The following is a 121,896-nucleotide window of genomic DNA, read 5'->3' as shown; positions in this document are numbered from 1 at the left end:
CGAAGGTGGTTGGGCGGGCGAGGCAAGGAGGGGAGGGAGGAAGGAGAGGAGGGAGGGAGGGAGAGGAGGAAGGAGGGGCGGGCTTGAGACCGCGGCGGAGGAGGAACTTGTTGCGGCCGCGGCTGCGCTGTGCGGCCCCCTACGCTCCAGTTCGCCCGGCGGGCGCGGTGCGGAGGTGGCGGCGGCTGCGGCGTCAGTGGCGGCTAAGGCTGAGGCGCGGGGCTGCGGCGATGCGGCGCTATCTGCGCATCGTGGTGCTGTGCCTGGCCTGTGGCTTCTGCTCGCTCCTCTACGCCTTCAGCCAGCTCGCCGTGTCCCTGGAGGAAGGAGCGGGAGGAGGTGGCGGGAAGCCGCAGGCCGCGGCGGCTTCCTGGCTCGCGGGCGGCGGACGCGGCGGCGCGAGAGGGGTGGGCAGCGTGCGACCCGCAGCTCATTCCGGCCGCTCGGACAGGTACGGGCGGTTCCCAGTTAGGGGGCCAGGTTCGGGGCCAGGGGCGCGGCAGGGACGCGGGGCTCGGCGGGGCTCGGCCCGGCTTGGGCTGCTCGCCGGTCAGTCCGGCGTCTCTCGCCGCCCGGCCCGCGCCTCCCGCTTCTTTGCCGCCGTCTCTGACCCCTTCTCTCATTTTTCCCTCCTTCCCCTCCATCCGGGGGTGAGTCTAGCCCGAGAGCACTCCACGCTCTTTGTGTTTGTCTTCTGACCCATTCCTTATGCGCTTTTTAAAGCGGATAGAAATTAATTTTCAACTTTTAACTGACAGTTGCTCCCCCCACCCCCTTACAGAAGTCATTGAAAGTAAAAGGTGCCCCCACAAAAAAGCCTTTTTGCTGTCTGGCTAGTGGGAATTCCCTCTTGTTTCCATGGAGTTTAAGTTGAGATATTTAAACATCAGGCTGGCGCCCTAGTTCAATTTTTCCCCCTCTTCTGGACGGGGCGTCTAATTTTTGTGTGTTAACGCTTAAATGTTCATTGTTAGTCTTAGTTAAATCTGGATAGAGCTTTTATGCGTATTTTGCATTTTTCTTTAGGAAACATCGGTCTGCCCTGAAACTTACTGTAAGTTAGGAAAGGAGCCATACTTAACATGTTCACTCACGTGTTTTGTGGGATGGGATAGATATTTTTCTTTAAAAAATCGGTGTATAAAAGGCAACATAGTGACTTGCGTGGATTTGCACAAATCACTGCCAGAGTTGGAATCTACGTGAGATTTAAAAAAGAATGCGGCGCATTACGATAGCTTAACAAAATCCGAGCGTTTGCCCTTCCTTGAAAAATAGGCTCCTTTTTTTGTGGGCACCTCCTTGGGAACGACTCAGAGCGCTCCCTTACTAAGAGGCAAAGTCTGCTTTGGTATCAGGAAGTATGCGGTTGATGGGGGGAGGGCAGGTCAGCTGCAGGCTCTTTAACATTCTTCTGAGAGTTGATGGTCGTTTTCAAAATAAAAGGGGGAGGACTTTTGGGCATAGGAGCAACAGTCCAGGGAAAGCTGGACTGTCATGTTTTTGTCAGAGGAATCCTGGACTCCATTCATTAAAGCAGAACTACTTCCAGTCAGGTTTGTCAGCTCTTAAAATTCTCTGCCCTGGGAAAGGCGGTGACTGACGACCTGAATGAGCTCATGGATAATGAGGCTCACAAAATGCTGTTCATGGTCTTTTATGGATTGGGAAGCATTTAAAATTATGGAAAAGAAAATTATTTTTGTAGTGGGTAGAATCGTAAGGAAGCAACATTTTAAAACATTGTATGAAACTGGACTATATGCGATTTCAGTTTGGTAGAGTGACATTCATTGTTAGTGCTTTTTTGTCTCAGAGACTTATACTTTATTTTGTGACAGAGTTTTGTAAGCTGTATTTGCTTGGCTAGCTGATTTGGACAAAGTTACTTGAAATATAGAATAAGCACCTCAGTAATTTTTTTTTTAAGATTTTATTTATTTGACAGACAGAAATCACAAGTAGGCAGAGAGAGGGGGAAGCAGACTCCCTGCTGAGCAGAGAGCCCGATGCGGGGCTCTATCCCAGGACTCGGGATCATGACCTGTGCCGAAGGCAGAGGCTTTAACCCACTGAGCCACCCAGGCGCCCCATCAGTAATTTTTTTTTAAGTAATCTCTATGTCCAAATTGGGGCTGGAATTCACAACCCCAAATCAAGAGTCGTGTGTCAACTGACTGAGCCAGCCAGCTGCCCCAGCACTTAGTTTTAATAAATGTTTTTATAGAGCTATTACTGAATTTTCAAGTTTGATGTGTCCAAGTCAACTAAAAAGCTGTATATTTATGGGTCATCTGAGCGGCATAATTTCTCATTTTAATGAGGCATGACTGTAACTTAAAATTAAAGGTGTTTTAGTTTTGGTAAAAATGTGGTGAAGTACATTTCATGCTTGTATGAGAACTTTGGGCAGAGGAACAACATGAAAAGTTAGTTTGTTAACACTTTTACTCTACAATTTGATTAAGGTCAGAAGAGTTCTTAAAACATTAGGATTCTTAATTTTAGATATTATTTATAACATTTTTGAAGATTTCGCATAGAGTTTGGTCAACTCTTTTGGCTACCACAGGATATGTAGAAGATACCTGTCTTTAACTTCTCTTCCTATGGATAAATCATTCGACAAGGGTCCAGAAGGCATCAATAATTGGACCAGGATTGTATCTTTTGATTCATTAGGGCTTTTTCTGTAAAGCTTCTGTGATGAAAATCTACTCTGCATAGTGTTTCTTTGGTGGCAAATGGGGTATGAGGCAAGCAGCATCTTCCTTTTTGGTAGGGCTCGATTATCATTGCATTGTTACCTTTTTTGAAGCAGTCTTACCTGAAAAACCTTATTTTTCTCATTCACTTAAAATACGAAATCTAGTTATACCCACTATGTCTTATTGGTCAAATCTTACAGAAAGTGTCTATTGCATGGAATTCCATGACAGTAAATTACTTGGAAATTTCCTTGTGAGTTTTCAAAGTAAAATTTCTAAAATGATAGGAACAGCTTTTCAGTGAAATCTATTAATTAGTGTATCCTGTTTGAATCCATTATATTTTGGTATTTAGAAAATATGCAGGTCTTAGAGTCAGACAAACCTGTTCACTTCCTCTCTCTGCTGTGAAAACTTGACCAGCTCTCTACTTCAGTTTTCTCACCTGTAAAACATAGATAATACTAACCTTAGTTAATTTGTAAATAGCATCCTAAATTGACAGGGATTAAAATCCAGTACAATTGACTTAAGCAAAACTTACTTATAGGCTTATATGGCTTGTTGGCAGGAGCAAAATTGAAAGGAAAATTCCCCTGGGAAACTCCAGGTACCTTCAGGACTAGGACTCTCTTAACTCTCTTCCGCTGTAGACAGGCTTTGTTCATGGGATCTTTGCAGTGTTTCTTTTCTAATCTCAAATGAAAATTTCTAGGAAAAGGCTCTCATTGGACTTGTTTGAATCACATGTCCGTCCAGGGACTAGTCAGTGTTGTCAAGAATGGTGATTTCTGATTCGCTGGCTCTGTGTTACTTGCATATGCTTGTGGTAGACTGGATAACGTGATTGGTATTGGAGATGAGTGATGCCTTAAATAAAGGTGGGAATGCTGGCTAGGCAGTGGCTCTTCTACATAGAGAAACTCTCTTAAGCTGTTCGACATGGACAGACTGTTATTAAGTTACTCAATATAAATACAGGACTTCTGTAGAAGAAGTTAGACCGTTTATGACTTTAGCTACTCAGAATGATTAATTGTCACATTTCACTGATGAATCTTGATGGTGATTATCAACATTTCATCCTGTTGTAGCTGTATGGTGGTGTGAAGTGGGGAATCAAGAAACTACTAAGCATTTGAGTGGTAACCATTTCTGGACCCACCATGCTGTTTGTGTGTCAAGTCACCTCACTGGTGAGGCCATTGAGTTCTCATTTCTCCTGGATCTTGTGAACAGTAGTAGGTACTGAGCATGTTTACGGCTTTGGAGACAGACTTTAGCTTTAGTACATGTTTGGCTGTGTGAACCTTGAATACATTTCCTCAGAAGTTAGATTAGAGGTAAGAGTATGATATTGGGTTGGGGAATTGAAGTAGCTTGAATGGATAACTGAATATGGTGTCTAGCATAGTAAAACTGTAGCCGTGTGGTGACAGTTTCAATCATTTAAATTAAAAAAAAAATTTTTTTTTTAAAGATTTATTCATTTAGGTGCCTGGGTGACTCAGTCAGTTAAGCATCTGCCTTTGGCTCTGGTCAATGTCCTGGGATCCTGGGATTGAGCTCTGTATTGGGCTCCTCATTCAGTCAGTCTGGGGAGTCTGCTCAAGGATTGTCTTTCTCACTCTGCCCCTCCCTCTACTTGTGCTCTTTCTCAAATAAATAAATAAAAAATCTTAAAAAAATTATTTACGTGAGAGAGAGTGAGCGTGCAGTTGGGGGAAGGGGCAGAGAGAATATCTAAGCGGACTCCCCACTCAGCACAGATCTAGGGATACAGGGCTCAATCTGATTGAGATCAGGACTCAAGCTGAATCCCAGAATATGGTGCTTAACCACCTGAGCCACCCAGGGGCCCCTCAGTCATTTTAAATTTTAATCAAAAGAATTTTTAAATTTTTTTTTTAAGATTTTGTTTATTTGACAGACAGAGATCACAAGTAGGCAGAGAGGCAGGCAGAGAGAGAGGAAGGAAGGGAAGCAGGCTCCCTGCCGAGCAGAGAGCCCAATACAGAGCTCGATCCCAGGACCCTGGGATCATGACCTGATCCTAAGGCAGAGGCTTTAACCCACTGAGCCACCCAGGTGCCCCAAAAGAATTTTTTTTTTCAGTTTCTGACCTCTGGGAAAAATCCTGTCCTTAGGCCCGAGTCCAGATCTGCTTAAACCAGACCTATTAGTGGGGTCTGGGAATCTATATTTTAGATAAGTGCCCCAGGTTAGTGTTACAAAACCAAAGACTGAGAACCACTAATGTAGCTGAGAAAGGTTTGACTATTTTCACACTACTCTTTTTAGTAGAGATATTTCTTTCCCTCTTTCCTGAAGTCATTTTTTTTTTTTTTAAAGATTTCATTTATTTATTTGACAGAGATCACAAGTAGGCAGAGAGGCAGGCAGAGAGAGAGAAGAGGAAGCCCCGTTGTGGGGCTCGATCCCGGCACCCCGGGATCATGACCTCAGCCGAAGGCAGGGGCTTTAACCCACTGAACCACCAGGTGCCCCTCCTGAAGTCATTTTTGAAGAGAGAAGTTCAGGCAGTGAATAGCGAAACAAATTACTTACTAAAGCCACCTTCATTTCTGCTTTGTTCATGTAGAGACATCTTATGTGAAACCAGTACCCTGCACTTGTATTTTAGTTCATTGAGGATCATACTTCACATGGTTGTAAAGTGCTTAGCATAAATCTGACTAATAATTATGTAATTAAAATTATTTTGTTGTATGTTCGAGGGAAAGCTGATTAGGCTAATAAAAGAGGAACGTGTACTTTTGATTTAGAAATTCTCTTTTAACACATTAAAGTTATTATCTGTGCCTGTTGAAAATACTTGCCCCCTCATATTAACTTACCTTGTGTATACCATATGAAGTTTAAAATTTTTGTGTATTCGGATGGGCAGTTTTTTCCTTTATCATTTTAATCTTTGTCATACATAGTAAAACTTTCTACTGGAGAGTTTTTTCCTCCCACTCTTTTAACATTTAAATCTTTAATAGAGGTTTTTTTTTTTTTTCTTTTTCCTGGAGGTGGGAGTTGGGTACTATTTGAATAGTTAGTTTTGAAATAGATAAGTAATTGTTCATTGCCTTTTGTGTATAAGCAGTCCTTTTTACCCTAAGTATTAATTAAATTAGAGATTTAAGAAAAAGAAATGAAGACCTGACACAGCTAGAAATTATGTTGTCTGGAGACAATTTTTAGTTGAAAATGAGGGACCCCGATACTGATGGTCTTCAAATAATGCTGATTTGTCAGTATCATGGGAATGTTCTCCTTTAATGTGGTTGAGAGCTTCTCTGTTTTCTTGCCACAGTCACAGTGTAGGTATCCGTGCCTTGAGGTTGCACTGGTGGCTTGCAGCACTTGATTCAGACTTCCACATTCTTTTGCTGGATATGCCTAAACTTATCCCTTACTTAAAGTTGTGCATGGTTTTCACTAAAGCCTCATGACTATGGTAGATGTTTTGAAATGAAAAGTATATTTTCCAGGTTAATTTAAAAGTACAAAAGACCGTCTGTTACCAGATTTAAGTAAACTTCAAATCTGAGAACTGTTATTGTGGAGAATTTATATAGTTAAATGCTCTGCTTAATCCTGAGCATGAAATATCTCAATTCTTTAAGTACTGAAATTTTTGGGAATTTTGTTTTTGGTAATTTTTTTTAACTTTTTAAAATTAATATAAATTCACAGGAAGTTTCAGAGACACTCTTGTATCATTCACTGTTTCCTCTAATAGTAGGATTTTATATGAGCATAGTACAATACTACTACAATTAAAATATGTATCAATATGGTACAATTTATTATAACCCCAGAAATTGAGGTTGTACAACTGTGTTATCACCATAAGATGCTTTGTGCTACCCCTTGATCACTTTGTAGACAAGTCATCTAGAACTAGAAACATTATGCCATATGAAATTTGAGGATAAGTCATAGTAAAGTTTTATTTCAATTTATTCCGCAATGAAGAAGATTGGTGTTTATGGACTTCATTGATTTGGGATGTCATTGTTTATGGAAGACATACCCAGGCTCAACTTACAGTTTTGCCCCATTAAAATTATTTGAGAGAATTACTTCTTGGAATGTAGTAGTATATTTCTAATATTCTGTTTCCAATAGTTTTTTTTTTCTTTTAAAAAAAATTTTATCTATTTGTTTGAGAGAGAGAGGGAGTACCAGCCAGGGTGGGGTGGGAATTGGGATTGGGGTGGTGGGGAGGGGCAGAGGGAGAGGGAGAAGCAGACTCCTGGCTGAGTAGGGAGCCTGATGCAGGGCTCCCTCCCAGGACTTGGATATCATGGCCTCAGCTGAAGGCAGACACTTAACCAACTGAGCCACCCAATTGCCCCTCCAGCAGTTTTAAGGAATAAAAACAAAAGCAGCTAATAACCAGAACTTGGAGAACTATCTTTACCAGTATTTTTTAACTTTATTTTTTTCTGGCCTGAAAGTACAGTTGCTATCTGTCTCCAGATTAGTTTTTTTTTCCCCCCTAATCTTTGCTTGTGATAACAGTTACTGGTATATAAGGAGTTTCTACTGTCAATTTTTATTTTATTTTATTTTTTAAAAAGATTATTTATTTATTTATTTATTTGACAGATCGCAAGTAGAAGAGGCAGGCAGGGTGGGGGGGGGAGGAAGCAGGCTCCCCGTCAAGCAGAGAGCCCGATGCAGGGCTTGATCCTGGGCCCCTGGGATCATGACATTAGCCGAAGGCAGAGGCTTTAACCCACTGAGCCACCCAGGCACCCCACTACTGTCAATTTTTAAAAACTTTTTTTTAATAAGTGAGAGAATGTAAGCTTGGGAAGTAAGAAACATTAAATTATGCTACCTCTTGCCAGCAGCACATCAGTGTTTTATGATTTTTTTTTAATAGTGGTATGTGTACTCAGTAGTGCCTATGTTTTATATTTCCATTAAAGACAGAAAGAAAAACATTGCTTCTTAAAAAACTGTGTTTTGACATTGAGTTATGGTTATGAAACTTATGTAAAACTTTACTTTTTCCCTGCAATTTCATCTACATTAATAACTATAGTTTCTAGCAATTCCACTTGTAGGTATATAGGTATATATGCAAGAGAATTGAAAACATGTATTTGGAGAAAAATTGTAAATGAGGTTCATAGCAGCATTATTTATAATAGCCAAAACGTGGAAAACACCCAGATGTCTATCAACTGATGAATGACTAAACAAAATGTGCTATATCCATCCATTATTTGGGCATAAAAAGGAATGAAGTGTACTGATAAGGAATGAAGTATACTGAAGTTCACTACAGTAGATGAACCTTGAAAATATATTCAAGGGTCAGACTGAAGGAAGTCAGACTCGAGAGACCACATATTGTATGATTTCACTTACGTGAAGTATTTGTAACAGGCCAATCTATAGAGACAGAGGATAGATTTGTGGGGTGCCTGGGTGGCTCAGTTGTTTAAGCATCTGCCTTCTGCTCAGGTCATAGATCCCAGAGCCCCAGGACTGAGTCTTGGATTGGGCTCCTTGCTCAGTGGGGAGTCTGCTTCTGGCTCTAACCCTCTCCCCTCTCATGCTGTCTCTCACTCTCTTTCAAATAAATAAATAAAGTCTTAAAAAAAAAATTTTTTTTTCTCTTAAAAAAAAAAGAGCTGTGGTTGCCTAGGCCTGGGAGATTAAAGACTTCAAGTTGAGACAGAAAATGGTATTACTTTATAATTTCAATGGATAATTTTTATGGAAGAATTTAATTTGGTAGTTACTTTCCTTTTCCATTTCCATTTTCTACTGCTATAAGGTTTGACAGCAGGAGATGGAATAACCAGATTAATTTTGTCCTCCTTGGAACAAAGGTACACTGTAGGTGTTGAGTATAAATAAATTGTGGATTTGTTGAAAGAAAGCTGTGATAACGTCTGTATCTGAAAGATGGAGATCTCTATTTGAACAAGTTTGTTGTGAGGCTTAAGTGGATGTGAAAGCTCTTGAATCTGAAAAGAACTCTGTTAGCTGTTACCACCACCGCAGAGCCTGTCTCTAGTATGGAAGTGCAAGACTTAAAAAATACTTAACCATGCCTGAGAGGGGACAAACATTTCTTGATCTTGCTGGTCTGCATACATTTTCTTTCTTTCTTTTTTTTTTTTTTTTTAATGCTGGGCTTGAAAATGGTGTCCATGTAAAGGTAAACCAAATTACAATATTTTTTTTCTATCAGTTTTAAAAATCTGACTTTGTAGATTTTTATGCAGTAGTATATAGAATTATTTAGGCAGCATTTTATTTTTATTTTATTTAAAGATTTTGAGTGAGAGAGCAAGCACGAGCACAAGCAGAGGGAGAGGCGGAGGAACGACTGAGTCACCTAGGCGCACCCCCGCCCCCAAGCAGCATTTTAAAAACCATCTTTGCCCCACCCATTTCTCAGAGATTCTGATATAATAGTTGTTGTATGGGGCTCTCTGGGTGATTTTGATGTGCAGCCTGAGTTTGAGATACTCTGTCGTAGACTGTTGGCATTGGTGAGAGGTATGATCAGAAATCTTTGCAAGTACGAAATTTCATAGACCCTTTTGCTGTAAGAACAGTAACATATAATTGAATTTATAGCAAGAGAAAAAAACAAAGTTAACATGGTGAGGGGACATGAGGTGACCTGGTTTAGTGACTCACCCTGATTTCATACTTAACTGCTTTAGTGTTGAGGCCTCACCGCCGTGAATTTCAAACTTAACTATTGTTTTGAAAAGTAGTAACATTGAAAAACATACTTTTGTAAGATGAGGTGTTATGGCTCTTGTTACTGAGCTCAGACCTGCAGTCTAAGAGGAAAGACCACTGATTTCCTCCATTTTAGTTTGTATAATATAGTGAAACGAAGATAATGTACGTAATGAAACTGAGCCATGGATATCAGTGTGCTTTCTTTTTCTTTTCTTTTCTTTCCTCCCCCACCCCCCAGTTTAAAACACCATATGAGGGGCGCCTGGGTGGCTCAGTGGTTAAAGCCTCTGCCTTCGGCTCAGGTCATGATCTCGGGGTCCTGGGATCGAGTCCCGCATCGGGCTCTCTGCTCAGCGGGGAGCCTGCCTCCTCCTCTCTCTCTGCCTGCCTCTCTGCCTACTCGTGATCTGTCTGTCAAATAAATAAAAAAAAAAAAATCTTAAAAAAAAAAAAAAACACCATATGATTAATTTGGATTGAAGATTAATTTAAAAGCCTTCAAAGATCCTCTCTACCTTTTCTAAAGTCAGCATTTGTGGCATTTTAATTTTGCTCCAGGGTAAGCAAATATTTTGTTTGGCTGAAATGCATTTTATTCTAGTGGAATCTGTGTAGTAACAAAGGAAAATTTTAGTATTTCCATATTTTCTGTGCCATCTGAGGAGGGAATTTTAATATGTTTGGAGAGTTCCTGAATAGGAAGTGGTTTTTCAGTCTGTACTATATTCTTCCTAAGAGTTTTTTTTTTTTTTTTAATTTATTAACATATAATGTATTATTTGCTTCAGGGGTTCAGGTTTGTGAATCATCAGTCTTTTTTTTTTTTTTTTTAAGTGTTTATTTATTTATTTGACAAAGACACAGGGAGAGAGGGAACACAAGCAGGGGGAGTGGGAGAGGGAGAAGCAGGCTCCCTGTGGAGCCGGGAGCCTGACGTGGGGCTTGATCCCAGAACTCTGGGATCATGATCCTAGCGGAAGGCAGACGCTTAATGACTGAGCCACCCAGGCGCCCTGTGAATCATCAGTCTTACACAATTCACAGTATTCACCATAGCACATACCTTCCCCAGCGTCCATAACCCAGCTACCCTCTACCTAACAGTTTTAAATCTTGTTAAAATAATGATACCTTGAATAAGGGAGAAATTTCCAAAACTCCTCAAGTTACCTTAGCCATATTGAATTTATCGATTTGCAGTTTTTTTACTGTAAAATTGAACAGTAAGTTGTTATGTTATTAAGTAAATTCCTTATTAGTTTTAAAACTGAAATACTTACATAGGACTCTTTATTTCTGTCTTACTCTTGTTAGGTGTAAAGATTTCTCTCTGTGTTACTGGAATCCCTATTGGATGCTGCCCTCTGATGTTTGTGGAATGAACTGCTTTTGGGAAGCGGCTTTTAGGTAGGCACCTAAATTTAATTGGTAGATCAGTGTAGGTAAGATTAGATAGTACATAGTAAGTTTTTGACTGTAATAGGACACAAAAATGTTATCCTGTAATTTAGTATTGTCTTATAAGCAAGTAATTCATTTTCTGATTGGGTTTTCTATTTATCCTGCATTATAGTTGTTATTACTAATTTTTAGTATATATTGTGTATAAAATGCTCTAATTTGTTTTTAGGTGTTATTAAGGTAAATTGTTATTTTAGCATTTATGATATAATTTTAGGTAACTGGGTAATAAACTATTAAACAGGTGATAAAGATAGATTTCCCTTGACATTTACAAACATATATATGGCATTTATCTACTTTAAAGCTGCTGAAAAAACATTTTGTAGGTGGTTGGGGATAATTGAGGAAAGATTATATTATTGTCAGAGAAATTGAATATTGAGGAATGAGGATAAAAATAAGTGTTTAATGAAGGGACAAATGTTGATATGACATTCTTAATTGAGCTTGTATGTCACTCAGTAGATTGGCTTTGTACATGGCTCTGGATAATGAAGGCCTTGGAGTCTGCTCTCACCTTCAATGAAAGAAGTGATGATAGGAAAGGGCAATCAGACTGTCTCCTTGACATAGTGGCAAGGGATACTTAGGCAATAGCCTGAAATGCCCTCCCTAACAGTAAAATTTCTTTGAGAGCCACTTATTTTTATTGTCTTTATCATTAATTTAAATTTTAATTCTACTCATTCTATTTTCTAGGCACTGTGCCAGGTGCTTAGACCAGACTCTGAGTCTTGTTAATGTGGCTCTATCTTTCTGGAGCTTGCATTCTGTAGGAGTTTCACACTAGTAACCCTGAGATAAAGATAGAGGGTGACAAGTTATAGCTGTGATGCGGGGAGAAACAAGTGAGTCATCAGGTAGGATCATCTTAAGGCGTCAGGGAAGGCTTCCTGGTGGGAGTAACTGCATGAGGAACATGGAAATTAGTCAGGCTCAAGGCCAGGTGATAAAGTATTTTAGGTGGGAAGAACTATGTTCTTTATACATATTAGTAGTATATACTTTTATATTCTTGTATTCCTGATACATTATACATACCATGAACAACTAGGAAGGAGTCATTGAAATCCATTATTTTAATTATATCTCATTGCTATGGAAAAGATTGGGTGATTGAAATTCTAATATGAGTTAGTTAAATCAGATTATTCAAACTTCTAAAAACTAACTTTTTAAAGATAATATTTATCCTTCAGCTTGTTCATAAATTTGGAGAATTGGCGCTCTATATTGTGCTCTATATATCTAGCTTTTCATTGTTATAAAAGTTTGCTAATGACTAGAGTATTGACAGCAGCCACTTTGCTGTCTCCAGCTTTGTGGCATAAATCTACTCACTCTGAAAGCTGGGTAAGCTTGAAAACTGTATACCCTGATTTGTACAACCTAGGTCCTTTTGTAGGTTACAACATGGGCAGTAATCTTCCCTCCCCCTCCACTGGGTGCAAGAGTACGGGAGGGAAGTTGATCTAGTCTGAATACTGGAGGCTCTGCTTATTATTTTTCTTGTTTTGTCTTCTCCAACTCATTATTTTCCTAATGCTTCCAAGTATTCCTTGGAAGGAATTACATGTGGATGGATACATAATGTTGTAAACTCTTGTGCTATTACTTTTCTGAATTTGAGATTTTAAGTTACACTTTTCTGTTACACTCTCTACTTGTAATATTAAATCCACAGTATATATCTATAACCATTTTGTTGTATGTATCAAATCATTATGTAAAATCTCTCAAACTTAGTTTCTTACTTAGAATTTAGGATCCTTCTTATTTACTCTGTTTGAACATGGGAGACGAGCCAAGATGCCATACAATTGCCGTATCATTCTCACCCGACATTGCAGTGTTACCTCTGAGTAGCACCTTAGTTTTCCTAACTCTAAGAGCTTGTCTGCCCACCTGGTAAAGCTTCTTTGAAATTCCCAGTTACTACAGACCTTAGGTCCGAGTTTTGCCAGGCACCAGTGGGCCCTTAGCTGGCGCTGTTTTCCTCCCAGGCCTGTCCCAGCTTCCCCAATTGGAATTCTTTATAGTGTGTGACTTTTATTTTGATCAAAGCTTATCTAGGGGATTATTTCTCCCAATTAATTTATACAGTGAACATAAAATCACATAAAAAAGAAAAACTGCTTTTGATGTGCATAGGCTTTTAGTAATTGAAATCTGTATATACTGAAGTCATTTCCTGACCAACCGAATTTGTCCCAGCAGCTTGTCAGAACGCTCACACCTCTCCTGTCTTTTCTGTTCTTGAAACAAAACCAAACACAAAATTTCTACAACATCCTACACTCAACCCTTTTTTACCTTCAAGAATTCTTTGTTCACTCTGTTTCTCTTCATCAGTAAGACTTGTAAGAGTATCTACTGACTTCATGCTCTTAAACAACAACAAAACACCTTCCCTCCTCAATATGCCTGAGCAGCACTGGCTATCTGACTAACCCTCCTCCCCTACTGTGAAGTCACCTCTGACCTCTGAATTGTTCTTCTGGGGCCCAGTTTTTTTTTTTTTTTTGTCCCTTTGACACTGGTTACCACTTCCTCTTTGTTTCAACTCTGTCAGTCTCTGGCTCTAAGACAAGGATCTCAGCTACTTGATCTCTTTGCTCCTCTACTCCTCTCCCTGTCCTGACTGTTCGATATTCATGTGCCTTAGGACTCTGCCCTTTTCTCTCCACACTCCCTGGATAGTCACAGAATAATCTTTTAATTAATTAATTTTTAAAGATTTTACTTACTTATTTGAGAGAGGAAGAGAATGGGCTCAAGTAGGGGGATTGACAGAGAGAGAGGGAGAAGCTGGCTTCCTGCTCAGTAGTGAGCCTGACACAGGACTTAATCCCAGGACACTGGGATCATGATCTGAGCCTAAGGCAGCGTCTTGACTGACTGAACCACCCAGGCGCCCTCAGGATCTTTTTAACTGATACCTTTACTTCAGAGCTGTTTTCTGAGCTCCAGAACTGAGTTTCCAGCTGCATTTTGGTCATTTTTTATCTTGCTGATTCAGATGCCTCAGACTCTCGTTTACACCGGAGTTCATGATCTGATTTCTCACACCTTCCCTCTTCTGTATTTTGTATCCTGGCTCATGGCTGACTTTGTTCATGTCAGTCCACAATGACTCTTATACCCAGCTCCTTTTACACTGTTGTTCCTGATAGCCTCTTGCTTCCTATTCCCTTAGTTATTGTGCTTATTCCTTCCTATCCAACAATTTCCCTTCCCTACCCACTGCTTCCCCCTTCTCAGTATCCTCTTTATCACTATACTTAATGCATCTGTTGTGGTTGTGCATCTTCCAGACTGTTGGCTTTGCAGATAGATACTCTGTGTTGTTCATTGTCTAAGCCCCATGTGGAACAAGGTGCATGACAACTGGTAAATAACTAATGAGTTTCCCCAGCACTTCCAGACTGCTACTTTTGATGTTTGCATAGTGAGCTTCCATAAGTCTTTTTTTCCCCCTATTTAGGCAGTTACCATGCTTTCCCACGAAATCTTTTAAAATTCTGTCTTTTTGCAAGTGGCTGTAAATTGTATGAGGTCAGGATTGTGGCTTTCTTGCTTATCCCCAGTGTCTAGCATATGGAAGAAGTTCAAATACTCATTAAAGAGGATGAATTATATTATTAAATTGTGTTCTAAAAACTGTATGGATTTAAGTCTGCATCAACATTGTGTAAATGTACAGGTGTTACCATGACCTTAGCATTGTTGGGAATTGCAATTTCAGCATTTATTAGAGTAAAATGATAGAGTATTACTGATTTATATTTTGTTGATTATTTGCTGAATGTATTTCAGTATTTGTTGAGCTTCTTAGGTTCTTTATATTTTCTGTATTGATAATTACCTCTTAAGTTTTTAATGCTTATTTTATGATCTCTTAGGATAATCTGTTTTTGCCATTGAGTATAAATATCATTCTAGTTTCCTTTTTTGTTTTAGTTATTTCATTAAGCAATCTCTCTCTCTCTCTCTCTCTCTCTCTCTCTTTTTTTTTTTTAAAGTAAGCTCTATGTCCAGTATGGGGCTTAAACTCACAACCCCAAGATCAAGAGTTGTATGCTGTACCTACTGAACCAGCCAGGCACCTCTAAACAGTCTCTTAATTTTAGTGTTATTACTTAAAAATTCTCTTTTAATGTACTAATTTTTTTTTGCAGCTGGAGTTTAAAAATATTTAATCTTTATGATGGGAATTGATTTTCAAGTAATGGAATCTGTGGTTACAGGTGAATTTAAAGTTATGTGTATTACTTTGAGTGGCCCATGCTAGTTTTTAGAGCTATCTTTGTACAGATTATTTAAAAATATTTTTTGGGGCGCCTGGGTTGCTCAGTGGGTTAAAAGCCTCTGCCTTTGGCTTGGGTCATGGTCCCAGGGTCCTGGGATTGAGCCCCGCGTAGGGCTCTCTGCTCCGCAGAGAGCCTGCTTCCTCCCCTCTCTCTCTGCCTGCTTCTCTGCCTACTTGAGATCTCTTTCTCTGTCAAATAAATAAAACAAAATCTTTAAAAATATTTTTTAACGGGGGTACCTGGGTGGCTCAGTGGGTTAGGGCCTCTGCCTTCGGCTCAGGTCATGATCCCGGGGTCCTGGGATCGAGCCCCGCGTCAGGCTCTCTGCTCAGCAGGGAGCCTGCTTCCTCCTTTCTCTGCCTGCCTCTCTGCCTACTTGTGGTCTCTGTCAAATAAATAAATAAAATCTTTAAAAAAAATATTTTTTAACAATTAGTACATCATTTCATGTTAAGTTTCTAGATTTTCTTTTTTATGCTATATGTAAGACCCTGAAGATTTTTTCAAGTATTGTATTTTGCTTCAAAAGTGACTATATAAGGGTGCCTGGGAAGCTCAGTCATTAGGCATCTGCCTTCAGCTCAGATCGTGATCCCAGAGTCCTGGGATGGAGCCCCGCATTGGGCTCCCTGCTCTGTGGTAAGCCTGCGTCTCCCTCTCACTCTGCCTGTTTGTGTTCTCTCTCTCTCTCTCTCTCTCTCTCTCTCTCTGTGTCAAATAAGTGAATAAAATCTTTGAAAAACCCAAACAAACATGATTATATACAACTCTTTATTTTTGTTTTTAAAAGATTTTATTCATTCATTTGACAGAGAGAGTACAAGGAGGGGGAGCAGCAGGGAGAGGGAGAAGCAGGCTTCCACTGAGCAGAGAGACTTAAGCAGGACTTGATCTCAGGACACTGGGATCACAGTGCTAGCCAAAAGCAGATGCCTATCCGACTGAGCCACCCAGGCACCCTGTACAATTCTTTAAGTGGTTTTTTTTTTTTTTTTAACCTAGTATAATAATTCAACACTTTTTTTTTTCAATAGTGAGAGGTAAATTTTCTTTTTAAGCTATACAGTAAGGAAATTGCCATTAATGTTTCTGAACACAGTTTTCCATTTTGTTAAACTGCAAGGTTTTTTTTTTTGTTTGTTTTTTTTAAAGATTTTATTTATTTATTTGACAGAGATCACAAGTAGGCAGAGAGGCAGGCAGAGAGAGAGGGGGAAGCAGGCTCCCCTCTGAGCAGAGAGCCTGATGCGGGGCTCGATCCTAGGACCCCGGGATCATGACCTGAGCTGAACACAGAGGCTTTAACCCACTGAACCACCCAGGCGCCCCCTTAACTGCAAGTTTTTAAGGATGTTCATAGCAGTTACTTTTTATTTGAGGTGATTGTTACCAGAAATTTAATTTGGTTTGACTTTGTATGTTTTATTATAATGCTAATTCTTGGCTTAAATACTATTAAACATTGTTTTATTTTCTAGAGAGAACACTAGGCTGAAAGAATACCCTGAAAGCTGGGTGCCTGGGTGGCTCAGTGGGTTAAGCCTCTGCCTTTGGCTTGGGTTGTGATCTCAGGGTCTTGGGATCAAGGCCTGCATCTGGCTCTCTGCTCAGCGGGGAGCCTGCTTCCCCCTCCCTGCCGACATCTGCCTACTTGTGATCTCTCTCTCTCTATCAAATAAAAAAATAAAATATTAAAAAAAAAAAAAGAATAATACCCTGAAAGCTTTTTGTGCTGTCAAAATAAAAAAAGGAAGACACATGATTCCTTCACAGCAGAAATGTTACTTGAAGTAAGTCTATTCCTAAGTTTTAGAAATCTGTTAACAGTGTTTGTATTAGAATTTATCATCTAAAATACTCTATTATCTTCTACATGTAACAGTACCTTTATCCCCTTTGTAATGTGTGGGGGTAGTACCTTGATACTCTGTGGTTGTAGCATTCATTATTTTTGTTCAAGTTATTGGTTACAGTGGTGATTGCAAAATAGTGATTTTTTTGGAATTCTCTTTCCTTCTACATTATTGGCTGATACTTTTTTTTAAAGAAGGGTCTTCCCTTCTCCCGACCCTTTTATTTAGTGTCTTAGATTTATGGATTCATTTTCTTCTGTGTGTTATCATTCACTACTCTCATAATTCCTATTTATGCTCTGGTTATGCCATATTTAGCCATGGAAGCACTGAGGTATTATGTTTGAATCATCTGTAGAATTTTTTCTAATTGTATTATCTGTAGAAAAATAGGTTTGAGGGGCACCTGGGTGGCTCAGTCTTTAAGCTTCCACTTCCGGCTCAGATCATGATCCCAGCATCCTGGGATCAAGCCCTATATCGGGCTCCCTGCTCGGCGGGAAGCCTGCTTCTCCCTCTCCCACTCCCCATTCTTCTGTTCCCTCTCTCACTATTTCTCTCTCTATCAAAGAAATAAATAAAATCTTCAAAAAGAAAAAAAAGAAAAATAGGTTTGACTTAAAAATGACCTTTTGGGGGCCCCTGGGTGGCTCAGTTGATTAAGCAACTGCCTTCTGCTCAGGTAATGATCCTGGAGTCCTGGGATCGAGTCCCGCATTGGGCTCCCAGCTCCATAGGGAGTCTGCTTCTCTTTCTGACCTTCTCCCTTATATACTCTCTCTCACTCTATCTGTCTCTCAAATAAATAAATAAATAAATAAAATCTTTAAAAAATTTTTGAAAAAAATGACCTCTTGGATAATACTTCTTTAAATTTATAGGGACTTGTCTCTTACTCATGCTGTGGTTAAAATATAACACATTTTTACAGATAAGTAATCATTTTGGAATCAAATTACTTGGTTGGCTGCTTCCCTTTATCTTATTACAAGGTTTTAGTAATCCCTTCCTCTAGTGATGGAAGATTACTTTAAATTTTTTTGAGTTGCAATCATTTCCTGTTTTGGGGGTCTAGGGGCAGGGTGGTAGGCAGTGACATCTTTAAAGTATGGTTTGTTTTATCATTTTAGGTGTTAAAGTCTGTACTGTATATAATGCTTCTGCTAAAAAAGGGCATATAACCAAAATCAAATGCAATGTATTTGACAGTACTCCTCCCAAAGAAATTGGTGGAGTACTGGCAGTGTGACTAAAACAAGTCTTGCTAAAATGCCTGGGAGGAGTCAGACCTGGTACTGATTTTAGAGGATTTTTTTTTTTTTTTAAACCCTGAAGAACATTTCACTTATTTTCTTAAGAAGGTTTTATTATACTTGTCTTTGTGTGTACAGACTTCTGTGCAAAACAGCACATGACTATTGTGGCTTACTTTTTAAATCTCTGGGCTTTTAGCTTCGAATCCAGTTAAGCAATCCCAGCCTGTTGCCAGTTGTAAAGTCTTGCTGTGGAGTAAATTTGGGTGGGTCAGTGGGTTAAGCCTCTGCCTTCGGCTCAGGTCATGATCTTGGGGTCCCAGAATCGAGCCGTGCATCAGGCTCCCTGCTCAGCAGGGAGCCTGCTTCCCCCTCTCTCTCTGCCTGCCTCTCTGTCTACTTGTGATCTCTGTCTGTCAAATAAATAAATAAAAATTTTTAAAAAATTTTATTTAATAACAACGTAGTCACACATAATTCTTTTCTTTATATGCTAGTGGATTATTATTAGTTCACTGTTAAGATGCAAGAGTTTTATTATGTACTTTAAGCCCGGTGCTCTGCACTCCTCTTCTGTATTAGAAGTAGGGTCTGACATAGCCTACGCCAGTAACTTGGGTTTAGGGAATCTTTCCTTCCGAAATGCCATACTGGTGTTTAAATACATTTTAGACCACCTCAGAAATTTTTACCTCTCATTGATTACTTGGTGAATGGAACTGAATGTTTATCGGTGAAAAAATTTATGTGAAAGAAACTTCTTCCTATAATTAATATGATTGAAGATTGGGTATAATACTGAAATATTTATGGATGAATTTATGTCTGGGTTTGCTTCAAAATGATACGTTGGTTAGTGAAGGGGATGTGAAGAGGGATTTTAGATGAAATAATACCTTTGAGTGGATGATCATAGCAGTTAGGAGAGAGGTCCACGGGGATTTATTCTATTCTCTCTACTTCAATATGTTTTTGAGTTTTTTTTTTTTTTTTTTAATAAAAAAGCTAAAATGTAATTGAATAGAAGACCTTCAGTTGGTGATGTTCCCTTTGTCATTTGGGAGGTTTCTTGAGAGAATTAAGCTCTAATGCATCTAGTCTGAATAATGAATTAACTTTTCTCCTGTGTAGAATGGTGTTACTTATGAGCTATTCTTGGGAGAATTGAGAAAGTAGTAGTTCTTTTTGTGGTTCCTAGTGAGGAACATTGGCTGAGAAAGACTGGTTGAGGATGCAGAAATATGTAATTGTTCAACATTGTACTGTTGTGTAATTTGATATTTCTTTGCTTTTTAAGTATACATTTTTAACTTCAGTTTTTGAACATGGTCAAAAACATGTTGTTAATATGTTACCCTATACTAAAAGTGTTGGAAAATGTGGTTCTCTTTTCTATTAGGTATGGTCTGAATGTACAGCCCATTCAGAGAATACACCTCGCTGTGGTTGCCTGTGGTGAAAGACTGGAAGAAACTGTAACCATGTTGAAATCAGCTATCATTTTCAGCATCAGACCTCTTCAGTTCCATATTTTTGCTGAAGATCAACTACATGATAGTTTTAAAGGCATAGTAAGTATTTGAGACTTTGTTAAGACTCTAGAGATGAATATTTAATGGTATACTGTCATAGAATGTTGTTTTATTCCTTCATTGAACAAAAATATTTACTCAGTACCTAACTGCCCTCCTAGAGTTGGGCTGCCACTCCATCTAAGAGTCCAGATCTAGGTATAAGAGGAAAGTTTGTTTTCAAAAAGAAGTATGTTGTTTAAAGTCCTTTGCCAAGCATGGAGGTTTTATTTCATTGACTGTAGATCTAGGATGATTTGACTGAAAGTCCTAGGACTTAATTTTATTCCCATCATTGGCTTGGGAGTGCCTCAAACAAAGTGTGCACAAAGATTTTAATTCTGTTTTCAGGGGTGGGAGCTCTTGATTGACAATATGGAAGGAAGTGGCTTTTTGTTTTGATAAGAAAGTTCATTATTTTGGTTTTGTATTAGTTGCAATCAGTTTGGCTATATTGACAGAAAACCCAAACTAACAGTGGCTTAAACAAGATAGAAGTTTGTTTCTCTCTCACATAAGAGTAAGCAGTCTATGGTGTATGGTACCTCTGTGTCTTCGGGGACACTGGCTTCTGTCTTATGGCTGAGCCATTTTAACATAAGACTTATCCTTCGTGCTCCAAGGGGTCTACTCACTCTTCAGCTCTCACACCCATATTTTAACCAAATAAGGGAGAAAGGAGTAAAGAAGGCCAATCCCTTCCTACCCTCTATAAATATTTTCCAGAAGTTGCATATGATAGTCTTGCCAGTATCCCATTGGTCTAAACTTGGTTGTTTGTGAGGGTTAAAAATATTCTCTTTAATCAGGACAGCCATGTAGCCTCCTAAACAATAAAAAAAATTTTACTGTGCAAGAAGAGTAGAATAGATAGATATGGGGGAAGAACATTTAAGAAAAAGAAAAATCACCTAAAATCTCACTACCTTGTGTTCTGAGACAGTAGTAAAGATAATAATAGTGATTATCCCCCTCCCCACTATCTCAGTTTATCTCTCTGTATACACTAAATTTCAAACTGATTGGTTTTTATGTTTGGTTTAAATATGTAGAAAAACATTTATTTGATGTTTTCCAAAGTTAAAGTAGTTCAAAATAGTGAATGAAAAATACTATTTGTGACCTCAAGTCTTTTAGTTTCCTAACAAAACCTTTGAGTCCAAGGGGTATTAAGCTTTACTTAAATATATCTAGTGTCTGTATTTTTTTTTTAAGATTTTATTTATTTATTTGAAAGAGAGAGAGATCACAAGTAGGCGGAGAGGCAGGCAGAGAGAGGGGGAAGCAGGCTCCCTGCTGAGCAGAGAGCCTGATGAGGGGCGGACCCTGGGATCATGACCTGAGCTGAAGGCAGAGGCTTAACCCCCTGAGCCACTTAGGCGCCCCTAGTGTCTGTAGATTTTAAAAAATATTTTATTTTTAAGTAATCTCTACACCAACATGGGACTCAAACTTAAACCCTGAGATCAAGAGTCACATGCTCTACCAACTAAGCCAGCCAGGTGCCTCTGGTGTCTGTATTTTTGATAGATGCTTTTGTGAGCTTGATCTCTTTGGATTGTTTTCTAAAATATTAACTGAGGAATTACTCTTGTCTTAACAGTTCAGAGAACAACAGATTGCTGTGGAACTGTGGAAACTTGTCAGTGTAATAAAAAAATGAAATTATTGTTTCCTCTTACACACACAGCCTCAGTGTTTTGTTCACATCTGGCTGAGTGATTACTTGTGTAATATATACTGCATTTTTTTAAAGAAAATTATTTAATTATTTCCGTGGGGGTGGGGTAGAGAGAGAATGCTCAAGCAGACTTCCCACTGAATGTAGAGTATGTTGAGGGAATATCCCTCCACATTAAAAATACACAGATAGACAAATATTTTCTAACCAGTTTCATATTGGTCTGTTTTTAAGTATAGACATTTTCTAGTATACACACTCTGGTAATAAAATTAGTGCTTAATTTTTTTGAGTTTAATTTATTCAGGAATTGATAGGATTTATGTATCAGGTAAAGATGAGGTAGATGAACAACGTGCAGGGCTTTCAGCTTTGTGATTTTGTGGTGGTTAACTTTCATTGTGCCTCTGATCTTTATGGTGGAGTCTTCCTAGACTATTACTATATTAAATCAAGTTATTTTAAATTAATTGATTAAATTATTTTAAATTTATACTGAATTATTTATATGAATCATATGGTCCTATAAAATTAATTAAATTATATATTACTATATATTAATTATATGTAACTAATTATATATTACTATATATAAAATTTGAATGAAAAATGGCGGGAAAGAAGAATCTGATTTTCTCTTAACTGTGTATAGCATAACATCTAATGTCTTTTAATTTTTAGCTTTTTAAAATAAGCTATTGGTTTATAATTTTACAGTGAAACTTGAAAATGAAATATTCTAAACTAAGGTTTGTTTTTTTTTTTTAGCTTGATAGCTGGTCATTTCTGCAGACATTTAATTATTCATTATACCCAATAACTTTTCCAAGTGAGAATGCAGTGGAGTGGAAAAAGCTTTTCAAGCCATGTGCTTCCCAGAGATTATTCTTGCCAGTAAGTTTTTTCTCTAGTGATTTTTTTTCTTTTTCTAATTTTGCTTTTACACACACGAGTTAATGAAGAGTTGCATATATATGAGTTAAATAAACATATACATGTAGATTTTCCCTTTGAACATTAGGGAACAAACTTTCAGTAGAACAAATAAAAGCTACAAAGAAAACATCTGTTAAAAATGAAAAATGTAAGTAATTTCTGTGGAAATACTATTTCTTACATTTTAACTTATTCAGGTGCTGTAAACTGTTTTACTTCTAAGAAGGAATTGAGGTTATCAGATGTTACTGGAGCCAGGCCTCTTGCCAGCAGAAATTCAGGGGCAATATCACCTTCTCATTGCTCACTGCATTTGTAATTTGGGAAGTGAAATAGACTGTAACATTAAATAGTTGTTTCTGTCTTATACCAAGCCACGTTACCCTTTACAGGTTATATTTTAACACAGACCCAAATTTAAAGCATGTGAACTCTAAAGGGAATGAGAACAATTTATTCAGTGGAGCTGTTCTTTGGTAGTGTTCTCTGGTGATAAACCCTGATCTTTTTTTTTTTTTTTTTCTTTATTTGACAAAGAGCACACAAGCAGGGGGAGCTACAGGCAGAGAGAGGGAGAAGCAGGCTCCCCACTGAGTAGGGAGCCTGATGCAGAGCTTGATCCTAGGACCCTGGGACCAACTCAGACACCCAGGTGTCCCAGATTATTATTATTTTTTAGCTAAAAATATTCAGAAGCAAGGTTATCTCTTCATTTTAAGTTGATTTCGTCTACATCTATAGTATTTGAAATAATGAATTTAAGAAGCTCACAAGTTTGTGGAAAGTATATAAATTATAGGGGAATAAACTTTAGCTCCTTATTATTCTTAAGGGAACAAAGCAATTCTTAGCGTATTAAAATATAATTTACTGAATCCAGGTCTTCAATAAGATTTAAAGTTATAATTTTGAGGGGCGCCTGGGTGGCTCAGTGGGTTAAAGCCTCTGCCTTTGGCTCGGGTCATGATCTCAGCATCCTGGGATCGAGCCCTGCATTGGGCTCTCTGCTTGGCAGGGAGCCTGCTTCCCTTTCTCTCTCTCTGCCTGCCTCTCTGCCTGCTTGTGATCTCTCTCTCTCTGTCAAATAAATAAAATCTTTAAAAAAAAAAAAGTTATAATTTTGATCACTGAGTTTGCTTAACTGGTAACTTTGTTTCCATGCACAAAAAGTTTGGATCCTAGGATCTTTCTCAGTCTCTGTTGCCATTGTAAGAGACACACAAATAAGGGATTAGGATAGGGGAAAAAAAAAAAAGGCCCCAAAAGTTTTAGATATTTCATGTAGACTTTGTAAGTTTAAAACACACAAAAAATTTTTTTTCACCAGAGATAAATTATTCAGCCATTTATTGAATTTCTTTCTTTTTTTTTTTTTTTAAAGATTTATTTATTTATTTATTTATTTATTTATTTATTTGACAGAGATCACAAGTAGACGGAGAGGCAGGCAGAGAGAGAGAGAGAGAGAGAGAGGGAAGCAGGCTCCCTGCTGAGCAGAGAGCCCGATGTGGGACTCGATCCCAGGACCCTGAGATCATGACCTGAGCCGAAGGCAGCGGCCTAACCTACTGAGCCACCCAGGCTCCCCATTTATTGAATTTCTAATAAGTGTCACACCTGGCATTTTCGCATCAGTTTGAGAAGGGATTTGAGGCTGCTGTGTATATTGTAACAAGATGTAGCTCTTCCCTCAGTAGTTTACAGTCTAGTCAAAAAGCAAAGCTGTATATAATAACTGCATCTCCCCAAAAACAATAATGAGTAATTGGTATTTATAAATGTGCCAAACAGTAGTATGGCCAAATGAGAAAGAGGATGGTTTGGTATTTCTTGGATTGACAGTCTCTAATGCAGTAAACAAATCATGTATTCTCTTTCAGAGTCTCAGTTTCCATGTTTAGAAAATGAAAAGATTGGACCAAAAATATCCAAGTTTACTGCAAACTCTAAGAAACTATAACTTGGGATTCCAAAGTTCATGCTGGAATTCTAGCTTTAGAATTTGTTCAGACTTTCTACAGACTTTCTGTTTCTGAGTCTTGATTTCCTTATTTTATTTTATTATTTTTTTAAATTAACATATAATGTATTATTTGCCCCAGGGGTACAGGTCTGTAAATCATCAGGCTTACACATTTCACAGCACTTAATAGCACATACCCTCCCCAATGTCCATAACCCAGCACTGTCCCTACCCCCCAGCAATCCTCAGTTTGTTTCCAGAGATTAAGAGTCTCTTATGGTTTGTGTCCCTCCCAATCCCATCTTGTTTCATTTTTTTCCTTCTCTACCCCCCACCAACCCTCCGCCCTGCCTCTCAAATTCCTCATATCAGAGAGATCATATGATAATTATCTTTCTCTGATTGACTTATTTTGCTCAGCATAATACCCTCTAGTTCCATCCATGTCCCTGCAAATGCAAGATTTCATTTCTTTTGATGGCTGCATAGTATTCCATTGTATATATATACCACATCTTCTTTATCCATTCATCTGTTGATGGACATCTAGGTTCTTTCCATAGTTTGGCTATTGTGGACATTGCTGCTATAAACATTCAGGTGCACGTGCCCCTTCAGATCACTACATTTGTATCTTTAGGATAAATAACCAGTAGTGTGATTGCTGGATCGTAGGGTAGCTCTATTTTAAACTTTTTGAGGAACCGCCATCTGTTTTCCAGAGTGGTTGCACCAGCTTGCATTCCCACCAACAGTTTAGGAGGGTTTCCCTCTCTCCGCATCCTCACCAGTATCTGTCATTTCCTGACTTCTTAATTTTAGCCATTCTGACTGCTGTGAGGTGGTATCTCCTTGTGGTTTTGGTTGGTATTCCCTGATGCTGAGTGATGTTGAGCACTTTTTCATGTGTCTGTTGGCCATCTGGATGTCCTCTTTGCAGAAATGTCTTCTGCACATTTCTTGATTGGATTATTTGTTCTGTGGGTGTTGAGTTTGATAAGTTCTTTATAAATTTTGGATACTAGCACTTTATCTGATATGTTATTTGTGAATATCTTCTCCCATTCTGTCAGTTGTCTTTTGGTTTTGTCGATTGTTTGCTGTGCAAAATCTTTTGATCTTGATGAAGTCCCAGTAGTTCATTTTTGCCCTTGCTTCCCTTGCCTTTGGCGATGTTTCTAGGAGGAAGTTGCTGTGCCTGAGGTCGAAGAGGTTGCTGTAAAACAAAATTTTTATGTTGAATCACTGTAGTATCACATTTAATAAATTGCCTTATTTTCTGCCGAGAATCTGTACTGAAGTTCTGGTATATAGGAATGAATGGAACAGATGGGTTTCTTCTTGTTTTCATAGAGCTTATTGTCTGATGTGGGAGGCAGGGATTAAACAAATACAATATGATGTTCAATAAACAAATGTATTACTGAAAAAATAATACATGGTGACAGAAGCCTAAGGTTACAACCATTTCTCTTTGATTTTGTTCTGCATTATTAACAAGTTTAATTGTTGATGTTGTGATATGAAATTTTCCAGATCATTTAGTGATATAATCTGTTAAATGCCTAAATCAAATTTGAAACACTAAACAAAAATACTTGAAACCTTTCAAATTGTCCTCTATTTCACTGCTAGTTCTGCATCTTTTTAACTAGATCTGAGTAAATTGGTGCTTTATTTTTCTAAGTGATAGTTGTTTTTTTTTTTTTTTTTAACTGAGTTTCTCTTCTTTGAAATAGATTGATGAAAACAACTAATGTAAGCTCTACCAACTCCTTCTTCCTCCAGAAGGGACCATAGAAAAAATGCTGATATGGCTATTACTTAATGTCTGACCTTATGTCTGATCTCCAGTTGGCAGTAGTTCCTAACAGTTAACAGTGTTTTCCAAGTCTGCTAACAATATAGTAATCTGTAAACACACATTGTTTCGTGGTACAGAAACAGCATGTTGATAAAAAAAAACAATTCCCCTTACTCTTCCAAAAGAGAGAAAGACATACAGACATAAACATATGTACCCTTTCACTGGGGTCTTTGAACAAGTGAATCTTCTCTACTCAGGCTCTGCAGTCAAACCACATTTTCCCCCCAGTTTGATATTAAATCAGCTGACGGGGGAATGGGGTGATTGCAGATTTATAGCTGCTCATTAAGGTGATGGCTTAACCTTAGCAGAAGGAGGAGGCAACAATTTTGAAAAGGAGAACAAGGAGCAAATGCTTCTCTTTATATTCTTAAACTCAAAAGATTTAGCTTAATCTAATAATTGAGTTCTACTGATATGCTGATACATGCAGTAAATTTAAATTTGCAGGAGTTGGATTCTAAATTTTGTGGGTACGACAGAAATAAAAAGTTTTCCTTAAAAATCCCTGTAGAAGACACATTTAGCATGTGTCAGAAGGTAGTAATGTAGCCAGTCCTTATTTTAAAACACATCTTGTCCTCACCCTTCCTAAGTATGTGCACATTTACTTTGATTTGTTGGAAGACAGTAAATAAGAAAATAAAACAGCATGGATTCCCGAGCTGGGTGGTCTGTATTCCAGTTTTGGCTCTATCATTTACTAGTTAAGACCAAATGACACAAAGATGCCAGCCATTAGTGTATGGGCCAAGGGAACAAATTCAGAAAGTCTTCATTTATATTGGTTTATTTCTGTATTTATTTTAGGAAATTAAGATTCAGGATATAAATTCAGCTAAGTTAATGTTATTTCCCATTATAAGAAACACTCTATCCCTGATCTTTGAGAATATTGCTTTTATTTTATTTATTTTTCTAATTGTTATTATTTAGTTGTTTGTCCTGATTTGTTTTTATAGCTTTTGTTCTCTGAAAGTTCATATAAAGATTAGCATTATATCTCTATATATACTATTATAAAAAATGAGAGATTTAGGAAAGATTACTTTAAAAAATTAATGTAAATTAGCTTATCTCGTAGGTATTTTATAATTAAAGCCTCTTATGTTTTATATTAAATAAATAGAATTATAATTAATGTTTCAAATATCTCTTCTAATAGTTAATCCTGAAAGAAGTTGACTCACTATTGTATGTCGACACTGATATCCTTTTTTTACGGCCTGTTGATGATATTTGGTCTTTACTAAAGAAATTTAATTCTACACAAATTGCCGCAATGGCACCAGAACATGAAGAGCCTCGGATAGGATGGTATAATCGCTTTGCCAGACATCCGTATTATGGAAAAACTGGAGTAAACTCTGGAGTTATGTTGATGAACATGACTAGAATGAGAAGAAAGTATTTCAAGGTAAGTCACTGATATAGGTAGCTGATTAACACTTCTCTACTTTCCTTCCACAAATTGTTCGGTTTCCAATTTAGTTTCGTTTTATTAAGAACTCAGTGAAACTACTCAGAATTTCCCACTTAGTTAGAATAATTGGAAAAAAGTATGTTTTTAATATTCTGTTTATTGGAGCATTATGGCAGATCAAGCCAGATGTCCTGATAATGAAGTAAAATAACAATGTATTAAGTAGCGAATGTCATCTTTCAAGATTGATACTCTAGGTCATAGTTGTCATTTTGTAGTTGTGCAACTGTAGAACATCTTGGGGTGAAACATAGATGTGAAGAGCTTAAGACTCTGGATCCTGTTGGCCAGGTTTAAGACTCTAGGACTTTGAGTAAGTTTTGAACATCTCTGGTGTTTAGTTTTCTCATCTGTGAGATGAGGATGGTAGATAACATCACTTACATCATAGAACTTTTATAACGATTAAATTAGAACAGTGACTAACACATTGTAAATGGGAACTGTTTGGGGCTATTTAAAAAAAAAAAAAATTCTTGAAGCACCTGGGTGGCCCAGTTGGTTAAGTGTCTGCCTTCAGCTTAGGTCACACTCTCAGAGTCTTGGGATCCAGCCCTGTGTTGGGCTCCCTGCTCAGAGGGAAGCCTGCTTCTCCCTTTCTCTCTGCCCCTCTCTCCTGCTGTGTGCTCTCTCCTTTTCTCCCTCTCTCAAATAAATAAAATCTTTAAAAAAAAAAATTCTTGCATGTTTTTTATCTCTCAAATTGTGGGGCCAGTGGAAGAATCAGGCTATCTAGATTCTCTGTGCATTCTGAACACAGGAGTATGTTGTATGGCTTACCAATTTTATGTTGATGAGTTTTATGTCATTGTAGTTTGTGGGCACTGGAGTCAAACTGTCTTTATGTTTAACCTTGTCACCTGTCCGTTTATTTAACCAATAGCCAGTTAACTTTAAATGTCAGTTCTGTCAACTGAAAAATAGATGATAAATGGACTTGGGTAGGTTATCAGTTTAAAGGAGATCCTTTTAAAATACTTAGCACATCTCTTCAACAGATGGTGCTGGGAAAGCTGGACCACTTTCTCACACTATACACACAAAAAATCTCAAAATACACTTGATCTTAGCCAAAAGGCCAAGAAGCGATAAAAATAATCTCAAAATAGATTAAAGATCTAAATGGGAGGCCTGAAAACATAACAATCGTAGAAGAGAGAACAGGTAGTAGTTTTTGACATCAGCTGTAGCAACATTTTTCTAGATAAGTCTCTCGAGGCAACGGAGACAAAAGCAAAAATAAACTATTGGGACTACATCAAAATAAAAAACCTTCTACACGGCAAAGGAAAATCATCAAAACTAAAAGCCTACTGAATGTGAGAAGATATTTGCAAATGACATATATAATAGTTAGTACCCAAAATATATAAAGAGCTTACAACACCCAAAAAGCAAATAATTGAAACAAAAAATGGGCAGAAGACATGAGAAGATAGTATTCCAAAGAAGACATCCAGATGGCAAACAGACACAGGAAAAGATGTTCAACATCACTCATTATCAGAGAAATGCAAATCAAAACTATAAAAATATGACTTCATACCTATCAATGGCTAAAATCAAAAACAACAAGAAACAAGTATTGGTGAGGATTTGGAGAAAAAGGAACCCTTGTCCAGTGTTGGTGGGAATGCAAACTCGTGTAGCCACTATGGAAAACAGTATGAGATGCCTCAAAAAAATTAAAAATAGAATTACAGTGTGATACAGTAACTTCACTATTGGGTATTTTCCCAAAAAAACAGAAAAACACTAATTCAGAAAGACACATGAACCCCTATGTTTATTGCAGCATTATTTATAAGAACCATAAAATTATGGAAGCAAGCAACCCAAGTGTCCACTGATAAATGAATGGATAAAGAAGATGTGGTAATATACCACATATACACATATATATACACATACATATGGTGGACTATTACTCAACCATAAAAAGGAATGAAATCTTGCCATTTTCAATAACATGGGTGAAGCCAGGTGAATGCTAAGTTAAATAAGTCAGAGAAAGACAAATACTGTATGATTTCATTCTTATATGGAATTTAAGGAAACAAGGGAACAAATAAAGAGACAAATGAAGAAACAGACTCTTGACTATAGAGAACAAACTGATGGTTACCAGAGGGTTTGTGGGTGCAGAAATGCATGGAATAGGTGATGGGGATTAAAGAGCACACTTAGGATGAGCACTGACTAATGTATAGAATTGTTGAATCACTATATTGAATACTTGAAACTAATATAACGTATGATTATTACATTGGAATTAAAATGAGAAATGAAAATAAAATGCTTAGTGCAGAGCATGGCATGTGGTAAGCACTTAAATGTTAGCTAAATACAGTGGCTTCTGAGATACCTATATAGACTTGCTGTTTATCCCTTTACATCTGGTTGGGGCTATATTAAACATTAAGGAGTATTATATCTTTGATGATATGAGAAAATATGTGTATGTGTACATATGCATATATATTTATCAGATATTTTTCTTAAGGCTTCTGGTAGCCCAGACTTCACACTGTTATTTATTACTCGTCTTGTGTATCTTATTTAAATCTTGGCCTCATTTAGAGTTGTTTCCTTGATTCATCTTTGGTGTAGGCAAAACAACTGCTCGTAGCCTTGCCCACACCTTGACGTTTCAGTGTTAGGACTGTTTGTACCCATCATTCTTAGTTTCTGTAGATCTAATAAGCCTAGTTTTTTTGTTGTTGTTTTAGCCTTCTCATTTTATGAACCTTTTTGGAATCTTGATTTTATTTCAGTTTTGTGTGCTTTTCAATTTTGAATGCTTTAATGAGGCTAGTGTAACCTGTGCTCTTGATTCACAACATTTCTTCAACTACCCAATTTGTTAATATAGCTTGAGTTTTAAAATTTCCATTACTGTCAAGTTGTACTAAATAAAACTGGCATAGTACCATGAATTCCTCCTATTCTGATTGTTAGCCTATGCACAGTAATATTATACCAGAAGATGGTGCTGTAAGATTACCTGCTAAGGGATAATATGACTTCTCAGTAACTCTTCATTTGAAATTCATAGAATTATGAGACGTTTACTGTTGCATAGAACCTTAGAGATAATGTAGTATAACACCATTATCTTTTAAACATTTCAGAATTATAACTCTGTAGTTCAAATCTGTGATTGTCTTTTACTTATTTAAATGTCACTCCTAAATACTGCAATGTTTTCTCCCCCTTCTTTTTTTTGTGTGTGTCATGGCATGTTCTAAAATCAACTAGAGCTGTAGATATGGGAGTTGAAATCATTTCTGAACTTTGAACTTTGTTTTCATCTGTGTGTAATTAGACTTAATGAAGAGGACTATGAGAGGCATGATTATATTATACATTAATTTAGTAGGTGCAGTTTTCTTCACACCTACTGTCCCTGTGTTCCAAACAATCCTGTTCTTGCCCAGTGGGAACAACACAGAATTTGCTTTATTTTCAAATATTACTATATTTATGATTGCTAAGATATTTCCATAAAATTTATTTTTGATTCCTTTTTTCGTATATATGTCTTTGTTTTTCCTGATTGTTTTCCAGACTGTATCTGTAGCAAACATTGCCCTGTTTTTTCCTACTAATTCTACAATTTTTGGCTCTAGTAATATAACTGATTACTTATAGTAACTTTCTAAACTGTTTCTTACACATCTTTGAATGTTGACGCATGGTTCTTACTGCATGAAAAGCTGTAAGACTACCAGTGGCCATATTGTAAATTCTTAATTTGCTTTTCTGTCACCCAGTCCCTATCATTCATGACTGTTTATTTCCAAACTGATATATTATAGTTGTATACATCACAAATTAAAATAGTAAAAATTCTACTTTTTTGTTGTTTCTCATTACGCTTGGTAGACAATGATAGAATAGTGGTTAAGCTGTTGCTTTGTATTTTGTGTTATGATTATATTTGCAGTGTTGAATCTCTATTAGGTGGGACGCCTGGGTGGCTTAGTGGATTAGGTTAAGCCTTTGCCTTCCGCTCAGGTCATGATCTCAGGGTCCTGGGATCGAGCCCCACTTCGGCTCTCTGCTTGGCAGGGAGCCTGCTCTCTTCCCCCCTCCCCCGGCCCCGTACTTGTGATCTCTGTCTGTCAAATAAATAAATAATAAAAGAAGAGTGAATCCCTATTAGGATATTTCTTAACCTTTTTCTATTAGGGAAAACCAAAGAATGTAAAGCATCTTTGAAAAAAATTTTTTTTGTTTATTTATTTAAAGATTTTATTTATTTATTTGACACAGAGGGAGAGAGGGAACACAAGCAGGAGAGTGGGAGAGGGAGAAGCAGGATCCCTGCTGAGATGGAAGCCGGATGCAGTTCTTGATCCCAGGACCCTGGGATCATGACCTGAGCTGAGGCAGTTGCTTAACCAGCAACTGAGCCACCCAGGTGCCCCTTGTTATTTATTTTTTAAATACACTTATTTTTTAAATACACTTAACGTGGGGCTCAAACCCACAACCCTGAGATCAAGAGTCACATGCTCTACTGACTAAGCCAGCCAGGCACCCCAAATAAGGCATCTTGAGAGTCCTTTTCTTGAATATTTGGTGTGTACTCTGTTTACATCCTGCTATATATTACTTTGTAATCTTTGTTTTCTCTACCTACTGAGGGCAGAATGTGTGTTTTGTACATCTTTGTATTGGGAATATTTAGGGTGGGGTATGACATAAGTAGCAACTTAATAGATAATTACTGGCAGAGGATAGATGGAAGTTTTAGAAACTGGGCCCTTAGTGAGTTACTTAAAAATATTGGAAAGAGATGGGGCACCTGGGTGGCTCAGTGGGTTAAAGCCTCTGCCTTCGGCTCAGGTCATGATCCCAGGGTCCTAGGATCGAGCCCTGCATCGGGCTCTCTGCTCTGTGGGGAGCCTGCTTCCTCCTCTCTCTCTGCCTGCCTCTCTGCCTACTTGTGATCTCTGTCTCTCAAATAAATAAATAAAATCTTTAAAAAAAAAAATTGGAAAGAGAACATTTCCATGTCCATGAAGTAGACATGGTGGTTATTTTTACATATTTGCAAAATGTATGTCATGAGGACTTTTACTCTATTATATATATAGTTTATGAGAACAGAGTATCGGGGCACCTGGGTGGCTCAGTGGGTTACAGCCTCTGCCTTCGGCTCAGGTCATGGTCCCAGGGTCCTGGGATCGAGCCCCACATCAGGCTCTCTGCTTGATGGGGAGCCTGCTTCCTCCTCTCTCTCTGCCTATCTCCTCTGCCTACTTGTAATCTCTGTCTGTCAAATAAATAAATAAAAATCTTAAAAAAAAAAAGAACAGAGTATCAATGAACATCTTACTAAAAAGGATAGAACTTTTCAGAGATTAGTGCAGTAACTGATCTTTGGAAACTGACGAGTTCCCAGTTTCTACACTGTTGGAACATGCTATGAATAGCTATCTATCAGTTTTATACTTATGTAAAGATAGACTCATAATGATAGTATTTTCAAAAGCATACATTATTCTAAAGTAAAATTAATTGACCTTAATATGTGCACATTTTGGTGGCAGGTTTGCTAAAATTAGTAAATTAGAGCTACACTTTCCTTTTTAAAAATTACAAAATGGGGGGGGGGCGCCTGGGTGGCTCAGTGGATTAAGCCGCTGCCTTCGGCTCAGGTCATGATCTCAGGGTCCTGGGATCGAGTCCCGCATCGGGCTCTCTGCTCAGCAGGGTGCCTGCTTCCCTCTCTCTCTCTCTCTCTCTGCCTGCCTCTCCATCTACTTGTGATCTCTCTCTGTCAAATAAAAAAAAAATAAAATAAAAAAATTACAAAATGGGGGCACCTTGCTGACTCAGTCAGAGGAGTATGTGACTTGATATTGGGGTTGTGAGTTCAAGCTCCACATTGGGTATAGAGTTTACTTAAATAAATGAATAAACTTAAAAAAAATTAAAGAATTGCAGAATGATACCAGGCTTATAAAAATTTAAATAATTCATTGTATGTAGAATAAAAGAGAAAAGTCTCCCCTTATATATACCACTCTTCTCAGTTTCATTTCTTTGCCCAAATGATATTACAAACTTTACTATATATTTTTCATACCCATTAGGAAAATGTTTTGAAACAGATGTACATGTACATAAGCACTTAAATATAAATTGTTTTATCATCTTCAGTTTGCTGTTTTTACTTAGTAAATATATAATTGACTGGTTTTTATGTCAGTACATAGTCTGTCACACTTTTAGTGTGTATATGAGATAGCAGAGAATGGATGATTTGGTTTTATTATTTGTGTGTACTAGTATGAGCATGTAGTTATATGGCTGGAATATATCATATTTTAACTTATACTTTCCTGACTATACTGTCAGTTTGGAAAAATTATATTTTCATTTATTTTTTATTTTTATTTTTTAAGATTTTATTTGTTTATTTGACAGGCAGAGATCACAAGTAGGCAGAGGCAGGCAGAGAGAGAGAAGGGGAAGCAGGCTCCCCGAGCAGAGAGCCTGATGTGGGGCTCAATCTCAGAACCCTGGGATCATGACCTGAGCTGAAGGCAGAGGCTTTTTAACCCACTGAGCCACCCAGGGGCCCCTATATTTTCATTTAATTTTTGGCCATTTGTTTTCTCTTTTGTGAATGGCTGTTTGCCCATACTCCTTGACCATTTCTCTACTTAAAAATTTTTTTTTCTATAACCTGAACTCTTTTCATATGTAATGACTCTTTTTTTAAAAAATTTTTATTTAAATTGAATTTAGTTAACATACAGTGTGTTATTAGTTTCAGAGGTAGAATTTCGTGATTCATCAGTTGCATTAACCCAGTGCTGATTACATCAAGTGCCTTCCTTATTGCCCATCACCCAGTTAACTCCATTCCCCCACCCTTCTCCCCTCCATCAACCCTCAGTTTGTTCCCTATAGTTAAGAGTCTCTTATGGTTTGTCTCCCTCTCTTTTTTATCTTACCCCCTCCCATATGTTCATCTGTTTTAAAATTTCATGTATAAGTGAAACCATACGGTATTTGTCTTTGACTTATTTCACTTAGCGTAATACACTCGCTCCATCGATGTCATTGCAAATGGCAAGATCTCACTATTTTTGATGGATGAGTACTATTCCCTCGTAGATGTATACCACATCTTCTTTATTCATTCATCTGTCGATGGACATCTGGACTCTTTCCATAGTTTGGCTATTGTGGACATTGCGGCTGTGAACGTTGGGGTGCAGGTGCCCCTTCAAATCACTTTTTGTATCCTTTGGGTAAATGCCTAGTAGTGCAATTACTGGATCGTAGGGTACTTCTATCTTTAACTTTTTGAGGAGCCTCCATACTGTTTTCCAGAGTGGCTGCACCAGCTTGCATTCCCACCAGTTTGCGTTCTGCATTAGTACAAGAGGGTTCCCCTTTCTTCACAAACTTGCCAACACCTGTTGTTTCCTGAGTTGTTAATTTTAGCCATTCTGACGGGTATGAGGTGTTGGTATCTCATTGTGGTTTTGATGTGTATTTCCCTGATGTCAAGAGATGTTGAACATCTCGTGGCCATTTGTACGTCGTCTTTGGAGAAATGTCTGTACATGTCTTCTGCCCATTTCTGGACTGGATTATTTGTTTTTTTGGGTGTTGAGTTTGGTAATTTCTTTATGAGATTTTGGATACAAGTCCTGTATCTGACATGTCATTTGTGAATATCTTTTCCCATTCTGTAGGTTGCCTTTTAAAGGTTTTGTTGATTGTTTGCTTTGTTGTGCAGAAGCTTTTTATCCTGATGTAGTCCCAATGGTTCATTTTTGCTTTTGTTTCCCTTGCCTCTGGAGACATGCCTCGTAGGAAGTTATGGCAGCTGAGGTCGAAGAGGTTGTTGCCTGTGTTCTCCTCTAGGGCTTTGATGGGTTCCTGTCTCACATTTAGGTCTTTCATCCATTTTGAATTTATTTTTCTGTATGGTGTAAGAAAGTGGTCCAGTTTCATTCTTCTGCTTGTGGCTGTCCAGTGTTCCCAACACCATTTGTTGAAGAGACTGTCTTGTTTCCATTGGACATTCTTTCCTGCTTTGTCAAAGATTAGTTGGCCGTAGAGTTGAGGGTCCATTTCTGGGTTCTCTATTCTGTTCCATTGATCTATGCGTCTATATTTTGTGCCGGTACCATACTGTATTGGTGACTTTAGCTTTGTCATATAGCTTGAAGTCTGGAATGGTGATGCCTGCAGCTTTGATTTTCTTTTTCAACATTTGGCTACTTGGGGTCTTTTGTGGTTCCATAAAAATTTTAGGACTGTTTGTTCTAGCTCTGAAAATGCTGGTGGTATTTTGATAGGGATGGCATTAAATGATTGCTTTGGGCCGTATAGACATTTAAACAGTGCTCGTTCTCCCAGTGCATGAGCTTGGAACATGTTTCCATTTCTTTGTGTTTTCCTTTGTGTCATCCATCCCTCCCTCCTCCTTCCTTCCTTCCTTCCTTCGTGTCCTTCCTCAGTTCCTTCCTTCCTTCCTTCCTCTCTCTCTGTTTCTCTTTTTTCTTTCTTTCTTCTTTCTGTCCTTCCTCAGTTCGTTCGTTCATTCGTTCCTTCCTTCCTTTCAGAATTTTTACTTATTTATTTGACAGAGAGAACAAAGCAGGCAGAGTAGCCAAGAGAGGCAGAGGGAGAAGCTGACTCTCTGCCAAGCAAGGAGCCCCATGCAGGGCTTGATCCCAGGACCCCAGGATCATGATCTGAGCCGAAGGCAGTTGCTTAACCAACTGAGCCACCTAGGAGCCCCCCTAAACTTCTTTCATCAGTGTCCTGTAGTTTTCAGATACAGATCTTTTATCTCTTTGGTTAGGTTTATGCCTAGGTATCTTACTGGTTTTGGTGCAATTGCAAATGGGGTTCATTCTTTGATTTCTCTCTCTGCTGCTTCATTATTGGTGTATAGAAATGCAACAGACGTCTGTGCATTGATACTATAACCTGCAACTTTGCTGACTTCCTGTATCAGTTCTAGCAGTTTTTTTGCTTGTCTTTTGGGTTTTCTCTATAGAGTATCATGTCGTCTGTGAAGAGTGAAAGTTTGACGTCTTTTATAATGCTTCTTTTCTAAATTCATTTCTTACCATATTTCATTGGTTCTCTTGGATATTTTAGGTTATATAATTAGCATTTAATGCTAGTGTTATTGCTTCTCATCCAAAATTTTTGTAGTAGGACTTTTTCTTTAACATCTAAGTGTTATTTCACCCCTTTGATTTTTTTTTTCCCTAAGACTGCACTAGACCTTGTAATTTGACCCTTTGTTGATTTTCTTTTTTTTATTAATTATTTTTATTAACATATAATGTATTATTTGCCCCAGGGGTATAGGTCTGTGAATCTTCGGCTTACACATTTCACAGCACTCACCATATCACATACTCTCCCCAATGTTCATAATGATTTTTTTCTTTGAATATGTACGTTTATGTATATATTTTATATTTATATTTATTATATTTGAATGGAAAAAATTCAATGAAGATTTGAACGTGGCATGGTACGAGAGGTCCACCAGCCCTGTCTATTGAATGTGTTGGTAGTCTTTGTCCTTGTACAATTCAGAGTTCCCTTTTCAGATGCTAAGAATATTTAGTTAACATGCTAAATGACTTATTTCAGAGTTGTCCTTTCCATAAAGTATCTTCTTATTATTTCCTTAAGTAAAACTTCCTTCAGTTATTTTCCAGAGTGTTTTGGTGTTCTGAGAAACTTCACACAAGAGTAATACAATTATAGCAGATAATATTTAGTTTAAATATATAGCTTTTTCCCCTTTGGAATTCTCTCTTTTCTTAAAAGATAGATTGTTTATATTCCCATTGTGTTTATTATGTATCCTAGAATAGCATATAACAGTGTCTTTCAGACTGTGTATGAAGGATCAATTTTGTTTTTTAAATTTAGTTTTTCATGAGGCAATGCTTTTGTAAAAATGATATGTTACTAGAAAAATATTAGATTAAATAGACATGACATTCTGTTGAGTTGCTGTAAAGGTTTCTAAATGTTATTCTTAATTTCTGTACTTAACATTGTGAAGGATTTTATTTTATTTTATTTTATTTTTTTAAAGATTTTATTTATTTATTTGACAGAGATCACAAGTAGGCAGAGAGGCAGGCAGAGCGAGAGAGGGAGAGAAGCAGACCTCCTGCTGAGCAGAGAGCCGGATGCAGGGCTTGATCCCAGGATCCTGGGATCATGACCTCAGCCGAAAGCAGTGGCTTTAACCCACTGAGCCACCCAGGCGCCCCATTGTGAAGGGTTTTAAAAATTCACTGTGCACACTGAAAACTGTGTGTTGAGGAATATTGGGTTAAGTCTGAAGAGTTTAAGAGTCAAATTAATTGGAAAGGCTTAGTATTCAGCTCCACTGCTTCTCACCCACATTCACAAGATTTAGACCCTCTTTCAACTTGGTTGTTTCCTTGGGTATTTGATTTTGTGTCTTAAAATAATGAACTTTGAGCAACTTTATAGAGGCTGAAAAGGCACCTGATGAAATGCATAATCTGTTTTTGATTTATTGGTTTCAAATTGATCTCTTTGAAATGTCAGTTATGAAAGATTGGCAACTCAGTCTAAGAGTGATAGTGATCCTGGTAACAATGATAGCTAACACTGAGATATGTCATGTGCCAAGTACTGTCCAAGTACTTTGTATGTTAACAGGTTGAATCCACAATAACTGTGATATAGACCTAGATACTTTGTCTAGACATATGACATAGGCACTAAAACAATCTGATCTGCGTTTTAGGATGAGATCATGGTCATAGTACTTAAAACTATCATCTACAAAGTACTTAAAACTATCACCTAGTTTTTCTTTCCCAGTCTTTCCTGACTTTTATTAGTTTTATTACTTCTACATCCAGCTTCAGATACCTTCTTTTATTATCTTTCCTACTCCTAAATGGACAGTCCTACTCACATTTAGGTTTACGTTAGAGTCACTTGGTTTTATAACAGAAGAAGTTTGCATTTCTTCTTGTTGCTCTGTGATACTGAGGGAAGAATGGGGAACTGCCATTGTGCTGCCATATTAAACAAGGAAGCCTGAGGATCTTCTTAATGTATTTACCAACAGAATGACATGACAACTGTACGGCTGCGATGGGGAGATATACTTATGCCATTGCTTAAAAAATACAAACTTAACATCACATGGGGGGATCAAGATCTGTTGAATATCATCTTTTTTCATAATCCAGGTAATCATTTAAATTTCTTTAATTCTTCGCATTTGTAAAAAATCATAGGTATTATTTAGTAAATAAAGAAACACATTTATTTAATTTTGGCTTATATTTGTGATTATCACTATGTTTAAGACAGAGTAGAACTTTTTAAAAAAACTTTTCTTAATATTGTTTTTGTAGGAAAGGATCTAAATTTTAAACATTTTTCACTATTTTAAATCTTCTCCTGTAAGAGCTGTGTGTTTAAAATTTTTGCAAAATGTTAATTCTGTGGAATTAGGGTTATTTGCTTCATTGTTTTATTTTTCTTTACATAGAAAGCCTTTTTGTTTTTCCGTGTCAATGGAATTATCGACCAGATCATTGTATATATGGAAGCAATTGCCAGGAAGCAGAAGAAGAAGGAATCTTTATTCTTCATGGGAACAGAGGTGTTTACCACGATGATAAACAACCAGCATTTAGAGCCATTTATGAAGCACTGAGAAATGTAAGAATGTGTTTTTTTCTTTTTTTAACTGTCTGTGTTGAAATTCTTACAAACTTAAGAGTATTTGCAAGAATATACAAAGAATTTCCATATCCTTTACTCATGTTCATTAGTTATTAACATTTTACCTCATTTGGTTTATCATCAGTTCTCTTTCAGTATAGATAACGTTTTGTTCTCAACCATCTGAATGTAAGTTGCACACATCATGCTCTTTTACTCCTTGAAGATTTTAATGTTTTCAGTAAGAACAGGTGTGTTCTCTTATTAACCACAGTACAGGTATCAACTCAGGAAATTTCATATTGATACAGTACTTTGATGTATATTCTCTTTTGATATAGAACAGTTTCTCAGTTTTTGTCTTTTATGACATTGGCATTTTTGGAGAATAGAGCCTCTTTATCTTTTTTCTTACTAGAATATTCTTCATATTCGCCTGTCTGCTATTTCCTTATGATTAGGTTCAGAGTATTCCCTCCTGGTCAGAATACTGTGTAAGCCCTGTGAGCTTCTCAGGGTATCACATTCATAGTCACCTTTGTCTACCTGCCTTTCATGGGCGATGCTGCTTTTGATCACTCACAAAAAATGTTGTTCAGTTTCTCCACTATATAGTTGTTTTTCCTCTTATGAGCAGTCTGTGGGGAGACTCTTTAAAATCCTATAAATATCCTCCTCTTCAGAATTTCTGTGCTACATTTAGCATCCATTGTTGATTCTTGTTTAAACCAGTCTTTACTATGGTAGTTGCAAATTGATGATTGTCCAGGCCTGGTTGTCCTTCTCTGTACAGTTTTGGCACTTAGCATTCTCCTGTAAGGAAGAGCCATCCCCTTTTGCCGATTTATTGACCAGTACATTATTAGTAAGAAATCATTGATAGGTATTTTTTTCTTGATGATTTATAATGCATTATTTGTGTTGATGCTTAAGTTGTTTCCAGTTTGGCCATTGGAGTCCCTTTTGCCAAACTCGTGTGCCCATCTGACATATTCCCTTCACTACTTTGGGTACCTCCTCATTATCTTTTTCAAAAAATATGCTAGGCTCAACTTGTTTTACCTTCCCTGTCCTACCCTGAAATTACCTATCTGTCATAGGAGCTCTGGTTTCTTTTAGAGGGCTCAGGGTGCTGGGCATGCTTATTGCTGTAAGATTGTCTTCACTTCTGAGCCCTTCAGTGACAGAGCTAGGAAATATAAATACACAGTACACACACAAGTTATACACACAATCATGTAGTTACACTGATGCCTCCAGTTCTGTTTCCCCAGAGCTCTTCCTGCTTTCTCTTACTCTGTTTTCATGTTTTATCGCCTTCCGCATTTAGAATCCTGACTCATAAAATGAAACACTTCCTCATTTGTGTAATCCTCCAGTACATTTAAAATAATTTCAGAAATGGTCTAGTCTTTGCTAAAAACCAACCTACTAAGAAAAGTTAAGGATTTGTTCCCATTATCTACCTGCCCCTTCCCCCCTCACCATGAGGGCATGTACTACTTCAGTATTGTGTTCAGCAGTTACTTGGATTAGTTTTTTTATCCTGCTTCTCAGTGTGGTTATTTTATTAATTTGGAATACAGTTGGGTTTGTTTGTTTCAGTATGCTTTCAGTTTTAAGGTTTTATTCTCTCCATCTTTATTGGTTCAACTTTAATTTGATAGGGTAAATGTTAGTATATTTCAAAAACTGAAAACTACTCAGGGGTATCACTTTTTATTCACCCTTTCCACCCCAAATACCCTACACCATAGGTTACTGATTTCATTGTTTTCTAATTGATCCTTCCTGTAGAGATGACAGAGATACGTATATTTTGTAACCACCTTTTCTTACACAAAGGTAGCATATTGTTTATATTATTTACTCTTTTTTATTTTTTTCACTTAAAATAGTCCAGAAATTCATGGATTTAAAATCACTTCCTCTTTGGTTTTTTAATTTTAATTCCAGTGTAGTTACCATACAGTGTTATATTAGTTTCAGGTTACAATATAGTGATTCAGGGGCGCCTGGGTGGCTCAGTGGGTTAAAGCCTCTGCCTTCGGCTCAGGTCATGATCTCAGGGTCCTGGGATTGAGCCCTTACATCAGGCTCTCTGCTCAGCAGGAGGCCTGCTTCTCTTCCTCTCTCTCTCTGCCTGCCTCTCTGCCTACTTGTGATCTCTGTCTGTCAAATAAATAAATAAAATCTTTAAAACAAAAAAACAAACAAAAAAAAACAATATAGTGATTCAACAATTCCATACATCACCCCGTGCTCATCATGGCAAGTGTATTCCTTAATCTCCATAGCTTGCTTCATCCATTCCCCCTCCCCTTCTTTATTTTTCTTTTTTTTAAAAACAGCTATATCTGTACTGCATTTTGTGTATATACCAGAGTTTATTCAAGCAGTCGCTAAGTTTGAACATTTTGGTAGTTTCCAAAATTGTGAACTGTGAATTCTAAATAACGCAGCAGTGCATAACCTTGCCATATGTATATTTGTATTGATGGGATGTATCTTTAGGGTAAGTTGCTGCAAGTGGAATTACGGATTGAAGATACTGCCGATTTCCCCTACAGAGGGATTGTTTGAATTCCTGCCCACAATTTATGAGGAGGCCTATTCCCCAATAGCCTCATCAATCGAGTGTATTTTCAAGCTTTTAAAATTTAGCCATTCTGATAACTGAGAAATGGAATCTTAGTTTAGTTTTTGTTTGTTTAAGATTTTATTTATTTATTTGACAGAGACAGACACATCAAGAGTGGGAATACAAGCAGGGGGAGTGGGAGAGAGAAAAGCAGGCCTCCTGCTGAGCAGAGCCCCATTCAGGGCTCGATCCCAGGACCCTGGGATCATGACCTGAGCCGAAGGCAGACACCCAATGACTGAGCCACCCAGGCGCCCCTCGGTTTTTTGTTTTTCGTTTTTCGTTTTTTTAGTTTAGTTTTAATTTGCCTTTCTCTTATAAATTAAGTGAACATCATTTTATATATTTAATATCTTTTTTTTGGTGAATTTTCTTTCAAATCTTGTACCTATCCTGTAGGTTTTTAAAAATGATTTTATTGATATATAATTTATATCTCACAAAGTTCACTCATTTAAAGTATATAATTTAGTGGATTTTAACGTATTTTAAGAGTTGTGCAACCATCACTGTGAGAGAGTTTTTTTGGTCTTTACTTCCTCTCTTTGTATAATGTGGATATTAGTCCTTTATTTGTGATATCTGCTGGAAGGGTTTTCTCCTAGTTCTACTTTGTTTATAGCATTTTTTGCCATTAAGAATTTGTTTTTTAAAAATTTTATGTAATCAGGTTTTTAAAAAAGCTTTAAGAAAAACAATTAGAAAGCCTTTTTTTTTTTTTTTTTTTTTTTAGAGATTTTATTTATTTGAGAGAGTGAGAGAGCAAACACATGAGATTGGGGAGGGGGAGCTGGAGAAGCAGGCTCTGCACCGAGCATGGAGTCCGCTCTGCAGGGCTGGATCCGAGGACCCTGGGATCATGACCTGAGCTGAAGGCAGATGCTTAACCGACTGAGCCACCCATGTGCCCCATAGAAAGCCTTTTTCTTCCTATACTCAGCATATAGAAACATTCACCTACATACATACTGTGTGATCTGTTACATGTAGCCTTCTGCTCTGTTTGGAATTTACTCTTTTGTATTGGGTGAGGAATGGATCTTTTTCCAAATGGCTATCTTCTCTCAACACTCATCTGTCTATTTATTTATTTATTTATTGTCTTCTTCTTTCTCATTCCTTTCTTTTTCTTTTCAAATTTTTAAATTTAAATTCTAGTTAGTTAACATACAGTGCAGTACTAGTTTCCAGAGTAGAATTCAGTGACTCATCACTTACATACAACACCCAGTGCTCATCATAACAAGTGCCCTCTTAATACCCATTGCCATCTAGTCCCTCTCCGACCACCTTCCTCTATCAACCCTCAGTTTGTTCCCTATAGTTAAGAGTCTCTTATGGTTTGTCTCCCTCTCTTTTTTATCTTACCCCCTCCCATATGTTCATCTGTTTTAAAATTTCATGTATAAGTGAAACCATACGGTATTTGTCTTTGACTTATTTCACTTAGCGTAATACACTCGCTCCATCGATGTCATTGCAAATGGCAAGATCTCACTATTTTTGATGGATGAGTACTATTCCCTCGTAGATGTATACCACATCTTCTTTATTCATTCATCTGTCGATGGACATCTGGACTCTTTCCATAGTTTGGCTATTGTGGACATTGCGGCTGTGAACGTTGGGGTGCAGGTGCCCCTTCAAATCACTTTTTGTATCCTTTGGGTAAATGCCTAGTAGTGCAATTACTGGATCGTAGGGTACTTCTATCTTTAACTTTTTGAGGAGCCTCCATACTGTTTTCCAGAGTGGCTGCACCAGCTTGCATTCCCACCAGTTTGCGTTCTGCATTAGTACAAGAGGGTTCCCCTTTCTTCACAAACTTGCCAACACCTGTTGTTTCCTGAGTTGTTAATTTTAGCCATTCTGACGGGTATGAGGTGTTGGTATCTCATTGTGGTTTTGATGTGTATTTCCCTGATGTCAAGAGATGTTGAACATCTCGTGGCCATTTGTACGTCGTCTTTGGAGAAATGTCTGTACATGTCTTCTGCCCATTTCTGGACTGGATTATTTGTTTTTTTGGGTGTTGAGTTTGGTAATTTCTTTATGAGATTTTGGATACAAGTCCTGTATCTGACATGTCATTTGTGAATATCTTTTCCCATTCTGTAGGTTGCCTTTTAAAGGTTTTGTTGATTGTTTGCTTTGTTGTGCAGAAGCTTTTTATCCTGATGTAGTCCCAATGGTTCATTTTTGCTTTTGTTTCCCTTGCCTCTGGAGACATGCCTCGTAGGAAGTTATGGCAGCTGAGGTCGAAGAGGTTGTTGCCTGTGTTCTCCTCTAGGGCTTTGATGGGTTCCTGTCTCACATTTAGGTCTTTCATCCATTTTGAATTTATTTTTCTGTATGGTGTAAGAAAGTGGTCCAGTTTCATTCTTCTGCTTGTGGCTGTCCAGTGTTCCCAACACCATTTGTTGAAGAGACTGTCTTGTTTCCATTGGACATTCTTTCCTGCTTTGTCAAAGATTAGTTGGCCGTAGAGTTGAGGGTCCATTTCTGGGTTCTCTATTCTGTTCCATTGATCTATGCGTCTATATTTTGTGCCGGTACCATACTGTATTGGTGACTTTAGCTTTGTCATATAGCTTGAAGTCTGGAATGGTGATGCCTGCAGCTTTGATTTTCTTTTTCAACATTTGGCTACTTGGGGTCTTTTGTGGTTCCATAAAAATTTTAGGACTGTTTGTTCTAGCTCTGAAAATGCTGGTGGTATTTTGATAGGGATGGCATTAAATGATTGCTTTGGGCCGTATAGACATTTAAACAGTGCTCGTTCTTCCAGCGCATGAGCTTGGAACATGTTTCCATTTCTTTGTGTCTTCCTCAGTTTCTTTCATTAGTGTCCTATAGTTCTCAGATATAGATCTTTTATCTCTTTGGTTAGGTTTATTCCTTGGTGCAATTATAAATGAGATTGATTCCTTGATTTCTCTTTCTGCTGCTTCATTATTGGTGTATAGAAATGCAACAGACTTCTGGGCATTGATTTTATATCCTACAACTTTTCTGACTTCGTATTATCAATTCCGGCATTTGCATCATGTCATCTGCAAATAGTGGAAATTTGACTTCTTCCTTGATGATTCGGATGCCTCTTGTTTCTTTTTGTTGTCTGATTGCTGAGGCTCAGAATTCCATTACTAATGTTAAAGAGTAATGGTGAAAGCCGACATCCCTGTCTTGTTCCTGATCAAAACTTTCAGTTTTTTCCCACTGAAGATGATATTAGCTTTGGGTCTTTTGTGGATAGCTGTTATGATGTTGAAGTATGTTCCATCTTTACCTACTTTGTTGAGGGTTTTTTGGTTGTTGTTGTTTTTTTAGTGAGTTTATTTATTTATTTATTTTAGAGATAGAGAGTGAGAGTGGGGAGAGGAGCAGAGGGAGAAGGACAAGTGGATTCTGTGCCCAACACAGGGCTTGATCTTACAATCCTGAGATCATGACCTCAGCTGAAATCGAGTTGGACACCCAACTGACTGAGCCAGGTGCCCTAGGCATTTTTTTACCAAGAATGGATGCTATATTTTATCAAATACTTTTTCTGTATCTGTTCAGATGGTCATATGGTTCTTATCCTTTCTTTTATTAATGTGGTGTATCATATTCATTGATTTGCAAATATTGAATGACCCCTGTAGCCCAGGAATAAATCCCACTTGATTGTGGTGAATGATTTTTTTTTTTTTTTTTAAGATTTTGTTTATTAGAGAGAGAACGTGAGCGAGGGAGAGGGACAAGCAGACTCCCCCACTGAGCAGTGAGCCTGATGCAGTACTTGGTCCTAGGCCTCCAGGATCATGACCTGAGCTGAAGGCAGCTGCTTAACTGACTGAGCCCCCTGGGTGCCCAAATAATTCTTTTATTTATTTATTTATTTATTTAAGATTATTTATTTATTTATTTGACAGAAAGAGATCACAAGCAGGCATAGAGAGAGGGGGAAGCAGGCTCCCCGCCGAGCAGAGAGCCCGATGCGGGGCTCGATCCCAGGACACTGAGATCATGACCCGAGCCGAAGGCAGCGGCTTAATCCACTGAGCCACCCAGGAGCCCCCAAATGATTCTTTTAATGTACTGTTGGATTTGATTTGCTAGTATCTTGTTCAGAATTTTTCCACCCATGTTTATCAGGGATATTGGCCTGTAATTCTTCCTTTTGGTGGGGTCTTTGCCTGGTTTTTGGAATCAAGGTCATGCTAGCCTTGTAGAAGGAGTTTGGAAGTTTTCCTTCCATTTCTGTTTTTTGGAACAATTTGAGAATACGTTTTAATTTTTCTTTAAATGTTTGATAGAATTGGGAAGACTTCTGGCCCTGAACTTTTGTTTTGAGATTTTTGGCAACTGATTCAATTTCTTTGCCTGGTTATGGGTCTGTTCAAATTTTCCATTTCTTCTTGTCTCAGTTTTGGTAGTTTGTGTGTGCTTCTAAGAGTTTATCCATTTCTTTCAGATTGCCCAGTTTGTTGACATATGATTTTTTGTAATATTTTCTTGTGACTGTTTTTATTTCTGTGGTCTTGGTTGTGATCTCTCCTTTTTCATGATTTTATTTATTTGGGTTGTTTCTCTTTTTGATAAGTCTGGCTAGGTATTTTTCAGTTTTATTAATTCTTTCCAAGAACCAGCTCTTAGTTTCATTCATCTGTTTCTATATTATTTATTTCTGCTCTAATCTTTATTAATAATTTCCCTTCTTCTGCTGGCTTTAGGTATTATTTGCTGTTCCTTTTATAGCTCCTTTAGGTGTAAGGTTAGGCTGTATATTTGAGACTTACTTTTTTTTTTTTAAGATTTTATTTATTAGAGAGAGAGAAACAGAGCTAGCATGAGTGGGGGGAGGGGCGGAGGGAGAAGCAGACTCCCTGCTGAGCGGGGAGCCTGACCTGGTACTTGATCCCAAGACCCTGAGATCTTGTCCTCAGCCTAAGGCAACCACTTAACTAAGCCACCCAGACGTCCCAGAGAGTTCTTGCTTCTTGATGTAGGCCTGTACTGAGGTATCTTTCCCTCTAAGGACTACCTTTGCTGCATCCTGAAGTTTTGGATTGTTCTGTCTTCATTTTCATTTCCTTCCATGCATTTTTTAATTTCTTCTTTAACTTCCTGGTTAACCCATTCATTCTTTAGTAGGATATTCTTTAACTTCCATGTATTTGTGGTCTTTCCAAATTTTTTCTTGTGGTTGACTTCCAAGTTTCAAGCGTTGTGGTCTGAAAATATGCATGGAATGATCTTGATCTTTTTATACTTCTTAAGGACTGACTTGTGACCCAGTATATGACCTATTCTGGAGAATGCTCATTGTGCATTCAAAAAGAACACCCATTTGTTGGGGCGCCTGGGTGGCTCAGTGGGTTAAAGCCTCTGCCCTCGGCTCAGGTCATGATCCCAGGGTCCTGGGATCAAGCCCCACATCAGGCTCTCTGTTCAGCAGGGAGCCTGTATCCTCCTCTCTCTGCCTGCTTCTCTGCCTACTTGTGATCTCCGTCTGTCAAATAAATAAAATCTTTTAAAAAAAAAAAAAAAAAGAACACCCATTTGTTTAAAAGTCTATCTTTAACCCAAATATTTGAGATACCGACTTTATTGTATACTAAAGTTCCATTTGTAGTTTCTGAATTTTCTTTTTTGTTCCACTGGTTTGTCTAATTGTGCACTAATGCCACACTATTTTAGTTATAAAGGCATTGTGGTAATACTATGTTTTAATATCTATTAAGGTTACTCCCTCTTCAGAGCCTGTTCTCAGTGTTTTCCTAGCTATTGCATATTTACTTTTCCACAAATATGAATTCATTTAACTAAAAAACCAAATACTAACTCATTAACTCAAAAAACTTTTTATTGGGAATGCATTAGTTTCTTATGTTAACTTAGGAGCTGCTGACGTTTTGATGGTGTTGAGACATCTTAATGAAGAACAAGGGCCATCCGGGTGCCTGGGTGGCTCAGTGGGTTAGGCATCTGCCTTTGGCTTGGGTCGTGATCCCAGAGTCCCAGGATCGAGTTCCACATTGAGCTCTCTGCTTGGTAGGGAGTCTGCTTCTTCCTCTGCCCCTCATCCCACTCGCTCTCTCACTCTCTCTTTCAAATAAATAAATAAAATTAAGAAAAAAAAGAACAAGGGGTATCTTTCCATTTGTTCTTTCAGGAATGTTTAATAGATTTCTTCATTCAGATTTTGAACACATCTTAAGTTTATGTTTAGGTATTTTATCTTCTTTGTTGCCTTTGTAAATGGGGTTTCCTCATTTAAGCATCTGCTTTATATTGAGTTTGAGAAAATTATACTGCCTCTTTTCCTCCCTTGCCCCAGATACCTCTAGTTTGATGCCTGAACCAGGTCTCCATGAGTATGTTGGGGACCAAAACTTGGAGCAAGTCCAAATGAAGATGAGATTTATGATTTATGATTTTGCTTAATGAGCAAAATTAACTGCTTAATGCAGTTAATTCACTGATACCTGGGGAGAAATATATGTGACCATTTGTCTCTTGTGCATATGTGTTCTTTGTTCTGCTAGACTGTGCCTAATCTTATGTGGATGTGAAGACAGAACATAAGTAAATAATAGGAGTGCTAGTTTAAGTGTCGGGGTCAGGAAAAGAGCTGATTGCCTCTGTTTTTTAGATTCTTACTCTTTTTATTGCTAATGACTGGTCTAGTACAGCTTCATTAGTAGGAATGAGGATGAAAATACTTCACTGTAATCCATTATGACAGAGGCTATACTGGAACTGTAAGAGAGTTTTGTTTGCGTTGAAGTGCCAGGGAAAGCCTTGTGCCTCACTCAAAGGAGGCCTTTAAAGTGGGCCTTGAAAAAATGAAACAACATGGGATTGGGAGGGAGCCAAACCATAAGAGACTCTAAATCTCACAAAACAAACTGAGCGTTGCCAGGGGGATGGGGGCAGGGAGAGGGCGGTTGGGTTATGGACATTGGGGAGGGTATGTGCTATGGTGAGTGCTGTGAAGTGGGTAAGCCTGATTCACAGACCTGTACCCCTGGGGCTAACAATACATTATATGTTAATAAAAAAAAATAATAATAAAGTGAGCCTTGAATGAGGAAGAGTCTTCCAGAAGCAGGGACCATCTGGGCAGAGTGCTGCCTGAGAAAAAAGCTCAGGGGTTTTCAACACAAAAACACTTTTTTCATGAAAAGTCCATGGAGAGGTCAGGTGTGGAGCTATTCAGGAGTGGAGTGCTGGGTGAAGGTAGAGAGTGACTAGGCTGGGATCAGTGTGGTGATGATATGCTGTGTCAAGGTGATGATCTGCAATGATAAGGAATTGAAGTTTTTTCCTGAAAATCAGTGTTTCTCAAACTTGATGGTAAGCAAAGTGCTAATGGCATTATGGGCTATCATTTTGTGCATTATTTGCTAAGTTTCTTCTGTAAACATGACAGATGAAGTTTCTGTATAATCAGTTTATCATGATACAGCTACTCACTAAAGAATTCTAAGATTTAGTGTTTATGTTCATTTTAATGTAGCAGACCTTATGATGCCCCCAGAAATCAATTTTGTATATTAATGCTTTATCACGGGTTGTCAAATGATAAGTACTTTTGGTGTTCTGAGACTGCAGAATATAAAAGAAATGCATTCCTATAAAAATATGGTATCTTGGTTTCCTTTGAGCATTAAAAAAATCCATTATTAAGGGATTAAATTTCACTAGTTTTATTTGATCTTTGATCTCTGATAAGTGTATACCTTTAAAAAGGTGACTAATAGTTTTAAGCTGACTAATTACACTTGATTTAAAAAAAATCTGTTAAAATAATTTCAAATACTGAACTGATTATTTGTGTTTGTTTTGAATCTGTATTAACTATAGCTGTATCTTTCCATTTTTCAATTTAATGAAGTTAATCAGTCTTTTATGGTGCTCTTTGTTAGTGTTTTTATCTTCCCTTATCTATAATTCAATGAGAAGTGTAATTTTTAAAAGCAGTGTATTCAGACAAGGGTATTTATGCAAGTTTCAGACAGAAGCTTAGTCATAGCCATTGAATGCAATGAACAATATGAATTAAAAAGGATATGAACCATCTTTAAAATGTAAATGCATGGCTGTGTCTTCCAGCAAATCAAGTTTTACAGTCCATACATATTTGTTAAATATTAGTTGTTGAGTGAATAAAAATATTAAGATTAAAATTGCAGATGTAAAATGGGAATAAAACATTTTATTGCTCTATAAGGTATTTTCTGCTTCATGTATTTCATTCTGAATTACATTTCTTGGTGGTTCTGTGTTAACTTTGATTTACTTCATATCCTGCTTATATTTGCATAACTATCTCTGCAAGGGAGTTGTCCTGAGTGTTTCCCTCTGTGCTTTGGTCTTTCCCCTCTTGTCCATGGGGGACACATTCCAAGCCCCCCAGTGGATGTCTGAAACTACAGATAGTACTGAACCCTGTATGTACTATGTTTTCTTCCTATACGTACATAACTTTGATAAAGTTTAATTTATAATTTAGACACATAAGAGATTAAGGAATAATACCTAATAATCAAGTAGAATAGTTGTAACAATATATTGTAATAAAAGTTATGTGAATGTGGTCTCTCTCAGAATAGTTTATTGTCCTATATGCACCCTTCTTGTGATGATGTGAGATGATAAAATGCCTCTGTGAGGAGATGAAGTGAGGTGAATGGTAGGCATTGTAACCTAGCGTTAGGTTACCGTAGACCTCGTGACAATATGTTAGGAGGAGGATTATCTGCTCCCAGACTGCAGTTGGCCGCAGGGAAAGTGAAATTGTGGTTTAGGGTGTAATGTTGTACCTTCTTGTATATAGTTGGCTCTCAGCATTTATTGGATTGAACTGCTATTCTGCCTTATTTTTAAAACATGTATTCTTTGAAAATGCCTCAGATTATCTAATTGTAGTCATCTTAACCTCAATACTTAATTTGCTGCCTTTCAACTGACAGTTTTATGTGTAAAGCATGACCTTTTTAAAAGTTCGTGCAAATGAAACAAGATGGGATTGGGAGGGAGACAAACCATAAGTGACTCTTAATCTCACAAAACAAACTGAGGGTTAATGGGGGGAGGGGGGTTGGGAGGGGGGGGGGGATTATGGACATTGGGGAGGGTATGTGCTATGGTGAGTGCTGTGAAGTGTGTAAACCTGGCGATTCACAGACCTGTACCCCTGGGGATATAAATATATTATATGTTTATAAAAAATAAAATTAAAAAAAAAAAAAAAAAAAGTTCGTGCACTGTGCCAGTGAAGGAGTGATTAACTGTATCAGGAAAAGCTTCCCAGAAGTACTGACATCTGAACTGAGCTATAAGGATGAGTACCAGGCAGAGAAGGAGAAGTGAAAGTAAGTCAGGCAAACCATACAGGGTGGAAAAAGGCCTCCAGTCAGGTAAGGCCACATGTGGCCTCTGGGAAGGGGAGCACCTAGATTCAAGTTATGTCCTGCACAGCTCTGCAGCGCTGCAGATATGTGAATGCCAGAATGTGCCATGACTTCAGGCTCTATTTATATGGGTGGCAATTTTGGTAATTTATCATCTTGTCCCTGAAAGGTCAAATTTGTTGTGTTATACGGTGGACTAAAAGAGCTCTAATTCATGAGACACTGTTTTTATTTCAGAAAAACCTTCTTCAAAATACTTTCTTAGGGAAAAAAAATTTTTTTTTTAAATTATTTATTTACTTAAGTAATCTACACCCAGCATGGGGCTCAAACTCATGACCCTGAGATCAAGATTTGCATGCTTCTCCTACTGAGCTAGCCAGGCAACCACAAAAATTTTTTTAACCACAAACACTGGGGTTTTTAAAACATGAAAATGAATGAACTGAGTATCAAGTACTTCATATTTCTGGAAATCAACTTTTAAACACCTTTGTAATACTGTCATTTTTATTAAAAAATTTTTTTTAGTTCATTATGTTCAGTTAGCCAACATAGAGTACATCATAAGTTTTTGTTGTAGTGTTCATCGATTCGTTAGTTGCATTATAATACTCAGTGCTCATCCCAACACGTGTCCTCCTTAACACCCATCACCCAGTCACTTCATGTTGTCATTGTATTTCCATTGCTTAGTAAGAAAATGATCGTAGTTTGGTCTTCCCATTATTATTGGCCTCTCAACCACAGTTGTCCAAAGATGGTTTTTGACACATTGAGATGTTATTTGATGGTGTTACTTGATAAAACCTACCTTTTTCAACATGGCTGCTGTTTTTAACCCCAAATAAATTTTGCCATATCTATATACAGCACTTAAAAAAAAACCAAAAAACAAAAACCCCAACCAATCCAGCTTTTGTTTCTCCCAGATACCACCATGCCAGTCAGTACTGTTTTCATTACATTCAGTTAAGCATCTGCTCCTCTTTTTGTTTTTAATCTTCTAAACAATATTTATCCTCAGTGTATGTGATTGAGTTTAAAAAATCACCCCAAGAGTGATGGTTTCATGCAGTTAATGCTCATAGTTTTCTTCCTGAAGAGATACTGAAGTTCAGCATCTCTTTACATCTTTACATTGATAAAAGCCATGTTACAGATTATCGTCTAAGTTCATCCTGTTCTCCAAAGATTGGCTATGGTTTCCCATAGATTTACTATTTGTGATTCAAGTGGTATTTTCCTTTCTTCTCCCTCAGTGTCATGATAGTGAACCTTGGGGTTCACCTTAGGTCATTTGAACCCTCAGAGATTTCAGGTGCTGCATTTCTTTCAGGAGCTTGCATTTTTCACTGACTTTAAACTTTCACAAAACTCCTCCATTTTTAAGCCCCATATATCTTTCTAATTGAAAATATGCCTAGTTGTAAATACCAAATCAAAAAATATAGCTGGTTGAAAACAATAAAGTCACAATTTCTTTCCAGTTAGTAACTGCTGCACAGTATTTTACACAGTAAAAAAGGACTCTGGTCAAAATATATTTTGGAACCAGTGGGCCAAACAACATGGAACACATGTGTTTTTCATTTCACTGTTTACAGCTTTTCATGTGCCGGTGTGAGTTCCCATAAAGAGTCATGATGTGGAGCAGCTCCCAAATGCATTTACCCACGGGACCACTTTATATAATTAGGGTTCTTTGGGAAACCCTGAACTGTGCTGTCATTTTGCATTCATTCCTCCCACTCCATGCCTCTCTCTGAATTCTTTGTAGCCTAGCCTCAACACTATTATTGGAGTGAATTTTGGCTTTCTTTAGAGTCTCTCAGATCTACACCTTCAGAGCTTTTGGTCATCATCTCACACCAGTCGGTGTCTCTAGGCCTTCCCTGGTCTTGAAGGTGTACTTGCCTTGGCTTGGAATGCCATGCCTCCATTACCTCTTCTCTCAAAAACTTTCCCTGATGCCCTCAGTGATTTACTGTGTCTTTCTTCCTCCTCTCATGTGAGATCATACATCCATTTAATTCATTGAAATTATTTGTTGAGCATATGTACTTTTTGTGAGACTAAGTGGAAGTCATAAATATTAAATTGAAGAAGTTTGCAGAATAATTGAATTTTTATATGTATGTTTGTCTTTTTATTTTCTTTCTCTAGTGTTCTTTTAAAGATAACAACATCCGTTCCTTATTAAAACCTTTAGAACTGGAACTACAAAAGACAGTCCATACGTACTGTGGAAAAATTTACAAAATATTTATCAAACAGCTAACAAAAAGCATACAGGACCGTTATGATAGACCTCCAAAGGAAAGGTGATCCTTGGTAACCATTAAATCAAGTGAATTAAAACAACAAAATATCAGAGGACATGCATGAAGGAATGGTCTTGGATGAAGTATCAGGAAGGAATTATTCATCTACAGAATAATTGTTTCTCCTGAAGAAGTTAAATGAGCATATATTCATGTAATGAAGAGTAAATTAAAGTCTTGGACTCCAACAAGAAGACATTTTGATCTCTGATGTTTTGTAATGCTATTTGCTGTCAGTCCAGTATTGATGAAATATTTTTGAATGGTTTGTAGCCTACAGACTTTGGTTGACTCTTCTCAAGTGAGTAGGAACAGTAGGGGTGTATGGATGGAGAAAATGTACCTCATACACAGTGAAAACACTCAAACTGTGAGTATAGCAATAATTTTATGTCAGCACTAACCTCACTTTAAATGTGTGACAGAAAGTTTACAGAAACAGAATATGTTCTGTTTCTAATGCAATGTGATGTAACTGATGTAACCATTGACAATCGATGTGTGCCTTTATACATTTCATCTCTGTTTAAAAATATTCCTGTGACAATCATGTTTAAAGTTAGATTATAAGTAAGCTGCATGTTTAAAATTGAGCTATATAAGAACGTGGGAAAACCATAAAAATGTTAGGAGTTTTAGTCTGTATGTGTTTGTGAAATGTAGTATTTTCATTTGTATATGTTAACCTGTGTTGCCAAACTCAGATCTGAGATTGTTAAACAGATATTTTTGGAAATTTTCATCACTTTAAATGAAAATTTTCAGCTTTACTGGGCATTCTGGAAGCAAAAAATACGCTGATCATAAAGTGAGAACGGAACTAGTATACTTAACATGATTGTGGAAAATGTGATGGACCAAAAGACATAAGCTATATATTTCCTGTGAACAGTAATTTTAGTTACAATGAAGCAGAAAAAAGTGATCCATTTAAACTTTTTTCTTCTACCTCAAAATGTTTTGCAAGATATTTTTGAAGAAGCAAATGTAGAGAGCCTTACTTTTAAGTCCGTTAGACAACTTTTGTGGATGATTTGGATTAAGAAGATTGTTATATCTGAATATAGAAAAAGTAGTTTTGATAATGTGCATATCTTCCTTTTTTTTGAATATCACTTAAGACATTTTTTTAATCTCAAAGAGAAGAAAAATATTACTTTTCTTAGTGTTCTTGACTGCTCTCTCTAACATAACTAGATTCTGAGTACTTGGCATGTACTATGCTGTGCCATATATCTGATTTTATTAAGTGCTATGTGGTTATTCTTTTTCCTTTTTTGATATCTTAATGCTTAATTAGAAAAGGAAAAATCATGAAGAAAAAAAAAAACACTTATGTGAAAAAAGTGGTGATTGGCTTTATAGTGTCCTCTGTGGAGACGTGGCATACACAGAAAGACATGGTCAGTGCAGTTGTCCCCTGTCTTTTGCAGTTCAATCAGGGCAAATTGAGAGAGGAACGTGTAAAAAAGGCAAATTAGAGCGCTCTTTGAACGGATGCTTTTAGAGAACACAATCTGTATGTCTTTGGCAGAATGCCATGGTGAATATAAGCACTTGTGAACTGTGCTGACATTGAGTTCACTGAGTAGAAAATGAGAATCCTAGGATTTTGAAGTTTGGAGGATAGTTATCAGATCATTTCTAATGGTCTCCAAAAGAGAACTTTGCCTGTCTAGATTAGACTCTCGATGGGGGGCTCGTTGAGCATGGATCCCTGGGCTTCCCGTTAGACTTCTTGGACACTGTGTCTAGGAGAGGGGCTGCAATTGTTTTTTAATGAAGAGATTTAAAAACTACGTAAAAATAGAACAGTACAGTGGTACTCATTGCCCAGATCAAACACTTAAATATCTTACTGTATTTGTGTCATCTATTCCTTTTCCCTTCACTGAAGTATATTAAAGAAAATGCCAGATAGTCTGTTATTTTACTGCTATGAGTACTTTGGTAACTACGATGACATCATACCTCCTTTGACTTCATTTACTTTACATTCTTAAGCAAACTTCCTTAGTTGTCTCCAATGTTAGATTAGGGTACAAAAATAAGTCATATTATGATTCTATTTTTAATAAGCATCTCAGATGATTTTGATGTAAGCTAGTTTGGGAACTACTGGGAATCATTTTGCCAAGTTGAAGGTTGAAGTTAGGATACCATAATTCTTGGCACAGTTAGTAGATTATAAATGTGATTCTGAAATACTAGAGGAACGGGGGTTATTAGCAAGATATGGATTTATATTATTAGTAAGTTTCTTAGGTTTAATTTCCTCAGTGAACAGAGAATCTCCGCCCCATGGGCTCTAATAATGGGGGTGGGGCTATGTAGATTGTGGTCATGATTTAATTCAACTGGACTCTGTATCTCTGGTCTCATGTTGTGGCTTATTTCACTGTCACACACTCCACTTTGTGGATCAGTTAGAAGGTTTTTCGTCTGGTTTTATTCAGACCTGACCTAATTGGGCATTTTACCATAAATTGGGATATGGTGAAAACTTTCTACTTAGGGACTATATTTATCTAAAATTTAGGATTCATAGAAAATCCATAATAATAGTAAAATGAGTTTTCTGAATTTATCCTTAGATACGGTAACTTTTTCTTTGTGAATTCCTAAGAAATGCTGTTCTCAGCATTAATGAGGTTAAATATATATAACAACTTAGAGAATATATTATATTTCTTTTCATAAAACAGTGTATCTATGCAGTTTATATAAGTTACATTATGTATTCTTTGAATCTTTGTGTTAGAACAACCTCAGCTATCTCTGGGCTGCAGTATTACCAAAGTTGAATGACTTTAAAATGTAGTCAGACTTTATTTGTATGAAGTAGCCATTAAAAGAACTTGGAAACCTTTAGAAAATATATATTGTGATTTGCATTTTAAAGCAATGCAGAACTTTTTTTTCCCCTTGTGAAGAATAGTTCATAATGTATAAGGTAACCCAGTTATCTTTTAGACACTTTAGAACCTGAAATAATACTATTACCGCTTACTCATTGCTCTTTCGTTCTTGCCTCCTGTCAGATGTTACTGGTATAATGGCAAGAAAACAAGTCTGTGTATTATACCTGGATTCTATTCTTGGTTTGGGACCTCAGGCATATCTGTTCACCTTCTCTGTGCCTTAGGATTGTAAACAATCAATATGCTGTTCCAACCTCATGAGTCTCAGAAGTCATAAGTCAGAAAGTAACTTGACCCAACAGAGATAATGGAGTTAAATGCGTTCTACATGACTGATACATGCCACACAAGAGCATTAGTGTTGAGTTCTGTTTTGCCTCCTATACAGATCATTCTGTTTCCTGAATGTTTTCTGACATTCAGTAAGAATTTGCTTATATTATGTAAGGAGGAGTTTTTAAGGAAGAGAAAGCAGAGAAGAAAGGAGTGATTATAAATGAATGATAAAAAAAAAAAGAAGGAAAAGAGAGAAAGTGAGAAAGTAAGGGAGTAAGGATAGAGAAGGGAATAAAAGTAAGAATGGCAAAAAGGCAGAGTAAGAGAAAAGATGGAATGAGAATGGGAAAATCGAGAAGTGGAGGTGGAGAGAAATGCTGTGGAAACTGTCACTTTTTGAATTGTAGGCCCCCCACCCTGTGCCACTGTCTGCCTGCCTTCTGGTTTCAGTTCGTGAGGCACTCCGGGGTCAGGAAGGGTGCTGGCTTTCATGGAGGCAAGTAGCATAGCTACTTTGGTTTGATTCCTCAATACTAGAGTCCTGTTCCAGTCACTTTACTCACTGATCTAAATTTAGTGATAATGATTCAACATTTTATTTCTTTACTGGATCCCAGTTTGTGAGCAAAGACCTATGGAAACATGATGACAGATACCCTCCTTTTAATGTTGTTGGTTTAGTCATGCCAGTTGTTGGATTATGCAAGACTAACCACATGGATTCACAGGGGAGACTGGGGTGGAGGGGATGGTTTGATTAGGTCTGAAGGGGCCCCAGGAATCTATTACAGCAGTTTTCCAGATGATACTGATACGAAGCCAGATTTGGGAATCACTGCCCTGCCTTGGATGGCAGCTTACACAGTAAAAGCTTACACAGTAAATCATATCTTTTGATTCTTCAGTAGGCATACTTTCAGTTGAACTGTTATAAATGGATTCAAGGGAATAGGAAGACAGGAGAAACACATTGAAGGGAAAAGCCTGAAAAGATACTGTTCAGTGTCTTTGAGAAGTTTGTATTCTAAGTAATAAATACGTTAATAGTAATCAGAACCTCTTCAAGTATTTTAGAAAGATCATGGATCTGTTTTTTAAATAGCTTTTTTGATTCCTTAGAGTAAATAGAGAAGGATAGTAGTGGTGCAATATGTCAGGTATCGGGCCAGTTATCCATTTATTAAATGTACTTTCAAGTGTCTTAAAACAATTGCCTTACTGCATTTTAATATTTAATAAAAGTAGATTAATGATTTGTACTTTAACAGTTATCCTTTTTACATTGCCAAAGCAACCTTTTATGCCTCTTAAAGTCTGGCTAAGTTGTTCTGGTGTTTGCTGTTTCCTAATTCACTGAACAGGAAATCAGATTTCTAAAATCAAGTTATATAAACTTAAGTCTAAGAGGTGGCACAGGAATGTTTTCTTTTAAAACTGAAATGAGTATGATATTAATTCAGATGTCTAGGAGTTAAAGAACATGAGAAGAATGTGGAATAGCATGTTGGACTAGGCAATTTAAAATTGATTAAAAATTGTCAATTTTACTTTTAAATGGAAAACAATGTATTGTAACCTCATCTCTACCAATAATTCCAAATGTCTAAAAGGATTATTTCTTTAGAATTTTCTGTAAACTCGGTTTTTAAACAAAAGAGTGCCTTTGAAAAAATAGGGAAAAAAGAAGAAGTGAAAATTTCTCCTTCTACCAATACTGTGAATGCTGTTTGGAGGGTCTGTGGTCAGGATTTTTAATATCAAACTTAAGAACTGATGTGGAGCATTTGCTTATGTTTGGTTTATATATACAATCTGAATTTATGAGCATATTCACTCACATAATACCATAGTAAGTCCTTATAAAACATAAAGGGAACACATCAGTGTTATATTCCACTTAAAAAGTAAACTGACTTTGACTATGATGGCAAATAGCTGTTTTCAACTTTGTATAAAATCTCTTCAGGGAATATTGGAATGTTATGCAAAAGTAATTCAGGGCTTGTTGTATACCTGTAGAATATGTCATCCATTCAAGACTTATCAGAACCCACATGCAATATGCATTGTCAGTATTTGAGAGCTGGACCAATGGTTTTTGATGGATGTTATAACAGAAGATCTGTGAAGATTGCGGCTTGCACCTGTTCCTGAAATCAAAAACTGGAAAAGGTTGCAGGTGTTTCAATTTTTCACAGGCATTTTGCATAAATATATTAATATCTTGAGTGGTAATGATTCTAAAACTGCAGGAAGGCCTGTTGGTGTACTGTGATATGTAGAAATCACTACCTTTAAACTGCTTTTTACCTTAAAATATGATTTTAGATTAATTTTGGTATCTTCTCCAAGTATTTTGTGTATCTTAAAATTTATTAAAGGGGAATAAGGTTATAGATTTGGATGTAACCTGAGAATAATGGAAAGTTGCTTTGTTCTGTATTGGTGGAGTTCAAGTCATCTTTTTCTTGAGAAACTGTATTGCTGTTTCTAAATAAACATATACTCCATAAATGTTTAATTTCTTCAAATGGTGTGTCTGAACTATTCTAACAATCAAAAACAATTTTGGAATGTTTAGGTTTGGGATGCCTGATAACCAGGAGCCTAGGCAGTGGGCTGTTTCTGGAGTATTTCTGCAGCCGATCAGTGTCCTCAGGAAGTTAAGTACTATCTGTTTTTCCATTACCATTCTCACCATGTGAGCTTGGTCTCACCACATGGCCATAGAGTGACAGCTAACATTCAGATTGCAATCACAACCACAGGCAGAAGTATATTCCTTTTTTGTAAGAGAAAGGTTCTGCTTGCTCTCATAGCCATATAATATCTGTGCCTAAAACAGTCACTTTGCTAAGGCGATAAAACTAACAGTTGACTCAGACCATGAAGATTTGCCCTAAACTTAGAGATGGTTTCCCTTGAAGAATGGCTGCTTGGAGGAAAAGGAACACATCAGGGTTATGTTAGAAGTTGGTTAGGTAGGGGCGCCTGGGTGGCTCAGTGGGTTAAGGCTGCTGCCTTCGGCTCAGGTCATGATCTCAGGGTCCTGGGATCAAACCCCATGTCGGGCTCTCTGCTCAGTGGGGAGCCTGCTTCCCTTCCTCTCTCTCTGCCTGCCTCTCTGCCTACTTGTGATCTCTGTCAAATAAATAAAGTCTTAAAAAAAAAAGACTTTTAGTATTTAAAAAAAAAAAAAAAAAGGTTGGGTAAAAGGGTTGGGAGCTTGGGAGATAGCTACTGGATAGGCAACAGACCATACATTATTTTACTGGCCCAAGTATTTATTATAATTTCCAGGGGGATCACATTTCAGATTCAAGCTAAGCACCTTTTCTGTGCCAGGGTATAATTTTGCTTTCAAAGTTCTCTGTATTGTTATGATCTCACAGTTTACAATTTTACATATTATATTATTTATACAATGGGTTTTCTAGTCACAATATTAAGGGTGTTAAAAGATTATTGAAGTGATGACTGCTTCCAAGAAGCAGTTCTTTTAAATTCATGATGAAAATGTATAATAAATATTAGCAATTTTATCACATTTTCAATTAAATCTTTTGTAAGTTACAAAATGTCCCCATTGAAACAAAAATTCAAATAATACAGGAGAATTAAAATTGTGTGAAATAGGGTGCCTGGGTGGTTCAGTTGGTTAAGCGACTGCCTTCAGCTCAGGTCATGATCCCAGGGTCCAGGGATTGAGTCCTGCATCGGGTTCCCAGCTCCATGGGGAGTCTGCTTCTCCCTCTGACTTTCTCCCCTCTCTTGCTCTCTCTCACTCTGTCTCTCTCAAATAAATAAATAAAATCTTTTTTAAAAAAAAGTATGTGAAGTAATACAATCCCTATTAAAATACCAGTAGCATTTTTCACAGAACTAGAACAATCCTAAAATTTGTATGGAACCACAAAAGACCCCAAATACTCAAATCTAGAGAAAGAAAAACAGAGTTGGAGGTACCACGGTCCAAGATTTCAAGATACACGACAAAGTTTTAGTAAACAAAACAGTATGGTGCTGGCACAGAAATAAGAGATCCATAGAACAGAATAGAGAGCCTAGAATTAAGTCCACATTTATATGGCCAATTAATTTATGACCAAAGAGGCAAGAATATATAACGGGGAAAAGACCATCTCTTCAACAAATGGTGTTGGGAAAATGGACAGCTACATGCAAAAGAATGAACTGGACTACTTTCTTAACACCACACACACAAAAAATGGATTAAAGACCTAAATGTGAGGCATGAAACCATAAAACTCCCAGAAGAAAACATAGATCTTAATCTCTGACATCAGCTACAGAAACATTTTTCTAGATATGTCTCCTAAGGCAAGGGAAACAAAAGCACAATTAAACTACTGGGACTATACCAAAGTAAAAAGTGTTTGCACAGTGAAGGGAAACATCACAAAACAAAAGGCAGCCTGATGGAGAAGATCATTTGCTGGTGATATATCCGATAAGGAGTTAATGTCCAAAATGCAAGAAGAACTTAGTAACTCAACACCAAAGAACCAAATAATCCAGTTAAATAATAGGCAGAGGAACAGAATAGACATTTTTCCAAAGACAAACAGATAAAACAGACAACATGAAAAGATGCTTAACATCACTAATCATGGAAATGGAAGTTAAGACCATAATAAAATGTCACCCTACACCTGTTAGAATGGCTAAAATAAAAAAACACAAGAAATAAGTCTTGGTGAGGATGTGGAGAAAAAGGAAACCTTGTGTACTGTTGGTGAGAAAGCAAGCTGTTGCAGTCACTGTGGAAAATAGTATGGCGGTCCCCCAGAAATTTAAAAATAGAATTACCATACGATTCAGTAATCCCAGTACTTGAGTATTTACCAAAAAAGATGAAAACACTAATTTGAAAAGATGGATACACCCCTATATTTATTGCAGCATTATTTACAACAGCTAAGATATGGCAGCAACCCAGCATGTCCATCTATAGAAATGGATAAAGAAGATGTGATATATAAAGATACAGAGATTATAGATATATAGAAGAAATATCTGTACATATACACGATGGAATATTGCTCAGCTATGAAAAAGAATGAGATCTTGCCATTTGCAGCAACATGGATAGAAGCAGAGGTTATAATGCTAAGTGAAATAAGTGAGAGAAGAAAAATACCATACGATTTCACTCATATGTGCAATTTAAGAAGTAACAAATGAATAAAAAAGAGAAAAAAAAGAAATCTAGGCTCTTAAGTACAGGTAATGAACTAGTGCTTACCAGAAGGGAAGTGGATGGGGGGAATGGATGAAATTGATAAAGGGAATTAAAAGTACACATACTGCAATGAGCCCTGAGTAATGTATAGAATTGTTGAATCTCTATACTGTGTACTTGAAACTACCGAACACTGTATGTTAAGTATACTTAAAGTATATGAAGTCTTTTGCTATGTACATTATAAGACACAACAAAGGTATGGATATCCAAAGGTATTGGATCCTACTTTGCACACTTCTACAACTTGCCTTTTTCCACATAATGTGATTTTTCCTTATCAATACATTAGATCCACCTCCTTCTTTATAGCTGTTTATTTCATAGTAATGTACTTATGCAGAGATTAGCGCACAGACTTCTGAAATATAAGTGTGTTAAGTAATGAGTTTTAACTTCATAGTAAATAACCACTTAGCCCATTTTGCTAGTTAAGTGTAATTTAGTTTACTCCAAGGGGCATTAAATTGTGGACAAAAAGCTAGTGTACCTCAGGCATCAAAGTAAATGTCAGATTGTTATATTTTATTTTTTTATTAGGTTCTTTGAATTTTATTTAGATTATAAAATCAAGGTAACCACTATATCATTTTACAGGCAAAATACCTTGAAAAAATAAAAAACCATTTTCTTTCCTTTTTTTTTTTCAATCTATCCCCATCCCCTGTATCCCCCAGCCTCCTACCCACCTTCCCTCCAGTAGCCATCAGTTTGTTCTCTATAGTTAATATTCTGTTGCTTGGTTTGTCTCTTTTTTTCCTTTGCTCATTTGTTTTGTTTCTTAAATTCCACATATGAGTGAGACCATATGATATTTGCCTACCCTGACTGACTGACTTTGTTCAGTATTATACTTTCTAGCTTTATCCATGTTGTTGCAAAATATAATTTTATTTTTTTAATTAAAAGGATGAAAATTTTTGTATAGCTTAATACATACTAGCAGAATAAGACTATTTTTTGAGACTGGCACATCTGAATATTGTTACTTTAGGGTTCTTTTCTACCTTTACATTCTTTATTATTTTTATTATTTTTTAATTTATATATACGTGTGTGTGTGTGTGTGTGTGTGTGTGTGTATTTAAGATTTTATTTATTTATTTGACAGAGATCACAAGTAGGCAGAGAGGTAGGCAGAGAGAGAGAGAGAGAGGAGAAAGCAGGCTTCCTGCTAAACAGAGAGCCTGATGTGGGGCTTGATCCCAGGGCCCTGGGATCATGACCTGAGCTGAACGCAGAGGGCTTTAACCCACTGAGCCACCCAGGTGCCCTTACATTCTTTATTTTTTTAAAGAATATTTTGAGTAGGGTGCCTGCATGTCTCTGTCAGTTAAGCATCTGCCTTCAGGTCAGGTCATGATCCCAGGGTCCTGAGATCGAGTCCCATGTCAGGCTCCTTGTTCAGCGGGGAGCCTGTTTCTCCCTCTGCCTGCTGCTCTCCCTGCTTGTAGTCTCTCTGCCTCTGTCAAAGAAATAAAATCTTAGGAAATAATTTCTTTGAGTTTAAGTTTGAGTTTAAGCTAAGTTTAAAAAAATTTATTTGTGAAAATTAGCAAAAACTGACCTGAGCTTTGCCTGTACTTTAGCATTTAAAATCTATTAGTAAGGGTTGTTTTTGTTTTAATCTTTTAGAACAATATGAACAGAAACAAAATGCAGTCACATATCTTAAGTTTTCTAGTAACCACAAAAGCAGTAAAAAGTCCTTGAAAATGACTTAATTTTTAAGATTATTATTTTTTTATTCTTTAAAGAGTTTAAGTAATCTCTACACCCAGTATGGGGATTGAACTCACAACCCTGAGATCAAGAGTTGCATGTTCTACTGACTGAGCCAGCCATTTAATAATATGTTTTACTTAACCCTATATATCCAAAATATTATCATCTGGACATGTAGTTAGTATGAGAATGTTAGTGAGATTACACATTTTTTTCCCTACTAAGTAGTATGTATTTTTCACATACAGCACATCTCCATTTGAACTTGCTATGTCTCAAGTGTTCATTGTCCATTAATGACCAGTGGTTACCATGTTGAATAGTACAATTCTAGAATGTAAACTCTGAAGGCAAAATGATTTCTGTTACTACTGTAGTATCTCTGTCACCTAGTACTGTGACTAATCATAGTAGACACTCAAATTTGGTAAATGAATATTAATTGAGAGGTGTTTTATAAAATGGCAGAATTTTTATTTTTTTAATTTTTTGTAAATTTGGAAAAGAGTTTGAACTCTGGCCATATTATTTATAAAGATATTAAATAAAATTCTATTCCAAAAAAAAGGCACACCCTCATTGATAGTGAAAGAAAATCAAACCAGAAGGGGTGCATTTTTTTTTTAATATAATGCAAGGTTTTTTTGTAGTTTGTTTTGTTTTTAAATGAGAGGAAACTCAATGCTGGCAAGATTATAGTGAATCTATTATAGAGAACTATAGGTGATAGTATAAGATGATATGATTCACCATACCCTGTTAGTTCGCTTTTTGGAACCACTGATGAATCATGCAAACATTAAACTCAAATATATTATAAAACTGAGTCTGCTCCCTTGAATTCTGGCTTCTCCATGTTACTACAGCTTCCGTCTAAAGCCAGGTACTTCATTTTGTACTAGATCCTATACCCTCCCGTGTAAGTAAAGGACATTGTTCCATCAATTCTTCCCTCTTAACAATTTTTTTCTCACTCTACTGGATCATTTCCAGCAAAATTCCTTTAAAGAGTTGTCTATATTCTGTTTCAGTTACTCTTTTGTCAAGGTTACCAGTGACATGTGTTCTTAATTCCAGTGTCCAATTGCTAATCATCATCTTATTTGACCTTGGCAGAAGTACCATTTTCTTTCTCTCTCTTTCTTTCTTTCTTTCCTTCTTTTGTCTAAAGATTTCATTTATTTGACAGAGAGCACAAGCAGGGGGAGAAGCAGGCAGAGGGAGAGGGAGAAGCAAACTCCCCACTGAGCAGAGGACTGCTCTGGACTCAATCCCAAGACCCTGGAATCATGACCTGAGTTTAAGGCAGAGGCTTAACCAATTGACCCACCCAGGTGCCCCAGAAGTACCATTTTCATTGAAACACTTTCTTCAGTTGGCCTCTGTTTCATCATATTCTGCGTTCCTTCTTCCTCATTCAGCACTTTTTTTTCAGTTTCCTTTCTGGTACTCCCATTTTTTTCCCATTCTCTTAATGTATCTAGAATATATCAGACCTCAGTGATCTCATTCAGTTGATATCTGAGAAACATCAACTATGTCCCCAATTTGTATCATCAATCAAGATATCTCTCAAATTCTAGACTGTTTTCTAGTGGCCATTCCTACTTGATATCTCTGATAAAATATCTAGTATCCATTCCAAACTTAACATATCCAAAACAGATTTAAAAAAAAATTTTTTTAGGGGCGCCTGGGTGGCTCAGTGGGTTAAAGCCTCTGCCTTCGGCCCAGGTCATGATCCCAGGGTCCTGGGATCAAGCCCCACATCGGGCTGTCTGCTCCGCAGGGAGCCTGCTTCCTCTTCTCTCTCTCTCTGCCTACTTGTGATCTCTGTCTGTCAAATAAATAAATAAAATCTTTAAAAAAAAATTTTTTTTTAGAATCTTCTTTACTTAGATGATGATAAATCTATCCTTCCAATTGCTCAGGCTAAAATCTCGGGAGCCATTCTTTACTTCTGTCATTGTTCATCCACAGTTCACACACAAGCTGTTAAAAATACTAGTCTATCAACCTTCAGATTAAATCCAGAATCTAACCACTGCTTACTACCTCACTTGCTAATCTGCCTGTGTGGGCCATCATTTTCTGTTGCTTAAATTAGTGTAACGGATTCCTAAATGGAGACCCTGACCCAATACTGTCCAGCTACAGTTTATTTTCAACAAAGCAACTAGACTGCTCCTTTTTAAAAGGTGAAATACCATGTTGTATCTCTGCTCAACTCTGAGTGACCCACCACCTCACTCATAGTAAAAACCAAAGTCCTTAATTAAATGTCTACAAGACCTTACAGTTTCTGCTAGTGACCTGTCCTCTCCCATTATTTCTCTAATTTCTTTGAATACTCTTTGCTTGCTCATTCTTCTTCAGCCACACTGGCATGTCTGACACACTCTTGACTGGGAGGTTTTTCACCATATTTTCCTTTCTCTGCAAATTTTCCAAACCTTTCCCTGGACAACTCCCCCATCTCCTTTAAGTCTTTGGTTAAATGTCAATTCCCAAGAAAGCCTACTAGATGAATAAAAGATGGCTGCAAATTTTCTGACATTCCTCTTGAATTAAGGTTGGTCTATGACTGCTTAGACCAGTAGAGTATGGTAGGCTTGCTTTGGGACTAACAACTTCTTGGACTCTTAGAAACGTGAGTTTCCTTGTAAGAAGTCTGACTACCTTACTCTAGAAACCCTCTGGAGACATCCTGAGACTCCATGGGGAAGGCGAGGATCCCAGCTGAGAACAAGCTTCCAGCCATCTCTGCCAAGTCCAGGCATGTGACTAAAGTCATCTTAAGCCCCCTTGGACCAGTGAAGCCATGTTGGATTCTCCAGCCCAACCCTGCCACAATGGAGCTGTCCAAGAATACGCATGGTATTTAACAAATGGGAAGATAACTGTGTGATACAGAATTAAAAAAAATAAAAATTCAGCCGAGAAGAAACTATAGCCTAAGGAACAAATTTCACTCAAGTGCTTCATACTATGGAACAACTTATTAAGGTCATGAATTCATTAAAGTAAATCTCAAAAATGAAATGATAAAGCAGTTGAATGGATTTAAAAAGAGGTCTAATTGGGGTGCATGGGTGACTCAGTCAGTTAAACCTCTGACTCTTGATTTTGGTTCAGGTCATGATCTCAGGGTTGTGAGATCAAGCCCCATGTCAAGTCCTGTGTTGGGCTCCATGCTGGATGTGAAGCCTGCTTAAGATTCTTTCCCTCTGGGGCACCTGGGTGGCTCAGTGGGTTAAAGCCTCTGCCTTCAGCTCAGGTCATGATCCCAGGGTCCTGGGATCGAGCCCCACGTCGGGCTCTCTGCTCACCAGGGAGCCTGCTTCCTCCTCTTTCTCTCTGCCTGCTTCTCTGCCTACTTGTGATCTCTGTTTGTCAAATAAATAAATAAAATCTTAAAAAAAAAAAAAAAAGATTCTTTCCCTCCCCTGCCCCTATCCATGCCCTCTCACTCCTCTCTCTCTCTAAAAAAAGAAAAGAAAAGAAAGGAAAGAAAAGAAGAGGCTTAAGGAACAAGTTGAGGATCACAAGCATGCCATTAAAAAATCCAATAAATAGGGGCACCTGGGTGGCTCAGTAGGTTAAAGCCTCTGCCTTCGGCTCAGGTCATGATCCCAGGGTCCTGGGATTGAGCCCGGAGTCGGGCTCTCTGCTCAGTGGGGAGCCTGCTTCCCCCTCTCTCTCTGCCTGCCTCTCTGCCTACTTGTGATCTCTGTCAAATAAATAAATAAAATCTTTTTAAAAATCTGATAAATAAGAAAGGAACAGAAGACAGTTGAGAATTAACTTGCTGACATAAAGAAAAGTTTTAGCACAGCGAGTCAAATGTCACTGAAAAAAAATCATCACAGTTAGAAAAATGCCAATAGCACCACAGACTAGAGATTGTGCATGAACACATGGAACAGAAAACAAGAAAGTATTTAAAGATACAAGAAAATTTCCTTGGAATGAAAACTGTAGTAAAATAATCAGCAGATTGAGAGAGCTTATCTTATTCCAGAAAATTTTGTTTCTGAATACTAACAACTAGATATATTCTGGTTAAGTTGTTAAATTGCAAAAATAAAGATAGAGTTCTTCATATGATGTTAGGAAGAGCAGATTATGCTCACAGGAAAAAAAAAGCTATTTTTAGATTTCTGTATGGCAACTTTCAATAGACTGAGAAAATGTCTACAAATGAATGAAAAAAAGTGACCCAAACATTTGATGACCAGACAAGATCTCATTTAAATATATTTAAATATATCTCATTTAAATATAAAGGCAGGGGCGCCTGGGTGGCTCAGTGGGTTAAAGCCTCTGCCTTCAGCTCGGGTCATGATCCCGGGGTCCTGGGATCAAGCCCCACGTCGGCCTCTCTGCTCGGCGGGGAGCCTGCCTCCCCCTCTTTCTCTGCCTGCCTCTCTGCCTACTTGTGATTTCTCTCTCTGTCAAATAAATAAAATCTTTGTTTAAAAAAAATAAATATAAAGGGAAACATGCATTAACTCAAAAAATTGTAAACCCTTGAGCCGTTCTTGAAAAATCTACTTATAAATGAAGGCAATCAATTAACTAATGAATTAACATAAAGACCTCAGCAGTGGAGACACAATGATTAAAAGAATTTATGATGAACAATGAATCCATTCGATATGAAAGTAATTGGAAATAGTGGGGATATGATTACACACCAGAATCCAATATAATACACTTTGACAATAATAATGTAATTTGCAAAAATTGGGAGGTGGAAACCAAGGAGGTTGTAGGGAGAGTTAGCAGCCTTCACTAATAAGGAGTTTAAAATGTATCATGATATCAATCTCATTTTAAATTATTTAAAGTTTTAGTTATGGAATTAGGTTAATCTTGATCCTTCATGCAAGGTGTGCTCTAAGTTTTTGTCCATTTGTAGTCTTTCATTCATTCCTTCGTAACATGCATAGTATAACCCTATTTTATAAAATGTATTTCTACCTATTCTTCTACCTGTATGTATGTAGAAAAAAATCTGTGAAATGATGTTCACCTGATGTTAATCATAGTTATTTCTTTTTTTTTTTTTAAAGATTTTATTTATTTATTTGACAGACAGAGATTACAAGTAGGCAGAGAGGCAGGCAGAGAGAGAGGAGGGGAAGCAGGCATCCTGCTGAGCAGAGAGCCTGATGCGGGGCTTGATCCCAGGACCTGGGATCATGACTTGAGCCGAAGGCAGAGGCTTTAACCCACTGAGCCACCCAGGCGCCCCAATCATAGTTATTTCTGAGGGGTGGAATTTGAGATGATGAAAACCTTAACTTATTTTTGCTGAGAAGCATAAGAGAAGTTAAAGAGCTAGGGGTGGGGGCGGGAATGAAATAGCTCTGCCTCCCAACTAATTTTGAGCAAGTTCCTTAAGTACTATTTTTCAGTTTCCTTCTCTGTAGTAGTCCTACTTTGTAAAGCCATTGTGAGAACTCAATGAGTTAATGTCCACAAAATACTTCAAATAATGTTTGGCATATGGTGAGATCTCAATAAATGTTAACTTCTTTGTCTCCTTTTTTTTTTCACATCTACTAGTCTTTGTCATGCTAGACATTCTTTTAAATAAACATATATCATTTTTTATATAAACAAAGTGATTTTAAAAACAGAACAAAATCTGCATGTTTGGTTTCAAAAAACTAGTTTGCTTCCAGTTCTCTGCAATAAACGTATCTGGTGACCTATTCGTATTGATTTTACGGGGGTGGGGGGTTTCTCTGCACCTCCTGGATTTTGATGCTTGTTCCCTTTGCCACATTAGGGAAACTCTCTACAATAATTCTCTCTACAATAATTCTCTCCAGTATACGTTCTGCTCCCCTCTCTCTTTCTTCTTCTTCTGGAATCCCAATTATTCTAATGTTGTTTTGTCTTATGGTGTCACTTATTTCTCAAATTCTCCCCTAGTGGTCCAGTAGTTGTTTGTCTCTTTTGCTCAGCTTCTTTATTCTCTGTCATTTGGTCTTCTATATCACTAATTCTTTCTTCTGCCTCATTTATCCTAGCAGTGAGAGCCTCCATTTTTGATTGCACCTCATTAATAGCTTTTTTGATTTCAACTTGGTTAGATTTTAGTTCTTTTATTTCTCCAGAAAGAGCTTTTATTTCTCTGGACAGGGTTTCTCTAATATCTTCCATGCCTTTTTCGAGCCCGGCTAGAACCTTAAGAATCATCATTCTGAACTCTAGATCTGACATATTACCAATGTCCGCATTGACTAGGTCTCTAGCCTTCAGTATTGCCTCTTATTCTTTTTTTTGTGGTGAGTTTTTCCACCTTATCATTTTGTCCAGATAAGAGTATATGAAGGAGCAAATAAAATACTAAAAGGGTGGCAAAGACCCCAGCAAAATGTGCTTTAAGGAAATCAGAAAAGACCCCAAATCGTGGGGGGGGGGGAAGGGAGGGGGTAAAAAGAAGTTCAGATAAAAAAAAAAAGAAATTAAAAAAATAAAACAAATAAAGAAAAAATAAAAATATATATATATATATACATTAGACTGGTGACTAGAACACCCACTTAATTTGGTAGTATTTTGGTCTCTCAGAAGAAACTACCTCCCAAAATTTTAAAGAATGAAAAATATATATAAGGGTGAACACAATGAAGGGATGGAATATGACTATAAAGATGAAAAAAAATTTTTTTAAATTTCTTAAAAAGGAGTTGATAAGGTAAGTTGGTTGGGAGAATGAAGAAAAAGAAAGTGGAGAGAATTTGCTCGGGCAGGAGACTAGAGCAAGCCGGGTGCTAGACTTAGGGTGTATTTTGATCTATTAGAAGAAGTTGTACCCCAAAATTTTTTAGAAGAAAAAAACCCCTCTGTGTATACAAAAAATAAAGTTAGATACAATGAAGGATAAAATATGACTATAATAATGAAGGTTCAAAAAAAGTTTTTTTGTTTTTTTTTTTATGAAATGTATTGTTAAGATAAACTAGTTTAAAAAATGTTAAAAGAGGAAAGGGTAAAAGTTAAAAAAAATTTATAGAAGAAAAAAATAAAATTAAAAAAGTTTATTAGCTTTGCAAGACTAAAGAATCATGGGTAGAAAGCCTTGAATTCCATGCGTTGCTTTCTCCTCCTCTGGAATTTCCCTGTTCTCCTTGGTAAGTGAACTTGGTCTTGGCTGGATTTCTTGTTGATCTTCTGAGGGAGGGGCCTGTTGTAGTGATTCTCAAGTGTCTTTGCCCCAGGCGGAGTTGCACTGCCTGTACCAGGGATCAGGCTAAGTAATCCGGTCGGGTTCGCTTTCGGGAGCTTTTGTTCCCTGAGCGCTTTCCATAGAGTTCCGGAGGGCGGGAATGAAGATGTCGGCCTCCCAATCTCCAGCCCGGAGGAGCCGAGAGCCTGGGGCCCCACTCCTCAGTGCGCCCTCAGAGAACAGCGCCCAATTACTCCCGTCACCCTGCCTCCGGCCGCGCTCCGAGCTCACCCAGCCTGTGACCAAGCGTCTCTGTCTCTGGCACACAGCTCCGCCTGGAGTCTCCGAACCCCGCAGATTCCTGAGCTTTTCCAGGGGGGATCCCCCCGGATCTTGTGGGGACCCCACTCACAGAGCAGTGGCCTGTGCCACGGATTAGGGTTCAAGGTGACCCCGAGTTGAGAGCTCACTCCTTGGCTCTTGTCTCTGTAGCCGGCTTCCCTGCTCTAATATCTGAGAGCTCTGCGACACTCAGGCACCCCCGATCCTTCTGTCACCCCGCGGGACCTGGAGCCACACTGTCCCCACGTGGGCTTCACCCCGGCTTAGCCTCTGGACCAATGTCCCTCAGTGGAGCCGACTTTTAAAAGTCCTGATTTTGGGCTCCGTTGCTCCGCCGCTTGCCGGGAGCCGGCCCCTCCCCCCGCGGTCTATCTTCCCGTGGCTTTGGATTCACTTCTCCACTGGTCCTACCTTTCAGAAAGTGGTCGATTTTCTGTTTCTAGAATTGTTGTTCTTCTTCTCTCTGATCTCCTGTTGGATTTGTAGGTGTTCGGACTGGTTTGATAACTATCTAGCTGATCTCCTGCTACCTGACGTCATCTCAGCCGGTTACTTCTCCGCCATCTTGACTCCTCCTCCTCACCACTGCATTTGGCATCATGATGCTTCTCTAGAGAACACCATAAAACCAGCTTCGCTGAAAATTGCCATCAGCGGAAAAAGACAAAAATGCCAACGCCAAGTTCTGGTTTCAAAAGTTACTTTTAAAGGCAAAGTGTTATTTTCATTTTCATTATATTAATTTACAACTTAGCTTTAAAAAATTAAGGGGTCAGTTGAGGAACAAAACATCTTAGACATGTTTTCTATTGTGCTCAACTCTTACTTGTGATGGAACCATGTTTATTGTAATTTTGAGGGATAGAAGAAACTTGCTTTATATGAGGAAAAGAACCCAAGAAAAATATAATTTTATTTGGAGCATTTTGAGAGCCTTTTTATTCCCAAGTTCAAAACATCCCCGTCTGTCCTTCTCTCTTCTCCTCCTCCCTCCACCACTGACTCTCACTGCCCAGTGCAGGTTTATACCTGTACTCACAGGTTTACCTGCAACTCTGACTGCAAAGTAGGACCTGCGTGTATTTGAGCAGACGACCCCATGTCTGTTAGACCAGTGCAAAGAGTGACAAAATTGACAGCAGGATCAGGATAACAGAAAAAGTCTCAGTCAGCATTCTGTGTCACCAAAGAAGACCTGAGAAGGTCTGCATTTTGCATCTTTGAATAACATATATGGAAATAATTCTATTTTAGAGGTCATGTTATGGAGAAATAGCATATGTTTTTATGCTTAACCTAACATTTATGGGTCACAGGCCATTGGGCAGTAAAGACCAAACAAACACAGTCAGGATTTTAGAAAGTATTTCCTTCCATCAGTATGGAAGCAGAGGGAGCAGTAATAATGTGAGTCTCTTCATGTCTACATCAGTGTGATACAACTGAGGTGTATTTCTTGTTTTTTGGATTTTTAAAATTTATTTATTTGATGGACAGAGAACACAAGTAGGCAGAGAGGCAGGCAGAGAGAGAGGGGGAAGGAGGCTCCCTGCTGAGTGGGGAGCTTGATCCCAAGACCCTGAGACCATGACCTGAGCCCAAAGCAGAGGCTTAACCCACTGAGCCACCCAGGTGCCCTCTGAGGTATATTTCTAACTTCACCTTGCTCCTTCTGTGGCCAGTTTAAAAAGGTAGTAACAGAACACCATTGCACATTCCAGGTTCAAGGGGGAAAACCCCACAATGTAATAAAGTGAGAGGTAAATCATATGTTTTGGAATTAGCAATAAAGGAGGCAGATGCTCTGACAATAACACTGGTATATCCAGGGAGGCATCAAGAATCTTGTGGGATGACTCTTCCTTAGATTAGCATGGCCTAATTAAGAATAATTGAGTATGGGCACTGCTTACGAGGCTTGTATCATTTGTCTTGTTGATAGTAACTCCAAAATACACCCACATTTGAATTAATTCGCTGATAGTTATTGAAGGAGAATAGCTCAGCAGGCTAATCAGAAGGGCTGGACAAGTTGGCCTTAAAGATGTGCTGTCAGTTGCATATAATGACCTATTGCCTTGTAGGAATACCATAGAATGGAACAGGTCAGTGGAGCCCTCTGCCTCAGTTTCGTAGTTGGTGAAGCTGGAAAACACATGGGGTTCAGACCTACATAACTTTCTGCTCCTCTCAACAACCTACACTGAACACCGGTGCCACCAAATTCCACTTTGGTCATGTAGAAGCACAAAGGGACACTTTGTCCTGCTTCCAGGACGATTAAGCACTTCATATGGGACCATCAGAGAAAACCTGTAACTCTGATATAAACCAAAAATAAAAAGGTCACCCTGACTAGGCCTGATCCCTGCACAGAGAAACCTTGAATATTTCCTATAAACCATTTTATACCTGATATTTTCTAGGTTGGTATCTGAAGATTCATCATGACCATTTGAATATAAATAATCATGCAAGAAAGCAACTGTTTTTCCTTCATGAATAAACTAATGTAAACTTGGTTACCTGGGTAATTTTGTAGTTTTAAATTTAATACTTTGGCCAGCCAGTTCTTTTGAAGCCTGACTCTCTGCCCTTTTGGAAAACAAATGTTTCCTTTCTTTTTTTTTCTTAATTTATTTTTAGTTTTATTATTTTTTATTTTACTATGTTATGTATGTGACTAACAATTGTTTTCTTTTCTAAATGCTTCTTTGTTGGATATTAAGGAGGGCACGTATTGCATGGAGCACTTGGTGTGGTGCATAAACAATGAATCTTGGAATCCTGAAAAAATAAAAAAAATTGGAAAAAATGCTTCTTTGTCTTCCTTTGACAATCACCTCAAAAGTCTTTTTACAAATCTGCTATTTAGGGCACCTGGGTGGCTCAGTGGGTTAAAGCCTCTGCCTTTGGCTCAGGTCATGATCCCAGGATCCTGGGATAGAGCCCTGCATCCCACCTCTCTGCTCAGCAGGGAGCCTGCTTCCTCCTCTCTCTCTGTCTGCCTCTCTGCCTACTTGTGATCTCTGTCTGTCAAATAAATTAAAAAAAACACAAAACTTCAAAACTGCTATTTATCCAGTCAAATGCAAATGCCTTTGGCTGATAGGTCATAGCTTCTGAAATACAACCTTTAACCATTACCCCCCTTTGTGGTTTCTGTTACATGGTTCCCTCACAAAAATCCTAGAGCAGCTCTGTAGATCATGTTGCCTGGGTTTTCAACTCTGCACCTTTGTTGACGCTACATTTTCCAACTGCAAGCTCTTCCAGACATCTCTTTACCCATGCCAATTATATCCATCCCTCCAGGCACAGCCTAGGCCCTGTGTTATCCTTGAGACCTCCCTGGGTGGTTCACAGTACTTTTCCTTCTCTCAACTCATAGTCTGTGCCACTCAGCACTTCATCCTTTGCTGCTAGGTGAAGTGTTTGTGTTAACACTTTACGCCTGCATACCCCATCTCTTTAGATGGTGGTAAACTTCAACCCTTACGTAAAATAGGCTTTGCTAATGCAGGTCTGATATTCAAGCTGGGCCTTGAAAACAGTAGTGTATTGTTTTTTCTGCTTTTTACATAATTGTGATTGCATTATTGAGATGTGGAATAAATTAAGCATATAAACTTTTTAAGAATTCTTTTTTAAATTTTTTTATTTTTTGTAAACATATAATGTATTATTAGGCTCAGGGGTACAGGTCTGTGAATTGCCAGGTTTACATACTTCACAGCACTCACCGTAGCACATACCCTCCCCAATGTCCATAACCCTACCACCCTCTCCCTGTTTTTAAGAATTCTATGCCAAACTTCACTTTCCAACCTTCTACCAACACTTTGGGCAGATCCCATAATTTTCTAGTCACTTTCTGTTAGAACAGTCTATTCCGTAAGTTATAGACTTTGATTGTGTATCTGGTTCAACACTCTTCCCCAGGATCAGGCACACTTGTTATCATCTTGTCTTCTGTCTAGAGGGTGGGAAAAAGGTTCAGGGGGAAGGTCACTTCTCTCTTCTGAGTGATTGCAATCTCCTTGCTTTTCTGGGATGCTGATGGCAGAGGATACCCTCCTACCAGAGGGTAAATGCTGGCTTTCTGGTGGGACTCCCCACTGCTGAGTTCCGTGGTAGGATCTCTGGTCTCAAACCAGCCTCTTCCCTTAACCTCTTTTGCTACTGGAGATGGCTACCTTGGGTGCTGTCTGGTCTGACGATTCCAGCCCAAGTACTTTCTGTGCTTCCACTGGATGTACAGAAAAGTCCTGCTCTTCATACCAGGCAGGGCAAGTGCTGACCCCATTCTCACCCTTCTGTCAACCCTCTTTCTTTTCTCACTTGGTCACATTCCCCTGCTCAGGGTACTGGGGAGCAGATGGACAAGCACTTTCTAAGCAGCTGTTAAGCGGGGAATGAAATGGCAGTGCTTCTTATTTATACATACCTGCATTTTTAAAAAATCTTGGGACACCCACCCACCCACTCTTGACTTACATATATAGTGAGCAACAACCAATTTTGTGAATCTACTTTTCTAAGAGAGGCTCTTTGTAAAAGTTATTCTTGATCAAAATTGTAAAATGAATATCTGTTTCATTTCTAAATAAGGTAATTTTAATGAAAACACAGGATCTTCTCAGGCGTCTTATTATATTATAAAAAGCACAGGATTCTTCATTGTACCAAAGGAGATACTAATCCAACAGTTTATTTTCAGTCCTGAACCTTTCTAAAATATATGATGTATACATTTCATTCTAATAGAGACAGTTTAGGAGATTGCCTAAATTCCAGACATCCTTCAGACCATCCTATTATATTTTATAGTCACCCATTCCCCCCATACTTTTTTCAGTTTAATTTTCATTTTCAATTAATTTTTTGTATGAGTGTTCTTCTCCATCATCAGTGTATTTTTACCCGAGATTTTTACTTTTAGGTTCTGATATGCTTCTTTCGTGCATTCTAATTTTGTATTCACTATCTGATATTTCTAATTGCTGTAGTCTTGGAGGGTCTAATTTCTTGTTTTTGCTGACTTTTTTTCATGGGGGTTTGTTTTCTGGTGTGTTTTGTAATTTTGGATTGTGAGGTCATGTTTGCCTGAACTTTGCAAGTTAATTTATTGTTTTGGTGGTTCCCAAACCAACCAGAGATTGAATTTTAGTCCTAAATCCATGAGGGTAGGCCAGAAGTCATAAATTTCAGGGGAGTTTTTAAATTTTAAACATCTGACTCTACGCCAAGACAGACAAGTCTCCTTGGGTTTTCTCTTTGCTGGTAGATGATCAGCCTTTTTCAGTGAGAATGAGTACTTTATGCAGGGCTTCAGTTCTAAAACTCTATCTTGATGCAAGCCCAAGGTCTTGCTTTCCATCCCCAGGTGGCCATTGAAACCCAAGTCTGTAGGTAATGGGAACTGGCAATCACCTTGAGGCCAACTGCTTCGGAGTCAGTCTATGACTGTAGGTCACAGTTTGTTTTATAGTCTTGGTCTTTGGGAATTTACCTTAGTTTCCTCCCCACCCTCTCCCCTGCAACATGAAGCATGAACTCACAGCCCTGAGATCAAGAGTCCTATGGTGTACTCACTGAGCCAGCCAGGTGCCTGTCTTACTTTTTTTTTTTTTTAATGAACTCAGTTATGCATTAGAAAGAATGACTGTTATATTCGATATAGTTTTTCTAGATATCTTGTGGAGAATTTTTGAGGATTGCTAGTTATTATTCTTTTAAGTTTCAAATTCTACTTACTTGTAGTATGTAATTTTCTTCATATCTTGTGCTGAAGCAGTATAAGAATAAAACCTCCTGCTTATTGAATGCCTTTTATGTGCCAAGTGGTTTATAGCTGTGATCGCCATTTTGTAGTAGTCTTTAATATCATGGACCATATATATAAATAGAAACCCGTTACTCCCCATGTCTGCCTCTTGTGTGTATTCTGTATCTGGATGTGATATTGTGATTTATAACAAGAAATATATATTTACTCTCCATCCCGTTGAGCTCCTAAAACACTAGGAATTTCCTAAATGATGAGAACATTAAAGTGCCTCTTATTATGTCATTGAGGTGACTTTGGGCTCCACCTAAGGATGAGGGGAGCTGATAGCCAGGAGAACAAACCATATAATTAGAGCGTGGAAATTCTAACTCCCTTACCTCCTCCGGGAAGGGGAGAAGGACTAGAGGTTGAAACAGTCCTTAATGGCCATTGATTTCATCAGTCATGCCTATGAAATGAAGCCACTATAAAAACCCTAAAGAGCTCCTGGGTCAGTGAACATGTGGATATTCAGCAAGAGTGGCACTCCTGGAGTGAGGGTAGAGTTTCCGCACCCTTTCCCTATGCATCCTGCAAGATTCCCTATGCATCTGTCCCTGTGTATCCCTATGCACCTTGTCCTATGCATCTCTTCTAACTGGCTAGTCCTGAGTTATATTCATTTATAATAAACCAATAATTTAGCAAGTGAAAAGTTTCTCTGGGTTCTGTGAGCCATTTTAGGAAGTTAACCAAGCTTAAGGAGGGGGTCTTTGGAACCCCCATAGCCAGTTACAGCACAGGTGACAACCTGGACTTGGGATTGGTGTTAGATGGGGGGGGGGGTGAGTCTTGTAGGATTGGAGTCTTGTTGAAGCCTTTAACCTATGGAATCTGATGCTATCTCTGGGTAAATCATGTCAGAATTGAGTTGAATTATGGGATGCCCCGCAGGTGTTGGAATTCCACCCCCCATCCATTGGAATTGGGTATGGAATCTTAACTGGTGACCAGAAGTGGGATTAGAGTCAGAATATTGGAAGTGGTCATCATGATATGCAACTATTTTACTTGTCTACTGTCTTAGTTTCCTGTTCTACTACAATGTAAATTGCATAAGGATAGGAGATCATGCCTATCTTGTTCTTAATTGAATTTCTAATATCTATGTGACTAGCTCCTAGTGAGCACTTGGTACATATTTGCCATATAGATGAGCATAATCTATGCTATAGGTGTTATTGTGCCTATTTTCAGATGAGGGCTTGGGTCCACTGAAGTGAAGTGACTTGTCCAAGGTTACAGAGGTAGTAAGTGGTGTGTGATAAAAGATCAGATGCTAAAGTCCATTCCCCCCTACCATTTGGGAAGTTATTTCTTTCATTAGTTTCTGTAAGCCAAGGTGAAGAGCTAAATTATGAAAGTGGTTTGATTAAATGATAACTGAAATAAATTCTTCACATCATTAATTTCAAATTACACTTAATTTTAATACTGTTCAATGATTTATATTGTATAGAATTAAGGCAATTTCATGGAGTCAGCATGTCAGAGTAGAAATTCCAAGCCCTGTTGATTGTACTTGATGCCTATTTTTGTTATATTTCTGAAAAGCAGATAGCATTTATTTGGGAAAGTATGTTTTGAGTTCTCATCCTATTCAAGAGAAATATTAAAAATTGTTGTGCTGGGGCGCCTGGGTGGCTCAGTGGGTTAAAGCCTCTGCCTTCGGCTCAAGTCATGGTCCTAGGGTCCTGGGATTGAGCCCTGCATCGGGCTCTCTGCTCGGTGGGGAGCCTGCTTCCTCCTCTCTCTCTGCCTGCCTCTCTGCCTACTTGTGATCTTTGTCTGTCAAATAAAAAAAAAAAAAAAATTGTTGTGCTTTCTTTATTCTCTCCTCAATTTTTCTTATTCCTTGATATAAACAAGAGGTTTGGCAAATTATTGTTCTTACTGAATCCATTATAAAAATCAGTTTATTATTTAAAAAAATAGCCCAGACATTAGCAAGTTCAAAATGCCCTAATCTTACAAGTCTCTAAAGATTCTAAAATAGGAGAAAATTGCTTTGCTTTGACAAATCTATTACAGTTTTCATTAAGGCTATATTTTTAAACTGGAGAATATTTCCTGCAGCAGAAGCTATACAATTAAAATTGGTGATCAAAGTCAAGTGGGTATCACAAATAATAACCATAACTTGGATTAAGTATTCGTCAAAGATGAGAGTCTCACAACAGAAGAGTAGATAATGTATGCTGAGTAGAAAGACCATTCTGGGGGGGCCTTGGTGGTGCATTCAGTTAAATATCTAACTTGCTTTTGGCTCAAGTCGTGATTTCAGGGTTGTGAGATCAAGCCTGACATAGGCCAGTGTGAAGTACCCCTGGGACTCTCTCTCCCTATTCCCTTGCACGCGCACTCACATGGGCATGATCTCCTCCTCTAAAAAAAAAAAAAAAAAAATAGATAAATCAAAGGAAAAAAGAGACAGAGAGACAGAGAGAAAAACCATTCTGGGTCTTTTCAGGATAAATCTGTAAGAAAATGTAGGTCACCACTACTGTGGTTCATTCACAGCAGTGAATGTCTTTGACCTATAGTGCCTTTTTCAGTTTGGTGCTATGAAAAAGGTGACTCCTGTTGTCTAGAAAATGTTTTTGCATTTTTAATAGTAAATTTTAAAATGTTGTCAACAGGAGTTTATATTGTACAACTGCCTGCAAAATGTGTCCACTTCCCAGATAGCATGGAGCCTTGATTACTAGATGGGTTCCCATGGTGGCATGCATGGAGAACAGCTTTCCACTCTTAAGAGTACAAGTATGGGTTTGCTTATGTTAGATGGTAAATCGATGCTATTTTTTTTTATCTGAAAAACTAGAATAAAGAGATTTTGGTGATACAGTTTTTTTCTTAATACACTAACAACTGTAAAAGCTAGTATTTAGGAGAAATAACCTTTAAAAAATAAGACAGTTTGGAATGAAAATATAATTTGAATAAGCCTACACATCCATGAATATAGACCATGATACTATTGTGAGTGCCTGGAAGGCAGGGACATCTCTTATTCATTTTTATCCTCCCCTCCTACCACACCTAGTCAGCACTGGATGGTCTTTGGAGACATCCACCCAAATGACCATAATCAAGCCTTTGCTTGAACACAGTAAACCCCACCAAGACAGCCCATCTGAGTTTGGAGGGTTTAGGCAGAAACTTGTTCTTCTCTTGAGTGAACATGAATTTCCTCTAACCTCCCCCTGCCAGATCTGTCTCACAGAACAAGTCTGATCCTTCTTCCCTGTCAAAAGCCCTGTAGACCTCAGAAGGCAAATACAATGACACAAAATTTGAATTGTAGTGTGGCAAGCACCACACCATAAAGTCAGATTCTGATTTCTCCCTTTGAGGACCTGGATTTTGAAAAGGTTTGTTTTATGGGTTACCCTTTCACTCACTTGAATCATATTAACCCCATAGTCAGAAAAGCCCCTATGTCTTTTTCAGCTGCTCTTAATCATTGCCACCATGTTGAGTAGTTAGATTTTAAAATTTGGATTTATCCCTTTTGGGAGTATCTTATTGTATGTAGTCTATCATTTTGGCCTGACAGAATCTTCTGGAGTCCTACTATGTTCTCTAATATCACTGCTGTTCCTCCAAAGCTCTTTTATGTCATTTCCGGCCTCATCTCTCATTGTTCCCACTGTTATACACTCTTCATACATACAGTCAGAATTTTAATTCTTGGAACAGATCATGCTTTATCTCAATTTGAGTCATTGTACGTGCTTTTTTGTAATACTTTCCCCCTTTTTCCATCAACTAACTTATTCTTCAAGGCTCAACCAAGATGTCACTTTTTCTAGGATTTCTATTACTGGGTAAGATTCCTCACTTCTGAGGTCTCATAGTACTCTGTGTGTATGGTTAAGCCCTAGCACTTACCAAACAATTTTATGATAGTCTATATTCTTTTTAAAATGCTTTTATGTATTTATTTGAGAGAGAGAGGGAAAGAGAGAGAGAGAGAGCACAAGCGGTGGGGAGAGGGGTAGAGGGACAAGCAGACTCCCCACTGAGCAGGGAGCCTGATGTGGGCCTCAATCCCAGGACCCTGAGATCATGATCTGAGCTGAAGGCAGACGCTTCTGAGCCACCCAGGCGCCCTGATAGTCTATACTCTTGATTTCTTTTACTCACTAATCTATGAGATTCCTGAATGTAGAACATATTTATTTTCACCAGTTTGTTTCTAGTACGTAACACAATGCATGGCATGTAGTAGCGTTTTAGTATATATTTATTGAAAAAATAAATAAGTCAGGTGGCCTCACCAAAGTAATAATAAGCAATTGTATAGAACCTAAGAAGTTACCCTGTGATGTGCTTATTAAACTGTGCTCCTTCAATCCACAATCTGTTTTTCAGGCTCTGGTCATTAAACTAGTATTTGACCTACTACAGTGAGTGATTTCCAGCACATATCTCTTACCTCTTCATGTCTGCAAGGGCATCATAAAATATCATGTAACCCTGTCAAACATTATCCTGAAATTCAGAAATTTTATGCATGTGGCCTTCATCTGACCTACCAGTCCCAGGAAGGGAACATTTGTGTTGATCTTGAACTATACTGGCATTTAATTATTATATCCAGATCTTTCACTTATCTTTCCCAGCATTGGTTATAGAATGCTTTAATCTCATCTCAGTTTTCTGTGGATTTTATATGTATTTTCAAAATATTTTTAGTAAATGTAGAATACTTGAATTTTTTTTACAAATATTAAATACATAATATTTAAGGATCACTGATCCTTGTTTTTTTTTTTTTTTTAAAGATTTTTATTTATTTATTTGACAGAGAGAGATCACAAGCAGATGGAGAGGCAGGGAGAGAGAGAGAGAGAGGGAAGCAGGCTCCCCGCTGAGCAGAGAGCCCGATGCGGGACTCGATCCCAGGACCCTGAGATCATGACCTGAGCCGAAGGCAGCGGCCCAACCCACTGAGCCACCCAGGCGCCCCTGATCCTTGTTTTTGACTCCACCTTACAACCCCGTTTGTTAAAGTAAAACTACAGTTTTATTTATAGCTTATGGGAGTCCAGAGAAAGGGAATGAAACTTGATTAAATTCATGTGTGTTAAGCAGTTCCCTGCATTATTGCTTATTTTTCGCAACACTGCAAAGTAGATGTTATTAATCCTGCCTTATAAGAGGAAAGGAAGTCAGGAAGCAAGGAAGAGCCAGGATTGGGATTGGAATTCACTTAGGCTTGGTTCTAAAGCGGAGAACCCCTGTGAGAATCTGGTTGAAGTCGCAGCCTCCATCCCAGCAAATGCACAACAGCCACCCATCAGTTGGAATTCTTGTTATAAGCTGTAGAAGTGAATCTCGTTTTGAAATAGGAAGGCTTCACGTTTTTTAAGATATTGGTAGCTCATGGAATCACTGGGACAGCTGTAGAATCAGAAATGAGGTTTAGACTGCCAGGAAGAAATGCCAAATCCACCCTATATAAGAAGTGTCTCCAGAGGAATCCACTGTTAACACTTCCACTAAACGCTAGAAGCTACAGTGTGGAATTCAGTGCTGTTGGAACCACTGGGGCCATCACATTTCCCTCCCCTTCTTTTTTTTTTTTTAAGATTTTATTTATTTATTTGACAGAGAGAGATCACAGCAGACAGAGGCAGGCAGAGAGAGAGAGAGGGAAGCAGGCTCCCCGCCGAGCAGGGAGCCCGATGCGGGACTCGATCCCAGGACCCCGAGATCATGACCTGAGCCGAAGGCAGCGGCTTAACCCACTGAGCCACCCAGGCGCCCCTTCCCTCCCCTTCTTGGACTGGGTAAAGTGTGTGTGTGTGCGTGAGCGTGTGTGTGTTTAAGGAGGAGACAAAGCGCGCTCCCTTCCAGTGCGCAATAGCCGCTGGGCTTGAAGGGGGCGGAGCCAGGGCGCCGCCTATGAGAAGGTGCCGCTTGTAGAAGGCAAGGCCATTGGCGGTGCGCTCTGTGCGGAGGAGGCGCCCGGCTGGCCCTGCCGGGTGCGGATCCATGCTGTCCCTTCATCGAGTTGAAGCTACGTGGGGGTGGGGGGGGGGGGTGGGGGGGGGAGTTCTGAACCTGGCTCTTCCAGTGCTGGTCGTCGCCGAAAGGAAGCCATCCTTCCACAGCTCCTGGCTTGTCCACCCAGAGCTCGCACGCAGGTCGGGAAGGCCCGTGCCCCCTGGGAACACCACCAGGTCAGTCTCAAGCAGCAGGCCGTGACGCATCTGTGCAGCATCTCAGTGCCTTCTAGAAGGTATAACCGGAGAGGGGAACTCCCTGCTGAGCACCTCCTGCAAGTTTACAGCGAACCCCAGCAATCTGCATGTATCAGACACGGGTGGGTGAGGATTCCTAGTCCATATGGCACTGGGAAGTAGTTGAACAGTGTTTGGTGTAGGCATTGCCACGAGGAGCTGCCTGTGGGCTGTCGCTGGAGTCCACCACAAATGCCCCACGCACTTGATTCTGTAGCCACAAGCATCCATACCTGTTGACGTCACAGATGCAGACATCCATACCTGTTGACGTCAACAGACACATCCATAACTGCTGATGTCACATCAGGCCATGGGTCCATCATGGACCCATGGCAGCCACCATCAGCGCCATGTGGACACAACCACGAGGCCTAACTCAGAGGCCTGCAACCTTACTACCTTTAGAGCTGCTGTCTAGTCATTGGAGTGTCAGGGAGAGCACATAGACCGAGTAGAGGAGAGCCTGTGATACTAGTAATTAAAAGGTTATGCTTATTCATGTGAATGCAACTTTTTTATTGTCTAGGACTTGAATTGTACTCCTGTCATTGACAATTGAAACCTGGGACTGACATTCAAAAATAACAATGTCATAGCTGAAAGTTATGTGGGATATTTAAAAATATGGCATTTGAATTTATACATGAACTGAAAAACGAAACAAGTCCTGTCATAATTTGACAGGCATAATCACTCATCCTGTAATGCAAATAGTAACCTAATAGCGAGATGCTAATAGTGCCTTGGTGCAGGTGTTGCTAATTAACTATTGGATTAGGCTGAAGCGTATTCTCTTCTTTTACCTATGTATGATGTTTGTGCAAAATGCAAATGTGAGCTGTAAGCTGAAATGTTTAAGTGTCAACGATACCTCATGGATTGACCTTGAAACAATGAGAATTTTGAATTGGGCGATGGTCAAAACTTGATTGTAGCTTAGAACTCGGTTGGGTTCCTGGTTTCCCTCCTGACCATCAAGGTTTGCCCTCAAATAGGAAGTTAAGTTGATTTGGGATCCGGCCAGGTGACTAGGTGAGAAGACAGAAGTCATTTCTTATTTGCTCTTCCTATCCATTTCTAGCAGCTGGACTACTCTGAGAGAAATGGTAGCAATTACTTTTATAATTAAGGATCATTCATTTGTTTATTCAGCAAATATTTATTAAATGCCTACCATGTACCTGCACTCAGCATGTGGTAGGAATAATATAAATATTTGTTGGATGAAAAATAATCATTTGAAAGTGTGAAAAGCCTTCCATGATTTGTAAGCTTTGGTCTTCTTTGTAGTGAGGAAATTATTTTTGTTTGTATGATTGAAGTATGGAAGAGAAAAGAGTTTATTTTACTCTCCTACGTTTTTCAGCCTCTTTTCAGTCGGGAGGGAGAAAATACGAGTTCTAGCTAGGAAGCTATGAGTCTGCTTCCAGGCTGACATTGTGGAAATCCCAGAGAGGGAGGCTGGAGGCTCTTTGTTCTAGATAAAGCAGAGGACACACAGAGCTGTGTGGGCAGAAGTGTTTGCTGACTCCTGCAGGACATATCACATGAGTGAGAAAGATAACTGGAGGGTTTTTTCTTACTTTAGTAAAGGGTTTGGGGGTCATATTTAAACACCATATTGCCTAGTCCCTTCCAACTAATGTAAGCACTCTTGTGTACTTTCTGTTCTAGAGGATTTTGTTGTTGTTGTGGCCTCGTCTATTGTAACCACGGACTGTAGATAATCTGATCATTGCTAACAGCTTGGATAAATGTTACTAGCTCATATCACAGAATGTCAAGCAGCCTTGTAAAAGACTGTGCTAATATGGAATTAACTCTAAGATGTTGTTATGAGAAGAAAGGAAGGTGCAGAAGAGCATTCACAGCTTCATTTAGTATAAAAAAGAGGATCTGTCTCTCTCTAGTCATATATCCACACACACAAATTAACACATGTAGTCTTTTTTTATACATAACATGAAATTTAACCATTTTAAAGATTTTATTCATTTATTTGACAGAGATCATAAGTAGGCAGAGAGGCAGGCAGAGAGAGATAGGAAGGGAAGCAGGCTCCCTGCTGAGCAGAGAGCCAGAGGCAGGGCTCAATCCCAGTACACTGGGATCATGACTTGAGCTGAAGGCAGAGGTTTAATCCACTGAGCCACCCAGGTGTCCCGAAATTTAACCATTTTAAGCCTACAGTTTGGTGATACTACGTATATTCACATTATGGTGCAATCGTCACTACCATCCATTTCCAAGACATTCTCATCTTCTCCAATGGAAACTATATATCATTGAACAATAACTCTCCATTTTCCCATTATCCCAGCCCCTGGCTGCCACCATTCTTCCCCTTTCTGTCTCTCTGAGTTTGACTCTTCTATGTGCCTCATATATGTGGAGTTGTACAGTATTTTTTCTTTTGCAACTGGCTTATTTCACTTGGCATACTGTCTTCAGGGTTCATCCGTGTTGTAGCAGATGTCAGAATTTCCTTCCTTTTTAAGGCTGAATAAAACTGTCACTGTATGTATATGTGACATTTTGTTTACCTGTTCATCTATTGATGAATACTGAGGTTGCTTCCAGCTTTTGGTTATTGTGAAGAATGCTGCTCTGAATATGGGAGCACAAATATCTGTCAGGTCCCTGCTTTAGTTTTTTGGGGTATATACTCACAAGTGCAGTTGCTAGGTTACATAGTAATTCTATGTTTAATTTCTTCAGAAACCTCCATGCTGTTTTCCACAGCAGCTGCACCATTTTACATTCCCAGTGGGGCACAAGGGTTCTAATTTATTTTTCCACATTGTCACCAACACTTGTTCTTTTTGTTTCTTTGATGATAGCCATTCTAGTGGGTGTGACATAGCATCTCATCCTGGTTCTGGTTTGTGTTTCTCTAGATTATAAGTCTAGAAGATTTAAAGGTTATAAATGATAGGAAATCTTCCCTGAGTATTTTATTAAGCTCTAGGATAACTTAATTTTTGTTATTGTTTAAGTTATTTTCCTGAAGATCAACTGGACTAGGTACTTACAGTACTTAGATTAAGTACTTACTTACTTTTTAAAAAAAAGGTACCTTTCCTTTTTCACCTTCTTCACATGCAGAGTAAATGGTTAATATTTGAATAATTTTCATTTGCAGCTTTGACCAACTAACTTCTCTCATTTTCCGTAGCATTTTAGTGGTACTATCATGTAGTAGTTTAAAAATATAATTTCTAGATCCAGGCTATTTGAGTTCAGAGCCTGGGTCTGCCACTTACTAGCTGTGTGACTTTCAACAAGCTGCTTAACTTTTCTGTGCTTCCGTTTCTGCTTCTGTAAAATGGGGATAATATTGGTACCTAACTCAGAGGAATGTCGTGAATATTAAACAAATAAATAAATGTAAATCAACTGGAATGATTTCTGGGAGATAGTAAATCCTAAATGTATTATTATTATAGTCAAAATACCATGAATCATTTGGTAATAGTACAGCATATGTTTGTATGTATTTGGAAAATACATTGACAGTTACTTGGATCTCAAGCAAGGGATTCATTATGGCTTCTGGAGAAGAGTCTATGGCTTTGAATAGAAGGGCTTATCTGCTCTGCCTTAGTCAATAAAAAGTAGTTGAAAGTCACCTTTAGTACTTCTCTTAAAAGTAACTAATCTTTTGACACCATGGGGCCTTGAATCAATGGTTGCAGATCAATATTTTCTATATACAGTTATTGTTTCCTTTCACCTTACACACCGTGGGCTGAAAATCAACACACTGTAGGCTGAGAAAATCAATGGGGGTACATTTGTGGTTTAGGGAACACTGGATAGGAGACATATGTCCTTTTGGAAAACACATACAAAGGAAATTATGTAAGCACTTTCTCAGAGGAGTCCTGAAGTAATTACTGGATGAATTTGTGATCCAACAGGTTTCTCCTCAATTACTGAGAGAGCGCACCAATTCATTTACCTTGTGGTAAACAGGCTATCCTGATCGTCCAAATAAAGACACTGAGATTGTCCCTGTTAAAGTAATTGCCTCTGGTGGGCCCAAACTCAGAATTTACAAACTGCCTCTCATTTCTGGCCCATTTGGCCTTGATTTACAGAGACGATTACTACTTGACTGCTTTGAAAGAAATTTTATTTTCAGCCGTCTCAAGGAAATGTGTCTGAATGGTTTGGAGCTTTCTATGTTTTCGTGGAACCAGATGAGTTACTCCCGAAAGCTAATTCACACTGTGAATTACATCTTTTTAACGACATGCACTCTCTCCCAGGGAATTAGGAAAGGGTTTCCTTGGTTTCAAAGCCAGGACCTCGAGAGTGTTGGTTGGCCTTTGTATTGGGACTTAGCTCTGCAATGGCAACTTTCAAGAAATAAACACATTTGTGTGGTTTGAATGGGGAGTAGAATTTAATGCTGTGTCTTCTGAATCCCCAAATGCTGTTTACTGGATGAAGTCTGTGGCAAGACAGATATGCTGTGAGGTTTTCTCAAACGGATTACCACTTCTTTCAAACAAGAGAAAGTCAAAGAATTTGTATTACATTTTTTGGAATGTACTAGAATATTCAAGATTGGCTGCTTATATTGTTACTTGCAAATTAGATTCACACAATTAGGTAGAAACTCATCCCCACCTTCATTGTGTAGTTATTTCAAGCTTTGTCACATTCTAGCTAAGCCATTGGACAACTCATTCACTGAATCATTATTCATTGTGCAAATACACTGTGTGCTGACAGGCAGCTAGGTGCTGAAGATACAGTAGTGAACAAAACAAAATCTGATCCCTTGTGGGTCTTATAATTTAGTTGTAGAGAGTGGATTGTTCTAATCTACTTAGGCTGCCATTGCAAAATACCACAGACTGGGTGGCTTAAAAAACAGATTTATTTTCTCACGGTTCTGGATGGTGGGAAGTTCAAGATCAAAGTATGGGCAGATTTGGTTCCTGGTGAGGGTCCTCTTTCTGGCTTGCTGAAGGCCACTTTTCAGCTGTGTCCTCTGGTGGTAGAGAGAGAAAGATAGGAAGCAAGCTCTCGGGTAATCTTTTCTTAAAAAAACATTAATCACATCATGAGGTCCCACTGTCATAATCTCTTCTAACCCTGATTACCTCCCAAAGATCCTGTCTCCAAGTATCATCATATAGGGTTGGGGCTTCAACATATGAACCTAGGAGAGACATAAGTTAAGTCCATAGCAGGGATATAAAATGCTAAATAAATAAATACAAGCTAGGTCAGATGGTGATACACACAAAGGAGAGTCCTGATCAGGTTGCTCTTTCATATGCGGTGGTCAGGACAGGTCTTCGAGATAACATGGCATTGTACACTCTTGACTTCACTCTGAACAAAATGGAGTCATTGTAGAATTTGAGCAGAGGAGAGCTGTAATCTAACGTATATTTTAGGTGGATCTCTCTACTCTGTTGTGTTGGGAATAGACTTGGGGTGGGTTAGGAGACCACTGCAGAAATCCAGGTGGGAGCTTGCACAGAGTTACACAGGTGGAGATGATGACATATAGACAATTTCTTGAACTACTTTGAGCATAGGGGTGGTAGGATTTGTTGATGCATTGTATTTGCAATGAGAAGAAGAGAAAAATCAAGGATGACTTTGTTGATATCAGCAACTGAAAACAGAATTGTTATTGAGATGGGGAAGCCGAGAGAAAAATTTTCTTGGAGGGAATCAAGAGTTTTCTTTGGGCTATTAGATGCAAGGGCAGAGAAGTCAAGAGGACACTTGATTATGTAAGTCAAGAGTTTAGGGGCAGGCTCTGAGCTGGGATTTATATTTGGGTATCCTCAGTATAGAGATGTTATTTAAAGTCGTAAGAGAAGAATCAACAAGTAGGTCCCAGGACTGATCTTTGGGAGATGAAGATGAAGCATCATCTGACTGAGATCGAGAAGGAGAAAAATAGGCAAAAGGTGATCCAAGAGAAAGTGGAATTTCAAAATCCAAGGGAAGAAAGTGTTTTGAAAAGAAGGAAATAGCCAACTGTGTCAAATACTAAAGGTTTTAGTGGAGGAGAAATAGTGAAGTTCTGTGTATCCGTCTGTTGCCAAGTTGGGACCATGTATAGCTGGGACTACAATTCTCAGAATCTTCTCTGTACGGTGAGAGCTGGGCAAGAGAGAAACTTGCATGGAGATTTGAAAGGAGGAAGCAAAAGCCATTATTTGCAGGAGTCTTGGTGGCCAAGAGTGGTGGCTTCGCAGGTTTCTCTAGAGCGCCCCCTGGCAGTTTTGATGGCCAGCTGCAACAGTTTCTTAGGCTTCTCTGGGAGCTCCAGCTGCTTGCTTCTCCTCCACTGCTTTAATTTAAGCCAAGGTTGTTGGTGACTGTTTTCCTTCTCTGCAGACTTTAATTCCTATGTTAAACTCCTGATTCCGTGCCCGCCCCCCGCCCTTTAAAGTTTCTTTGTTTATTTATTTATTTTTAAGTAATCTCAAACTCAAACTCAAAATCCCAAAATCAAGAGTTGCTGGCCCTTCCTACTGAGCCAGCCAGGTGCCCCTAAACTTTTGATTCCTTCCTTCCTTCCTTCCGTTTCTTTCTTTCTTTCTTTTTTAGATTTTATTTATTTGACAGAGAGAGAGAGAGAGCAAGCGCACAAGCAGGGGGAGTGGCAGGAAGAAGGAGAAGCAGACTCCCGGCAGAGCAGGGAACCATACATGGGACTCCATCCCAGGACCCTGGGATCACAACCTGAATTGAAGGCAGATGCTTAACCGACTGAGTCACCCAGGCACCCTAAACTCCTGATTCTGAATACTTGCAGTGACTCTGTTCTCCAACCAAATCCAGACTGGTATATCCTGCTTGGATCTTTATGGAGTCACTTCAAATATCTTAGATATTTCTTAGGACTAAATAAAAAAGTCAGTAAAGCCCCTGAAGTCCTTTTATAAATTCCTATTTTATGGTGCTCCCCAAGTTCTGAAATGGGTTAAGGAAGAACATTAATTTAGTAAGCCCGAAGGCTACATATAAAACAAATTCTGGTAGAGGTAGAGGTCTCTGTACCTTGGAGAATTCACTCATTTCCCTTTTCTCTAGTGCATTGGACATAAGTAATACAGTATGCCCCAGATTTGACAGAGAGCATTCCCTCACTGTTAATAAACCCATTGATTTCACAGAAAAGTTTCTCTTCTCATTAACATCACATTTTTCCCCATCAAAAAATTAAAGCTTGGGGCGCCTGGGTGGCTCAGTGGGTTAAGCCTCTGCCTTCAGCTCAGGTCATGATCCCAGGGTCCTGGGATTGAGCCCCGAATCGGGCTCTCTGCTCAGCAGGGAGCCTGCTTCCTCCTCTCTCTCTCTGCCTGCCTCTCTGCCCACTTGTGATCTCTATCAAATAAATAAATAAAATCTTAAAAAAAATAAAGCTCACCCAACTTACGAAATCTTCCTTCTGTTGTTCCAACAAAGGGCAAAATGTGGATTTTTCCCCTTCCTTTTGTCTCCATAACAAAATTAAGTCCCACAGTATCTCCTTCTATTTCATATTATTTTGTTCAGTCACAATCAGAGGATTTTACTCAAAGACCTGGAAGGAGGTTGGTTACCTCTAGGTACTATGGGGTTCCCAGTCTTACCCTACATCTCAACTTCAGAACTCCAAAAAGGAATCTCCTCCTATGCTACAGTTTTCTAAAGACTCAAAGGTCATGAACACATAAAAACTTTGCATCATCCCCACATCCTCCACAGAACTAAAAGAATACAAACAAATCTGTAGACTAAACAAATTCAAGGTAACAGCTTATAATTTAATCATCTAGTTTCTTATTGGACCTCGAACAAAAGAGATGACCCAAGGATCTAATCCTGTTATATTCTAGACTCACATTCATCTTGTCAACCACAGACCATGATAGAAACTTAATATTTCGTGGGGAGGAAAGCAGAGGAAATGGCAGAGAAATGATGAGGAAAGTCTTTTGGCCTCAGCATGGCCATGGTGCCAGTTTGCTGTGCCAACCGGCCAGGATATGGAGCCTGTGAACTGAAGTTCAGCTGGAAGAGAGATCCACACAGATGGTCACCTGCTGTACATGGTATTCTGTATCTTGCTGTTTAAAAACTCTAGCCTGGAGGGACACCTGGGTGGCTCAGTCAGTTAAGCATCTGCCTTTATCTCAGGTCATGGTACTAGGGGCACGGGATTGAGCCCCCCGTGGGGCTCCCTGCTCAGTGGGGAGCCTACTTCTCCTTCTCTCTCTGCCGCTTCCCCTGCTTGTGCTCTCTTGTTCTCTCTCAAATATGTAAATAAATCTTTTAAAAAATAAAACTATAACTTGGAGATTCTTTGTATTGGTACATATAGAGATGCGTATTCTTTTTTTTTTTTTTTTTGAGATGCATTCTTCTTTTGACAACTGTATAATACTCCATTATTTTTTTTTTTAAAGATTTTATTTATTTTTTTGACAGGGAGAGACACAGAAAGAGAGAGAGAACACAAGCAGGGGGAGTGGGAGAGGGAGAAGTAGGCTTCCCGCTGAGCAGGGAGCCCCATGTGGGGCTCGATCCTAGGACCCCAGGATCATGACCTGAGCCAAAGGAAGACACTTAACAACTGAGCCACCCAGGTGCCCCTAATATTCCATTATTTAAATGCACCATAATTTTTTTAACCAGTTCCTTACAGAGTGACATTTAGATTATTTTAAAATCTTTTTCTGTGAAGTACAGTGCATGACCCGTGTATTGTCTAAGGTTCATTAAAAAAACAACAACCACCAGAATTTATTGTGTATTTCAAAGGGAATTCAATATAGGAAACTGGTTAGAAAGGTCTAAGAAGAGTTGGAATAGCAAAAAGAAGAAGTCTTAGAAGGGCCTGGAAGAAAGATGGAGGATGGCATGCTAATCTGTGATGAGAAGCTGTAATTCCTTGAGCAGGAACCTGCAGGGGCTGCTGCACCATTGGAAATACTGTTGCTTTTAATTGGTTCTGCACCTGCGGAAGCTGGGCACCTAGACCAGCACTGAGAGAGCTGGAAAGGTGCTGTTCACGGTACGGACCTCAGAATTCTGCCGCCACCGTGGTTCCTCCCTGCCACCAGCGGCAGTCACCGCACTGCCAGAGCCAGCAGCAGAATGGTGGTCATTTTTCTCCAACTTTCTAATCACCCCCCCTCCCCCGACCCAGGATCTCTTACTGGCAGAACCAAACAACCAAACAGGAAGCCAGCTAGCAAGGGAGGCTGGAAAGTGGAGATTGCACAGTCCCAGTCTCAGGAGTACAGAGCAGAGTGGAGAAGGGGGGCAGTGTGGGAAGGAGGCTGACTAGCCGTGTGTATGCCTCCGACTTTCTCACTACCCATAAAGGTTCTTCCAGCCACATTTTGCCTCAATATCATGAGGATATTTATAGGTCAAGTTTGTGAAGTGGGATTGCCCAGCTGGTGGATACCCATCTTTGAAAATTTGAAACATTCAATCAAATTGCTCTCTCTAGAGTAATATTTGAGAGTGCCTCTTTTTCCATACTCTTGCCAAATCTATGTATCTGCCCATTTGGTAGAACTAGTCCATCTCTAAATCCCTATAAGTTATGCTCCAAAGCCTTTGTTTGCAGCAAACAGCATGCTTATTACCCCTAAAAAAATAATTCTTTTTTTAAAAAATTATTTATTTGAGAGAGAGAGCGTGAATATGGTCATGCACAAGAGAGTGGGGAAGAGGCGGAGGGAGAGGGGAAGAGAATCCTTGAGCAGACTTAGTGAGTGTGGACCCAGAGACCGTGACCTGAGCTGAAATCACCAGCTGAAATTGAGTTGGCCGCTCAGCCAACGGAGCTACCCGGGTGCCCCCGCCAAAGTGATTCTTAAAGATATTTGAAATCCCCTTAATTAGAGACTCATGATTATAATATTAAATATACACCTGGAAGGGTTAAGGTTGTCTGTCATTCATCCACACAGCCCTATAAATTAGTTCAGCAGCTTGCTGTCATCGAGGGAGATGGGAAGATTTCCAAGGTATTCCTAAACATTGTTAAAACATTCTGGGATAGGTTTCCAATGTGCACGTGTGGGGGCCACCAATTCTCACACTAATAGACAATTTTCTGACACTGCTGAGTGTCCTACAATTCTCAGTTTTGTCTACTCCCTCCCAGCTCTTTCGGAGCCAGATAGGAGGCTGGATGTCATTTAATCAAAATCTTTTAATTGTGTTGATGAAGAAAGAAGCCTGGAGAGGTGGTCAGGGACAAAGCAGAAGTGGGAGCAGAACAGGCTGGAAAGGATTGGACTCCCTGTATAGAGAGCACATGCCCATGCTCTGGGAACCAACACATCATATGTTAGGGGGGATGAAATATGTAACAAAAGATATTTATGACTCATTATGGGAAAAACAAGGACTCTGTTGGATTTAGGTTATGACTTAGCATTGTTTTAATTTTTAATTACATATTGGGAAGGAGGTACCATTTATTATTTCTGGCCTCTGTAGGTCCTGTTTCAGCCTGAAATATAGGTCTCTTGAGTCCCAGTTTCTTCTTCTCCTCCTCAGCATGCTCTCTGTTTGAGCACCACCAGACATTACATACACCAGAAACAATGATGTTTCCTGTACATCAGTGTTTATTTTGATTATAAGTGAAATGACACTGAAATACATTTACATCGATAATTTATTTAAGAGAGAATGTCAGAATTCTAAAAAAAAAAAAATCAGCAGGACTAAACACGTCAGATAAGTCAAATATAAAAATTATAAACCTAGACTTCAATTAAGATTATATAAGATTATATAGGATTATATAATCTTCTTTCATAAGATTATGAAAATAGGGACGCCCGGGTGGTTCAGTGGGTTAAGCCTCTGCCTTTGGCTTGGTCATGGTCTCAGGGTCCTGGGATCGAGCCCCACATCGGGCTCTCTGCTCAGCGGGGAGCCTGCTTCCTCCTCTCTCTCTGCCTGCCTCTCTGCCTACTTGTGATCTCTGTCTGTCAAATAAATAAATGAAATATTTAAAAAAAAATTATGAAAATAAATAGGCATATATTATAACTATTATTAACTATTAACTATTATAAGCTATTATTAACAGGTGAAATATATAAAATAATGCCTTACTAAAATGGTCTCTTTACACACCAAAAAATTTAAATTAGTTACCACATGTAAATTCAGAAAGCTGATGTGATTTATATTTCTTTAAAGAAGTACCAATTTTAAAAAAATGAGGTCAATGGTATCACCGTTCAGTTGCAAGCATATTTTTATACAACTTTTTCTAGCTGCTGACAGAAGTCTGATTCTATACATGTCAGGAAGTGCAGAAGCAAGCCATATGCTAACACCAGACATTGATTTCTGACCCATTCGTCTTCAAACAATCTCATCCCTTTAAGGAGTAGTTTCTGAAAATCTTTGTACTTTTTTTTTTTTTTTTTATAGTGACAGTTTTCTTATTACGGTAAGCTGTACTATTTTGAAGAAAGCATTTCCTCTTATGTCTTTGAATGTCTTTGTTTCATCATGTAGAGAGTGATAGTGAGGGATCCTTACCAATTTCAATACAGACATATTCATATCTCACTTGTTCGGAAAGTCTTTGAATTTCAGTTAAGACTTATCCTCTCAGTGAACACTTTGCCATTGCTTATTGTGGCTTTATGAGGATGGCTTTGCCTAGGCATAGAAGAAGGAGCACAAATTTGTTTTGTGGTAGAAATTAAACAATGCAGTCATTGGCTTCTGAATACATAAAGAATTTAGAGTTCATATTCTTCTGAATACTAAAACAACAGTATCATCCAGAACTAAATATGTATTTCAGTACTTAAAAGAAACATAGTATCCCAGAATACTGGAAATGGTGTTGTAAACACTAAGTATCAATGCCATTTTTTGGATCCTTTTCTTTTCCCTTTGTGCCTTTCAGCTTCCTACGCTTTCTGCAGTTCAGGTTTGTGAATGAACACTGTGGTGTAGCTGGCATTGTGTGTTATGCAGTGTCTCATGAGCTGGCTTGGGAACTTTTCCACTTTTTATTTCTTTGAGGAAGTGCTTTCTTACTTTCAAGCAAGTGCCTTAAAAATGGACTTTTGCAATGGAGCATGTTTATTGGTTGATGTGGGACAATGTTAATTTTATATATAGTTCTTATGTACATTACAATAGGAAGAGTTTGACAGAGATTTAATTAGTAAACAAGGATGAGATGCTAAGTCTTCACACCCAAATCGATGGCCCCGTTGGAAGCTTATTTGAGTGGATGCATTCTGCTGAATGATGGTGCTATTTTATAAAACTCATATAGCAAGCTAAAAACATTTGTCCAACTTAATGTTGCATAAACATGACCTCAGTCATAAATAAAATTCTGTGCAGTTAGAAACTGCACTTACAAGGGATGTTATTCCCTAGTCACGTCCCTGCTGGTCTATCTTTCCAGAAGTTTCTTAAGTGTTAAGGTGAATTGTATGAAACTGCTTTATCTTAGGTGACAATAGTCAAGTAGCAGCAATTTCTTCTAGTTCAATCTGGAATTTGTTTCATGAATATTGCTATTTCTAGCATCTTATTTTCTCCCAATATTTTGGAGAATATCTGTAATGAAAAACAAGCATATTTTATTCTCTTGGTATCACTCCTACGTCAAGTTATAGGAATAGAAGCGTCTAATTAATAACAATCAACTGTAGTCAGATGTTGGGAGGAGGGGCCAAAGGAAGCTGTCTCTGGGCATCTCTGCCCAGGTCTCTACAATGATACCGATCCAGAATTTTAGGGATGGCTGTATGGTAGGTAAGGGTTCAGACACATTTGGGGCTGCCTTTGACATCCTGTTCACCAGTTTCTGGTCACAAACCCCAAATCATCAAGTGCGATAGCCAATATCTCGTTCTGAATGGGCTTATTCATTCATTCATAGTTCAAAGAATCCCAGTGCCCCACTGTCGCCTCTGAAAATAGGCTCATTAAAATAGAATGACATACCGAAACCAGTTCGGAAAGATCAGTAAATTTGGTGCAAAGTTTAAACATTTTTAGGAAATCAAAACTACTTTTGAATCAATTTCCTTAACTTCAAATATGTTGCTTTAAAGATATTTATTTTCACCACTTGAAGTGCTGTTTCTTTTACAATATTGTTTGAATATATTTCCCTCTTTAATAGTTTCCTTTATATTTGTATAAGTATCAGCTATGTGTATGGCATTCATCTTATGGGTACTTAAAATGAACACAAAGGAAAGTATTGTAATTAAGGTCGGATGCTTTATTAAAGATTGCATGTTCTATGAAGTGCATAAATTAAAATATTATAAACTAGGTTTTAAACGTCACCTTTCACTTTTGTCTGAGACCCACATCTATAATATCAGACAAAAATAAAGGATAGGAAAACCCATACTACAAAAAACGTATTTCCTGCCTTCCTTTATATGAAAGAAAATTGCCTTAAAAAAATGTAGTTACAGCCCTTTTGGAAGGAGCCCCGTCAGGACACTAACAATTCTTCCACAGCTCCGACACTGCCCCGGAAGGACAGCAGATGGCGCTGCGCTTCCCCTTTTGTCTGCCTTGCGCGGTGGGACGGGAGGCCAACTTTGGCAGAACTGAGCTGAAGAGTGTAAATAATATATTCACAATGGGGTGAGCAATTGAAGCCGTGCATTCAGCATCATAATTTACCTCGCCTCATACCGATCTGTGTTCTGGAGGTCATAGTTTTCGTTGTCCTCGGTCTGGGGGGCCTGCTGTCCTGGATTAAGGGTGCCCATTCCCGCTAAGGGAAGGCGCTGCCGGCCCCGAGAGAGGACCCCATTGCTGGTGCGGCAGGGTGGTTGAGAGACCGTTTTGTTCTTGGCAGCATCCAACAGACACCAAGAAAGGGACGTTCTCTTCTTCCTCATAACCCCTTTTGTACTTCTTAAGTGTCCCTTGGGCTCTGGTGGACTGGAACAAAAATCTGTGACTTGTAACTTTGGGAGATTTGTGATGAAGAAGAGGAATCGCAGATGTTACAGCCAAAACGACTTTCCGCCCACCCACACTCCACAACCGCGGTTTCATTCTGCTGTGTGCCTGCACCACCGTGCTGGTTGTGTTCCGCGCTCAACAGCAATCTCTCTTTCGTCTCTGGGTTTGTTTTCTTCTTCCTGGTCTGTTACTTTAGCTGAATTTGCACTTGCTGACCTTGGCAAACAGATCTATTAAGCTTTATTGCTTTAAATAATTTAATAACGTGCTTTTTGTGGGAAAGTGATGACAGTTCAGTATATTAATCATGTAATTTTCAGCTGGATGAGCTCTTAGAGTTTATTTAACCGAATTGGTTAAAGAACACGGTGAGAAAGCGACGTCTACAAGTGTGCAGTGACTCCCCCAAGTTCACAGAGATGCAGAGTAAGAATTGGGACCCAGATTTCTTGAGGAGTAATCTCATAACCCGCTTTAGGTTATGCTCACTTACATTTTTAAGCAGGTTGGGATCAGAAATGTCGAGCTTGATTTACGTCACTGACATGCTGACCGTAGATGGATTTGGGCTGGTCTCATTCATCACACACAGCTCCTCACTCCTGTTCCCCTCTGTTCATAGGCCTGAAACAAATTCAGGTTTGTATCCCCTGTGTCTTGCATAGTGGCCAACACCTCATAAAGGTTCAGAAATGTCAGCTGAATGCATACATGAAGTTTTATGGAGATTACCCTGAGGAGCCATGGGAAGTCCTCCTTGGGCTCTGAACCCATAGACATGCTGGATTAAGAATCAGAGAAACCTTTAGACAGATAGCTGAGCTTGAAAGCAAGACAAGGAATCCTAGGTGCTGAAAAGGCAGCCAAAGCCCCAATTTAGAGTGTTGTCAAGTGGGAGCAGAACAGGACATGTGAGGGTGGCTGGAAAAGAGACATTCTTGACTAGATGAATATCAAGTGAGTTTATATTCATGGACTCTTCCATGACAAGGAAAGATTCACAGAGCCACCTTTTATATTCTAATGAAAGGCCCTCATGCCAGGGTGTGAAAACTTGTTTAATGATTATGTGTCCTGGGAACCCCTTCCTTGGTGTGTCTCCAAGGAACCACACCAGCTGCTTTGGCGTCACATGCTTAGGATGGTAAAGGGTGTTAGAGACAATCAAGTCAGTCAGTAAAGGATGAAACACCCTGAAGTCACTTTAAACAACCGAGGTCCATATAGGAAACAATGGGAGAACCACAAATTAGCCTAGAGTCTTTCTAATAAACACAATATCTCATTCCAAACAAGAGTGGGTCTTTTACCTCACATATGTGTTTTAAGGGATGTATGGCATCTTAGTTTTTCCTTATTCATGTAGTGGGCAGGAATTTGGTCACAAAATAAGGTCTGCAAGAAACTTCATATTTCTTCATTAAAAAAAAAAAAAGTCAACACAAAATTTGGAAGCAACCAAGATGTTCTTCAATGAGCGAATGGATCAGTCTGCTGTGTTTTGGCCAGACGATGGACTGTCATCCAGAACTAAAAGGAAATGGGCTAGCAAGCATGAAAAGACATGGAGGCACCTTAGGTGCAATATACTAAGTAAGAGAAGATAACCTGAGAAGGCTACATACTGTATGATTCCAAATATATGGCATTCTGGAAAAGGGCAAAATGGTGGCAGTAAAAAGACCAGTGGTTGCCAGGGGTAGGGGGAGGAAGGTATGAGTAGGTGAAGCACAGAGGATTTTTAGGGCAGTGAAAATTCATGATATTATACATTTGTCCAAACCCAAGAATGTACAACACCAAGAAGGAACCCTAAGGTAAACTGTGGACTTAGGTGGTGATGACGTGTCAATGTGGATTCGTCACTTGTAACAAATGTAACACTCTGGTGTGGGATGTCGATAAAGGGGGGAGACTGTAGGTATGGAGGAGCAGGGGATAGATGAGAAATCTCTATCTTTTTCATAATTCTGTGAACTTTCAGCTGCTCCAAAATTGTCTTAGTAAAACAAACAAACAAACAAATAAAAACAAGAAAAAGTTAAGATACACATGACTGTGAGTGCTCATCTCCCAGGGTGAGCAAGAAACTTACTTACAGTTTTTGTTGGGCCTCCTTCCAGCTCGCCTGGGTTGTGCAAGAATGTAGGGAGCTTAGTCATGCCTTGTTTTATGGAAAGGACTGTCCAGCCTTAGTCCAGCATGATTGCAGTTGGCATCTACACTCCCTAAGCCTTTTGCCTTTGGAGTTAGGCAGCTCCATGGCTTCTGGACCAAGCCTGGTCACAAAAACCTTGCCTAGCTCTGAAAGCCCCACTCTCAGTGGGCTGATCTTCATGAGTCTGCTTCTATCCCCTCCTTCCCTGTAGCATAAATGCAGAGAGAAAAACCATGATGTAACATTCAAAATATCATCTTGCCCCATCTGTAGGATGGGGACAATCCCACCTCTCCTATCTCAAGTTTCCCCTTCTCAGGGATGTTAACAGGATTGGGTAGGGTGGGGTCTGTGAAAGCCTTTTCTCAACTACATGATGCTGGACAGTGGTGGTGCCACAGCTCTGAGGAAGGTGGCATGTGGGGGCCTGACACTGTCCCTCACTTGGATTTTTCCTCCAACATCTAATATATGGTTATTTCCTTGGGTTGAGTACCTAATGAACTAGTTGTGTTTATGTGTGTTTAGGGGTTGTATTGTCCCAAAATGCAAGCATTTATTTGTTTGTTTGTTTAGAGAGGGAGGAGAGGGCAGAGAGAGTCTTAAGCAGATTCCATGTCTAGTGTGGAGCCTGACATGGGGCTCGATCTCATAACCCTGAGATCATGACCCGAACTGAGATAAAGAGTTGGATGCTTAATGGTCTGAGCCACCCAGGTGCCCCTAAAATGCAAGCCTTTAAACCTTAGACTCACATTCAGTGAGTGAGATGCTCTCATTATGAAAGTATCTGAGAACAGAGTCAAACTGAGTGAATATTGTGGCCCTGTTTCAAATCATATGCTCTTTGCATGGTATGCTTGCCTTAAAAGGTTGGGTCAGAGATATTGCCTGCACTATTCAAGTGGTTTCCCCTTGACTTTTCATTCTCTTTATACTTTTCTCTTTTTTTTTTCTGCATAATTGAATTCAGATTTCATGTGAATATGCTGTGACCTACGGTGTTGGAGAGAATCACACGATTTGAAATCAAAGGCCTTGGATCCAGGTTCCATGTCTGCCCCTTACATGGTGTGTGATCTTGGCAAATCACGGAACTTTCTGCAGTGTCTTTTTTCTGCCTTGTAAACTTTGGGCTAACATTGCTGATCTCATGGGGTTGCTGACAGATGGAAGTGAGGTCATGTGTCTGGAAGCCCACTGCAAAGAGAAATTGCTTGTCAGGAATTCGTCGTTATGGCTTGATTGTGGTTTTTGTGATTTTTTTTTTTTTTACTTGTATCTTTGATATCCTGTGACCACTGTTTTTTAGATATTCTTGTCCCTTACACAAGAACCTTATGATCATCAAAAACCTATTAGCTTTCAAGTTCATGAAAAAAGGCTTTTTCTAAAGTGAAAGTTCACATTTATAGTTTCCTGTGCTGGTTGGAGACCTTGTGAGGAGGAGAGTTTAGAGACCTGTTTAAGGAGGCCTGGGCTCCCTGACCCAAGGAAGAGAGGCTTCCATGGAGGTCCAGGGAAAAGACTTCCTGGGACACACCTAGGCTGCAAAGCTCAAGGTCAGGGCCTTCCTAATGGAGCAGGCCATCAGTAGCTCTGGAGGATCTCCTACTCCCTCAAGGCTTTTTTCCTTTGTTCATCCACAAGGCTGGTATCCTAGGACAGTCTTGAGCTGCTTCTAAGTAGGTGCAGGTGACTTGGGTTGTGGATAACTGCAGAATGTATCCTCCACACCTGCGTGTGCGTGAGACAGGGTGTCTTATTCATGATTATGCCAGGGTAGCCCCCAGCAAGACGAGGCTGGGGGGCTACTCTCCCTAGGAATGTGGTTTAGGGAAGGTGCTCTCTTCTTTGATATCCTTTGTCTTTACATCTTCTTTCCAAGGAATGGAGAAACTTTAAGACCTAAGATCAGGGGAAGAGGCCACAGAAGTCTCTCTGCCTGGGTTTTTAGGTGGCTTCCTATAAGGCTTGAGGCAAGAACGTAGAGCAATCAATTAATCGATTAATTAAGCAATGAATGTTTGACTGGCTGTGACTTCTGTCTATGTGCGGGTCCCAGCTGGGGGCTAGCTGTGGTAGAATGGGACATCGAGGTACTCCTCTCCATTTCATTTATCACCTGTTGTACTGGGGACCCAAAATGAGTAATACTGTGTATGTGCTAATATTTATCGAACCAGCCATGTTTGTGAAGCATTTTACATGGATGATCTCCATTCAGATGGCCGCTCCTCTAGAGAAGTTACTGTTGTGTCCATTTTGCAGATGAGGGCGCTGAGGTTCAGACAGTAAGTTGCCAATCTCACATGGCCAGTAAGTGGCAGGTCTGGATTTGCATTCGGGGCCCTCCTCTACAATGAGCTCCTACCCATAATACTGCCAGTCTTCCACGCCACCCTGAAGGACTTTACTGCCCCAGAGAGATGGTGAGCCATTCCAGGACACTCTGCTGTAAAGAGCTGTGTGATCGAGACGTATGTTGGAGTAGGAGCACAAACAGGGAGCAGGCGCAGAGACGTGACATTTGTAACCCTCTCTCCTTCTCTGTATTGGCTTCCACCCAGCTTCCCAAGAAGCTGGATTTCACCTGTTTTCTGCTTCAGCCTGACATTATAATTAGGCTTCTCTGTGACTCTGTTTGCCTCTCCTTAAAGGTGGGAACTGCTCCCAACTTGGTGGGTCTTCTGCTGCTGCTAGGTGCCTGGAAAGATGCGGAGCCCGATGGAATTAAAAAGCCAAGCAATGGACGCCTGGGTGGCTCAGTTGGTTGAGCAGCTGCCTTCGGCCCGGGTCATGATCCCAGTGTTCTGGGATCGAGTCCCGCATCGGGCTCCTTGCTCGGCGGGGAGCCTGCTTCTCCCTCTGCCTCTGCCTGCCATTCTGTCTGCCTGTGCTCGCTCTCTCTCCCTGACAAATAAATAAATAAAATCTTAAAAAAAAAAAAAGCCAAGCGAAAGGAGATGCCTGTTAAGGCTGTCGGGGATTCTCTGTGAAAATACCTTTACTCCCTTGGCTAGGGGTGCCACCCCAGCTAATTTCCACTTGGACTCAGGACTGGAAATACGTTTTAAATGCTTGACCATTTTCTGAGTCTTAAATAAAAAAAAAAAATAGGTACTTACTGTAAAAAGATTCAACTTGCAAACATTTTCTTATAGCAAGCAGGTACATCGCATTTAAAATAAGTTTTTTAAAGTAGAAGATGGGTCAGATCCGTGGAAAACAACTGATACTCTCCATCGAAGCACATCACCTAGGATGTTGGTTAAAAATGTAGATTCCTGCACAGAATCCAGGAGCTATTAAATAAGAATGGTGGGCGGTGGCATGTGGGACTCTAGGAATCCATATTTTAAAAAGATTTCAGGTGATTGAAAAAAAATGCCAACTAAAGTTTGAAAGCTACTGTTGTAATTAATTAGTCCAGCGACTCAATATTTAATAAACCCGCGGTCTGCTATTCATTGCCTGGGTTATAAGGACCTTCATAGCAGCAGCAAAAGTGGATGTTGAGTGAAGGAGCAAGGTAGCCCGGAGTTCGACAAGGGAGCCCCGATGGCTGTCCCGGGCCCAGGGCCACGGTTGTCTAGATCGGTATGGTGCTGCCTAGCAAGTGTCTCCTAGTTCAGTGCCAGATGCCAGGGGGACTTCAGGATGCCTGCGAAAGCCAGGGTCCCCCTCTTGTGGAGACTGGGGCTGGTGAGACCCTTCCCTCGCTATGGTGGGAGACAAGCAGCTACCATCACGGCACTAGGAAGCCACGGAGGGCCTTTGATTTGCATGTGTCCACAGGCCTCAGTTGAGTTCAATGAGCTGATAAAATTGATTTTCCCACTGCATTGGCTGATTGTCATACTGAATCGCTGAGGTGATGGACTGGTTCAGCATTGTGCAGATACAGCCACAAACTCCAGTGACTCGATTGCATTCAAAAAAATGAATTTTAGAAATGCCGTGTTTTCCCTTTACCAGTTTCAGCCTGTTGAAGAAAGTTAGGAGTTTGCAAAGGAATAGGGCGGGGTGCCTGGCTGGCTCAGGCAGTGGAGCATGTGACTTTGGATCTCAGGGTTGTGAGTTCAAGCCCCACGCCAGGTAGGGAGCCTCTTTAAAAAATAAAATAAAACAATATTAAAGAAAAAGAAATAGGTAAAAATCTCTTATTCAGGGACACTGGTGTAAGAGTGATGTTGGGTAAGAGTGAACCCAGCTGAAACTTGACCCCAGCTTGACTGCATTCTTGGGTAAGAGTGAACCCAGCTGAAACTTGACCCCAGCTTGACTGCATTCTTGGGTAAGAGTGAACTCAGCTGAACTTGACCCCAGCTTGACTGCATTCTACTTTGCATTTGTTGCTTAGCAGATTGCCATTTTTTTCTATCTGCTGTAACTACCTTCAAATGTTGTGAGTCATCAGGCTATTAATTGAAGGTTGTTACCAAATTGTGAAGGGTCCTCACTGCTAATCAAGAGGCTAGCTTTTGCACAAAGCATCATTTTTTTTTTAAAAGATTTTATTTATTTATTTGACAGAGAGAGAGGGATCACAAGTAGGCAGAGAGGAAGGCAGAGAGGGAAGCAGGCTCCCCACTGAGCAGAGAGCCCTATGCGGGGCTCCATCCCAGGACTCTGGGACCATGACCTGAGCCAAAGGCAGAGGCTTTAACCCGCTGAGCCACCCAGGAGCCCCCACAAAGCATCATTTTTGTCTGAATTTCCAGATACCATTTGTGGTTTTCAAAGTCTGTGTAGAAAACAAATATACTCTGCTTTCAAGTAGGATGTGCATGGTGAGAACTCTCAGATGATATTAGTACCACTCATATAGCATTAGTGAAATCCCTGTCATTAGGAAATGTTATTTTATATAAAAAAGTTGATAATAGGATACCAAGATGCTAATATGATTAGGTGATGAGCTGATAATGGGGATTTTTTCATATCAGTGATTTTCATTTGTCACCAGCAAAGCTGATCTCCCTAATATGATATGATATTATAATAAAACCCAGGCAGAGAGTCAGCAGTGAAATTTATGATGCAAAAGAAAAGTCAATAGCATTATAAATCTTGGAAACTGATTATATTTCAGCTGTCAATGTTCTTGGCTGGAAAATCTCCTTTAATTCCCGTGTCTTAGTCCTATTGACTTTGGTGATACCAAGCAAGGAAATGAAATAGATTTAAATCTTTATCTTAAGGATAACTTTAATGAGTGACAGTCAGTCAGTTCCACATGGCCTGGTGGCCACAGTTCTATCACCTTTGCCTGGCTAATGTCCCATCCAATTAAGTATACATTTAAATGCAAGGAGTTGGCAGGGTGTCGTCAGCGGAATTTGATTCTATGAGAGATAAACCTACTTTTCTCTGATATCGTGGTTTTAGGAATGAATGGCTGCCTGGAGGTGGGGGACAATCATTTGAGTTTCATCAAAGGATTCCTGGCAGGCTTGTATCACCCATTACAGAAGGTAGGTGAATGTAGAGCCGATTCAATGAACGTAGAGTCTGGCCAATGAGAATTTTTGGAAAAGGGCCAAAAGCCCTGAGATTCATTTGAGCCATCCAGTCATCCAACTACAGTCTCTTGAGTTTAAACAAAAATATACAAGCAGTTCACATCAAAGTTGAGATTAGACGGCTGCTGAAGCTTCTGGGGGTACTGGGGCCTTCTCTGAGGGGCTCGGTAGTCCTAGAAAGCGGTTTCTTGTTGGGTTGCGCTAACAAGAATGTGAAATGCACCAGTGAAATGCCGGATGATGGCAGTCCCTTCTAACTTATAAATTAAGAAAGGGTAAGCATATAAAAGTTGCTTTCAACAGTACCATAAACACTAATATGTCGTGAAAATCTCAGTGGGAGTCTGAGGGATCCTAATATATAACAACATCTGCTACAGCGAGGAATGCGGAGGCAGGAAGATCTTTCTATCAGCCTTTTGTAGAAGTGTTATATTGGGGATACCAGGACAGCTTTGTTAGAACCTCACTTTACCCATGACAGGCCAGGGCTATGCCACCAAGAGAGACGTCCCGCCCATTGAAATTTCGGAAATATCTTCACCCTCAGAGTCTCTTGAATGCTTTATGGAGCAGATTCCATGACTCACCTCACCCACATTGGCTTCTGGTTCTGGAGGGAAACCTCATGCATTATGCTTGGACCGGTTCACTTCTTCATGAGATAGCCACTGGCATAGTTTAGAGCTAGAGAGCTCCCTTTCTTTCTTCCAGTAAGATATTTATTTATTTTTATTTTTTTAAAAAAGATTTTATTTATTTATTTGACAGACAGAGATCACAAGTAGGCAGAGAGGCAGGCACAGAGGAGGAAGCAGGTTCCCTGCCGAGCAGAGAGCCCGACGCGGAGCTCGATTTCAGAACCCTGGAATCATGACCCGAGCCGAAGGCAGAGGCTTTAACCCACTGAGCCACCCAGGTGCCCCCCAATAAGATATTTAAATGTAATAAAATTTGTACTTTAAAATCTGTGCTGAACTCTCCATTTGACCACGAACTTGCTGGGCTGCGCTTGGATTTGATCGACTAAGCTTGGGTCAGAAGCCGTACTGTGCGGTTTCCTGCTCCAGGTGGGAAACTGTGGCTTCGAACAGGCAGTGAGGAAAATAGCCCCAAGGAACCCAGCACAATCCTTTTTGTGAACTCCCAATACTTCTGGGATTTGACCTTTGGCTTCCCCTCAGTTTGTTTCCTACCCTGGTTAAAATATCCACATGAACTGGATTCAGAAGTTCTTTTGGTTTCTGGTTATCTGCTCAATGTTGGCCTAGAGGCCTTCCTGCTCCTGCTTTCCTTGGCTTGGGAATGCGTCTCCCACTATGCACACGGATACTGCTTTTAGCTCATTATGCGAGAGCCTGCTTCTGCCTCTTGGTCAATTTTGTCCCAAGAAATGTGGCAAGTGGACCAGAACTAACCTCCCATGTCTGATTCATATGCAGGAGTTGGCTTTTGACTTATCAAGTGGTGGGCTTTTGAGAACTTAAAAAAATTTTTTTTTTTAATATTAAGGATACTTTTTCAGTTTCTCCTTTTCGTCCATCAACATCTTGCCCCTTAAGTTATAGTTGACATGAATGCATTTTTTGCATACACCAGCCAGTATTAGAATACATCTTTCCAATGAGTGTCTAGCTGTAGATCCTTCCAGGCACAACACACGCGTCAGACAACCTAACAGTCACCCATCCAAATATAATATATGATGAAGGGAGGGAAGGGCTGGGGCCCCGGGGAGGGGGTCAGAGAAAGAGGCAGTTCGCTAGAGCAGCGCTTCCTGGCATCGCACTAACGACAGAGCGAACTGTTTCTGAGCGTGAGACATTGGCTCTGCGTGTTCTTGTGCAGTCCTTGGAGGTACGTGGTGAAGTCTGCCTCTGTCCCCCATGTAGAGGTGGAGAAATTGAGGCTTCATGATTTTCTCAAGGATCCGCAACCACTAGATAGAGGGATTTAAATTCAACCCTGTCTGAATGCAGAGCTTGAATTCTTAATCATCTTGATAGAGTCTACATTTTTATGAGTTTATTGAAAAGATAATTAATGGCTACAATTTACCAATAATTCAATATGCTTCAGTTAATTTGTACTTTATCAATTACACATTGAAAGACACTTGAAAAATGGCAGTGTTCCCATCAAGAAGTAAAGTCTAATTGCCTTGCCCTTAAATCAGGCTAACCCTGCGAGGGGTTGGGCCAATGGAAGGAGGTGGAAATGACACTGTGGGTTTCCAAGGTAAAGCCATTAGAAGCTTTGCTGCTTCTATCCAGTTCTTTGTCGTGCTTCCTTTTTTGGGTGCTACCTTTTGCAGCCCGACCACCAAACCGTAAGGAACTCAGTCTGCGTGTGGAGTCCACATGTGGATGTTTTGTTGGTAGCCTCAGCTGAGCTCTTGGGCAAGACCCATTAACAGGCAGTCATGTAAGTGAAACGTCTGGGACATTCCAGCCCAGTCAAGTCCCCAGATGACTACAGCCATCCAGCTGACACCATGCAGGGCGATGGAAACAGCAGTCACCCCGCAGAGTTATGGGAGAGAGTACATTTTGTTTTAAGCTCCTACCTTTTGAGGCGGTTGGTCACACAGTGATAGAGAACTGAAACACATAGTCTTTGTGATGATATGCTTTCCGGATTCTGCCTGCCGTGACTGATGGTGCTCATACTGGTTCAGGGATCCCTGGCAACAGCTCTGTAACTCTGTCAGGTCCTAGGCCCACTATCTGGGACTGCGGAAGAGGTTTGTGGGAAGATTCGTATAGGGACATATCCCATGTGTGTTGGCTTCCTCCATATCCATCTTAGTCCCAGACAGTATTCTTAACTCTCTCCTAAGGGAAGAAAAATACCTATCAGGTGTCATGGAAAGTTGAGTGAAAACGCAGGCTTGCGTGTGTGTGTGCCCATACACAAACACACCATTTAGACGATCTCAAATGAGCACTAAGATCTGGATGATATTTGAAAGAAAGCAGCCATTTGGGTCTCTCTCTTCCAAAGACAAGCTGTGGGCTAAATGATGCATCAGTAAGCGCCTTCTGCAGGCGTTCTTAATAGCCCCTGTTTATATGCCCGTAATTCTCACACGGGATTTCAGAATGCAATAAACAAAGAACAAAGTACAACCGAATTTTATGGTATTATTAGAATAGTGCATATAATTGTTGTCTGGTAATCAGAATATGTTAAAAGATACTTGATTATAATGAGTACTATGGTTTAAATGTTCCTCTTCTCTCAGCATTGGTTCACTTATATAGAAAGTTTTAAAATCATTCTTTTAAAAAATGACCTGCACCTGTAGGTTTTGATTGTAGGCTTAATGGTAATAATGATAGCTCTTGTTTGTTGAACACCAGTGTGCACGACATCATGGTGAAACTTTATGCTACCTTGTGAGGCAATCATTACCTCCCCTTTATAGATGGGAAGACTGAGGTCTAGAGCATGTAAATCACTTGCCCAAGGTTACTCAGTTAATGTATGCAGAGCTGGGATTTGAACCACATCTGTCTGATTCCAGAGCCGTCTACTCACGCTGCCTTAGGATGACTGCGTCTCTTACTACCCTTCTAAAAAGCTTATGATTCAAAAGGCAATTTGTAATAAAGAGCCAGCCTGGAATTGGGGTTTTAAAAGCACTGCCTGCCCTTTCAGGTATAAAACATTTTGTTAGAAGCAATAACAGCGTAATTATAGCAAATGTCTCCACCTTCCCTGTCGTCACCGCATGTGCGTCTAGGTTACAAGTTCGAAATTTCACCAATTATTGGTGCATAATTGGCTTCATGTAGATGATAAATGTATTACTGATTGATTATCATGACTTGGTCATATTCGAAATGTCAAAGTAGAAAATTGAATTGTCATATTATCGCATGTTCTCATTCAAGCACCAGATAAATATTACAAATGATGATTTTCCACTGAGTACTATATAAAGAATTTATGGAATATTAATAATACTGTTATCTTCAACCTTCATGCTTGGTGGATGACCCCAAACTGAAATCATGTTTGACTTTTGAGAAATAAACCTTAAGGATGATGGGCTTTACCCACTTCTCTGCCGCCTACAGTTTTAGAGTGTAACTATTCCTAAGGACAGTGCTTGCCTCCCTTAGAGAGAATTGGGTAGTTATGTCCTGCTTGACAATGCTTTTTTTTTTTTTTTTTCTTCATCCTTTTACTACCCACCATGCTGCTTGGCAGTCAGGATATCTTCTGAGGTGAAAGCAGATCTTCAGAGACAACAAAAGAGCTGTTTTGGGACAATCTAGGCTCACTCCCCGATTCTCACCACTGTGTAGACCCTGACAGCTTTCAAAAACGCTGCTGTAAACCAGCTGCAGAAGCCAGCATTTGCTGGAAGCCTTCCCATTTCCTGACAGGTGTGACGTCCCTGCTCTCACTGGGCCACTGGGAACCTCTTTTCAAAGACCAGTTAATGAGAGGAGTCTGGGAGGAAATCCTTTACAATAATAGGCCAGGGCAACAATCTCAGCCTGTGGGACTCAGACACCTCCTCTGGGCCCTTGAGGTCTCCTTATTAAGAAATCTTCAAATTTCCCGGGGCACCACGCATGGTCTGTAGACTGGATAAACCATTTGATATAACTCCTTTTAGGTAAGTGAATGTAGATACCGCTGTGCTCAATAAAAGAAAGAAGTTAATGTTAAGATAATACCGAATTTATGGTACCCTTCAACAATATGCACTTTCTTAACAGATACTAAAACAATAATGCAATAGACGAGGCATGCATTTTTTTTTTTTTTTTCAAATTATCTGGAGTCATTGGGTCAAAGAACCATTTGTTCAACCATAGTTGCTCAGGGGACATAGAAGGGGCCATTGCTGCTCACTGAATCCTGCTAGTTGGTGAGGCAGTTAGGAAAAGTTGTGTTCTAGTTTTTATTTTTTATGATCTCTTTGGTCAGACTGAATGTAGAAGCTTCCTAAATGCTCTAGGTCCTCTTAGGACCCAGCTTAATCCTTCTTTCAGATACTGAAATCTGTAGGTCTCCATGTCTAAGGCTTCAGAATTTTTCAAACCTTTATTTCACGTTACATAGTAGGTGCTCAGTAAATGTTCATTAATATTGATGAAGCAGTTGGTTTACTCTCAGTATTCCAGATCATTATTGTTAATCACGTTCGTATTCAGGGTGGCGTCTCTGAAGTGAATGGAGTATGTCTAGGTTAGGAAGAAAGGGAAATCAGTGCTTCGTAAATGTTATTGAAAATGTGTCTTTTGGTCCCCTTTCTTAATCAGGAAAGAAACAAAATGTATTCTAATTTGAATTAGCCACCTGGCTTTTAGAAGTGGCTTCTTATAGACCTTGATTTTAATCTCTGGCACCCATTTTCCTTTGTTATACATCTGTGTGTTGGGAGTGGAAATGTCAAAAGTGTATGGATACTCTGTGACTCATAAATATGCAGTAAACATGAACCCCAGGAAATGAGCATTTTGCAAACCACCATGTTTTTTCTATGTGTTCTGTACTTAATGTTTCTTCAGTCATTAGTACCATAATTCAACTCGTTCCGTAGTTGAGCCCCATTATGGATAATTCAGCTGTGGTTAGCGAACTTAAGAGCCCAATAATCGTTTATGTCTTCCTTTATGAGAAATGTCAGATACCTGGGCAACCAAATCTGCCTGGAGCTGGTGCATTTCTTGCGCTACTCCAGATGGCCTCCGGGTCAGCCTGTGATTAGTACACACATTCCATGCAGGATGGAGCAAGGCAATGTCCTCAAACATCAGTGAGCTTCAGAATCCACCAGTGCAGAGTTAAACCCCACTTTCCTCAAGTATAATTCCTTCGATTAGGGGTGGGGCCCTGGAGCCTATACGCTAACCGGCTACCCTGGGTGACTGTGATGCCTGTGTTCTGGTGTAAAGACTGCAGGGGAGACAGGGAACTTGGGAATGATGCTTTGGACCATGATTAGTATTTGGAGAGAAGGCAAGGCATCCAAGAGTGGGGTGATAGTGTGAGTAGAAGTACGGAGCAGAGTGTTGGAGGTCATAGAGGATGGAGTCAGGAGCGTGGGCAGTGAGGCTGGACAGCTCTGGTTCTGAATCCCCCTGCTCTGCCCCCGCCGGCCCTCTAGACTTGCATGAGTTACTTCATCTGTCTCGTCCTCAGTCTCCTCGTCGCTCGTGGGATCTGTCTCTAAGGGTTGGTGTGAGGATGAAGTGAGAAAATGTAGTTAATGTGCTTGACATAGATTAGGGCCTTAATTGATATTAGCTTTTATTTGCATACATAAAAATGGCGTATTTAAATTCTCTTTTTCTCTCTGAAGTCACAGAATTTATATTTCAAGGGTTTCTTTTTGTCTTGTCCGTTACCAAGTTTGAGAGGTTTCTTTGTTCATGATAGTCACATGGAGAAGAAGTAGGGATGTGCCAGGTCTGGTGAAAGTCAACAGAATTCTTCGGGAAGGTTGTAAAGTATGTATTCTCCTGAAAAAAATAAAATAAAACTCCTGAAAGTTTTCAGTTTTAACATATTTTGAAAAGAGCCAGGGCTGAGCTGGAGAAGGACCTGGGGCCACCATCGGGAAGGACTGACTCCAAGTTCTGGCTTTGTCACTTGCCTGCCATATATAGAAAATAATAATATAGGTAACTTAGTCAGGACTTCTCTCTGTGCCTCAGTGTCCTTGTTAATAAGTTGAGAGGATGCTAACAGCTTGTTCATAGGGAGCACAGGGACGTGCTTTTGAATGGAGTGTGGGTAAGCATGTGTATGTGGGTGTGCACACGTGTATGGGTACGCATGTGTGTATGGGTACACACGGTGTATAGTATAGCGGCTCTGGGGCGGAATTGCCTGTGCTCAAATCCCCCATTGTGTTACCAACTACAACTGTGAGCTACTTATGCCACTTTCTGTGACCTCAGTTTCTTCATCTATAAAATAGGGATAATTAGGGGCGCCTGGGTGGCTCAGTGGGTTAAGCCACTGCCTTCAGCTCAGGTCATGATCCCAGGTCCTGGGTTCGAGCCCCACATCGGGCTTTCTGCTCAGCAGGGAGCCTGCTTCCTCCTCTCTCTCTGCCTGCCTCTCTGCCTACTTGTGATTTCTCTCTGTCAAATAAATAAAATCTTTAAAAAAAATAGGGATAATTAATATCATGCCTACCTCAATGGATGTTCTGCGAGTATAAACAATTAATATTTGTGAACTGTTTAAAATAGCACCTGGCATCCCTGAATGTTGGCGTATGTTGGCTGTTATGCTCATGTATTGCCAATTTGGAAGCAAAACATTCCTTTTAGGGAAAATCTTTCTTACTGGGTGGATTTCGGTTCGTTTCCAGTTCTCGCTGAAAGCATCTCTTATCTTTCATTATTTCTCTGCCTGAATCTTTTTTCCCCCCCCAGAGTGAGGCTCTCCTTACTGCCCACCCAAATTCCCATTACACTTACTGGGAGATTAATTTGTGCCCACAAATTGCTCCTCTAGCATTGTCACAGTGAACCTTCGCCACAACCGCACAAAATGTGCATTAACAGCTCTGCTTGAAAACAGCTTGCTGAAGGTCACATGTCTAGGAAGTGGCAATGACTGCTCCAAAGCATATACTCTTCACTTCTGTGTATTACTGTCTCATAAACCTTCACTCTCTGTGTTGTTGTTCCTCTCTCTTCCACCACACCAATCTCAATGCCTCCCCCCCTTTTTTTTAAAGATTTTATTTTTTTATTTGACAGACAGAGATCACAAGTAGGCAGAGAGGCAGGCAGAGAGAGAGAGAGGAGAAAGCAGGCTCCCCAAAGAGCAGAGAGCCCAATGTGGGGCTCGATCCCAGGACCCTCATGACCTGAGCCGAAGGCAGAGGCTTTAACCCACTGAGCCACCCAGGTGCCCCCCTCCCCTTCTTTTCAAAACTCGATTCTTTCTGTGATCCATGCTGACCCATCTTGGCTTTGATCTGCTCTGGGTAGCTCTTATTTCCTCTATTAGACCCTTATTATTCTCTAATTGTCTTGTGTAGGTATGTGTGTAAGACTCTAAGTTCCTTGACAAAAGGGTCTATGATATCCCTGATATTTCTCTGTATGTCCAAATTTTTCTCTTCTTAAAATGGGCTACAGTTATATGGGATGCCCTAATGCCTTCATTTTTAACTCAGTCACCTCTTTGGAAGGCCTGATTTCCAAATAAAGTCACATTCATAGGTCCTGGGGGTCAGTGCTTGAACATTAGAGTTTTGGGGGAACACAGCATATATCTTTAAAATAACTCGTAGTTGTACTGAATGCGAAATGCTGATAAAAATTTAGACTTTGTGTAAATATGTCATATTATGTATGATAGGTCATATCATATGAGATACATGTCCCTGCATATGAGAGATACATTGAGACTATCTCATATGATACATTGAGATATCCTCAGTGTATCTCTCAGATAGGGAGATTTAATGAAAATTAATTTCAGAATTTGTTAGGCTGATTACAATAATTTCCAGGTGTCCAACAGGTAAGCCAATGATAGCAATGTGGCCTGCCTAATCACAGCCCACTGGAGATTTTTAAATAACATTTATTTTATGTAATTAGCACATCTACTATAGACCAATAGGCCTAACCACCCACCCACATTGACTCCCTTCCTCCAGGTGTCACATCAGCAGGTGTGAATCAAATTAGTAATTTGTGATGGAAATGGAATGTAATCAATTACACAATTTTGAACTGTTCAAATTTAATTCCATTAAATTATATCATGAAACTGGTCCATTGTGAAGTAGTGAAAATAAGATGAAAAAAAGTATGAATAAGGGCCTTGCACTAGGAAATGCCATGAAAGAGTTTATAAGAGTATGGTCTTTTGTTTTTTTCAGACCTGGATATGAGTCCTAGTTCTGTCACCTACGACTGTACTACTGTGGACAGGTTTGTTAACTTGATGAAGGCTCAGTTCCCTCACCTGGGAAGTGGGGCTAATAATGATCACTGCATGACTATGTTGTGAGAATTAAATGAAATGATGAAATGAAAAAGCATGAAAGGAGCAGCGTGGGAGCAAGGAAGGACCTTGTCACTTTTCTTTATTGTATCCCTGGTGTTTAGAACCAGGCTGGAAAATGGAGACTATATTTTAATAAATAAATATTTAAATCAACATACGTAAATACATCAATATTTAAATAAACAAATAGACATCTATTTATTGAATGGATGAGTGAATAAATGAATTAATGAGAAAAAACAAAGAACCCCCACAGAGCAATAGTGGTAATTTCCACAGACAAGGGCAGTGGCTCTAAGTCTGAATGCACAATAGAATCACTTGAGGAGCTTTTTAAAATCACTGGTACACGGGTGCCATACCCACAGAATCCAATTTATTGGTTTGCATTCAACCTCTAGCACTGAGATTATTTTTTCATTGCATGTGTCATCTTCTAATATTCTATTATGCAGTCTTATGGTATTTATAATATACAAAATATAATAATATAATAAGTTTTACACTTTTATTTATAGACTGTCTCCTCCCTTGTTGAAGGAAGGGGAGCTTTGCAAGTGCAAAGATTTTTAAATTTTTAAAAAAATTTTATCTAAAATTAAAAAAAAAAAGATTTTTAAAATTTATTCGAGAGAGAGAGAGAGACTGAACGTGAGTGAGTGGAGGGGCAGAGGGGAAAGGAGAGGGAGAGGGAGAGAATCCCAAGCAGATTCTCTATACCCAGCCCAGAGCCTGACACAGGGCTGTATCCCATGACTCTTGAGTTCATGACCTGAGCTGAAACCAAGAGTCAGACCATCAACCAGCTGAACCACCTAGGTGCTCCTGTAGAGATTTTTTTGAATGTTTTGTTCCTTCATGTATCCTAAGTGCTAAGGACATATTTGATACAATAGTAGATATTCAATGATAAATAAATGAATAAATGAGTGACCAATGTATATTATCCAAATTATTTGGATGTAGCTGAAGTTTATTGTTTTTTTCAAGATTTTTATTTGTTTATTTTAGAGAAAGAGAACTCAAATTGGGGGAGGGGCAGAGGGAGAGCATCCCAAGCCAACTCTGTGCCCAGCGCAGAGCCTGGCATAGAGCTTGATCTCACGACCCTGAAATCATGACCTGAGCTGAAATCAAGAGTCAGACATTCAACCAACTGAGCCACCCAGACTCCCCTGAAGTTTATTTTTTAAAAGCTATATCATAACCACTTTTACTGCTCAAAAAGAGACATAAATTCAATCAGTTGGTGGTAGGAGGTTGTTTGGAAGTTCTATAATCAGAGCTGGTGGGTGCTGGAGAAAGGATCCCATACTCCCCTGGGATGAGTTGTTGGCAGAGGTTAGACAATGGAAAACCCAGATAAGCCTGGGGGAAATTCCAGAGCGGGGGCGCCTGTGCTTTGGTTGTAGGTGAAGCCTGAGAAAACAGATAGCTTCTTAAACTCAGGACCCTTTGCACCAACTGAGTCCCAGTAGATTAAAAATGGTGGAGTGGTTTACTTAAATAGTGAAGAGTTGACAGCCCACAATCAAGTTTCCTCTTCTGTGAAGTAGTGTGGAAGAGTAGAGAAAGTTTTCTGTGTCCTTAGGAGGGGTGCACAAGTGACTGGAGTGGCTAGTAGACCTGAGAGTCCTGACATCTAAGCAAGAAGGATGCCGGTGAACCAGCATGGCCCCAACATTCAGGGGGCAGAGTGGAGCAGCTGCAGCATGGTTAGTGCCCCGAAGAGTAAAAACATCTGGCCAGATATATGAGTGGTAGACACAGCATAGGACCAAGAAAGATGGAGATGGGGTCAAGATGTTGTCTACCAGTGGTACACATGGCTACTCAAGTCCCCGTGATTGAAACAATGTCTGGGTAACAAAAATTAAAAGAAGAGGGCGAGAACTCTGAATTGACTAAGTTTTTCTAGAAGTGATTACACAAAGTTTTCTGCTCCGGGTCAAATGGAGGTTTGAGAGTGGTAAGTTAGATTGAATTATAGGGAAATATTTTTTTAGAAATTTTGGTTTTATTCATCTGAATTTTTTACTACAAAATTCATGCTCATACAGTAGCTGTCTTTTTACCTCTTATCATTACTTTATACTTGACTCATGTCTGTGTTGTGTTCAGTGACTGTACATCAAGCAGTCTCCATAGCCTCCTTATTACCAATAGAACACTCACCTACTCACATGGCTGACAGGTGTGGATGGCTGATGCTGTGGCCCAGCTCTAGAAATTCCTGCCAGTATCTGGTCATGTGAGCTTCTTGGGTCCTAGCAGGTCTTACCCTTGGATGCAGTAGCCTCCAGAGAGCAGCTTGCAGATAGCAGGTCTCTGTGCTCTATCTGGATTTCTCAGTCAGTTTGTATAGTCCGTTTGATTTCTGTGCCCAGCCCTTCCTCAAACTCCAGGACGGATCTGGAGGTTTTAGAGGCTTTAGGGAACCAAACTGGAGCCCACATATAATCCCAGAAAGGTGGTGAACTGGTCTCATGCAAACACATCTGACCTGAAAATCTTTTGGTTGTTACAAGGTTCAGCTCCTTAAGACTGATATAAAGAGATCTGCACATGCTCCTCGCTAAACATTCCATCAAATACACATGAAATTCTGTTATTTTCTCTGAGTACCAGACTCTTTCAGTTGCCTCCGCTGTCTTTCATACCTGCTCCTTTGAGAGTCTGAAACTCCCTACTTGACCTTTTTATTTCTATTCATTATTCAAGTTCCAGGTCCACCTCATTTTGAAAACTTTCCTAACTTCCCTGGACTGCTAATTGCTTACTCTTTTGCGCTCCAGCAGCATTTGGTACACACTTTCTCTGCAGCTCTTTTCACATTGTTCTTTATTTTTGTATCTCCTCCTCCACTAGTCTGTGAGTTATTCAAGGGGCAGGATTGACTATGTGTCTAATTTACTTTGAATTATTTCCAGTGTACCCTGCGTCTTCCTACACGTGTGTGTGTGTGTGTGTGTGCGTGCGCATGTGCGTGTATGTGTGCGTGTGTGTGTGTGTGTGTGTGTGTGTGTGTGTAGAGAATCTCTTGGGAATCACATAACCCTGGCGTCTTTCTGTGGAATATGATGTTATCAGGCCTTGGTATTTTGAATTATCCCAAGCAGGGCCCAATTCCCTTTGAATCTGATCAAGGAAGCCTTGGTTCCTGAGAACCAAGTTTTTTTCCCCTAAGTATGGTTTCTAGTCCAACTACATCAGCGTCACCTGGGAATGTGTTAGAAATGCAGATTCTAACCAATTTGGTATAGAAGAGATGTAACTCAACATAATAAAGGCCATATATGACAGGCTCGCAGCTAACATACTCAGTGGTGAAATACTGGAAGTTTTTCCACTAAGATTAGGAATAAGACAAGGGGGCTTACTCTCACCACTCCTATTTGTCATAGTACTGGAAGTCCTCGCCAGAGCAATCAGGCAAGAAAAGAAATAAAAGGCATCCAAATGACAAAGGAAAAAGCGAAATTGTTTCTTCAGATGACACGATCTTATACATAGAAAACCCTAAAGACCCCACCAAAAATCTGTTTGAACTAATAAATAAATTCAGTGAAGTTGCAGAATATAAAATCAATAATACAAAAGTAAGTTGAGTTTCTGTAGCTAACAACAAACTTTCTGAGAAAGAAATAAAGAGGAGCAACTGATTGGTTCAGTCAGTAGAGCATGGGACTCTTGATCTCAAGGTTGTGAGTTCAAGCCCCACCTTGGGTGTGGAGCCTACTTAAAAAAAAGAAAAGAAAGAAAAAGAAAACAATCTTGTTCACAATAGCAACTCAAACAATAAAATACTTAGGAATATATTTAATCAAGGAGGTGAGAGATCTGTACCCTGAGAACTATAAGGCACTGATGAAAATTACTGAAGGAGACACAAATAAATGCTTTCTGTGTTCATGTGTTCACATAGATTGGAAGAATTCATACTGTCAAAATGTCCATAATATCTAAAGCCATCTATAGATTCAGCGTAACTCCTATCAAAACTCTAATAATAGTTTTACAGAAATAAAAACTAATACATTAAAATTGATGTGGAATCACAAAAGACTCCCAAATAGCCAATGCAATCTTGAGAAAGATGAATAAAGGTGGAAGTAGTATACTTTTTGATATCAAACTATATTCCTAAGCTATAGTAATCCAAATAGTGTGGTACTGGCATAAAAACAGACACACAGATCAATGGAACAGGATCTAGAGCCCAGAAATAAACCCATACATCTGTAATCAACTAATGTTTGACAAGGGAGCCAAGGAAAAGATAGTTCCTTTAATAAGTGATGTTGGAACAACTGGATATCCACAGGCAAAGGAATAAAACTGGGTCCCTATCTTATACCACTTAGAAAAATAACTCAAAATGAGTTAAAGATTTAAATGTAAGATTTAAAACCATAAAACTTCTAGAAGAAAACTTAGAGACAAAGTGCCTTGACTTTGGTCTTTTAAATGATTCTTTTAAATGATTTTCATGCCAGGAGTACCAGCAACAAAAGCAAAAATAAAGAATGGGACTAATCAAACCAAAAAGCTTCTGCACAGCAAAAGAAACAATCAACTAAATGTAAAGGCAACCCAGAATGGGAGAAAATATTTACAAATCATTTATCTGTTAAGAGATTAATATCCAAAATATATATAAGGAACTCCTACAACTCAGTAGCAAAAAACCCAGTAATTTGATTAAAAAATGTATGAAGGACCTGAATAGACACTTCCAAAGAAGTTACAGAAATGGCCAAGAGGTAGATGAAAAGATGTTCAACATCTCTCATCATCAGGGAAATGTGAATCAAGACTACAATAAGATGTCCCCTCATACCTATTAGAATGGCTATCATCAAAGCAACAAGAGGTAACAAATGCTCTCTAGGACATAAAGAAAAGGGTACTCTGTACACTGTTGGGGGGAATGTAAATTGGTGCAGCCATTGTAGAAAACAGTGTGGAGGCTCCTCAAGAAACTAAAAATAGGGTGCCTGGGTGGCTCAGTGGGTTAAGCCACTGCCTTGAGCTCAGGTCATGATCCTAGGGTCTTGGGATCGAGACCCGCATCGGGCTCTCTGGTCAGCAGGGAGCCTGCTTCCCCCTCTCTCTCTGCCTGCCTCTCTGCCTACTTGTGCTCTTTCTCTCTCTCTCTGTTAAATTTAAAAAAAAAATCTTAAAAAAAAAGAAACTAAAAATAGAACTAACATAGGATCCAGCAAATCCACTTCTGTGTATATATCTGAAGGAAATGAAATCACTGTCTCAAAAAGAAAATGCCTTGAGGGCATTATGCTAAGTGAAGTAAGTCAGACAGAGCAAGACAAATACTATATGATCTCACTTATATATGGAATCTAAAGAAATGGAACTCATAGGTACAGAGAGTAGATGGTGGTTGCTGGGGAGAGGGGGTGGGTATGGGGGATGGGGTTGGGAGAGATAGGTGAAGGTCGTCAGAGTGTAAGCTTCCAGTTAGAAGATTAATAAGTTCTGAAGATGTAATGTCCAGCATGGTGACTGTAGTTAACAATACTATATCGTATACTTGAAAGTTGCTGAGAGAGTAGATCTTAAAAGTTCTCGTCACACACAAATGGGCAGCTATGTGAGATAACGCTTGTGTTAACTAACCTTACTGTGGTAATTTCTTTGTAATATATATGTACATCAAACCATCACAACTGACAGTGGTGATGTCAATTATACCATAAGAAAGCTGGGCAAGGGGTAGGAAATACAGATTCTCAGGCCCCACCACGCACCTCCTGAATCAGGAACTCTGGAGTAAGCCCTAGCCATCCGTGTTTTCAGGGGATTCTGCGCAGGTCAACCACGGCTTTCTACCCATTCTAGGGATCTCTGTGGTTACCAAGACAGGGAATTGGGGATTGGCAGCCATTGTGGGGGAAGCTGGGTTGGGAGGAGTGAACTTCACCCCACAGTGCCTTTCACTGAGACTCGGCCTGGAGCAAAATTCCTGTGGGAGAAGGCGAGTCACTCCTCTGTCCCCTATGTGCTGCTGTCCTGACAGATTTTCACATCTGAACCCTTTCGCTAAAATTAGAGCCCTCGGAGGAGGAAATCAAGAGCTATCCCATCTTGCCATGGATAAAATCATCCTGTTGCTTTGACGGATAAAGTGAGATCCACATTCCATGAGAACTGGCAGGCTTCTGGGTGTTCTCCGTTGTCAAGGCAGCGCCTGTGGAAGACTCAGAGGGGGAGGCAGAGCAGCTTGCCACCCCAAGGATATACGCTGTGGCACTCTTGACAGGCAGAAAGACAGGGAAGTGAATGTTTTAGTATTTTATAAATCATTTGGAGGAAATTATGTTTTATTTATGTTCATTTTTGAATGTATTTGAATTTTTATTACAGATATTTTTCAAAGATGCAAGCATCACAGGCAATCCTGGGGGAACAGGCACCTCAAAAGGATGTGGCAGGGGCCGACCTGATTGGCTGAGGGGGCGAGAATTCTTCATATTTTAAAGAGCAGTCTGAAGTTGGCTTTCCGAGGGACCAAGTCTGAACGAAACTCAAAAGTTTTAAATCGTGACTATGAAGTACTTGGTTTTAAAAGGAAGATTTAATGTGAGCGAATCACAGTGCCACCGAAGCGGTGTGGAGAGGAATTCAGATGGAGAAAACAGAGGGGAAAAATTAAGATGAGTCTTAATTAAATGGGCCACAGTGTGGACCACGTGACAGGCTCCTTCTTCAGAATTCTTCTCTGGAACACCTGAGCCTGCAGTTGTATGAATGGGGTGTCCCTGGAACGCAGCTCCACAGCCCTGACTTTTCAGCTGCCTTCATTACCAGTGCTGGTCAGGGCTGCTTGCCTGGTGGATGGAGTGTGCGGCTGTTGGCACCAACCGATGAAACGGGCCAGGGTGCCGGTACTGCACGTGTTATAAGGAAGCGCGTTTCACGTGGAGGTGTGATGGGGCTTCCCCTCCCTCCCTGACCAGCAAAGGACTTGATGCTCTTGGAACTGAAATTAAATTGGACATCCTAATTTAAAAATTTTCAGCTTGTGATTTTTATCTTTATAAACAGAGGTATACACTCAGCTTTTGCAAGTGTTTAATTTAGGAACATAGTTTTTTTTTTTTTTTCCCCCTGATGGTATGAAGTTAGTCATGGGGAAGAACATACTCTCAATGATGAAGAAGGGCAAACGGAGACAAAGAGCTGTTCTTCTCCAATGTACCATTGACACAGGATATGGGACAATACTTTAGGGTAGAAAGATACCTGCCAATGCTAGAGGATGGTACTTTTCTTATATCTGATTTCATAGTTCTCCCTGTTATGTGATATTGCGACAAAAATGTTGCTCCTGGAAGGAAACAATGCCTTTAGAATGGGAAAGTGAGAGTCAGATAAGGACATTTTTGTGGGTGACAACTATAAAAGAAAAGGTTTTAAAAAGGTATTATGTAACAGCATTGGCTGTCATTTATTGATGGTCACCATGCCCAGAACTTAGCCTTTATTCACTGGTTAATTCAGTGTGTATTTACTGAGTTAC

At 39.1% G+C, this 121,896-nt stretch overlaps 1 protein-coding gene across 2 annotated transcripts; it reads left to right on the top strand.

Moving 5' to 3' along the window:
- The first annotated feature begins 230 nt into the window (after window positions 1–230).
- Window positions 231–59,636, top strand: LOC111157986 (glucoside xylosyltransferase 1). Of its 2 annotated transcripts, XM_022519760.1 has the most exons (8): window positions 231–451; window positions 10,755–10,847; window positions 19,720–19,891; window positions 22,341–22,466; window positions 27,504–27,755; window positions 38,941–39,064; window positions 39,370–39,542; window positions 53,757–57,340. In XM_022519760.1, exons 1-8 carry the CDS (start codon window positions 231–233, stop codon window positions 53,916–53,918), a joined length of 1,323 nt encoding a protein of 440 aa, XP_022375468.1. In that variant the 3' UTR covers window positions 53,919–57,340. The 2 variants fall into 2 exon arrangements, with proteins under 2 accessions (XP_022375468.1, XP_022375469.1); XM_022519761.1 differs by lacking the exon at window positions 10,755–10,847 and having other exon boundaries at window positions 53,757–59,636.
- Window positions 59,637–121,896: the final 62,260 nt, after the last annotated feature.

Source organism: Enhydra lutris, unplaced genomic scaffold (assembly GCF_002288905.1).
Source record: "Enhydra lutris kenyoni isolate GAN:26980312 unplaced genomic scaffold, ASM228890v2 scaffoldscaffold56, whole genome shotgun sequence".
NCBI classification, from domain to species: domain Eukaryota; kingdom Metazoa; phylum Chordata; class Mammalia; order Carnivora; family Mustelidae; genus Enhydra; species Enhydra lutris.
The sequence above is the reverse complement of the archived record's forward strand: the minus strand, read 5'-3'. Positions and strand labels throughout refer to the sequence as shown.

Bases quoted from the DNA above. Each gene is read 5' to 3' on its own strand.
- LOC111157986 (XM_022519760.1), top strand. From the start codon at position 231: ATGCGGCGCTATCTGCGCATCGTGGTGCTGTGCCTGGCCTGTGGCTTC. The intron at 19,892-22,340 runs GTAAGTATTTGA...TTTTTTTTTTAG, and splicing joins ATGATAGTTTTAAAGGCATA to CTTGATAGCTGGTCATTTCT. The intron at 27,756-38,940 runs GTAAGTCACTGA...ATTTACCAACAG, and splicing joins TGAGAAGAAAGTATTTCAAG to AATGACATGACAACTGTACG.